This window comes from Phoxinus phoxinus (genome assembly GCF_949152265.1).
Source record: "Phoxinus phoxinus genome assembly, chromosome: 20".
Classification (NCBI taxonomy): domain Eukaryota; kingdom Metazoa; phylum Chordata; class Actinopteri; order Cypriniformes; family Leuciscidae; genus Phoxinus; species Phoxinus phoxinus.
In genome coordinates, this window is record NC_136895.1 from 12,317,471 (window position 1) to 12,459,305 (window position 141,835).

The following is a 141,835-nucleotide window of genomic DNA, read 5'->3' on the forward strand; positions in this document are numbered from 1 at the left end:
AAAAAAAAAAAGCACTGTAAACATGGAGGCTATAGTGTTTTAAAGCACTTTTTTGACTAGCAGCTAACATTGTTAATAATGTGACTATATGCTATTAGCCTTATTTTGGTATTGAATTTTTTTTAAATCCATCTATCCAAACAAAGACATTCCACATTCAGCCAGCTTCCAACTCTAAAATACTTAATTTGACAGTTTTACAAAATCTTGTGATGGCAGGGAAAGTGATTCTCATGTCTGTAAGGTAATTTGTATACCGTACATACACGGCCATTTTCAGCTTGAATGTGAATTTTCCGGTGTCAGCATCTTCAGTTATAGCACAAAACAGTTGCTACTTGATGCTGTTTTTTGTTTAGTTTTTTTTATAGTCTGGTTTTTGTTATCATATAATTTTAATTTATCATCGATCATAACCACTTTTGTATTCCAAATAGTTTTAGCGTTTAGTGCACTTTGTTCTTGTTAGCGGCTAATAAATCGGAAGTCGCACATTCACAGACCACGTATAAAAAAATAGTCATAAGTCAAGTCAAGTCAAGTCATCTTTATTTATATAGCGCTTTTTACAATACAGATTGTATCAAAGCAGCTTCACAGTGATAACATGAAAATAATACAAAAAAAACAATTTCATCATCATCCACCTTTAAGGCAGATCTATAATATTGTTGAATATTAAATGTCCCCAACTAAGCAAGCCAGAAGGTAAGGCAACAGCGGCAAGGAACCAAAACTCCATCAGGTGACAGAATGGAGAAAAAAACCTTGGGAGAACCCAGGCTCAGTCGGGGGCCAGTTCTCCTCTGGCCAATGAGTGAACAGTGTATGAAGTTCAGAATGAATCTTATTCATCAGAATGAATAAGTTCAGAATAACAGGTAGGCTATCTGTGAATTGAAATGTCTGTTTATGCGCTAACAAGATTGTACCATGTCAACCTAATCCTAGCCTGGTCCTACCAGACTCTCGTACACTAAAAAAAATAATTTTGGCCTCTTGTCAAATTTAATTAATTTAAATAAGCAAAAGTAACACGATTGTTTAATAATTTGTCACAACTTAATTGAATTGTGTTCAATCAAACTAATATATTTAAAACGGAAGTTTACTTAATTAATTTGTGTGAAAACTACATGAATCATTTTTGTTGAGATCTAACTGGGCAGTGGATCTGTAGTTCCCAGCATGCTTTGCAAAGTTATTGTTATTTTTTATTTGAACACATTATTTTATGTGTTTTTTAGTAAATGGAAAGATGTTGTTATGTTAGTGTTTAATGTTCAGTTATGTTATAAACTTAGAGGACTTTCTGTAATGTTTTTTAATTTTGTGGTTACCATTATGCAGAAGAGTGGCGACTGTGTTTAGCACGTGGGCACTCAGTATACCTTTTTTTTGCGTTAAACCTCGCTTGCAGAACTGTACAATAAATAATATTGCTCTGTAAAAAGTGGTTTTAATTCAATAGAACACAAGTAACATCTAGTATTAGAAATTATTGTAGAAGCAAATTACCTAAAATTACAATGTTGGTGGTTTTAGGCAGGACAAAAACTAACCTGACTAAACTTTATCAAGCAGGATTGACTAAATTAATTTAAGTTCATTCAACAAGATTACAACAAATCATTTCAAACAAATTAGATTTTGTTGGAAAAATTCAATTTCGTGGAAAAGTTTTCCTTAATTTAATTAATTTCGTTCAACAGCTTATTTTTTTGAGTGTACATTTCATTTGTACAGAGAGTCTGTCCTCTCTCCATTGACAATCGTTAACTTCCTTGAATATGGGTACTCTGTTGAAGTTAAAAACTATTGGATCTGCCATAACCAATCGCTAACGTTTGGTCGTGACGAAACTTCAACTCAAACTAGCGCACGACTAGCCTGGATGCCAGACCGAACCCCGCCCACAACATTTTTTGGTCGGGAAGTTCGGTCTGGACTTGATCCGTTGTGGAGTAATTATGCTCGGTCCAGATTTCTTCAGACCAATCAAATTGTCAGGGCGGGCTTTATACGATGATGGACAGATGATCAACAGTTACGTAATCATCCATGTCACCAAAGAGCGCTTGGGTTGAATTCGTTTACATAGATGACTGCCGCTGGAGAATTGAGATTTCACGAGTTCACACTTACAAATAAGTCAGATCAAGTAAATACATATATGACGTGCTGTCCGAGGAGAGAGCTCCGGGCTCGGTATTTGGCCCGAACCCAGAGTACTCCCCCCGTATTCCTGGCTGTGAAAGAACAAGCCAAGAGTGAGGAGTCGGGGTGGTGGAGTGATGCTGAAAAACTGTCAAGGAATGTTAGGTGAGTTGACAGAGTGAATATGCTTCCTCTCATGCTGATAGGGTAACGTTACGTTAGACATGGTATTGTTGGATGACAAGTTGATTGGATTGATTATTTGAACGTGGTCCTCCCGAACTTTGTTTATGAAACATCATGTGTAGAATCTGCCATCGCGACTGTTATAGAAGATATCGACAGCGCATTCATTTTAAAAGAAGAACAGAGAACCGCGATGAAGGCATTTGTCGGTCGGAAATATGAATGAAGAACATGTGTCATTTAGGCCTACTCCGTTGCTCTGATTGGTTGTAGGTCTATCCAATTGAATGCAGAGGCATTTTCTTTCCTGGTTCAGGTGAAACACGCCCACAGCCCAATGGAGCAGTTTCAGACTCACATTCTGACTATGATCTGAGTATGACGAAGTCAGGCTAGCACACGACCTCAACGTCATCGTTCTCAGCCACTCCCTCTGTTCGCTAGTTGGACCAGTAAAAAATTGACTGGAGAAAACCCAAGAATACACTGCAAACCTAAACGGAGTACTGAAGGAAAATTAAAATTGAGCAGAAGTAGGAGGGCAGAGCCAGGCTAACCTAATCCTATTCAGTTTGGTATTTTGGTGGAAACTATGGCATTTATTTAGCCTGGGAAAACCCTGACGAACTTCTGTCAAATTTTGAGATTTGGTCTGCAAGTCCGTCTCGACAAGAGCTCATTTAAGCCCATTTCCAATTTTTCCAAATTGATGCACCAATCACAAACGTTGAGGCGGGCTTTACACGATTCCGATCGCTCTGATTGGTTATGGGATTCCATCCAATTGCGCCCAGAGGCATTTGAGCGATGTCCGTTGGTGAATCCCCTTTGGAAATGGGCTGTGAATGAACCTTCCCCAGACCCACTCTCAGTTACAACTGAGAAGGGTCTGGTGTCAACCAGGCTAGCATTTATTTGTAAACAGGACATCAAATCATCAAAATGATTGACTTTGTAAAAATGAAACATTTGATTTAGTCGTCTTTATTATTGCAAATGGTTTTATTTGTAGCAGATAAGCACCATAAACAAATTGCATTTTGAAAGCAGTTCAGTTCTCTAGTTGATTTTACTCAAGCAGGGGTAGCCTATTCCTGGTCTGCTGTGTCCTCCTCAGTTTAATTGCAGGAAATGGACTTCTTGTGAAATTATGGTAAGTGGATTTTCAACTGAGGGCCAAGCAGAGCCACTGCAACACACGAAACAACACATCTGTAAATGATAACGCTACATTGAGAAGATAGAGAACTCCATGATCAGACTTGCGCATCACCTGCAAGATATCCAGCTCCATCTTCCCGGTCTCCTTCTTATCGAACGTTTTAAACATTTCTGTGTAAAGCATTTTCACAGGTGATAATGTTACAGAAAACCACTTATAAACAAACTGTCAAAATCCAAGAAATGCATCAAAACCTTCTGGATAATCTTCAGCTAAACTTACTGAAGAGCATCTCCAGGCGGATCAGGCAGCTGACGAAGCAATCGAAGTCAATGGCGTACTGCTGATTAGCATAACGTGAGATTATCACCTGAAGTACTTCGTTGTTCAGCTGGAACCCTGTAGAGAAAAATGCATACAAGCATTACTTCACTCTATTACGATCTATATATTATTATACTCTTTTAGACTCATTACCGGCTTCCTTCACGGCATCTCTCATCTCATGCGAACTCATAGTGCCTGAGTTGTCTGTATCGCGGTTCTTAAAAATGTCCTGGTGAGGTACAACAGAAAATCCACATTCAATAATAAACATCGCTAAAAAATTAAGAATTGATCAGAACAAAATTGTTGCTCTGGAAGGAATGCACATATCTAGTACCTTGTCGGTTATTCAAGTTTTTTTTTAATTGTTCTGAAATATACCAAAATATATATTATACCAAATATTTCTGGATCTTTGTCCACAGTATGTGAAACTCCACAAGGCCAAGTTTGCCGCTGCCATCTCTCTGGACTGAGGTCAAAGGTTATAGCTGGGTTATGATGATTACATGAGTACAATGAAAGGACGCTAGTGTTGCGCTCGCTTAAAACGTTTAGTTAATCAAGTAAAATCAAAATGAATAAATATTTTGTAAATAAAAACAAATCAAAATAACACTTACCAAAACTATATTTAAAAAAAAAATAATTATATAAGATATAGGCAATAGTCATCAGAGAACCGTGAATATGCGAATGTGTTGTCCAATTATTGAAATTTCATGGGGTAGAAAATATTTAGAGTCAAAGAGGTTTGTCTGACACAAAATATTATTAATCCATGTAGTATCTATCCATTCATATTATCTAGTGAGGTAAGGATACATCTAGCAGGCTGAGAATGTGGCGACAGGTTTCCATACTGAAGCCATCTGTCTTCAGATCGGTTCCTGTGTGAAACACCACAAAACATTGTGAGAATGACCAGCACAGATCGTTGAACTATTTCAAGGGGCTTTCAAATGCAAATATCTCTCTATAAATGCAAATAAAAATAGAAAAGTGTGTTTTCCCACGTTTCGAGATAACACTGTCCAGGGTCTGCTGTAGTTCAAACACGGACACCTCTGAGTCCTGCAGAGTAAAGATAAGATCATGCAACTGGGAAAAAATAAAATGATAATTACCCAAAACTCAAATGTCATGTGACTTACATTTCCAGAAATCTGTTTGAAAAGGTGTTTAAAATGTGGGTCCACATCACTCTCAGATATGTATTGCTGGGAAAGAAAAAATGTACTTTAAGTAAAAAAAAATTAAATAAAATTATATATATATATAATATACGCTATGTTTGTAAATGATAAATTCACCCTTGTTATATCTGCACTGATCTCTGCATCCATCGGTCTGCAGGGACGAGAGTCAGAAATAGATCCATCATGCATTAGGGTGCAAATAAATACAAGAAACAATTATGATTTATTGGTCAGACAAACACATAGTAAGCAGATGTTTTAGTGTTACTATTCACTCTAATCAGAACAGAACCTGTGCAACATCACCACCATGTGGTCTAAAACTAGAACAGTCTGGAACTCACTTGGCAGCAGCCTCTTTCTCTGTGAACACACGCAGTATGAAGCTTCCCTTGCGGTGCGGCTCGAAAGTGGAGGGGATGATGACGTATTCACCGGGAGGCAGCTTGAAGCGCTCGCTCATCTCTCGCAGGTTGATGAAGGTGCTGCTCCCTGCGATGGACCGCTGACGCAGTAGTACGTCAGGACCGAGATGAATATTGTTGCGACCCTTGAACTGCAACGCAAACACGGATGAAATTATATCTGAAAACTTGTTCCATATAGGTGTATGGTGATGGAACAAAATATAAGAAATATGTAAGAAAATCATATTTTAATGCTTTTGCGTTCGATCACAAAGAATTGCGTTCCCCTAAGAAACTTTGCGTTCCTTTCCAAAGGATTGTGTTCCCCTAAGAAACTTTGCGTTCCTTTCCAAAGGATTGTGTTCCCCTAAGAAACTTTGCGTTCTCTCCCAAAGGATTGCGTTCCCCTGAGAAACTTTGCGTTCTCTCCTAAAGGATTGTTTCCCCCAAGAAACTTTGCATTCTCTCCCAAATTATTGTGTTCCCCTGAGAAACTTTGCGTTCTCTCCCAAATTATTGTGTTCCCCTGAGAAACTTTGCATTCTCTTCCAAATGATTGCATTCTTCCCCAAAGAATTGCGTTCCCCCAAACTTTGCGTTCTCTCCTAAAGGATTGTTCCCCCAAGAAACTTTGCGTTCTCTCCCAAATTATTGTGTTCCCCTGATTAACTTTGCGTTCTCTCCCAAATTATTGTGTTCCCCTGAGAAATTTTGCGTTCTCTCCCAAATGATTGCGTTCCCCTGAGAAACTTTGCATTCTCTCCCAAATGATTGCATTCTCTCCCAAAGAATTGCGTACCCCCAAACTTTGCGTTCTCTCCTAAAGAATTGTTCCCCCAAGAAACGTTGTGTCCTCTCCCAAAGGATTGCGTTCCCCTGAGAAACTTTGCGTTCTCTCCCAAAGGATTGCGTTTCCCCAAGAAACTTTGCGTTTTCTCCCAAATGATTGCATTCTCTACCAAAGAATTGCGTTCCCCCAAACTTTGCGTTCTCTCCCAAAGGATTGTTCCCCCAATAAACTTTGTGTTCTCTCCCAAAGGATTGTTCCCCCAAGAAACGTTGTGTTCTCTCCCAAAAGGAGAGAGTTTTGCAAAGAACACAAAAGCATTGAAATCTTTTTTTTTCTCAGATCTAATTTTTTAGCATCACCATGCCCTTTCAGGGGCTCCGTAGTATTTTATAAATGAAAGGATGACTGGTTACATTTGTGGTGTCCAGTTACTCTTATGTACAAAACATATAGAGCTCATACACACCTCATCTGGAACCTGAAAAACACCAAAGAATGTTATATTATTATTCAAATAATAATATTGTTCAAATTCATACATTTTCACCATAAAAAAAATTCTGTGGTAATGTTGATGGTTATGTTCATGGAAAAATGTGTTGTATAATGTGTTCTACAACAGTCGGGTTCTGGAAATAAAATAACATTCTCCATAGAGATGTATTTTTTAATATTTCCAGGCAGATGTACTGTGAGCTCAGAGGCTAGCAATCAACATTTCAGGATAATTTAAGAAAAATTTCTTTAGAAGTCAAACACCAGGTGAAGATCTGCACTACTAATGAATGCTGAAGAGAAAGATTTGTACTTTTTAAATAGATCTCCTTTACAGCTTCAAATACATTTTTGCGATTAATCTCGGAGCAGGTTGGTTTGGTTCAGTTGTTTTAGGTGTTGATGGTAATGTTGTTTCCAGTTGCAATGTTACAACTTTTTGTATTTAACCAGTTACCTTATAGATGGCAAAGCCGATGGTGTTCAGGTCTCCTCCAAACCGCTTGTCTTTACGACCATCTTTCTGCATCAGACCCAGAAGGAACGTGCATCCATCTTCTCCATCATAGGGATCATCATCTGCATCCTCCAGCTTGATCACAAACTGAGGGTTTGAGCAGAATGTAGCTAGAGAGGAGAAACCAAAATGGTTGGACGGTGGAACAAAAACAACGTTGGTTTCAAGCACATGCATGTTGATTTAATATACCTGGGTTGTTCCTGCAGCCTCCTGCGGTGGAGCCCACCCTCCAGTTGCCTTCAAACTGGCTGTAGTTCCAGCGGCTCACATCCTCACTTGAAAGAGTGTCTGGAGTCAGATTACAGATCTCCAACTTGGAGAACTGCTGTATGAAGTCAGTATACGCCATCCTGACAGGACGAGGAAGATTCGTCAACCAAGGTATTTGTTATGTTTTTGAGGGCTAAAAAATCTCAAGTTCTCTTACCAGAACTCTCCATCTTCAGCTGAATAATCCAGTTTAGCTTTCTCCTCTGGTTGGATGCTATCCCATTCTTTTGAACTGAGGAAGAGATGGTAAACATTTTACAGGACTCTCAAGACTGATGTTGAACTAATACGATCTGTTGAGGGAACTCACTCATCACTCCAAGCGCCTGTCCACTCCACCTGACCCCACGGGTTCCTGATGCGCACCAGTTCAACCGGATTACCCTTGAAGTGAACCTGCATGTGAGGTGACAATCATTAGATCAACTTCAAATTATTCCTATCGAATCCATATTTCAGCATCAGTGGCGATGTCTGACCTCCTCTGCGGCCGTGATGGAGTAGGCATGACCCTTCACCAGCTTCAGACTTGTCACCGCCTCCGTCTCAGAGGAACTGGAAATCTGCTCAGAAATTAACATGATTTCTATTCGCTTTTCCCACATTAGAGCAATGGCACGACCATTTAAAATGTTTGGGTTAGTGAGGTTTTCTTTTTAAGAAATTAATACTTAAATATTTGGCCACAAGTGAGCTAACATTTGATATTTCCACACACAAAATCCTTTAAATATGGGTGAGACTGGGTGAGACATATGTGGCAAGTATTCTTAGTAAGTCGTCTGTAAAACATCCTTGAAGCACATGCAAATTGTTCGGTCTCAAAAGAAAATGAGTCTCCTTTAATCTGGATCTTCATAAATAAGGGCTTTAGGTATCTAAAGTGTGTTTGTTAAGTATACCACAGCTCCAACAAAATATTTATCTGAAGACTTACTCAGTATTATGTATTAATCACAATTTCTTCTTGCCATTGAGAAGTTATTGCAGCTCAAAATGCAATGCAATGAAAGCCAGAAGTGGAATACGACTCACATCAATGGAGCAGCCCAGTAATGAGCCCAGCGTCAGGGCTTTCTGCATGAGCTTAAACAGGAACGGAGGAGCTTTGCTCAGCTCATAGCTCTCACCGATGCCTCCGGTGAAATCCTCAAAACCCTCAGTGGTCGTACCTCCCGACAGAGCTTCATATGACCCGGTTACCCTTCAATAAAGGAAGAAATCGGCGTCACCGGTTGGAATGTCACGGATATGTGATGTTGTATGAACATTGTGTATTTTGTAGGCCGTGGTTGTAGGCAGAGGGTTTACCAAGCGTTTCGGATGACTAATTTCATGGTCAACATTGCAGTTCAGGAAATGCTGGGTACACACCAAAAGATTTTTTACATCTTATAAGATTTTCAAAATGTGATAGACCACAAACATGAGGACATAAAATCCTAGATTTAACCGTTTTGCTCCTATAGTGTGTGGTGTGCCATGATGTGACAAAGACAGCACACCACACACAAACAGATTTTCAACCAGAGTCTCGTATGTGAACACAGGAAATCTCACAAAATCTCACGAGACTTCAGAATAAGCATGGCAGACGATGCAGGAAGAAATTGCGATGATAGTGTTTGGAATGATTTTCACAAAACATTCACAGGAAAATAAAACATTGTGAAATCGGCCCGATTATCTTTTGGTGTGTACCCTGCATTAGCAGGTAATGTTTGATGAATAAACACACACACTCACTTTGCATAGGCCTTCTCCAGTAGAGCGCTCCAAAACTCAGAGCCCTCAGCGGAGTGGAGGAACAGCAGCTTCCCATCTCTGGTGGGCAGCCGGTCATCAATGACCACATCCACCCATACACCGAACTGCCAGAACTGAAGAGACGAGAACAACACATCAGTCTGACAGTGTCCTTTTACTCTATCATTGAAATTATAATATGATCATATATGGTGCATAGAAGTACTTGAATGAAGTATTGACCATTCCCCCCAGGTTTAAACTAGACTGTAAATCCCAGATCTTCAATGTGTGACTCTGAGTCTGTTTGTATGTTCTGACCTGAAAGTGAAAGATGCCGGTATAGTCCTCCATAAAACTCTGTCCAGGTGGAACTACACGTTCCAGAATCTCATTATCCAGAGTCAGAGAAGCAATGGCTGCCAGCAACCAACAGTCACCTGCCAATGTATCATCATTAGATATTTATTTTGCCTTGAGCTAATAATTTAATGCAAACTAACTTTCAGTGCATTTATTACAGCGATAGTCTTGCAGGGTCAAGCTGGTCTTCAGTGTTTTGCTCAATGAGTATCCTGGGCGTATGTGTATTGCTCAATGCTGTTGGTTCTTGGATCAACCATTGTGGGTTTAAACCTACAATCTTTTTTGTGCACTTGTAGTGTAAGGTAACGTTAATTAGCGGTTGCTGAAGCTAGCACCATTATTATTATTGCTCCATACTTTGTTCTTAACTACTTACCACTAACACTTGAGCATGTATTTCATCCAACATCACATCCTCCATATTTCAGTGCTTTTGCATTCGCTTGCAAAACTTTGGCGTTCTGTTGCGGATTTTACGTTCCCCCAAGAAACTTTTAATTTGCTCGCACAACTTTTGTGTTCTTTTGCCCAAAATAATTGCGTTCCTCTTAGAAACTTTCAATTCGCTCACAGATTTTTTGCGTTCTTTTGCAAAACAAATTGCGTTCTCCAGAGAAATTTTTCATCCGCTCGCAAAGCTTTTGCGTTCTCTTGGTAAAATATTGCGTTCTCCAGAGAAACTTTTCATTCGCTCACACATTTTTGCGTTCTCTTGCAAAATAAATTTTTTTTTGCGTCCCCAGAGAAATTTTTAATTTGCTCTCACATCTTTTGCGTTCTCTTGCAAAAAAAAATGCGTTCTCCAGAGAAACTTTTAGTTTGCTCGCACAACTTTTGCATTCTCTTGCAAAAAAACAACAACAACAAAAAAAGCATTCGCCGGAGAAACTTTTAATTTGCTCACACAACTTTTGCGTTCTCTTGCAAAAAAAAATGCCTTCCCTCTGAAAAACTTTTCAAATGCTTGCACAACTTTTGTACGGAGCCCCTAAAGTGACATGATGATGGAAAGAAACATGTGACAGGAGGATATATGTCAAATATGTCAATGCTTTTGCGTTCTCTCGCGAAAGTTTGCGTTCCCCTGAGAAACTGCATTTGCAAGCAAAGCTTTTGAGCTCTTTGCGAGTGAACGTGAACTTTCTTGGGGGGAACGCAAAAGCATTGACATACTTTTTTTTTCTCACCGGCACATGTTTTTTTCTAACACCATGTCCCTTTAGGGGCTCCATACTTTTGTGTTCTCTTGCAAAAATATTCCCACAAAAATATCTCTTGCACATTCCCTGTATAACTTTTCATTCACTGGGAATTTCTTGGGGGGATGAAAAATGCATTGAAATATAATTTTTCTTCCCATCTCATATTTCTTCCATGGCCATTTCCTCTCGGGGGCTCTGTACAATTTAACATGTCTCTTTTTGTTTGAACAAACAAAATGGCTCTATGGTGTTCATTTATCCTATTAAGAGTTTTGAATATTTGTGAAGCCGCATGTAAAGGGTCTATATTCGTTGTGTCATGGTGGTTAGCTCCGCACAATATGAGTCTGTGTGAGTTTGGGGTGGAGGACAGTGTACTCATGTCAACATAAAGCAGACACACCAGCAAATACAGGTAACTAAACACCTCATTTGATATCATAATAAAAAATGTTACCGATCCTGAAATTCCGTAGGCTATTCATCATGTTTATTGATGCTGCACTTCAGTAATAATGTCTTCACCTGTATTGACCACCATGTTAGTGAGAATCCTAAATGATTCATTGTATTTCTCCACAGGCCACACCCGAACACTATTGTGACCAAAAGGATCTTTTCTTACCTAAAGCTCCCTGGCAGATGTCTGTCCGCTTGGCGCCGTCCACAATGAACTCAGGGTTTGAGCACAGCTCCTTTAAAAACGGAAATTTGAGCATAATTACATCTGATATTATTACGTTTTGCGGTGGTACACATGAGTAACAATATGTTTTATTTGCTCTTAGCAAACAGCGCATTTAAAAAGTTCAGTTGACCAATTGTGTGGTTGCTACTTTACTCATAAAAGAAAAAATACAGATAAAAGTGTGTTTATTTATATAACAATGCAAACCGATGAGCAGAGAGTATGCTTGTTGTAAGTATCAGCGCACAGACACACACACACACACACACACACACACACACACACACACACACACACACACACACACAAAGATCCTTCTTACAGCTGAAGAGAAACTTGAGCTGCCGTCGGTCACCATAGTGAGCGTATCTATGCATGCACAAGTACAGAACAATACATGTTTTGCATATCAGATGAGCTGTAAAAATGTTTCATGTCCTATCAACATTTTTCAATTTATTACATTTTTTTTATATTTATTATTTTATAAAATATATATATAGACCTATATGTTTTTTTCTTTTCTGAATTATTATTGTATTAAAATGTTTGCCATTTCTTCTCTTTGAATTTCAGCTTAATTTAGTAATTCAATTCAAAGTGGTTAAAAAAGTGCAATGAACGTTTTACTTGAAGTTATTGGAATTCATTCAAATTTAAAGGCAGCAATTAACAAAGGTCACAAAAACACGCCTTTATATTTACCTAAACTCCCCCTGTGCAAAGAAAGCACACGCACATGACTTTGCATAGCCATAATGATTTTTTAACTGTATATTCTATCCCCTAATCCTACCCATCACAGAAAACTTTCAGCATTTTTACATTTTCAAAAAACATCATTCTGTACTATATGGTTTAGTACTATATGTCACTATATGAGCTGTTTTCATCATGGGGACCAAAAAATTTCCTCACAAGGTCAAAGATTTCAGATATTGCCATTTTTGTGGAGACATTTTGTCCCCATAACGTAGGGTTTACCTGAAGCATATACACACACAGAGGACATTACAGTACCTTTGGTCTCAACCACTGCACTCCTTTGGTCTTGAAGGAGTACCGCCCGAGTTCGTTGTATCCCAGAGAGTCGGATTCGGCAGGAAAGGTCGGGTCACAGAACAGGGTTCTTTTCGCCAGACATTCCCGCTTCAGGCTCTCATAGTCCTGCTTATTGAAGGGAACTGCATTCTCATTTGTTCCCACTCCTTCTCCTCTGTCCTGCCTCCTAGAAAGAACCTTTGCAATATTAGACATGCTGCCCTGTAGTCGTCCTTGTCTCTGAAGCTTGCTGAGTGTGTGTGTGAGTGTTTGTGTGAGACTGATGCTGGTTTTAATGTGAGAGTGGCTATATGGTGAACATGGGCGGAGTCACACTCACCTGTCAGTGGATCGGGGCAGGTGTTGCTTTCACACTGGTTTAGCATCATGTAACCCTGTGAAGAAAACTGTTAAGCAAGAATATGCTTTTTGTTACCTTATCACTTCAGACGCTTTTCAAAGTATATTAATTTCACTACTTTAGTACTTACCAATGTAATTGCACTGTAACACGAGTCTTGTATAAAGTGTGACTCAATACACTCTTACAACACTCTAAATTCAGACCTCTTTTGTTTCTATTGTTCTTTTTTTGTTCTTTGGGAGACCTGGGCTGGTTTTCACAATTTTAGTGCAGTGAACATTTCTCATGGTAGGTTTCGTTATGAAATGCAGTTTCTATTCATACCTTAACAGCTTGGCACGTTACAGTGTTGTTGCCCCCTCAAAACATACACATTGACCTTTTGTGATGACATCCCCCATATTGTCACATAGGGAAACTGTTGCTTATATTGACACTAATTATATATAAATATATTTGAGATAAATAAGTCGGGTGTGTGTTAATAGGTCCTTAACTCAATCTGCTTGCAATCACATCATTCTCTACAGGGCACAGCTGATTGGTTCCTGCTATATCAGTAGTGAATGACCTCGCTGCTCAACCTTCAAACACTTGGTCAGCATTTGCTGTACCGGTTGCAAAGCGCTTTCAGAAACCCTCCACCTTCCCCAGTTCCACCTGTATAGATCTGCACAGGCAATTTATGTATACTATATTGTACAGCATCAGCAGGTCTTACTTGCTCACAGCAGCGTGTCGTTTATGTATTGGCAGTGGCAAGTCCAGTACTTGCTCTGCAGCAGCAACATAAATGACCACCAGCAGCAGCAATATCCTACAGCAATAACCAACAGCAGCAGAAGCAATAATCAATAGCAGCAGCAGCAGCAGCAGCAGCAATAACCAGCAGCAACAGCAGCAATAATCTACAGCAATAACCAACAGCAGCAGCAATAACCAAAAGCAGCAGCAATAACCAACAGCAGCAGGAATAATCTACAGCAATAACCAAAAGCAGCAGCTATAATCTATAGCAATAACCAACAGCAATAACCAACAGCAGCAGCAGCAATAACCAACAGCAAAAACCAACAGCAGCAGAAGCAATAATCAATAGCAGCAGCAGCAGCAGCAATAACCAGCAGCAACAGCAGCAATAATCTACAGCAATAACCAGCAGCAGCAGCAATAACCAAAAGCAGCAGCAATAACCAGCAGCAGCAATAACCAACAGCAGCAGGAATAATCTACAGCAATAACCAAAAGCAGCAGCAATAACCAACAGCAGCAGCTATAATCTATAGCAATAACCAACAGCAATAACCAACAGCAGCAGCAGCAATAACCAACAGCAAAAACCAACAGCAGCAGCAGCAGCAGCAGCAATAATCTACAGCAATAACCAAAAGCAGCAGCAATAACCAACAGCAGCAGCAGCAGCAATAATCTATAGCAATAACCAACAGCAGCAGCAGCAGCAATAACCAACAGCAAAAACCAACAGCAGCAGCAGCAGCAGCAGCAATAACCAACGGCAATAACCAACAGCAACACCAGCAGCAATAACCAACAGCAGCAATAACAACAACAGCATCAATAACAACAGCATCAATAACAACAGCAGCAATAACAACAGCAGCAATAACCAACAGCAGCAGTAGCAATAACCACCAGCAGCAGCAATAACCAACAGCAGCAGCAATAATCTACAGCAATAACCAACAGCAGCAATAACAACAACAGCAGCAATAACCAACAGCAGCAGTAGCAATAACCAACAGCAGCAGCAATAATCTATAGCAATACCCAACAGCAATAACCAACAGCAGCAGCAATAACCAACAGCAGATACCAACAGCAGCAGCAGCAGCAGCAGCAATAATCTACAGCAATAACCAACAGCAGATACCAACAGCAGCAGCAGCAGCAATAATCTACAGCAATAACCAACAGCAGCAGCAATAACAACAGCAGCAATAACCAACAGCAGCAGCAGCAATAATCTACAGCAATAACCAACAGCAGCAACAGCAGTAGCAATAACCAACAGTAGCAATAACAACAGCAGCAATAACCAACAGCAGCAGCAGCAAAAATCTACAGCAATAACCAACAGCAGCAGCAATAACAACAGCAGTAGACGCAATAACCAACAGCAGCAGACGCAATAACCAACAGCAGCCGCAGCAATAATCTACAGCAATAACCAACAGCAGCAGCAATAACCAACAGCAATAACCAAAAGCAGCAGCAATAACCAACAGCAATAACTAAAAGCAGCAGCAGCAATAACAACATCAATAACCAACAGCAATAACCAACAGCAGCAGAAGCAATAATCAACAGCAGCAGCAGCAATAACCAACAGCAGCAGCAGCAATAACCAACAGCAGCAGCAGCAATAATCTATAGCAATAACCAACAGCAGCAACGGCAGCAGCAGCAATAACCAACAGCAAAAACCAACAGCAGCAGCAGCAATAATCTACAGCAATAACCAGCAGCAGCAGCAATAACCAACAGCAGCAATAACAACAGCAATAACCAACAGCAGCAGCAGCAGCAATAATCTACAGCAATAACCATGCAGCCGCAATAACCAACAGCAAAAACCAACAGCAGCAGCAATAACAACAACATCAGCAGCAATAACCAACAGCAGCAATAACCAACAGCAACAATAACAACAACAACAACAGCAATAACCAACAGCAGCAATAACAACAGCAATAACAGCAGCAATAACAACAACAGCAATGACCAACAGCAGCAATACAACAGCAGCAATAACCTACAGCAATAACCAACAGCAGCAATAACAACAGCAATAACAGCAGCAATAACAACAACAGCAATGACCAACAGCAGCAATACAACAGCAGCAATAACCTACAGCAATAACCAACAGCAGCAATAACCAAATGCAGTAGCAGCAATAGCAGCAGCAGGAATAATGTCAGTGTGGCTTCACTATGCTCCCTTGTTTCTGTAATGACCTCAAATAGTTATTTAATTTATTTCATTTCCTTGTTTATTGTAGATCATTTGCACTAATATAAATGTAAAGGGTATAAATATAGAAAGCCTCAGAAAATATGTATACTGTTGGGGGCGCTGTTAGAAGAAAAGACTAGTGAGTAAAAACGGAAGAGAAGAAGCGCAGTTAACGCATGTTCTGTTGTTGTTAAAACTTTCAGCCCCAAAATCTGTCGCAGAAAACAAAAGAGAAAACAACCGGGGCGAATAAATCTACAGAAAAGAAAAAGTTGTCGTTGTTATTGTCCAAGGGGGCAACATTTCCGCAACAACTAGCAAACATATTATGGAACTATTTTGGGATCTACATTATGGCCAGACACCCAAACATCACACCCATATGATTTGTGAAACATTTAAAGTCAAAACCACTGGCATGAAATGTAGAGTTATAGTCCTTCATAACAGCTTCTAGTTCCAGTTCATCCCCTGTCAAGTCAAGTCAAGTTTTTTTTTTTTTTTACTCCAGACTTCACTTGCCAAGTTTGGCTTAGGAGAACGAACTCCCGAGGACGAGAGGACGCAAGTCCGGTTATTCTGTAAATGGGACAGCGGCGTTCTTGATCGCGTCACTCAGCACGCTCTGGCTACTCCGTTATCTCTTTATGTATATTTTAGGCAACAATAAAACGAAATATGGTATAAAACAACACTCTGCCTCTTTTAATTAAAAAAAAAATCTTAAACACTAAATGGCCACACAAATGTGGTTCAGGCAACATTGATTTTCTTCATTGCATATATTTATAACAACACGAAATATAAAACGCAACCCTGCTTCTTTTTGTTTTCATTTTAAAAATATGAAACATATTGAACATTAAAACTGACATTTAAAAAACAGAGACGGGGTTGTGTCATTTTATTTTATTATGTATGTACAGTGTGAATGTAGAATGTATACATCAACAGAATGTAGCCTATAATAAAATAAATATAAAAAATACTATATATATTTTAAAATATATAGCCTAAAATAAAATTACACAACCCTGACTCTTTTTGTTAAATGTCCGTTTTAATTATCTGATGCTGCTGTCTGCCCCGCTTAAAATCATTGGCGACGCGGATTTGTTTAGAACTATTGAGACTGTTACACGAATCACGTGACCGCGTGGCGGCGAGATCACAGTGTGTCGCAACTCTCATATTTAACGGCTCTAACCATAGATATTATATGATGTATATGGCTGTATCGGCTCTGGCTCCGTCCGTTTACGTTCAGCGAGGGGGAGGACGTCAAGCTCCACCCAATTAAGGGAAATCAAAACTTAATTTGAGGTCCAGCTTACTAAATTTGAAATATAACTCGGTGCAAGTAATAGCCTACAATATATACTTTAATGCCACGGCATTTTATTAACATGGATCAAAACGTGTGCAGACCACACTGTAAAAAAAAGGGTTAAGTTAGACTCGTCTAATTGTGTAGAAATCAACGCTCTGGCTGCACCAGCTGTAGCCTAATATCCGATAGGTGGCGCTTTTGTGCAGCTAATCGAGGATTGAGCTAGTCTCTCCACCGTTATGTAGGCCTAGCCTAGAAAATATCAGAATTAACTTGCATGAACAAATAGACTAAGTTTTGTTCGCACAATTAGCTTAATTAAACTCAAAAATTATATGACTGATATGCGCTTCGCCGCAGTGCCATTGCAAAATAAAAGTAGGTTATTTAATAAGATATTATTTGAAACGTACTAAATACTAAATAGTATTTTATATTGTAGTATAATACTAAATTGCTACAGCAATAATAATTCTTGATCAGTCAGATAAGGTCACTGTTGTCGCAGGGATACAGTTGCTCAGCTGTCAGTGTATTTATGTTCACTCTTCCTGTTCTTCACTGTGTGCGTAAAAACGCGCAATAACTCGCTCATGACAGCCCGATGACCACTCCTAGAAAGTTTGGGGCGGAGAGTCACAGTAATCTAAGTTGAAGCATCAAGACAGTTGCACATTTCTTAGATTTTTTTGGTTCGAAGTGGAAAATGTCGGGAGTCGCCTCTACCCTAGCCAAGAAGAGATTGCTGGCTGCAGGGTTTGGAACGAACGCCAATGCCACTAAATACCTCAACCAGGACTTTGAGGCGCTCAGGAGCCAGTGTCTCGGCAGAGGGACCCTGTTCTCAGACCCGTCTTTCCCAGCCGCACCCGAATCCCTGGGCTTTAAAGAACTCGGACCCAACACGTCCAAAACCAGAGGAATAGTATGGAAAAGACCCGGGGTATGATTTATGACGTTTTAATGGAGGGCATCGTTTGTGCGTTGTTTGTGGGAATGCCATGCATTTCCAAAATGTTTATTATTTGCATTTATGTAGGCTATAAACGGTTTTCTAATAACGAGCCTATTTGCGTTCTAACGTCCGCGTTGTTTTTAATATTAGGCTATATCTAGATGTGCATCAGACTGCCACAGTCGTCATCCGCGTTGCGTTTTAAAGCGGTGTACCGAAACCGTTTTCTCAACTGGAGACCAGTGTGGGGATTATAGCCTATAGCTACCCATAACAAAACTATTTTTTCAGAACGTTCCACTAATATTCGTTTGAAGTTATAAAAACGTTATCTCTGAATGTTCCCTGAACGCTTTGAGAACATTATTAAAGACCAGATAACGTTGAACATACAGATAACTTTTAATGTTATTGGAAGCACATCGTTTAGTGCCACGGCTTTTCACAAAATACTTTTTTTGTCATATATCTGTGTTATGTAAATCATAATGTTTTGCCTATGCCACATCTGATAATGATTGTTTGCTATGGTTCGCAAGCATTTGATTAACTTTTGTAGTTAAACAAACTTGAAAGCCATGTTAAAAGTTAGGCCCTACTCATATTTTATGACTTCTTATGGCCAGACCAAAATAATTCCCACAATGCATCATGTTGATTCTATTCCATTTAGTTGCATTGTTCACCATGGTCGAATTAATGCAGAACAGATGCACTTTAACAAATTGTTTTAAGGAAAATCAACTTGAATGTTTAAGTCATTTCAACTTAAATTATGTTGAATCTTGTATAACTTAAGAGAGTTGAATTTTTTGACGAGTTAAAGCAATGTAAAAACATGTTTTGTCATAACTTATTGATCATATAATTTGCTATGATCCTGTGTTTCAAATATGGCTGTCTTTGGTGTTTTTTGCAGGAGCTGTGCTCGAAACCACAGTTCATCGTCGGTGGAGCGACACGGACGGATATCTGTCAAGGAGCTTTGGGTAAAAGGAAAATTCATTTTAAGATTCTGTGTGCTAATCCTCCATGTTTGTCTAAATGTCAAGAACCTTTTAAATATTCAGACCGTGCCTTTAGGTCAACAATACAGCACACTGAGGCATATATCTCTTCTCGCCCTCCTTATCTTAATTCTTTAAACATAGGATACCTGCAAGTCAATTGCATATTAAACGTTTTTAAGTAGGCTACCCCAACCAATAATTCAGCATATTGCTCATTCTACTCTGTAAAAAAAGTCAACAAAATGCAGTAATACTATTGCGTGATTCTTTATAAAAGGTAACAAATTATTTACAATACTTGCAATGGTAAGTAAAAAACCTTTACTCTTTATTTGAAAAAAGTTTGCTTGCAATACCCAATGCTTGCAAATCCTGTGAAGCAAGTTAGTTCTACAAAGGTTTATTGTGAACTTGACAAGCAAACACTCACACATACTAGGGCGGGTCAGTATTTGAAGGATGCTTTTAACTTAGAGCTCATACCATTGTATTGTTAACTAAGACTTGATTTCACTTACTGAAAAAAAGCTGGAATAAAATAAAATACAAATATTAGATCTACTTAAAAAACTTAAGATAATTGAGATTAACTTAAAAAGTTGAAAACAAAAACTAAAATAAGTGAATAATAAAAAATTAAATACAAAATTAATTAATTAATTAAAGCTAAGAAGAAATGACAAAAGCACAACAAAATGACTAAAACTTCAAATAAAATGAAAATAAAAATATAAAATGAAAATATACAAAAAGCTGATTTTAAATAATAAATAAATAGGGTAACAATTTACAATAAGGTTTAATTTGTTAACATTAGTTAATGTATAACATGAACTAACAGTGAGCAATATATTTGTTAATGTTAGTTAATGCAAATACAGCTGTTCATCGTTTGTTCATGTTAGTTCACAATACATTAATTAATGTTAACAAATTCAACTTTTGATTAATAAATGCTGTAGTAGTATTGTATTTTCTTAGTTCGTGTTAACCATAGTTAACTAATGTTAACTAATGAAACCATATGAGTAAGTGTTACCATAAACACTATAACAGTATATAAACAATCCTAAAATAACACTGGAGGCTCATACCATAAAGCTTCACACTGCTAACTTTAGTAACGTCACTCTCACTGCTATACTTTCTTTTGCCTCATTCATTCCTGTGTTCGTACTGAAAAACTGAGCCAAACACATAATGCAAACCATCCGAACGTAGAAACTAGCCAGAGGGATTTCGAACAGTCATTAAAGGTTGCAGTTAAAGAGAGGAAAACCTGGCTGTATTTATCCAGTAAAGTCTTAATGTGGTACATGTGTCAGACTGCAGGAAAAGCAGCCTATTGTCTTTTGAAGAGAGCGGATTCAAGTCTCTGCATTTTCGACATGCATCTGCTTTCTCAGACTGGCAGCTCACCACTTGCGTGACATGAAAACCACAATAGCTGCTCCGATGCGATCACGAGTTTGAGTCTCTCGAAATGTGTCTGTTCTTGTTTGTCTGCAGGCATTTGAATGTGACTAAAGTTGCATTTCAAATGCAAATAATGTTCCATATCTGTAAAATAGTGAATAAGTGAGTGAGAGAGTAAGTGAATACAGGCCTCTCTGTGGCATGTTTAAACTCCAGACTGCAGAGCAGTTGTAAACACACAGTAACAGTCTCACTTCCTGTCTCTCAGGTGACTGTTGGCTGCTAGCGGCTATTGCTTCCCTGACCCTGAATGAAGACGTTCTGGCCCGAGTGGTGCCCGGCGGGCAGAACTTTGATGACAGTTATGCTGGAATCTTCCATTTCCAGGTATCTGCAGTGTTTCCCCAAGTGTGCCACTGTGCATTGGTGTTCATGTTACAATATAAAATCATTAGCATGCTAATCAACAATACTTTCTGATTGTGGCTTATTGCATATAATTGTATTAATATGCAAAAATATATTACAATCCTTAAAATACTGTGGTGGTACAGTGATGGTATTTACATTACAGTATATCATGGAAACTATATTAATTTACCATTATGTTTATGTGATACTCAAAACACATGGTATTACTATGGAAGCTTGTTTTCGCCGTGGAATAAAAAAAATAACAAGATGATTGTGAACTTTTTTTCTCACAATTCAGACTTTTTTCTCGCCATGCTGACTTTATGTCTTGTCATTTTTACTTCTTTTCTCAGAATTGTGAGATATAGGGGGGAAACGTGAGGAAAAAAAGTGTTTATATCTCACAATTCTGACTTTATAACTCACAATTGCAAGTTTATATCACGCAATTCTGAGAAAAAAGTCTGAAATGTGAGATCAAATCAGTCTTTTATTCAGTGGCGGAAACCAGCTTTTATTACCATGCCCGAATAAACATGAAAATACTACAGTAAATGTTACGGGGAAAAAACATAGTAACACGGTAGGTAAAAAAATAATAATGTTAATACTATTATAATATATTATTAGTAATAGTTCTATTTAATAAAATAGTTACTGTTCTTTTCAACTTTCTATTCATCAATGAATCCTGAAACTGTTTTCAACATCGATAATAATAATTCGATTCACCAAATCATCATATTAGAATGATATCTGAAGAATCATGTGACTCTGAAGACTGGAGTAATGATGCTGAAAATTCAGCTTTGATCACAGGAATTAAATACATTTTAAAATGCATTCCAATTGAAAGCAGTTATTTTAAATAAATGTTATGTTGTACAAATATTGCATAATAACATATTTTATTTCCTATAAACGCAGCCTTGATGAACGTTTAAATAGTAGTGTATATTGTAATACGCTAAATTTTGTAATACTACATTTTGTAATACGCTATATTGTACATGGCTAAAAAAAAAACATAGTAACAGCATATTATGTCTAAAAACCAACATAATACATAGTTCACGTCCAAAAGTATGGTAAAGTATGGTAATACTATACTAGTGTCCAAAAAAAAGCACTTTTTGGTGCATTTTCTTATTGCCTTTAATGCAGAGTTTGACTCAAGTTTGTATATGGGTGCCTTTGCAGTTTGTATATGGGTGTCTTTGCAGTTTAACACACATCTTGAGATCGAACAGATAAATCTGAGACTGCACCTTGTACCTTTGTCCTCTAGTTCTGGCAGTTTGGTGAATGGGTGGATGTTGTCATTGACGATCGTCTGCCAGTGAAAGACGGTGCGCTGGTGTTTGTTCACTCCGCCGAGGGAAATGAGTTCTGGAGCGCCCTGCTGGAGAAGGCCTATGCCAAGTTAGTGTTTGTGCATGTTGTTTCTTGTGTTTTCGTGTTTGGAAGGGCATTCATTACGGCAGTTAAGTTAGAACTGCCTAACCCAGAAAGCCGGCTTATTTGTGGAGCTTGCTTTCTAGGAAAACACCAACAAGGATAAGCATGTGTTTTCTTTAGGGTTGTCAATTGATTTGATTGCTCGCAATTGTTTTTAATATTTTAATGTTTTTATAACATTATGTAATTATGGTAACACATTCAATTTTAATAAATTCAATTTGTAATATTCAATCAATATATAAATGGGGAAAAACATATAGTTTGTATAGTAAATAAAAAATCCATTCATATATTTACGGTAATACATTTACCGCATAGACCAGGGGTTTTCAAAGTCTAAGACAGTGGGCCTCCCTTTTGACACAACTTACCCAATGGCAAATTATGAGTAAAGATGATACAAATTAAGCAATGTCCTAATTGCTTTCACTCACTTTACTTTCCTATGCAATCTCCAGTCTTAGATCAAATTAAGTTTTTTGAATGAAGGAATACTTCCAGAGTTGATCATACAAAAAAGTCTAAATAAACTGTTTAAAATATTGACATTTATTGTAAGGTTCAAATAAGTTTAATTTCTTGTCTAAACTGCGTCTGGCCATTATTTTCTGACTGCCACGTGGGGAGACAGGGCGGGATTTATATGACGTCCACCTGAGAATGCAGACACGATGGCTGGATTGCGTTTACATTACACTGAGATCCGATCACAATGCATCCTCGACTACCTCCGAACCGGGACAAACTGATCGGATAACATTCCGATCAGAAGCGCGTTTACACTCGTCTTTTCAATGTGTATGTGGACAACATCCGGATAATGCCAAGTGTAAACGCAGCCAAAGACAGCCGTTGTAACTAGCACAAGATGACTATAGGCTGGAGAGGAGTAATGGCAGAGCAGAATTAGACTTGAGAATACCAACAATAGCCAGACAGGACCTTCAAGTACAACAGCAAGGCACTCAGGGATCTCAGGCTCAGCACCAGGCTTGCTCCTAAGCAAAGAGTGTAAGCAGCCAGGGACGCTCTGCTAGCAGGACAGGACTGGAAAGAGACAAAGGAGACAGGACCAATTGCAGAACTAAAGCACTAAAGAAAAAAAACTTTGACAAAAAAAACACTATAGACTTTGGTAACAGGAAACAAACTATGTAGCGCAACACATGAGGGAGAGAGCACACATATAAGGGGAGCTAAGACCAAGAGGAACAGGTGAGCACACTCAGACAAACGAGGACTCAAAAAAGGGAGCAGAGAACATGAGGAACAGGTGACAACACTCGGACAAGGAACAGGTGACAACACTCGGACAAGGAACAGGTGACAACACTCGGACAAGGAACAGGTGACAACACTCGGACAAGGAACAGGTGACAACACTCGGACAAGGAACAGGTGACAACACTCGGACAAGGAACAGGTGACAACACTCGGACAAGGAACAGGTGACAACACTCGGACAAGGAACAGGTGACAACACAGACAAATGAGGACTCAACTAGACAAGAGGGCGTGGTACAGGGAAACAAGGAGGCAGGAACAGAGCAGCACATGGCCAACACAAACAAAACCATATGTTCAAGCACAACACAAACATAGAGACACGAAACAAAGACAAAGCTGCCACGGCAGAACCCTGCCAGTGTAGCTTTTCATTTTTTAAACACCCATGTAGGAAGAAACATCATGGCCATATTCCAGGAGGACAATGTCAAGATTCCTCAGGCTCAAATTGTGAAAGAATGGTTGGGAGGATCAGTTAGGTCAGCAAAATGTATGCACCTCTCGATTGAAACATCACAACAATTATTTCCATTAAGAGGAAATTTCCATTTATCGCTGCCAGCTGAACACGTAATGTCAACACCTGTTGTTTGTTGCGTTGTGTGTAAGATTGCCTACTAATTTTGGAATCACCATGTGAACTATGGGAATGGCCCCGCCCACAAGCGGTGATGTCATGAATGAGCATTTATAATAGGGATGAAATTGAGTTCTGCAGTGATGACGTATTTTGGTAGGCCAACCCGTAAGTTCGCATCACCCTGGTTCCGTCGACAAAAACCCAATAGGATTCTTCCGTTGTCTTTTGGATTATTGCAGAAAACAAGCTATGCGACCAAAATTTTTTTATGATTCTTACACGTTTGTTCATCACGATAAACTTCACAAAATGAGCACAACTTTATGAATTTTGAAGCCTAAATACAATTGGAAGAAATAAAACTTTTAATGTAGACTATATGCAAACTACACTAGTCGCATGACTTCAAAGTCACAATCACTAAGCTTCGACAACTCTTTCAGTCTTTTTTTAAGAATCATTTTCCCTGAAACTTTGAGTTAACATATAAACATAACAAGGCTGTGAAAGCAAATTGATGAGTAGTTGAGTTTATTTTGTTAGCTGTGGAGACGTTTAATGTCTCTGACAACCTCTGTAGTACCATTTAGCTTCTTGTTAGAAACTACCTTTTTTAAGACAATATTATTTTATGTTGTAGAATAAAACAATATCTTGAGCTTGTGTTCATCACCACAGACCTTATTTCTGGCATTTAACCAAAAACCCATAAAAAACCCAATTGACTTCAGGATGATGAAGCCAGAAGTGCTAAAATGCTGATTTGTTTCTGTGAATTGGCCTAAAATCTTTGTATAGTATCAAACATGTTGTTTAATAGGATTTACAATAGTTTCTTTTTTAACGATACTGTCTTATACTGTAGGTCTTAAATAGTTTCTGAAACGAAGGCCAAAGACATGTGCGCACATGTCGCTTCATAACTCTAACGTGAGTTTTATGGTTTCTGCCAGGGTGAACGGCTGTTATGAAGCCCTGTCTGGAGGATCCACCAGTGAGGGTTTTGAGGATTTCACTGGAGGCATCGCTGAGAACTACGACCTGAGTAAAGCACCTTCCAACATGTTTCAGATCATCCAGAAAGCCCTGGATGCTGGAGCTTTGCTGGGCTGCTCCATCGATGTGAGATTCCTCTGCCTGCACTCATAACTCTTATATATTACAAGCGTTTTATGTAAATCTGTGTGTGTGTTCACTAAGGCATGTTTACACCTGGTATTAAGATGCGTTTTCTTGATCGAAGCACAAGTGGACGACACTAAATACAGGTGTAAATGGAGTCTTAAACGTTTTGAGCTTGTCCACTTTCAACCACTTCCAGAGGAAGTGAAAACGTATTAGACCGGATTGCTTTCGTACTGTAAACGCTCATGTGGATTAATCGCGATTAATCGTTTACAGCCCTAGTTCAGACACAAAAGACTGTCTACTCTCCTCCTACTGACCTAACGCGTTAACATTATGGGAATCGCTCTTGCCAGACGGGATTTAAACTTTGTCGGCTGCGGCTAGAGACCTAAGTTCGGTTTGAAGATGAAAAACATACCAAGCACAATATTGTTCTCTCACGATTCCTGATTTCTCACACAACACTCACCGTGTTCTGTCTTGCGTCTGTCAGAGCAGAAACTGAAGCTGCTGCTCTCCATATATTTTCCCATCATCTCCGGTCGTGTTTAAATGTAAATTGCTCAAGCTTGTTTTCGTCCATTAGACCGAAAGATCTGAAAACCCATACATTAACCCGCCCCATAGACCCTCCCCTCAAAGAAATCAGGACAGCAGTGGTTGAAAGTGGACAAAAGAGACAAATTAAAACACCAGGTGGAAACGGGAATGTGGCTCCCTCATCTACTTGTGATCCGATCGACCAAAATGCAACTTAATACCAGGTGTAAACGGGGCCAAAAAAAGTTTCATTTGGAAATAACTTTTGGGTCATAAGCCTCGCCCTTTGTCAGATATCCCTGTTTAATGCTTATTTCTATGGTGTAGATCACTAGTGCTTCTGATTCAGAAGCCGTCACCCGTCAGAAGCTGGTGAAAGGCCACGCCTACTCGCTCACAGGGGCGACAGAGGTATGAATAAAGTTATTGGCAAGCCCTTTTTTAATGACAGAATTATTAAATTTTGTCATTAGAGTACATGCTGTTTTTCTTCAGGTGAACTATCGTGGCCGCAAGGAGAAGCTGGTCCGTATGCGCAACCCTTGGGGGCAGGTGGAGTGGACCGGAGCCTGGAGTGACAGGTACGGTTTGATTACCGCCAGAACCAGAGATATGACATAAGTGCATCGGTATACTGATATAATTCAGAAAGTATGAGGTCGCAATCGTGCAGTGTCGATAAACTTGACTGATGAAAACGGTTAGAAACTAAGGTTTTTATGACTTCGTCAACAAAGAAAATAATGAACTGATTTTAATTAAAACAAACATACTGTTGATTACAAATATGACAGTTGCTAAATTTTACGCATAAATCTATATGAAAACGTTTTCACGAACAAATCATGATTCGTCATTAACTTTCCCAGCCAACATTTCCATGTGGGCCTTTGATGGGCTGTCACTTGGGCTCTGCATGGGCAACCAAAAGAGGGCCCAGATAAATTTGTCCACCGGCTCCACATGGGCCCCATGTATGTTAGCCCATAGGGGCCATGATTGGTCCATAGTGGCCTCTAAGTGGGGCCCATTTAGATGTTCATTGTATGAGCTCACTTAGGTCCCAAATGGGTGCTAATAATGAGGCCAAGGTGGGCTACACACAAAAACCTTATGGGGGCCACATGGGTGATCACCCTGGACCCACAAATGGCCCCATTATATTTTTTTGTTTAACCACAATGGGTGAAAATTGGGCCTCATTTATTAATTTCTTAAAGATTCCAGTGGGTCGGATAATTCACTATGCAAAATTCACTTTTCAAACCACTCTGATTTTATGTGGTACTCCATATATTTTAAATTACATGATAAAATATATAAACTGTTTATAAATATATAAAATGACTTCATCTCGGAATGCGTAAATCATGTTTTTTATTGAATGCCATGATAAAACCTCTTGAATGCATCAGGATGAAATTCCTGTATAGCCTGTACAGACTCTTCAGCTTCATACCTAAAGAATAAAGAAAGAAAATACATAGAATTAGTAATAATCGGCTGGTCAAATATGCAAACAGAGAGAGAGAGACAAAGTTTACTCTGTGTTATTTCAGGAGACAGTTTTTGCTTGTAGTTTTTGTTGATGTTAACACGACGGCAAGCAAAAGAAGTATCCAATTGCAGTAAAGTTTATTTTTGAAAACACATAAATAGAGTAAATATAAGCAGGGGTGCAGATGTGGGAAGTACAAACAAGGAACATAAAACAAAACAAGACTGGAACGATATTCCAACAAAAATTGCGATTGTATTGCGAATTGTAAACTTGCAATTGTAAGATAAAAAGTCGTAAAAATTATCTTTTAAAATGTTTTATCCTGTGGCGGAAACAAGCTTCCATAGAATAGGGTTTTAAACACAGGAGTATAAATACAGCTAATTACAGAGGAGCTAACAAGAGACAGGTGGAGGTTATTAATTGTCATGGAAACACACAAGGGTAACTATGGTAACAAACAAGGCAGGAAACAAAAAAACACAAACAAATCACAAGGTTTGAAACCCTTTTCACTGGACCTTTTCAAACAGTTGTGGCAATTTACTATTAAGGGAAGTTGTGACATTACCAGTAAATTAAACTTAAGTGCTTCCCCTCATGCGGACCAATGAAGACAATGGCACAGCATTTAAAAGATAATTTCCGATGACTGACATCACAGAATTTACCGGTATTCTGGTGCTGATGTATGAATGTCTCTTACCGGTAAAAAGTCAGAACGCCATTGCTTGTGTGAACAGCATATTTGTGTATTTACCTGTAAAGTCATTCTGGTAATTTTAAGGTAATTTACCGGGATTGCTGTGTGAAAGGGGCTACTGAAACAAGAGAGCATAAAAATACACTTCAAAATAAAAGCCCTACAACTCAAAACCGGGTAAACGAGACAGGAATGTAACAGATTATTGTTGAATATTATTTATTATTTGGTTTATTATTTTTTTGAACTTTGTAGTGCAGATTTTTCTTTTATTTTTGTCAGCTACAATTAGATGCTATTTAGACTAAAATCAATGAATGTGACAATGAAATACTGAATAAAAACACTGCAGCCATAAGATCATTAACATATAACCGTCTATATTGACATATGTGGCCTATTCAGAATTCATTAATCTGCCCTTGTTGAACAACAGTGTGAATTATGACAGGATGTTAGTCATTCATAACAGAGGTCAATTTCATAGAGAAGTCTTAAAGGTACAGTGCTCAGTGGAATGTGGCCTCTGGTGAATTCATAGTTTTATGGAGTACTTTGGAACTTATTTGGAAACGACAGCATCAAACATCATAATTAAACATCTACATCAAACACTGAACTGCTGATGGTTATCTGAAGTGTTTACTTCTTCTTTCCTTTAGTTCATCTGAATGGAACAGTGTTGCGGCTTCAGAGCGACCTAACGCCAGCGTTGAGGATGGTGAATTCTGGTGCGTTTACAATCTAACGTCCAATATAGGGTATTAAAAAAGTTCCATACATTATATTAAATACGTATAACATGTTTTCCCTATTTGTTTAGGATGTCATTCTCAGAATTCCAAAGCAATTACTCTCGTATAGAGATCTGCACTCTGACCCCGGACACCATTACCAGTGATTCGGTAAAACACTGGGCCGTGACTAACCACGCCGGCACTTGGAGGAAAGGCTCCACCGCCGGGGGATGCAGAAACAACCCTTGTGAGCCACAAAAGAACTGCAAACACACTATAAAGCATCATAAATCAGATTCAGATTTCAGTGCAAACAAAATGATTCACATGGACAAAGTTTGGTTTGTTTTATAATATTGCTAATGGCTGCATTCACTCATTGCTCAGACACCTTCTGGATGAATCCTCAGTATGTGATTAAGCTGGAAGATGACAATCCAGACGATAATGAACCGGACTGCAGTTTCGTGGTGGGTCTTATCCAGAAGGATCGGCGTCGCATGAGGAAAATGGGAGAGGACATGCACACTATCGGCTTTGCTATTTATGAGGTGGGTGGAGACACAAAGAGCAGTCTAAACATTGTGATTATGATGGATGGAGAGGACACATGTTCCTTACACATGTACTTCAATAAAAATCCCAATTGTTACATTTAAACAATATCAAATCAATGTTTTTTGTTTGTTTCCACAGTTACCTCCTCAGGTAAGCATTAAACTACAAAGAGAGGTGGTGACTTTTCCCTTGACCAATCATATCTGAGAATTCACATTAGTCACAGCCTTCCTGGCTCGCTGATTGGCCTTTGTCTCCATCAGTTTCAGGGTCAGCGGGACGTGCACCTCGATAAGAACTTCTTCCTGACGCACGGACAGAAAGCTCGCTCTGAGACTTTCGTTAACCTGAGGGAGGTCTGCACGCGCTTCAAATTGCCTCCAGGAGAATACCTAGTTGTGCCTTCCACCTTCGAAGCCAACCTGGACGGAGACTTTTGCCTACGCGTCTTTTCCGAAAGAGAGACCGAAACACAGTAATATATCCCTTCTGTGTGAGCTTTCCCTACTTAAAGGCACAATATGTAAGATTTTGGGGCCCTATTTTAGGGCGTGTCCGAATCCACTTTTGCTAGTTTAACGTAAAATGGTAAATATGGTTGCCGCGCATGGTCTAAAAGGGTTGTCCCTATTCTCTTAATGAGTTATGGGTGTGTTTTAGGCGTATCGTGCAATAAACCAATCAGAGTCTACTCTCCCATTCCCTTCAAAAGCCAGTTGCGCTTGCGTCATGGCGGATTGCTGTTTACATGGCTGAATTTGCAAGCAGAGAAACGGATCTGCTCGAGGTTAAAGCGCACAAGCAGACCATCTAGGGGACAAAGTGTACACGCGTTGTCGACCCGCCTATAGGTGCATATTACTAGATTACTATGATAACTGCGTCGGGCTGAAACTAGCTAAAAACATTTGCGTCACGCTTGCCGCCGCATTTCACCAGATGTATGATAGGGCCCTTGGATTCAAATATCCAAAAACCATTTGAACGATGTTTTAATTTTTCCGATAATGTTTAAATCCAGAGAAATCCGGTATTTCTTTTTTCCTGATTGCTTTCCATCGGCTGTGGAGGTGAAGACGACAACTCCCATGATTCCACACACATTAACGGTGTCATCAAGCTACGCCTTTGTTGTTCTTTGAATAAGCGAACTCTAGCGGCGAAACTTACATACTGTGCCTTTAATGCCAATATGCAAACTGAATTTATTTTTATTTCAAATACTTGGTTCTGAATTTAATTGATTGGAAAATCTTATGTTTTCTCCTAGAATATGTGATGACCCTGTGGATGCTGAATTACCGGATGTAAGTAACTCAACAGACTGCTCTCAAATAATATAATGTAACGCTCTCAAAAGTCAACAGCATCACATTAGCTATGCTTCCTTCCAAAATTGCTTATTCAGTTCATGCGGAAAACTGAAATACCACATAAAACATTTGGGAATAAAGCACCGTTTCTATCCCATGTATTCAAGAGAACAAAATCGTCAATACTAGGGAGTCCATGCAGTTATTCAGTCACATGATCTGTTGAGTCACATGTTTTTTGTTTCCCATCAAAGAATTTAGTCGGTAAATGTGTTTCCATCATAGTTTATGAGCGTTTTCTTATCGGATAAAAAAAATGTATCCGCTTCAATACGTACATTGTTTTTTTTAGTCACATTTTAATATTTGATCCGCATCTTGCCGTTTCCATTAAACATTAAACATTGCCATTAAAATATTTTCCACAGCCTGTCACATGTTGATTTCTATTACTAGTAGAAAGTTGAAATTATCATTTTAATTTAATAATAATTCATATCTAATAGTAACAATAATAAATGAATAAAAAATAACAACAATAATGAGAATCAATGAATAAAAAACAATCATCCTCATTAAGCAATATTAATATTTTGGGTTGTAATCAACATTTTGACACAAATGTTGCTGATAAGTCGTATTGAACCTAGAACTTTCCTTTAAAATGTGCTTCTTCGTGTTTTCAGGAGACTGTCTCAGACGCTGAAGTTGAATCTGGATTCAGAACCATGTTCGTAAAACTCGCTGGAACTGTAAGTGGAGACGACTTGTTATGCAGCAAACATTTATATATTCTGAAAAGCAGAATCAGAACTGAATCATACTTCTCTCGGTAGGACATGGAAATCTCAGCCTCAGAGCTCATGACTATCTTAAACAGAATCATCGCAAAACGTAAGTACTCCCGCATCCTTTAGTTTACACTCGAGATTAAGGGGGAGTCTAAGGAGCTGTGCGTTGTTTTATAGGAACTGACTTAAAGACAAGCGGCTTCAGTATGGAGACGTGTCGTGTCATGGTGAACCTCATGGATGTATCCTCTCAGCTGCTACTGCTCACAATTTTATGTTTGTGTTAACATGACATGTGTGCTTGAGTCAGGAATTACAAGAATTTGATGTGTTGTATTGTAAATTTCCCTTAACCGTATCTCAGGACAGTGGGAATGGAAAACTGGGTCTGGGAGAGTTCGCTACTCTGTGGAAGAAAGTGCAGAAATACCTTGTAAGAGATCCTAAAACCCAGAAGCCTTTAACATGATTAACCATTTAACATTATTTTGAACATATTGTCTTGTTTGAAAATCACCCCAGGCAATTTACAAGAAGAATGACATGGATGGTTCAGGAACCATAAGCACTACAGAGCTGCGTATGGCACTGAAAGAGGCCGGTAAGTCAAGACAGACTCAGATACTCGCACACATACAAGCAAGAATCTCATTTTGGGGGTGTATTTTAATATTCACTGCTTGTGTTTTATTTCCTCTCCTAGGTTTCTGTCTGAATAACGCTATATTTCAGCTGCTGGTAGCACGTTACGCTGAGACAGACATGACCCTTGACTTTGATAACTTTGTGGCCTGCCTCATGCGTCTGGAGATGATGTTCCGTAAGTCCCTTGAGTGTTCGTTTATCAAATATCTTGGATTTAACACATTTCATCATATTTAGATTTAAAGGTAGGGTAGGCAATTTTGGAGAGGCTAGCAATAGCGAGCTAGCTTAGAAAGCATAAGATCCCCCCCTCTCCAAAGCCACGCCTCCTTCAAAACACATGAACAGCAAGGAGCAAACAAAAGTGTCACGAGAGAGGGCGTTAAACTACCTCATGTCTCAAACACATAACATTACAATAATAATGAACATAAATAATTTAAAGAGCTCTGACCTGTACCATCTGACTGCTGCAAATTAATTTCACCGTTGATACTAGTCACGAACCACTCCAAATATAACGTCACGGGTTTCCATCTCCTTCAAATTTCAGTAGTTATGTTGTGAACGCAGCATAAGCTGGTTGTTTTGGTTCAGGAGGAACTGTAAAAGGCGGCTGCTGTTTCGGTGCTCAGTGACTGACGTCTGTCTAACTCTGCATAGCATGAAACACACTGATGACGAGTGGTATGGAAATTCATATTTTGACAGGCAGGTAGGACATCGTATTGTTGCATTCGAACGGAATGCAATGATTGGACAGACATTTTATGGTCCTGAGACTTCCACAGAAGATATATGTACTAGGGATGGCCAAATTTCAAAAATATTGTATTCAAATTATTGGTCTCATAAAAAACGAATACATCGTAATCTGCTACAACGCATGTGCAGGTTACTTTTCTTCCTGAACAAGTACGGACCCCGAGTCCATGTAGCTTTCACATTCACGCGAATCACGGCACAGTTCGAGTGCAACCGTACTCAGACCACCTCTTTCAGGTAGTCTCGGGTTCGGTACCTCGGGGCGCTCCCAGGTCCACATGACAGCTTTCACATTACCGATTTTTCATGCAAGCCGTGCTCCTGTTCTGAACTCGGCCAGTGTAAAAACGGCCTTAGTTTGTGTGCCTATCATTTTCACTGCATTTACGGCCAGCAAAGCAAAATTCAAATAGTATTTATATTTTTTTAATAATAATTACAGATTGAATATTCGACTATTCATGCACACCCCTAATATGTACATGTTTTAATATTTAGACTTCTGTTATTGATTGCTGTCAGGATGTGAAGAGAGTTTCAACCATGCAGGATAACAAAAAGTGTTTATGAAAAAATTGCTTTAACTGATTTGACTCTTAAATCTGCATAGAAAATATCTGCAGATTCTGTCTAGGCATTTCATGTTGGGTCAACCTTGTCGTGCTGGATATGCAGAGGTTTTGTACGTCTCTGATCTGATCATTGTGAATGTGTCTCTCATTTCTAGGGGTGTTCAAAAAACTGGACGCCCACAAAAGTGGCTTCATTGAGCTGGACTTTCAGCAGGTTTGTCACGCTAAAACTTTTTTTTTAAATGTAAATATTGAAATAAATACATATTTTAACACATTTTCTATATATTTTTTAGTGGCTGAACTTTACCATGATTTAGATGACTCCCCAACAGACCACATCACTCAAGAATGAATTATTAAGATTACATGTGTTAAACTTTTAAAGATAGGTATTTACTTTTATTTTTTAAATTGTCTATTGCACTTTTGACCAGTCTTACTTCCAGATTTTGCATGCTTTTATTGTGTTTGACATTGTCACACTATTTTCGTTTACAAATGGAAGCATTGTTGAACCAGGAGAATCTGAACCACTGTGTATTAAAACTGTGTGCATTATTATTTTATTTTATTTTTCCCTCTAAAGAACATTATTAAACACTTTTGAAACTGTACGAACTCGTATTTTTGTACATGAATGGAAGTTACTAAAGAAACACTTCCGGTCCCTTTAAGGCCCTTTTCAGAAGGCGTATTACATTTGACGTCTCAGCTGTCAATCATTCCCTAGTCCCGCCCTTATAGGCGTGGCCGTGCACTGCGGTACCCTGATTGTTGTCTCATCTGCACGGGATCCGTTCATCTCTGTTGTCCGTTATTTTAAAACGAAGCCGCTGGGCTGATAACCATAACGACAAATAAGCGGTGGTAAGTTTTGTTTAACTTTTCCGTGTTAACTATATACGGTATCCGTCTGTTAGTATAAAACCCCTGCCCTATATTTCTAGCAAGTGACGAAACTATTTTCTTATTGCTTATTTGTTTAATTTCTAACGATGATTGTGAATCGATATTAATAATTGTAAACAAAGGGCTCACATTTAGGATGTGCATTATATCTATATCTATATCTATCTATCTATCTATCTATCTATCTATCTATCTATCTATCTATCTATCTATCTATCTATCTATCTATCTATCTATAACGTTATATATAATATTATCTATATTATGAACTAATTTACAACAGCAGATACAAACTGATGGCACTAAAGCAGCATGGTTGAATATATGGTGAATATGTGCAGCTGTTTTTGAGGGTGTGTTCATTCATCATCTAAAACAAACACTAGAATGCTGATGCTCAGTCTGGCCTATTGATTTCACATCACTAAGTCAGCCGACATTGTATCAGTAGCTAGTGCTGTTTACATTCCACATGATCTGCCCTATTGCACCTCGAAAAAACCCACAGACTAGTTAAAAGTTTGTTATTTTGGTATAGTTTCAAGAGAACGTTTTGGAGAACATCCACTGCCCTTTTAAACCTTATATAAATATATAAATGTTTGTAACAACCAGCCATGTAACAACCAAAGTACATGAATATAGCTACATCAAAATACCATGGTATTACCGTCTGTTAGCATCACTGTACTATATTAACATGAATTCATCATGCGGTAGCAAATTAGCTATGAACTGATTTCATAATACTTTTCTAAATGACCTTTTTCTCCTCAAGCCCACGGCCCTCACAAGGAACTGAAGGTATATTCATCATCTTGTATTTCTGTAGTACCAGTTTAAATTAAGGAATGATAATGACCTAAATATGGACTTAATTAACAGTTACCTCAGCTGGGTGTATGAGGTTTCCTTTTGCTAACGCTTTGAGAACTGCCCTCCATTGCATTGTCCATGAAATCACGGTAAACAGGGTCTGGAAATCTGCAGAGCTGATGTTTAACCCTATTACAAGACCACATGAAATTAGCCAGTCATTAGTAAACCTCTCTCCACCCTCAGTAGGGCTTGTAATCGAGTGTCTGTTGTAGAGGGCATTTCTCTCCGCACGCTGGACTAAAAGCCGCATGAATGCTGCTGCACTAATAATGGCAAAGTGGGTGACCATAAGCGAACATAAGCAAAGCATCATAAGCTTTTAGCAGCAGCACTTTACGCTAAACGCTCAGAGACATTGAACGCGCGCTGTCGAATGATGGGTGCTATTCCTGTGCTAGCTTCTAGTCTCCAACTACCACATGCACACACTTTCACTCTTTTGTTTTGTTTGGTGTAGTTGTTTACGCTCCGGACTTGTGATCAGGAGGTTGCTGGTTTGATTCCCGCAAGAAGCTAGTCATGAGCTATGATCATTTAAAGCGATAGTTCACTAAATAATTTACTGTCCCTGTTGTTCCAAACCTGCATTTCTTCCATGGAACGCAAACAGAGAAATGTTGAAGAAAGTGCATGTCTTTTCCATGTACTGAAAGTAAATGGAGACTGTGGGATACGGGTTTGGAACAATATGGGATGGGATCTGCTTTGTGTTTAAATGACTACCTTATTTTGGTGCACTACAGTATGTTTTCCATTGGAGGAGTGTCGTCGCGTATCTACGCGGAGCGCTTGCAGGCTGAAGGGATGGGAAGCAATGACAACGCAGTCAAGTTCCTGAACCAGGACTACGAGGAGCTGAAGAGAGAGTGTGTGGAGAGCGGCAGGCTGTTTGAGGACTCCTGCTTTCCCGCCGTGCCACAGTCACTGGGCTTCAAGGAGCTCGCGCCAAACTCCGCCAAAACACGCGGTGTGCAGTGGATAAGACCCACTGTGAGTGTCGCAGAGCACAGTCTATACAACTGCATAGTCACTGAGGGAACATGCTTTTATTTTGTTTTTGACACTGTGGCAGTGGGAGCAAAACGACTGAGCTAGACTCGAACTCTCATGTCCCACCTGAGAACCAAGATGCAATGAGATCTGGTGACACATTTGAACTTGAGAGTTAAATTACTTTGTAATGGACAAGCTAAAATTAAATATTCCCTCTTTTCTCAAAAAAAAAAAAAAGAAAAGAAAAAGAAATATCCATATGTATACCGGTATGCTGAAACATTTAATTCATTTATTTAAATTGTTTAATTTCTTCACACAAGCAGCAAGTAATGTCATTTCTTCATTGAATCATCAAGGAGTGTTATATTTGTCTCGGCCTGTGCATCATTGTCAAAACTCAAACAATATTTTCATAGGCAAACTGACAGTATCCAACCTGTTCAATATATGTATTGACTTGTTTGCATCTCATATATAGACAGATACATTTATTTTATCATCTCGCAGACATGTGATGAAGATGTTTGATGATATGGTTGATAAGTAGTCATGCGTGAAGTGTGTTATTAGGTTGACAGGGAGAGGATCGCACTTTGGCTGAGGTGTATTTGCTTGCGTAATGTTTGCAGGAGCTGTCGAACAATCCTCAGTTCATAGTTGGTGGAGCCACTCGGACAGATATTTGCCAGGGGGCTCTAGGTGAGTATGTACTGTGCGAGCCTGGGTGTGTATGTTTGTGCATGCTTGCACACGTTAACGAATGTCAAAAGATTCATTTGTGCTTCACTGCAGTTTGGGTGATCCTACAGCTTAACTATATATGCAAAACAGTGTCTACAACCTTCACACATACTGGCTGTCAAATGTTGCCACACAAATGAAAAAAAAAACGATGTCTCCCACTTTTTTTACATCGTATATTTGCAGAAATTCATCAATGTATTGTAGACATAAAAGCATAGGTAGGCGATTATCATGATTTGCACATTAGCATGTTTTTATTGACATTGATGTAAATGTAATGTAATATTATATTACATGGACGATAGATAGATAGATGGACGGATGGATAGATAGATGGATAGATAGATAGATAGATAGATAGATAGATAGATAGATAGATAGATAGATAGATAGATAGATAGATAGATGGATAGATGGATGGATAGATTTTACTGGATGTATTATATTTGGGTTAATTACAGTTGGTTTTATGAATGAATTTGACAAATCCCACATAGTCAAAATCGGATTTATTATGCTACTATGATCACATGCACAGTGTTTTAAGTCACTTCTGAGAGGAAATGTGTGTTATGGGGCTAGATGAATGTGTGTGTTTGTTTCCTGGCTGGTGGGAGTGTTCAAACAAGATGCCTGAGTGGTGAGTCACAAACACGGGTGTAGCATTAGAGAACTCTGCCATTGCTGGCTGCAAGCCACAACCCACAGTGTGTGTGTGTGTGTGTGTGTGTGTGTGCGCGCGCGCGTGTGAGACTGTGGGTGTGCACTAATTAGTGACAAAGTTTGTACAGCAAACACTGGGTGGAGTAGGATGGGGAAGCTTATCGCAGAAATGCATTTTACCTTTCAGTTAGAAGATATAAACGATTGAGCCTCCTCAGACAAACGGGTTTGGCTTTGCCAAGGGTGTTTGAGATAAAACAGCATTCTTCCAGAGTAAATATAGAGTACGGAAGCATCTCAAGCACATTCTCCTCCCCCTCTTTGGCTGTGGGTGGAGGGCTCCCCCTAATGGTCATTGTAGTACACATATTATATTTATCATACTAGTTATTGTTTCTACAGAATTAGCTTCTCAAACATTGAATTTTGAATTAAAGTAGTAATAATAGCTGTAGTATTCATTTTATTTTGGCTAAAACTATGGTAACCATGGTACATTTTTATAAGGGTAATAGGTTTGAAAATTAATTTCAAAAGAAGAATTAATTGCAAAAATAAAACCTGTATTTGTGCTTTCAGCACTCTTCTCATCTGCCATTGGTTCACCAGACAGATAGCCCCGCCCCAAACTCATGCCATTGGTTGAACAGTTGCTATGCATCAGTTAATTCAGGAATCCAGTCTGAATGGCTATAAAACTAACTTAAAGTCATCATGAATTCAAAATAGACAAAATTCTAAATAAATGGATTTCAAAACACTGCACGTATTATAAATTGTTTATAAATGCACATTTTTTTTTTTTATTAATGTGCCCTCATGAAAAATAACCTCCCCTCCTTCTTGCAGCATCATCTCTTCTCTGATGATGTGTTCACTGGCATGAGGGCGGGGCAACCTGTCACTCACATCATGAGATCCAACAATAGCAAACCGCAACCATCCAATCAATTCCTGATTGACAGAAATAAAGTCGCGCCCTACATTTTTCTTCTTCGAGAAGCTGTTTTACTTGAATATAAGCCACAATAGGGCAGCTTTTTTTTTTATTGCAGTTTAACTGCAGCTTTTTTAAATTCAGTTTCATGCTGATTTAATAGTAAAACAACTTTCAATAAATACTTTTTTGGGGACTTTTTTTGGATCAGTTATAAGCGTTGTTATAGTACATAAGGCTAATTTTTCCTCAGAATGTCTTGCCCTATAGGCTTCCACTGTAAATGAAATACAGTAACAGTATTTTCTGTGGTCATTTTTCTCCACCCAGGTGACTGTTGGCTGTTGGCTGCCATCGGGTCCCTGACTTTAAACGACAAGCTGCTTCACAGAGTTGTTCCTCATGGGCAAAGCTTTACGGACGAGTATGCCGGCATCTTCCACTTCCAGGTGCACAGCCGACTGTTAATAAACTATATTTTTCTTTACCTTTCCATGCACTAATGTGTGTTGTTTGCTTGTTGTGCAGTTCTGGCAGTTTGGCGAGTGGGTGGACGTTGTGATTGATGACCGATTGCCTGTAAAGGATAAAGAGCTGATGTTTGTTCACTCAGCAGAGGGAAATGAGTTCTGGAGCGCCCTTTTGGAGAAGGCCTATGCCAAGTGAGTCTCTTCCTCTCTTTTCTTCTTCTATATGGCATTTATAGGGACCATAATGTGTGTGTGCCTGTAGGCTGAACGGCTCATATGAAGCTCTGTCGGGAGGTTCCACCACCGAAGGCTTTGAGGACTTCACCGGTGGAGTGGCCGAGATGTACGAGCTGCGCAAAGCTCCCAAAGACCTGCACCGCATCATTGCCAAAGCCTTGGAGAGAGGCTCACTGCTGGGATGCTCCATTGATGTGAGTCCCTACAGCGCCTACTACAGGCCTGGAGACACACTCAACACTTTATGAGTTATCCAAATAAAGATGGACAGTTTTTTTGTGTGATTTAAGTGTGTTTGTCTGATAGATCACCAGTGCCTTTGACATGGAGGCCGTGACCTTTAAGAAGCTGGTGAAAGGGCATGCGTACTCCGTCACAGGTCTCAGAGAGGTCAGGATCACGTCTGAAATGCATCTCGAGCTCATTATTTTATCATTTTAATCATTTGCATCAATCTTTTGTTGTTTTCATTTTAGGTGAATTTCCGTGGCAAGAAAGAGAGGTTGATCCGCATCCGAAACCCTTGGGGGCAAGTTGAATGGACTGGGGCTTGGAGTGACAAGTGAGTCAGCCAATCAGAATGAATTTGAATGGACTCGCTATACCGGACATGCTCAAAGTATTACACTTATACTTCATTTCCAGTTCTTCTGAGTGGAATGGAATTGATCCAGCAGAAAGAGAGGAAATGAACAACCATATGGAGGATGGCGAGTTTTGGTAAATCTCCCGCATAGAAATCTGATCTTTATGGATTATGCGCTCTATATTAGGGCTGTGAGTTAGTTCCAAGAAGAAGTGATTCTTTGATTCTGAGATGTTGGGAGTCCAGACTCCAGAGTCGACTCCAAAGCTTTGGATATACGTGAGTTGCATGTTTCAGAGTGAAGCGCGGCACTGTGTTCATTTACACTGTGTTTTTTTCTTAAAAATCGAGAAAAATAGTCTGGAATCAGTTCTTGGAATCGACTCCAATTCCCAAAACTCCCGTGTAAACATTTTCTTTTCCTTCCCAGAGTTTTCCTGTGATACCGATGCTTTGCTTCTCTGTCCACATCAGGATGTCATTTGAGGAGTTCAAACGCCAGTTTTCTCGTCTGGAGATCTGCAACCTCACACCAGATGCTCTGAGTGAAGATTCTCTCAATTTCTGGAACACGATTAAGTTTAATGGCACCTGGAGGCGAGGAAGTACAGCTGGCGGCTGCAGGAACCACCCCAGTGAGATTCATGCACAATGAAACTTATTCATCAGCTAAAACATACTCCATTACAAATCTAGTTTGGTGTCTCTTTTGTCAGATACATTCTGGATAAATCCTCAATATAAGATCACGCTACAGGAGGAAGATGATGATCCTGAGGATGATGAGGTGGCCTGCACATTTATGGTGGCCTTGATGCAAAAGGACAGACGGCGTTACCGCAAGCAAGGACAGGACATGCACACCATCGGCTTCGCTTTATATGAGGTTTGAGGACAAAAATTGAGATACAACACTCACAGACTTTGTTAAATATCATGGTTAACTTATATCATACCTAATTTCCTGTCTTTTATTCCTGTTTTTAGGTCCCAGAAGAGGTATGTCATCTTTTCAGTTTTATATGAATCTAAAGGTGGTAGTATGATGTATAAAATTTCATGTTTTATAAAAGAAAATGTGTATATGTATTTTATATGAATCTGCAGAGGCTTTTAATTAAGTCATTTCTAGGTTGATATTCCCCAAATTGTATAAAACTGTGTCCCTGTGGTGTTTTCAAAATATTGCTCTGTTTGTTTGAGTATTTCGACCAGCCCCGCATAGTAACAGCGGCTTAACCAATGCCGTGAGTTTGGGGCGGAGCTATCTGTTTAACTGACCAATGACAGACAGGGAAGTGTTCAGGAAACCTGTTTAAAAACAATAAGTTTGCTGGTGGAGAAATTACAGACTTAACCTCTAAATTACATTCATAAACTTGTGAAGTTAAAAACTATATTTCCTCTGTTTTTAGTTTCGTGGCTCCCAGAGTGTTCACCTCAAGAAGGACTTTTTCTTGCGTCAGTCGTCCTGTGCGCGGTCAGACAGCTTCATTAATCTGCGAGAGGTCAGTACCCGGCTGAAACTGCCACCGGGCGAGTATCTCATTGTCCCTTCCACTTTTGAGCCTGGAAAAGAGGCTGACTTCGTCCTGCGAGTCTTCACTGAGAAACAGTCAGAAACTCAGTAAGTGACTCGGCCATTCAACTACAACAAACACCAGTAGTATAAAAAAGTATTTTAAAATATTGATAATTTTGTAATTATTTATCTTTTTGGACTCACCTGTTTGTTGCATTTCATTGTCCAGCATCATTATATTGGAGCACACTTCATTTGGTTTGTTTCTTTCTTTCTTTTTTAGCGAAATGGATGATGAGATTTCATTTAACCTGGAAGATGAAGTAAGGGCTTTTCTATGGAAGCTTGTTTTCGCCACGGAATTTAAAAAAAATTAAAAGATAATTGCGACCTTTTATCTCACAATTCTGACTTTTTTCTCACAATTACGAGTTTACATTTCGCAATTCTGGCTATTTTTCCTCAGAATTGCATGATATAAAGTCGCATTTACGAGTTATAATGTCAGAATTGCGAGATATAAATCTCACAATTGCTATCTTTTTTTTCTATTTTATACATATATCTCGCAATTTTGACTTTTTTCTCACCATTTTTTCAGATCTCAATTCAGAATTACGAGCTTATATCTTGCAATGCAATTCTGACTTCTCAGAATTATGAAACTGGCAATTTCGAGTTTCTGAGAAACTTTTCTCACAATTCTGAGAAAAGAAGTCAGAATTGCAATGCGAGATATAAACTCGTAATTCTGAATTGTGAGATCTGAAAAAAATTGCAATAATCCCGCAATTTTGACAAAAAAGGATCGCGAGATGTAAACTCGCAATTGAAAGAAAAATGTCAGAATTGTAAGATAAAAAGTCGCAATTATCTTTTTTCTTTTTTATTCCATGGCAGAAAAAAGCTTCCATACTTTTCTGATATTGCAGATGATAAAACTGAAAAAAAGTCCATAGACTTACATTTAAGGAAGGACCAGTGTATATCCAATAAATAAATGTGTGTTTTATCCACAGGAAGAGGTTTCAGAGAAGAATATTGATATCTCTTTCAGAAAAATGTTTTCTCAGCTGTCAGGAGAGGTGTGTATGTTTGCGTGCCTTGATTATTGATATTGTGTATTCCATTAGATTAAATTGATCTAAACTCTCTTATAGGACATGGAGATTTCAGTTCATGAGCTCAGGACCATTCTGAACCGAGTGGTGAGCAAACGTAAGCTCGGCTGAGGTTTTCAAGTGTTCACGTCTGTGTGTGTGTGCTTGAGAAACACCTCTGCTCTTCTGTGTTCTGCAGACAGGGACTTGAAGACAGACGGGTTCAGTTTGGAGTCGTGTAGATGCATGGTCAGCCTGTTGGATGTATCCTCAGATCCTGAAATGCTAACGACTTTTTCTTTTCAGATTGTGTACTGCATATATGCATTTTGTCGGATTATTAATAAGCATTTAGTTTATGCTGTAATGTGCCTTGACTGATCGGACTCAGAAAGATGGCAGTGCACGGCTGGGAATTGTGGAGTTCCAGATTCTGTGGAATAAAATCAGGAAGTGGCTGGTGAGAAACTGAGTGGTCCATCAATCATCACATATCCTTCCCTACATCACATAGTATGGTGGGAACTCTCATTTATCTCTTTTGCAGGGCATTTTCAGACAGTTTGATCTGGATAAATCTGGCACAATGAGCTCCTATGAAATGCGCCTGGCTGTGGAGTCAGCTGGTAATACACCGTTTTTAATGTTCGTCTTGTGTGGCCATGATGTTCCTGGTTAGAGATTAAAGATCAAATACTGATTTGATTTAGATTCACAAGCTCTTTATTAGATCCCAGTTCCAAACTGATTTGAATTGCACGTTATAAAGTTAGAATTGCGTGAAAGTCGCAATTGCATGTTATAAAGTCAGAATTGTGTGTTCTAAACTTGCAATTGCATGTTATAAAGTCAATTCTGACTTTATAACTTGCAATTGCGACTTCGACCCAATTCTGACTTAAAGGAATAGTTCAATTTTAAAATGAAAATTCTGTCATCATATATATACTCACCCTCAAGTTGTTTCAAACCAAAAATATCGGTAACCAAACAGTTAACTGGTCCCATTGACTTCCATAGTATTTTTTTTCTCCTACTATGGAAGTCAATGGGACCAGTTAACTGTTTGGTTACCGACATTCTTCAAAATATCTTCCTTTGTGTTCAGCAGAAGACAGAAATTCATACAGGTTTGAAACAACTTGAGGGTGAGTATATGATGACAGAATTTTCATTTTAAAGTGAACTATCCCTTTAATAACTCGCAATTGCAAGTTTATATCACGCAATTCTGACTTTATAACACGCAATAGCAAGTTTATAGGCCTATCACAATTCTGAGAAAATAAGTCAGAATTGCGCGTTCTATTGTCTTTTAAATTGTTTAATTCCGTGGCGGAAACAAGCTTCCATAGGAACCAGAATTGAATCAAGAGCTTGTGAATCAAAATCGACTCAGAAGATCTGTATGGATACCCATGCTTAATCTCGATAACAATGTCTTTAACAAATTTATTTGAATCAGATTAATTTCAAATATATTTCAGTTGTAGTGACCATTTTACACACGATTCATAAGCGTAATTTGTTCACGAAACGGGTAATGCTGTATATTTTTGATTCCCAAAAGTGAACCGGCTCATAAGTTTACAAATACGTTTTCATGCAGCCACTGTAAATCAATCAATATTGGGATTTTAAAAAACGTATGTTAAAATCATTCACATTAAACGCATATTTAATCAGTGGAAATCTATCGTTTTACCAGTGCTTATTTTCTTGTCCTAAGGTTTTAAACTGAATAACAAGCTTCATCAGATACTGGTGGCGCGATATGCCGAAGGAGATACAATTGACTTCGACAACTTTGTCTGTTGCCTGGTCAAACTGGAGACCATGTTCAGTATGTCATTTGCATATCTATTCATTTATTTTTTGATCATGTATTCGCTTATATTCCACTAAACTGTCCCATTGACTGTCGTGTTCAACAGAGTCGTTTGTAGAGCTGGATAGAGAGGGGTCAGGCATCGCAGAACTCAATATAAGCGAGGTGGGTAAAGTGTGTTCTTCAACATGGTGGGACAAATAATTGATAGTGCATTAATTAATTAATTAATTAATTCGTTAACCCTCTTGCTGTCCCTAACAGTGGCTGTACATGACCATGTGTGGTTGATGTGTGAAGAAGAGCATATCGTGCTGGACTAGAAGGGCCGAAAACACACTCCCTCAACCGCAGCTTTAAGCCATTACACACCCAAAGATGTCTGAGCAATACAATACTGCCTTAAAACACATCCAACATAACCATCACATCAGCTTACGGCACTATATGCCTTTTGATTAAAACGGGACACCTCATTATGCAAGATGCGTTTATCAATTATGAACCACTAAATGTAAATTCATATATATAACAGATTTATTCTTAACTGCATGCCACTAACCTTATGCTGTAGGATATTTTATTGTACCCTGTGTAGCTTAACTTAGCATTCTGAAGTTTGCACCATTACGGCCTTGATATTTAAAGATTTGTGTTACTTGAGATTTAGAAATTGATCTTGTTCGTGTATGATTTTGTTTTAATTTATGATCACTGTGATTTGCTGTGCAATTATTATTTATTTAAAAATAACTTATGTTCTTATAGGATGTTCAGGGAATTGTGCTACACTAGATCCTTTCCTTTGTGCTGCTTAATATGAAGTGAAAATAAAGGTTACATTTAACTTATTGCCATGTTATGGTTTTTAATGGCTATATACACTTACTGTATATTTAAATGATTCTGGATCATTTGAAAACTACTATTTTGGGGGGTTTCAAATAGAGGTTACAATTCTGAACAGGCAGCTGAACAAAAAGTAATTTACTAGAGGTTCTGACAAAATTGTAATAGCTGCTATCTATTTAAAAATTATTATTTAATTTGATTGAATAATTCAATGAATCCCTTGTAAATACTTCACTTCTTTCATTATTGAATGAATCAGCGTTATTGAACATCTCTTGAGTGAATGATTCAATGACAAATACATATTTTAAAGGAACACTTCACCCATTTGCATTAGACTTTGTATCTTTAGAAACCCAGTCACATTTTCGAATGGTCATGGTTTATTCCCTTATTTTCCCCTGAGATGGGAGAAATAAGGATTTAAGTGTTCCACTTCCTGCTTTTTATGACGCAAAAATCGTCATTTTGCGTCATAAAAAGCAGGAAGTCAAATTTATTTGAATACGGGTAAGACTACAAACACTAGCTCATCATTTATCCAGTAGAAGGCGCTGTTCCGCATGTTTTCAACCCGCCCATAGAGGGATCTCACTCACAGAATGTACATATAGTGTCAGCCATTCTTTATTTGGAAGCTAAGCAAACAGTTTCTTATTCTGTGGAGAAAGCTGAGTAGTAGCGGTGACCATCCTCTTTTTCCCGGACTTGTCCGGCCGTCGAGATGGTCCAAAATGTCCGGGATTCGGCTTTTGCTTTCTGCAGTCGCATTCATAGTTTACATGCACACCTTTTGTTTCAATCTAACTGAATTCATTCCGATTGGTGAATCTGAATGTAGTGTTTACATGAACGCTAAACAAGTGATCGTTTGATGTGCGTTTTAACATTGCTAGGAAAATCCCCGCTCCTCCGTGAGAGATACGAGACCGGTGCGTCTCACAGGCGCCGGCGCCACTCATCAGTAATCACACCACCGGGCTCGCATCGTTCTCCGCGGCCGTCAGTCTCGTTCCTGCTCGCCACAGTAAACATGAGGAATGGCGACTGAAGAACGCAAAAGCCGAATCCTGGACATTTTGGGCGACATCAAAATACTGGGCAGACTCACGGAGACTCACTAGTAGCATAGCCTTGTTGTTTACTGCGATCTCTTACCGGTAGGCGTGGCCTCCTAGGGCAGCGAAGCAAGTGCATTCTGGGAGTTGTTGTCTTTCATCCCCATAAGCCAAAAATACATTTTCTGACTTTTCTCAGTCTAGAAGGCTCCAAATTCAAAAATAATTTCACATTTCTTCTACATAAATGACCCATTTTAAATACACATTCATCTTTCCAGAGGTGAAGTGTTCCTTTAACAGTCACTTGTCGCCACCTACTGGTGTAACGATGTAATTAACACAAAAGTTATTTGACGCACCCACAATCAAAGGGTGATTTGCTCTATCATTACCATTCACACCAGTGTTTATATATTAACTAAATACTTTTATCCCGGTACTTATGTGATCATTTGAATAATTGTAACAAATAACCATATTGTGATTTTGAAAAGGCTGTTTGTGAAATATATATAGATATAAGGCCTCAGAAATTAATAAACAAGAATCAAAATCTGTGCGATTTTACATTTTATATCTCTCAAACATTACAGTGTCTATTCATTCACACACACACAGTCCAATCTCAGTGTTGTCCGTGGCAACTATTCCTTGGTCCTGGTGTCTTTGCTCTCCATCAGTCCCAGCAGTGTGGCGTCCGCCTCCAGCAGCGTCGTGTCGCTGTTCGCTCCCAGGAACCGCGAGGTCAACTCCAGATCCTCCAGCCTCAGTCTCACCCTGCAGCCCCTCTGGTACTTCTGCCCGTCCGGCGGCGGGGGCCTCCTGCACACACAGTGGAACTTCCCGCCGAAATCGATATACAGATCGTCATTGAGGACGTGAAAGATTTTCCCGATGACGATCTTGTCTTTGGCGGGACCCATCTGCATGAGCGCGGAGTGCCGCAGGAGCGATGTGAAGGAGGTCTCGTCCCTGGAGCTCCTCTGCGCCGCTGCGCTCCGGTCGCCGCTCTGCCGCAGGTCCGAGTGCAGATCATATGCGGCTGCAAACCCGCTCTTCACCCTCTCGGGCGATTCATCATCTCCTCCGCTCGCGTCTGAGCTGTATAAAGACCGGAGCGAGGCTAAAACACTGTGTTTTGGCAGGAAAGATGATCTGGAACTCACGTTGAACATCACCTTGCAGAGCGACGCCATGTTGAGACGTCATAAGGAGCAGAGCATGCTGGGAGCATTTCAAAATAAGAGCATACACGAGAAAGTGGCATTTTAATGGGAAACGAGAGAAAAAAGGTGAGTGGTGGTTTTCGATTTATGATGCTCATACTATGCTAAAATGTTATTAATCATCCAACATAAAAGTTTTTGTTTATATAATATATGTGTCAGTGTGTATATATATTATTCATAAATATTATATGTGTGTGTATAGACACACACACACACACACACACACACACACACACACACACACACACACACACACACACACACATATATATATATATGTGTGTGTGTGTGTGTGTGTGTGTGTGTGTGTCTATATACACACACATATAATATTCAATTTAAATTACAATTTCTGTAATTTACTTAAATCATCATTTAAACATAAAAAATATAAAATGTATTTTGGTTTTGTTATTCTTAGGGCATTCTTTTGTTATTGTATCACAAACAGATTGTACAGACTTGATATAGTACAAATAACTAAAAAAGAAAAACACCTATAATACAATAATAAACAAATAAATGAAACATTACATCATAAATATAAAATATTTCATATCAATATTATATTAAACATCAAATATGACATATATATAAGAATAACAGAACCAAAATACATTTTATATTTTTTATGTTTAAATGATGATTTAAGTAAATTACATAACTGGTATAGGCCTAAATCTATCACAAAGCCCCTGGCTGAGTGTGTAATATATATATATGATGTATTTTGTAGATCTCAACAGAAGATGAAAAAGCTTCGATATATTGCTCAATTTATTTTGTATAAAAAAAGACTTTTGAATTTACTACGATTTGGAAAGTCTCTCGGCTTCCGTAGTTTAGTCTATGCCAGATGTACGTCACAGCTTTTGCCGGAAGTTTATAAGCACATCTTCGAGAACCAGTCGAGAACAAACAGAGGAGAAGAAAACATGGAGCTCTTCGTAATTTCACCGAATTTGAGGTTTACTAACCTAACTGTCGCCCCGGATTCGACTGTCAGCGATCTTATCAGTCATTTTGCCGTTAAAGAGGTGAGTCTATCATTATCCGAACGTTAATGCGATATGAACTCTAGTTGTGCTATAACGTTACTCTCTCACACTCACTGCCGATGGTTCAGTGCGATTTTGATGATGATTCAAGTTTCTTAAAGTATGTATTTATTTTCTTTCAGGGTGTCTGTTGTACGGATTTCTATGTGAAGAGTAATGGCCGCGTCTCTGACAGTGAAGACCCGCTTCAGTCTGGAGTTGTGTACCGTCTGGAGCCTCGGTTACGAGGAGGCAAAGGAGGTAACGTTAACCAGACGAGTAAAGTTAGACAGAAGTCTGTGAATATTACAATATGATAGGCTGTTGATATTTGACTGATTGTTTTATAGATTTATATTTTAGTGTAATGATTCGGATCTTCTTTGGTATATATTTGCCCCCGACTATAAAATGGGAATGGAATTAATTTGTCATAATTTGGAGCCAATTCCATTATTAATAGTATAATTCTTTTTATTTCAGTTTTTGGAATCTTGATTATTCCGTTAGTGTTTATTTTATGTGTGTGTGTTTATATATATATATATATATATAAAAAAAAAAATTTACGGTTTGAATATTTACAAGAATTTATAAAGATGTTTTAAACTCATTTTTGTTTTGTAGGATTTGGCTCTATGTTGAGGGCCCTCGGTGCACAAATCGAAAAGACCACTAACCGCGAGGCCTGCAGAGATCTGAGTGGAAGAAGACTTCGAGACGTCAATCATGAGAAAGAGTAATGCTGATTAATACCATATTCATTTTCTGCATGCCTGTTTGATTATATAATTATTTCATGTTTTGTGGATTTGGTGTTTTCTACTTTTCATAAGCTGCATCACATCTAGCTTGTATGAGTAAGTGAATATTTATGTGTGTTTGTGTGTAGAATGGCAGAGTGGTTGAAAAAGCAATCCGATCGAGAGGCAGAGAAGGAGCAGCGCCGCCTGGAGCGGATTCAGAGGAAATTGGCCGAGCCAAAACATTATTTCACTGACACGAATTATGAACGGCAGTGCCACGACCTCTCAGAGAGACTGGAGGACTCTGTATTGAAAGGTAACTTGGTGATTTTCTGTGTACAAATTCCATGTGCTAGCCTAGGATACATAGAAGAATTATGAATATTTATAAACGGATATATATATAGCTAGCAGTTTCATCCTAGTGAATTATTTTAAGAGATGTTCAAAAACAATGACCACTACTGGTTCACTTGAACCAATCACAATTTGAATAAGAGATTTAAATCAGAGACCCTAATGAAGTAAAATATCTCTCTTTTTAAATATTCTCTCACTTAATAATCACTTTTATATATGTAGAAAAATAATAATACATTTTAAAAAAATGTTTAAAGTGACCTTTTTTGCTGCAGCAAGGTGATGTATAAAATTATTTATTATATTTATAAAATTATATATTATATTGTTATCAACAAAAAGCCAGCCAGTTCAGATATTTCATGTGTTCTAGCTCAAGCACACCTAGTGCAACTGATGAAGCCCTTGAATAGTTGCATTAGGTGTGCTTGAGACAACAAGCTTTGCAGATTTGTGCTGTAGTGAGGGATTCTATACAGGAGGTTGAATAATTTGAGACTGCGGAAGTCATTACAAGTGGCATTTTCAGTTGAATTTGGGGAAACCACTTGAAACATTTGTTGTGTTGAGCTATTTCAATTACTTCTGTTTATTGCAAACACCTGAAAGTCTATACATTTTGCCAATAAACCTGATTTGCAATGGGGGTTTAATAATTATGATTACAACTATATATATATATATAAATATTGTCATATTGCATATTGTAAATGTTCAATATATCCACTATCTCTAATTATTCTTGACAGTAAAAGTTGAAAATAACATGCTCTACTATTCAGGCATGCAGGCTTCCTCAAGTGGTCTCGTTCAGGCGGACGAGAAACCGAGCCGCAAGCGTCCGTCACCAATCGACGGCCAAAAAAAACCAAAGAAGAAATGTTTCTGGTGAGATGATTTCACATATGTTGTGGGCAATGATAAAGGAAATGTAGATTGACTACAAAGATGAAATTCAAATCCTACAATTTCAAACCTGCTAATGTGCCTTCTTTAATCCATTAGGTCTGGCATTGGAGAACTGGAAGACATGGGCAGCTCTGGAGAAGGAAGTGATGACAGTGACAGCGAGGCCTCTCCATCCACCTCTGGGGCTTCCTGTAGTTCAGATGTTCCCAAACCAGCTGTGCCGGCTTCAACCACCAGGGGGAGCGACAGGACAGAACCTCAGGACCAGCCCAGCAGCACCAGCAGCTCCTCCTCGAGTCCAACAAGCTCCCCAACACACAACCAGGAAGAGGAGCAGAAGGAGGCCGAGAAGGAACGTACAGCTGATATCGGACAAAACGGCAGCACCGAAGAGAAGTTGCAGGTTGACATCAGCCAAAACGACAGCACCGAAGAGAAGTTGCAGGTTGACATCATAAAAAACTGCAGCTCCGAAGAGAAGATGCAGGTTGACATAATTAAAAATGGCAGCACTGAAGAGGAGAAGATGCAAGTTGATATCATTAAAAACAGCAGCACCGAAGAGGAGAAGTTGCAAGTAAACAGCAGCACCGAAGAGGAGAAGTTGCAAGTTGACATCATTAAAAACAGCAGCACCGAAGAGAAGTCGCCCACAGAAGCACAGAGCGTCCCAGCCGAGAGCAGTCAGGCACTGGAAGTGGTGAGATCTCCTACTTCTGATGTGGTTGTTCCTGTTGGAAATGTTTTTTTTTTTTGTTTGATAATCCTGACCTCTCTCTTCAGGCGGCGGGTCCGCTGGATCTGCTCTCTGCGAGTGGGCCGGAGCAGCTGGAGGCTTTGGGTCTGGAGCGGCTGAAGAAAGAGCTGATGGAACGAGGGATGAAGTGTGGAGGAACCCTGCAGGAACGGGCTGCGCGTCTGTTCTCCGTCAGAGGACTGGCTGCAGATCAGATTGACCCTGCGCTCTTGGCCAAAGTCAGCAAAGCAAGCAAGGGCAAGAAGAAATAACTTGCTTTTCCTAAACCACCAACTGTTTTTGACCTCTGCTTTGCTTTGCTTGCAATGTCTAGTTCTTTTTAAGGTGTGGTTTGTAAAAATCTAAAACCTCATTTTGAAAAATTCACAGTTTGGGAGAATTGTTATTTTTCTTCCCCATTCTGGTGGTCAGATACTGATAACAATTCAGATGTCTTTTTCTGTTAGTAAAACATGACAAGTGGCATAAGCTGAGACTCAGGCTAACTTTTTATGTGATATGTACCATAAATTCTTTGATTACTTAGTCATTGTAAATAGCCATTTTGATTCATACAGGTATGTACTGGAAATCAGTCATGTTTATGATGTGGGTGGGAACATATTCAACAATATTTTTTTTCATTCATATTATTTTTATTTTTTATTTTTTTTTGCCAACAGTTTGTTCACGTTGCACGGTATTTGATTGTATATGTGAATATGGTCCATTTTGCTCTTGATTTTATGGTTGAGTAAAATATTGTTGCACAATTTTGTGTCTTTTATTTGTTGGTATTACTACCAGTGTTGGGGGAAATGCACTACAAGTAACTTGAGTTACGTAATCAGATTACTTTTTCAAGTAACTAGTAAAGTAACGCATTATTTTTAAAATTTACAACAAAATATTTGAGTTACTTTTTCAAATAAGTAACGCAAGTAACTTTGTTTTCCCATTGATTGACTGAAAGCTCTCCTGTCCTCATGTTGAGACAAATCCAAGTGTGTGTGTGAACATTGTTTATTGTAGTTCTAGACTAAATGTGAGCATTTACTCATCTCACTTGCACAAAAAAATATTCAATATTCCTCAAAATGAATAAAATCAGTGAAATGCAGAATCAGAATACTATGCAAGACCTCCAAATAACTAAATATGTTAAGTAAAAAATAATTTTGTATGCATTTAATCTAGCTTTATTGACCAATGTACTTGCTTATGACCTTCGCTGATTCAGTTAAATAAGCAAAAATTACTATAGATAGATAGAAAGGTTTGCTTTCCTCTACTGTACACATTTCCTTCAGCCTGAGGATTATTATTTCACTTTTAGTGTGAAAGGGTCTTTACATTTGTCCCAAAATACAACTTTTGTGTTATAAAAAAACAAGCTCAGCCCAGGTGGGAAAAAAAAAGTAACTAAGTAATGCAATTAGTTACTTTTTAAGGGAGTAACGCAATATTGAAATGCATTACTTTTAAAAGTAACTTTCCCCAACACTGATTACTACAGACTGTCATGAATGTAGAAATAACCTTTCCTTCTGGTTATCAAAATGACTAGGAAGGTGCATCATATCTGGGTTCTCTTGCGTTTCATTAATATTGACGACATTTAGATGCATTTTCCATCACATCCACGGGATAACTTATTAAATAGTTGTGATGAAAAGTGTGAACTAAAAAAAAGATTTTAATCCTCCAGAGTAAATTTACACAATGCGAACAAAAATGTTTTAGCGTAGTGTTTTCAACAACGTGCGTCTTCCGAAACATCAGATGGCGATAGTGAGCACCGTTTATCAACATACATTCTGCTGAAGAAAACGGTGTTTTTATGTGGAGTAGTTCTGGGTTTATCGTAGTGTTAGCGCTTCGATATGTGTTTTTTAGTGAATATCTAAAGCTAGAGTCATGGCTTTCCCCCAGCCCCGTCCTCTAGCTCCTCAGCTGCCGCAGCTTCTTCTGCGGACTGTCGACTGTCAGCAGGGCGCCGTGAGAGCCGTGCGCTTCAACGGTAAGAGTCCGGACTGTTGAGCGAACTATCTACTTTTTTAACCTTAAAACAAACAGCTGTCGATCTCAAGAAGGTGCATGACGTGTCTCATATTTCAATTTCATTTTAGCGCTTTTTCGGTGATCTATACATTAAGTATAGTCTTTTAAATATATACATTTTTAAAGATTTGTACCTCATAGTCTTATCTGTAGTACTAACGATTCTGATTGGGCATTCCTGATTAGCGTTGAGAAAAGTAACAGGTACTGCGTGACGCTGTTGTTTCACATTTAAAGGGGTGTTTCACCCCAAAATTATTTTTTTGTGTGTCATTGCTTAGCCTACTCACCGTCAAGTTGTTCTAAACCTGTATCAGTTTCTTTCTTCTGTTGTACACAGAGGAAGATATTTTGAAGAATGTTGTTAACCAGACAGTTGACGGCACCCACTGACTTCCATATTTCTTTTTTCCTAATATGAAAGTCAATGGTTGCCATCACGGTTTGATTACCAATATTCATCTTTATCATTCTTTATCCGCTTTTAAGATACAGAGAATTACAGGACGCAATCTTGCTATATTTCTGAGGTGAAAAAAGGATGTTTTAACAGTAGGCTACTCTGAACAAAAGAATCAAGTGAAAGACTAGCAATAAAAATAACTCCAAGGTTCCTCGCTTTACTTTGAGTCTCCAAGACAGAGCCATCAATAGTCAAAAACAGTGAACCAGCTTTGGAAATTTGATGACGGGAACCAATGAGTATAACTTCAGTTTTACCACTGTTCAGACAAGAAATTATTACTCATCCATGTTTTTATCTCAAGAGAAAACCAACATCAGGGTGTTCACCAGATTTTGAGTGTATATGAATCTGCGTGTCATCAGCCTAAAAGTGATAATGGAGGCCAAGCGATCGCAAGAAAGAACCAAGTGGTGACAGATAAATATGAAAGAGTAAAGGGCCCAAGACTGAGCCCTGGGGAACACCAGTGAAAACAGAGCTAATCTCAGACCTGTAACCACCTGTCGTTTATATATATATATATATTACATGTTCTTCCAGCTGATGGGAATTATATGCTGACCTGTGGCGGTGATAAATCTCTGAAGCTTTGGAGTGTGAGTCGAGGGACTCTGCTGAAGACTTACGCCGGTCACGGATATGAAGTGCTGGACGTGGACTGGTATGTTTATGTCTTGCATGCATCACATTAAAAATATCATCACTGTGTTTGATTTGTGTTCATTTCACTTTCTTTTCGCAGTTCTTATGATAACAGTCAGCTGTGCTCCTGCAGCTCGGATAAAACCGTCATTCTGTGGGATGTGGGGTCTGGACAGGTGACGCGCAAACTTCGCGGGCACGCAGGGGTAATAATACCCGCATTTCCAACCACGATATTATACTGCCTTTATTATTTGTGTTTGCTAAGATAATTGCAGTATATAATTGTAAATAAATAAAACTCATCAGTTATAGATGATTTGTTCACTAAAATGTATTTTGTTTTCAATGTTATGCCCGTTCCCTAGAAAGTGAACTGTGTGCAGTTTAATGAGGAGGCTACTGTGATGCTGTCAGGTGGGTTAGGCTTTATGAAATTGATGTAATCATAATTGATTATGGGAATAACCACAGTCCAATCTCACTGTGACTCAGTTACTTCTTAATGCTTCAGGCTCCATTGATGGGACAGTACGATGTTGGGACACTAGATCCAGACGGATGGAGCCGATCCAGATCCTGGACGAGGCTCGTGATGGCATCAGCAGCCTAAAAGTGTCAGAGCATGAGCTTTTGACGGGGTCAGAACCAAACTAAACTCATCTTATTGTAAAATATGATGTGAGAATGAGAGTGTGGAACTGAAGTTTGTTGTTTATCAGGTCTGTAGATGGAAGAGTGAGGCGTTATGACCTAAGAATGGGGCAGCTTCATGTCGATTTCGTTGGAAGTGAGTTATATCACACATGAGGGAATAAAAATACATGTTTTTTACTGTGTGATGATGTCTAACATGCTTCTGTTGTGTGTATTTGTGCTCCACAGGTCCCATCACGTGTGTGTGTTTCAGTCGGGACGGTCAGTGCACACTTAGCTCTAGTTTGGACTCTTCGGTGCGCCTGTTGGACAAAAGCTCAGGGGAGATGCTGGGAGAGTATGTACAACATAGATCAAACTACTACACAAGTACAATACAACTAAATTTGTTTTAAAACAACGCTTCTTTTGGCTTTTATGAGTAGAGTATATGGAGAACTTCATTTTTAATGTGTTAATTAAAAAATAAAAATGTATATTAAACATAACTTTTCAAATTGACAAAAAAATTTGCACATTTAAAATGTCTAAAAGTATACTTAAATGTAACAGTAAATAAATTAAATGTGACAAACCGATATTTAAAATGATTTTTTTTAAAGTGTAGTTAACAATAACAAAAAAATATACTCTCAAAAGAATAAATATGCAAATTTAAAATAGTTTATTTAATTTATGTTTAAAAGCGTAGTTAAACATGGTCAAATTAATAAATAAATCACTTATCACATTAACAAATAAATGTGTGTTATTGAAAACAGTTGAATTAAATTTGTTTAAGAGCGTAGTTAAACATGACAGTGAAATAAAGTAATTCACGTTTCAAACTGTTAAATAATTTTCTAAAACAGCTAATTTAGTTCATGTTAAAAATGTTAGTTAAATGGAACAGTAAATACTACACTACATTAATGTATTATATCTATACATCTATACTATTATCACTTCTACATAACGTGTTTCTATGGTATCTCTTCACAGGTACTCCGGTCATGTCAATAAAGGCTATAAGCTTGACTGCTGTCTGTCTGATAAAGACACGCATGTTCTGAGCTGTTCAGAAGATGGCCATGTTTACTTCTGGGATCTGGTGGAGGTGAGCAGAACAAGTCACATGACCCACAGAGCCAATGCCGTGACATAATGTCGAGTTGAATATGTGAAGCTATAATCTATCCTTGTAGGGCTCCCTGACTTTAAAGCTGCCTGTTGGGAAAGCTGTCGTCCAATCGCTGTCCTTCCACCCAACGGAGCCCCGCCTTTTGACTTCAATGGAGGGGTGTGTTCAGGTATGGGGGGCGGAGTCAGAGGATGCAGCTGTGGAAGACGTCAAAGCTGAGTAGTGTGTGTTGAACACCAAACACATGAGCAGGACTCATTCAAGAAGTGTGAATAACTATTTTGTATCCGTTTAATTGTGTTATGCATATTTTGTATGTTAATATAAAAAGCAATTAAAAAATTAAAAAATAAATAAATTGTAAATAGTTTTTTATGATGTATTTTTATATAATTTTATGATGTTTTTCTGTAATCATACTGTCGTTAGTTCTTAATTGTAAGCAAAGTGTAGTTACAACGAAATGAGCACAACAACTTTTGCTTGTATATTTAATCAGAACTGTACATATTTACAAGAAGCGAAATAAAATAAAGATGAACAATAATTTATTTGGCAGTAAAAATGGGTTTCAAATAAATAAATAATTTATAAGCACATAAATATTTAACATTTTTGGTTCGGATGGAATCAGTCTGGACTCAGAATTGGCCACTCAAACACAGCACTGTGTTGCCATTAACTAAAACTAAACGTTTCGACGCAATTATAGCCGAATAAGCCATGTCATCAGAGAAAGCAACATATACAACTTAATACATTGCAGTACATACATATTATTTCTTCCTGAATTAACGTACCTTAAACAGCCTTTTATTTAAATTCAAGGCACTATTTGTACAGTCTCTAAACCAATAGGATAAGCAGACAGTAGCCAGATTTGGGCTGTCTCTACCCCATACACACACATTCAGCGGCGGAGAGTTTCTCCACTTTGTGCCAGTGATGGAGGTTGTCGAGGAAGGCTATGTCCTCGTGGTGTGTGGGGCGACAGCAGGGCTGATGGTGCCAGTGGCCGGTGTACTGAAGGGTGCCGCTCTGCAGGAGGTTGGTGAGCGTGAGGTCGTGGTTGGAGGCGAGGCGAGGGCAGGTCCCGCTGCAGTATTTAAACAGCACCGTCTCGTCCGAGTCGTATCCCAGCCCGAGGTCCCGCACCTGCAGCAGGATGGAGTGCAGAGCACACGGGGACTCAGCGCTGCGGGGCGACCGAATCGCCCTCCCCGAACCCTCCTTTTCCTCACCATCGCCTCTTCTCTCTTCGTCACGGAGGTCCGTGTCTGAAAAAGAAAGAGCGAAACATAAACACTCATGGTTGCCAGAAGTAGCAGCACAAGTCTATTCAGCTAATTTTTTTGATTCGAGGCAAGTTTTTCTGAAAATGCCTTTTTCTCCATTCATTAAAAGTCAATGGGGTCCAAACAATAGTATTGGAACCCATTGACTTCCACTGTATGGACAAAAATCTATATATTTTTCGAAATAACTTCTATGTGTTCCACGGAAGAAAAAAAGTCATACAGGTTTGCACCGGCAATAATGAGCCTATAATAAATCTGCAGAAATGTAGTTGCCCGCTCCTCAAAGGTCATGACCTCCAGGCTTACCCAGTAGCGTTCGAAGCCAGTGTCCTTCTCCCGCTTGAACGCAAAACAGCAGAACGGTGATCTTCAGTAGTGAACGCATCGTTCTTCTTGTTTTCCTTCTTCAGGATGAGAGCGCAGGTGATGCTGAGATGCGCCAGAGTCACCGTCTCTTTTATAGGCATCTAAGCGGGGCGGAGGGGATGATGGGGTGCGGCCTGGAGGGGAGGGAGGTGGAATAACCCTTCACTCTCTCACCTGGACTCGTGGCTAGAGGCAACTAGATGTAATGTTTGGAAAGCCACTGGTATTTCTTTAAGTCTGAGCGGCTGAGAGTATGGAAAATGGGGGTAAATTGTTTAAAGCTGTTGGACGTCTGACTAGCACTACGTAGTCATCATGGAGGTTGACCCGATGAAACACATGGAATTGTTTTTATTTTACACACATTTTATACAAAATGATGAACAAGGAAAATTAAGGGTTAACTGCATGAAGGATGGAAGAAAGGCCCATAATTAAAATAAAAAAAACTAAATAGATGACAGAAGTTATTTGAATGGAAATTCCAAGAATAATGGCTGTCTTCAGATACATAAATTTGGGGATTTGATTAAAATATTTCTCGCTATCTACATTCCTTGTTTAACTATGAAGGCATGAATCCTGCAGTGCTGGAGAAGTAAGTGAATGCGCATGACTTGCAGTGATATCTTAGCCGTCGTGTATTATATATGAGTAAAGCGGCACCATAATATATTTGCACACTTAAACATTTATTGGATTAGATAACGAAATTTCAAACCAAGCTCCATTTGCAAACAAATTAATGGTTGAGCTTTTCTCAGATCCAATATCACTTTGTAGATTCTTCTTTTTTGTGAAATATATTGCTTGAAATCTTTTTAATACATTAATTCATACATTTTAGACATTTTTTTGGGCCACTGTATGCAAGTGGTTCTTAAACCTACAACCTTAACCTTTAGCTATAAAAACTAAATTTCAACAAAGAATATATTTCAGTGTTGATAAAGTCCATTATGAAATCTAAGGATAATAAATATAGCACTTTAAAAAGATAACCGGGTTGACAGTTGTACAGTTCAGTTAGACTTGCTTTTTGCTCACCATGATGATACTACAGGGCTCTTTGTCAGAAAGAGATTTAAATACTGATATTAATAGAAATCTTATTTGTATTAATAATTTACCAATTAAAATGATGGTAATAGGGTTGACATTCTAGGTCATCCCATATTGACAAAACAGGAGATATTTACTTGACTTTGAGGAGTTCATTTTGTGAAAGGCAGATGCAATTTTGACAGAATTATTGTAATAAAAGGAAGTTATGATGGTAACGGGGTTGACAGTTTTACAGTTTGGTTAAACATTACTTGCTTTGTACTCACCATTATGATACTCCAGGGATCTTGTTTTATGAGAGAATTTACTACTGGAATAATACAAATATATATTTTTTTAGCAATCACTTACCGTTTAAAATCATGAATGGTAACAGGGTTGACATTCTAAGATTGTGTCATTAAAACCAAGACATTTACGTGACTTTGACTGTTCACTTATTGAAAAGATGATGTAATTTTGACAAGATTATTGTAATAAAAGGGCGTTATGATGGTAACAGGGTTGACAGTTTGATTTAACATTCCTTGCTTTGTGCTCACCATGATGATACTCCAGGATCTTGTTTTAAAAGAGAATTTAAAATTGGAATAATACACATATCTAATTTTTAGCAACCATTTACTGTTTAAAGTCATGCATGGTAACAGGGTTGACATTCGAAGATTGTGCCATATTAAAAACAGGAGATATTTCCGTGACTTTGGCTGTTATTTCCTGAAAAGATGTAATTTTGACATAACTATTGTAATAAAATGTTATGACTGTAACAGGCAACAGGGTTGACTGTTTTCAAACTAAATTCCACTGTTCATATATTTTCTTTCCTTATATGTTACTGTTCTGTGCTCAGATGTAGTCATTTTGACAGATTTTTTGTAATAAAAAGGAGTTGAGATGTAGGGTTGAATTAAGTCCCTTTATTCTAACTGTTTTAAACTAAACTCCACTGTTCGTATATTTTTCTACCTTATTGTAATTACTCTATGTTGTATTCCATCTTTCTGTGGCTGCCCATCGCTTAAACCGCTAATGCTGAGGATGTTACCTAAACTTGAAAGTGTATAAACATAAAAAAAATAACCAAGCTTTACCAGAAAGCCATGCTTTGCAGATATAATTTAATGTAAATATATATGGTGGTTTTATAAAATGTAGCTAAATCTTTGAATACATTTAATTTTAGTCTGAGGATAATGCCAATTCTTATTGAGTGCAGTTATATTTAAGAAGAAAAATACCTAAGAGTTTGGATTGTGTGCTGTTTGGAATGTTTTCCAGTCAGACATCCATCAATATTAAAATAAGATCAATGGAAAAGGATTTCAGCCAATCGTCGGGCAGTTTAAATCTGACACAGGACCATAAAACAATCTGCTTTACAGGGAGACTTCCACAGAAATCTCTTCTCAGCTAGTCTGTTTTTATTTATAACTCTTTTTAACCCATCCATCATGACGAAGATTACGGTTAGATCAGTTTCCACTGGTGCTGCTGCCATGCTGCTGGCTCAAACCTCCTTACAACCTTGTTAAAACTGGACGTCTTCATCCAGACCAGAGTGAAATCGCAGCGTTCAGGTCTGCTGTGTCCCCAGACACGCAAAGGAGAACGAGTGAATTAGATCCGTAAGAGAGAATGGATTTGGAATATATTAGCTATTTGTCTCGCCAAAACAACTAAAGTATGATATATTCCTTTTTGCTTCGGTTTATTATCCTTTCCTTACTCCTGTTTGTCCTCCCAGATATGATTCCACTCTTGAATAAAGCTGAAAAAAAGAAGATTATGAAGAAGTGAAAGTAAGGAGGATCTGCATGGCACTTTGCACTACAAAACTGACCCTGAAAAACATTAGATCCTTTTCTCCTTTTCAAAAATATGGTCAAAATATGATATGAGGTGGTTTCTGTTCAATATCAACCCTGTTATCCAAACACCTTTTTCACCAAAGGGTGTTTTTTCTAGCATGCACATGATAAATAAACTTACAAATATAGTATTAATTAAAAAAAACTACACCATATACATATACAGTATATGCCATAATAGGTAACAGGGTTGCAAATTTAGCACAAATTACGTTGTCACTCAGTAGAGGCTATAGCTAGTTTGCAACTTAATGTTCTTGTAGTTATGATCAATTTACATTTCCTATAAATGAAGGAAAGAATTAGATTTAAAAAATGTTTTTTTTTTTACAATAACTAAGGAAACAGAGCTGAACTTGATGAATGCAGTCAACACTACATTTTGATTCAAATTTGGATTGGATTTTTCTTATCCTGCTTTAGAGTCTAAATGATTTCACTGCTTAGATGTCACAATTTTAAGGATTTTTTTGGGGGCAATTTAGGGGAAATCAAGCAGTCATAGGGTGGAATACAAAAGGCAGAGGTTAAATGTTATGCTTTCAGTAATTACGTCAGGAATAATTGACGACGAGGCGTTAAATTATTATGGGGAAAAATGCACAGGTGGCATAATTTAACAGATTACATCAAAATTATGACATTATATTTTAGTTGTTGGAAAGCCAAGTAGGTGACCTCAACACACACTCATGTCAATTCGTAACTTTTTAACATTTTGGCGAATTTGTGGCTAATTCTTAAGAATTCATACAGTCTCATTTGCCCGTATTCGTACGATCTGCTTACACCCCACTGATGGTTAGGTTTCGGGTGGACCTTCATGTTTATGTTTATGTTTATTAAATCATACGTTTCCGTCTGAATCACATCATAAAAATTCACACAAAATCGCCACCTCCTAAAATGTGTACAGACGTTTAATGTGTTTAAAAATAAGCCAATTTTCATACTAAGTAGCTACTTTAATTTCTATAAGATTATTAGTCTTGAGTAGCCAGACCTTCAGACTGATGTCAGAAGTTTGTTCAGCGTCATGAAAATGTGAATTTAATGTTCCAACAATATCAGACCGGTGTGAAACCAGCCGTTCACTATAAGTGCCTCAAGTGAAGCTTTCGGACATCTTTTAAAGAGCCTAGCCCGTGAACTTCACATACTTTTTAAAATCCATCTTTTAGTTGTTCCTGAAAAGCGCTTGTTGTCACAGTTGTAAACATGATGACTTTCTAATTCCATAAGGGGGTTTAGCATCACAACGGCTTTGTATCTCGGTGGACCGTTAAAGAACACGACACACGTCTCCCGGAAATCCTGTAGAATTCCTGTAGGATTTTGTGTGCCTTTATGCATCAGACCTTCAGCCAACAGTAAATGGGTGTAACATCTGAGGCTGAGACTATAAGATAATAGTTTATCAAACTATTAAATAGGTCTCACAAAAAAAAATGTGTGCACCAAAGCGTACCCTATTAACGGAAGTACAGTGGGGGATACGGCAACCCTTCTGGCATGTCCTGAAAGACCCTCTCAGGAATCTGAGGCAGTCTGAGGCAGGCAGGAATCTCATATCAAAGTCACAGAGTGGAAAAACAGTCTCACTCACACACTGTAAAACACACGGTGACATGGAAGGGAGGTGTGCACCCACGGAAAAGAGCTTTGTCTGTCTGGTACAAATCACAAGAGCTCACCTATGCATGCACTCATGGATTTAGTCTTAAAAAAGTACTAGTCTCTCAGCATTCCTCATACTTTTGTTTTCTGATAAGATCATTCTCAGGGAAGATGGCTGCAAAACAACACAATATTAATGAATCACAATAGCTCTACATGATCCGATGTGGTATTATTTTAAATAATAATTAATTTTATGTTTTTATAGTGAAACTGTGATTTGTAACACATTTTAGAAGCTTACTGTATACGATATCATTGTGTTCATGAGTGAATTATGCAACTTGAAACAATTTGTCTCATATGCGCCTGTTCACCTGGTTCCCAAGCTAAATGACCATAAACAGAATGAAATGTGTCTATATGCTGCTCAGGTGTATGTGTGTTCGATCAGGGTCATTTCTCAGGGGTGTTTAAGGTATGGATGACCTTATACCAGAGTTGTGTTGCATTCCTTCTCCGGCGGGTCTCCCGGCCGGCCCATATAGGGCTCGTCTGCTCCGGGCAGGAATGCAAGGGCAGCGTTCCAGTATTGGGAAGTATTCTGTGGGAATTAGTGGGGAATCTCAAACTCGCCAGGCAAGGGCTGTTTATGCTGTAAATCTGACCAGCGCACTAGAAGCTCCTGCCTCCTCCATCACTTCTTCTCATCCACTCACACCTATCTCAACATCCCTCCATCACACCGGACCAGCACTTACATATATACAGTATATATAATGTTTATATTCACTATTGCTCAATTGGTTCAACACAAACTCTTTTTTTTCAAAATGGTATCATCTCATGTATGTTCCCATGCCTAAGATTGGAAAAACCCTCACATGTCCAAGTTTTTTTGACCACCTGGCTACACATGCACAACAAATAAACTCCATAGATGTTCCATTACCCCTCACTGGCAGGAAAATGCCCACCTGCAAGCGAAATCCCAACTGGCAAACATGTGGTTATTCCGAGTGAATGTGAGCCAACAGACGACAGGATGTTATTTACGCCTCACAATTGACTCACAACGGATTTTTCCATCTCAGAGGGTTTCCCCGTGTTCCGAATATATTTTATTTATATGATAATTACATTTTATAAATTTAAATAACCTCATTAACAGATTGTGAGTTACCTGTCCAACGCGTCGCGTCGCGTCCTCCGCTCAACAGGTGGCGCTGTCGGAACACTCAGCTCTAGCGTGACGCGAGTCGACGACGACAAGGAAACCCAGACGCTGTTTACGCAGACGGTTGTTTGGTCAGTATTTTAACGCAGGACATTATTTTCATTTATTTTCATATGTTTCTACGTGTATTAGTAGTGTAGATAGCATACAGTTTGCGCAGTGGTTGTTGTTTGACATTAGTCGGCTGGCTTTTGGTTATTTTAAGACATCGTGTATCAGCTGACAACTACAGTTGATTTGCGTTTTATTGTAATTATTACACGTTTTAATTTTTGCTCTGGCAATTTATAGTCCTGTAAAAGTATTGGAGTGACAGTATTACCACGGTAAGTTACCCTGATATACATTAAGCGCAGCGTCATGTCCATGAAACAATGTATTACCATTGTATTTTTGTCAGCGTTAAGGCGATACATGTAACTTATAAGAATCTGAAACACCATATTTATGATTTATAATAATGTTACTTTTTCTCTACCATGATGTGTTCTTTCTGCAGTTGTATTCTGATTGATACTAAAATCATCTGGAGCTGATCTAAACCAGAAAACAATGGTATGGACCATATTGTTAAGTATTATTTATATATTAGCCTACTATCTATTCATATTTTGAATTCGCTTTTATTTTTATAATTTGTTTGAAATTTTAGTTAACGTTTTAGTCATTTTTATGTTATTTTATTAATTTTAGTTTCATTTTTAATATTAAGCTTATAAGTTATACATTTAATTTTTATTTTATTTCAGCTTTATTTCAACTGAAAACTATTTTTCATAGTTTTAGTTAACAATAACACACTGGTTCTGATAAAAAAAAAAAATTTTTAATGCTTGTTCTCTGTTTTAGGGTGAACGTAAAGGAGTGAACAAGTACTACCCTCCGGATTTCGATCCAGCCAAGGTGAGAACAACCGTTTTTCTGGTTTCTGCCTTTCAAGACTGTGTGACAGCTTGTATATTAAAAATGATTTTCCTGACATATGTATCTCATAACAGCATGGCTCCATCAACGGCTACAGGAAGAGTCACCCGCTGCGGGAGAGGGCCAGGAAACTGTCTCAGGGCATCCTCATCATCCGGTAATACACACTTTCACTAAACAGGATCTGTCACTGTTTTTTGATGCACATGTGATGATTGTCTGTTTTGTGTTTCTGTTTACAGATTTGAGATGCCCTATAATATTTGGTGTGATGGCTGTAAGAATCATATCGGCATGGGTACGACTCTGAAGTTGTGAACAATGCTGTTTCTGTAGTATATAGTATGTAAATTGTACATAGTTTGTCTCAATGCAATCCTCTCCAACTTGATTTTCTATTTCTAGTGTGATGAATTAACCAGGATTTCTTCTGGACTCAATATTCCATTCTGAACATAGATATTTCATGTCTAATTAGTTTTGTCTTTACAGGGGTTCGATACAATGCAGAGAAGTCGAAAGTGGGAAATTACTACACCACTCCGATATACAGGTGATGTGTCGTCTGATCTCTCACTGCTCAGTTTCTTATGCCATGAGGCAGCGCGTGTTAACCTGAGGGTTTGTGTGTACCACAGGTTCAAGATGAAGTGCCACCTGTGCGTGAACTACATAGAGATGCAGACAGACCCGGCCACCTGTGATTATGTCATTGTGAGTGGAGCCCAAAGGAAGGAAGAAAGATGGGACATGGCTGAGAATGAGCAGATACTCACTACTGGTGCGAAACACGCGTTTATTATTATTATTAAAGAATAATAATGAGCCAAGACTTTTCATACTCCAACTGTCAAAAAGTCTTATCTATCTATCTGTCCGTCCGTCCGTCCGTCCGTCCGTCTGTTTGTCTGTCTGTCTCTCGATCTGTCTGTCTCGATCTATCTGTCTATCTGTCTGTCTCGATCTGTCTATCTGTCTCGATCTGTCTGTCTCTCGATATGTCTGTCTCGATCTGTCTGTCTATCTGTCTGTCTATCTCTCTATCTGTCTGTCTCTATCTATCTATCTATCTATCCATCCGTCCGTCCGTCCGTCCGTCTGTCTGTCTGTTTGTTTGTCTGTCTGTCTCTCGATCTGTCTGTCTCGATCTATCTGTCTATCTGTCTGTCTCGATCTGTCTGTTTGTCTGTCTGTCTGTCTCTCTATCTGTCTGTCTCTATCTATCTGTCTGTCTGTCTGTCTATCTCTCTATCTGTCTGTCTGTCTATATGTCTGTCCATATATATATCTGTCTGTCTCTCTATGTGTCTGTCTGTCTGTCTCTCTATGTGTCTGTCTGTCTGTATCTGTCTGTCTCGCTATGTGTCTGTCTCTGTCTGTTTGTCTGTCTCTATCCGTCTATCCGTCTGTCTGTCTGTCTGTCTGTATCTATCTGTCTGTCTGTCTATCTCTATCTGTCTGTCTCGGTCTGTCTGTCTATCTGTCTGTCTCGATCTGTCTGTCTATCTGTCTGTCTCGATCTGTCTGTATCTGTCTGTCTGTCTATCTCTATCTGTCTGTCTCGATCTGTCTGTCTATCTGTCTGTCTCGATCTGTCTGTATCTGTCTGTCTGTCTGTCTCTCTATCTGTCTGTCTCGATCTGTCTGTCTATCTCTCTGTCTGTCTGTCTGTCTGTCTCTATCTGTCTGTCTCGATCTGTCTGTCTATCTGTCTGTCTCGATCTGTCTGTATCTGTCTGTCTGTCTGTCTCTCTATCTGTCTGTCTCGATCTGTCTGTCTATCTCTCTGTCTGTCTGTCTGTCTGTCTGTCTCTATCTATTTGTCTGTCTGTCTATCTCTCTATCTGTCTGTCTGTCCATATGTCTATCTGTCTTTCTCTCTATGTGTCTGTCTTTCTATCTCTCTGTCTGTCTGTCCATATGTCTATCTGTCTGTCTCTCAAGATTCAAGATTCAAATAGCTTTATTGGCATGGTTAAAGAAGTCTTTACATTGCCAAAGCATTCATAACACTTAACAATATATAAAATTAAAATAAATAAAAATAAAAATTTCATCAAAATAAACATAGCAATAAAATCTTCTATTATTTATATCAGTGTCTCTAGGTGTATAGTTTGTAGCTCTGTCCTGCTGGAGGCTCTTTTGTCGTGACAGGACCTCACATACCGGGCAGCCAGGGTTGAGCTCGCTGGGCTTTCTCCAAGCAGGAGTGGGAGTTTGTCCATATTTGATTTCTGATGGAAGTCTTTCTGGTGGGTTGTGAAAAGGGGATAGAAAGTGTCCCTAATGTCTGTATAATTGGGGCAGGAAGTCAAAAAGTGTAGCTCTGTTTCCACTTGATTCTCTGAGCAATACTGTTCACTGAGTCTGTACATGCTCAGGACTTTCCTCAGTTTAGGGTCGCTCACTTTACTCAGGTATCCTGCCAATTCATATCTTCTGTTTAGGGCCAAATAGCATTCCAATTTACTCTGTTTTTCTGTTGCGTCTGTCCAATGTTTAAGGTATTTTTCTTTTTGTGTTTTAATTATTTGGTTTGGTCTGGCTATGTTTTTATTGTCAGTTTGTGACGTCAGTTCTAACACCAATCGGCCGAGGGCGTTTCTCTCTGGCTTCAGCTCTTGGTAGGACAGGGCTTTGTAATGGAGGGTCTGTTCATCGCTATTTTTTAAGTGGGCATGGAATTTAATGGCTCTTTTTTGAATCGTTATCATAAGGGGGTATAATCCTAATTCTGCTCTACAGGCATTATTTGGGGTTTTGCGCTGAACTCGTAGCAGGATTTTGCACAGCTCGGCCTGCAGAGTCTCTATTGGGTGTTTTGTCCCATTTAGTGAACTCTTGGTCTGTGAGTGGACCCCAGACCTCACACCCGTACAGCGCGATGGGCTCGATTACGGTTTTGATAATTTTTAGCCAGATTCTGATTGGGATGTCAATTTGGATATTTCTCTTAATTGCGTAAAAAGCTCTCCGTGCCTTTTCTCTCAAGTCATTTACAGCTTTTTTAAAATTTCCGGTGTTACTAATGTTTATGCCAAGGTAAGTGTAGTCCTGCGTGTGTTCGAGGAGCATGTTGTCCAATCTAAAATTATAATGTTGGTCTTGGCAGCTGGGTCTTTTTTGGAAAATCATTATTTTAGTCTTTTTGGGGTTAACTGCCAGGGCCCATGACTGACAGAAGTTGTGCAGGAGGTCTAGATGCTGCTGTAGACCCTCTTTAGTGGGAGACAGCAGCACCAGATCATCAGCAAACAGAAGGCACTTGACTTCAGTGTCCAGTAGAGTAAGTCCAGGAGCTGCAGACTGACCTAGAGCCCTCGCTAGCTCATTGATGTATATATTGAACAGCGTGGGACTTAAGCTGCAGCCCTGTCTCACTCCACGACTCTGAGGGAGGAATTCTGTGTGTTTATTACCAATTTTAACCGCAAATTTGTTGTTTGTGTACATGGATTTGATGATGTCATATGTTTTTCCTCCGATGCCGCACTGGATTAATTGAAGAAAAAGACCTTCATGCCAAATGGAGTCAAAAGCTTTTTTGAAGTCAACAAAGCATGAGAAAATTTTACTTTTGTTTTGGTTGACTTGCTTGTCGATTAAGGTATGGAGAGTGTATATATGGTCTGATGTGCGATATTTTGGTTGGAAGCCAATTTGACATTTGCTCAGGACATTTCTGTCTTTGAGGAAATGGGCTAGTCTGCCGTTTATGATGTTGCAGAAGAGTTTGCCTAGGTTGCTGTTTACACATATACCACGGTAGTTATTAGGGTCAAATCTGTTTCCGTTTTTATGGATTGGGGTAATAAGACCTTTGTTCCAGATGTTGGGGAATGTACCTAAACTCAGGATGACATTGAAGAGCTTGAGAATGGCTAATTTGAATTTGTGGTCTGTGTATTTGATCATTTCATTTAGGATGCCATCAACACCACAGGCTTTTTGTAATTTCAAGGTTTGTATGTTGTCTAATAGTTCGACTAGTGTAATTGGAGAGTCTAAGGGGTTCTGGTAGTCTTTGATGGTTGATTCTAAAATCCTTAGTTTGTCATATAGGGCATTTTGTTCCTGATTTTTGTTTATATTACTGAAGAGGTTGGAGAAGTGGTTTATCCAAACATCTCCATTCTGGATGGCTAGTTCTTGATGGTAAGTTTTGTTTAGTGTGTTCCAATGTTTCCAGAAGTGGTTTGATTCTAAGGATTCTTCAATTTCCCTGAGTTGACTTTTTGTGTTTTGTTCTTTTTTCTTTCTTAAAGTATTCCTATATTGTTTAAGTTTTCCATGATAGAGATGACGGATGTTCTCATTGTCAGCATCTCTGTGTTTCTGGTTAGATAGGATTCTTAATTCTTTCCTAAGTTTTTTACAGTCGTTGTCAAACCATTTCTCAGTGGCATGTGGTCTTTTTTGGTTTTCTTTTTGTGGTTTTCAAGTTGGATAATATTGCTGATACCTCAAATATTCTGTTCAGCTTGTCTACTGCTAGGTTTGTACCTTCACTATTGTGTGGGAAAGGAGTGGCAAGGAATTGATCTAATAGCGCTTGAATTTTCGGTTGTCTAATTGTACTTAGATATGTATCTTTACTGTTTTGTTTCCATCTATACATGTTTCTAAGTGAGCGGAGCTGGGTTTGTTTAGATGCTTCTTGGTTGGGCATTGCTCTGTTTAAGTAGAGGGTTATTTTACTGTGGTCTGATAGTGGGTTTAGTGGGCTGACTGTGAACGCTCTGAGGGAGTTTGGGCTAAGGTCTGTCAGAAAATAGTCAACTGTACTGTTACCGAAGGGTGAGCTGTAGGTGTATCTACCATAGGAATCTCCTCGAAGCCTGCCGTTGACTAGGAACAGACCTAGTGTGCGACACAGATGAAGAAGATGTGTTCCGCTTTTGTTTGTTGTTTTATCAAAGTTGTGTCTCTGTGCTTGTATAGGTCTGGGGAGGACATCTCCTCCAGGCAGGTGTTTGTCCCCCTGAGAGTCAAGTGTGTCCAGTTCTTCACCTGTTCTGGCATTCAGGTCTCCACAGAGCAGCACGCTTCCCTGTGACTGGAAGTAATTAATGTCTACTTCAAGAATTGAGAAACTGTCTTCATTAAAATAGGGAGACTCTGCTGGAGGAATATAGGTGGCACACAGGAAGATGTTTTTCTCTGTTGCGGTGACTGTCTTATTAATTTCTAACCATGTGTAGAATTGTCCTGTTTTAACTACTTTGATGGCATGGGCAAGATTTGATCTGTACCAAATAAGCATGCCTCCTGAGTCTCTTCCTTGTGTCACTCCAGGCAGTTTAATTGATGGGATGATGATTTCTCTGTGGCCTTTGGGGCAGCCGGTGGGTCCGTCTCCTCTGCTCCATGTCTCCTGCAGGATGATGATATCTGAATTTTTTATTTCTGAGTTGAAATCTTGGTTTCTGCTTTTAAGGCCAAAGGCAGATGATCTCAGGCCTTGAATATTCCAACATGTTATAATAAATGCTTTGTTGTCCATGGGGTCTTTGTTTTGGTGATAAGTTTTGACCTATGTCAGTAGGTGTGAGCAGATGAGGTTGAGCATCTGACGGATGTCTCTTAGCTCTGTTGATGTGGCTTGCACTGGTGCTGTTGTTGATGTTCTGCTCACTATCTGAGCGTAGCTGTGTCTGCCCGGGGCCTGCGGGGTATGAGGAGGGCAGGGGGTCGGCAGGAGTGGCTTTGGCCTTGCTTGATGTGCTGGACGTGAGGGTGTGAAGGCTGGTAGGAGATACTCAGGTGCTTGCTGGGATGGTCTCAGCATGAGAGAGTGCTGTTGTCTTGTTGGAAGTCTTCTGGATGTTCTCTCTGGGGGTACACTGTGCTTTCTTACAGGTCTGGGTGGAGGTTGTTGGACTCTGCGGCTCCTGGGGGTGCTGTTGTGGTTCTGACTCAGGGCCACATCTTTTAGGGTCCTGGCGAAGACAGGAACAGCTGTCTTGTACAGATGGACATGGTCGTAGAGGCATGTGGGGTCCAGGGTGGGGTGGTTTGCCAGGTGCACATAGGGTTTAAGTGCACAGGAGCGGGAGAGGTGGGCATTCACCCGCTGGATAGTGTCAGGGTGGAAGTATTTTCGGGGCAGCAGTGTGGAGATGGTAATTTTAGCATTTGGAAAGGTGGTTGAGGCCTTTCCAATCACTGTTTGTAGTGATGTAGCCACCCTCTCCTGTTGGGCTCTCAGATCGTTGGTGCCGGTGTGGATTATTACATGGCTTGGGGATCCCAGTTTGTCAATACTTAGCCATTTGAGTGTGCTCTGAGTGTTCGGACACCAGAGTTTGGCCACTCTGTATTTGGGAAAAAGCTTCTTTTCATCGATAAATTTCCCGTTTGAATCTATTAAAAGAGCGACTTCCGGTCGTAGTGTTCCTTCAGTCGGTGTGGAGGGCTCGTCTGAGTGTGAGGCTGGTTGTGGGGTGAGGGAAGGGTCTGATGGGGGAGGATGGTTCTGGCTGTGCTGGATCTCTGTTGTTTGGGAGCTGTGATCAGGGTGAGGCGTGTCCTGCTCCCCTGGTTCCTCTGATGAACTGAACTCGCTGTGCTGTGCTCCTCTGTTCTGCCTCAGTTCACTTATTTCTATTCTCATTGCTGTTAGTTGTGCCTTGTGTAACTCAGTCTGTTGTAAGAACTGTGTTTCCAGTGTCTCCAGCTGAGCCCTGAACCCCTCTCTCTCCTGCTGGAGCTCCGTCACCTCGGTCCGCAGTGTAGACAGCTCTCTCCTGAGGCTGTCCTTTTCTCTTTGCTTGGCCTGTGGGGCTGTTGCTGGTTTGGTCTGTTGTCTGAACTGTTTGCAGAGAGAAGATCATCTCTTTGAGCTGGACCATTTCTCCCTCTAGCTCTGTGAATCTCTCCCTCATGTCAGTGCAATAGCAGTGTGGATGGGGGTCTTTGGTCTGTTCTGTGCTCAAAAGGTCCCTGTGTTCTGTCTGATCCTCGTCTGTGTGGAAGGTGTGGGAGACTGACTTCTCGGGAGTGATACGTTGTTTGCTGGTAGTGGTCTCTTTCTGTGCTCTGACTTTGATGCAGAGGAAGTCTTGTTCGAAGAGGCCATTGATGCTTTTTACCACCACTATACCCGTTGTTTTGTAGATATTTACATTGGTGGTTGTTGTGTCTTCCTCGTTTTTTATTTTTAGCTGGAAACCCCCGCAGATGCCTTTTCTTTCAGCAGAGGGGTAGTGTGCAATGATAGCCTTGTGCCATGCATATAGGGCTTGTTGGTATAGAATATCAGGTTACTTATGCTGCCATCTTTATGTAGGTCTGCAAAAAGTGTTTCTGGGATGTCTGTCAGTCTTTTGTTTTTGTAGACTTTCCGTGCCGATTCATTTGTGACATCTTTAGGATAGTGCAGTGGGATGGCCTCCACATATAGAGGTTGTTTAGGCCTGGCGCTGATGCTGGAGTGTTCAGAACTCTTCTGGGGGCGGGGCCAGGATGATGCACTGGCCATAGTCAATTTAGAATGTAAACAATCAACTGAAATAACTGTCAGTTTTTTGTTTATTTTCTCTCAGTGACAATATAAGGGGAATAAAAATTAATAAAAAAGCCAAAAAAGCAGGCAAAAAATATGACTTTCACTCTTTGTGCTGTTCTTCTACACAAAAACTATGAAATGGCACTGTCTGTTCAAAATGTCTTTACCTCTCTTTTTTCTTGTAAGTTTTATATGTAAGATATGTAAGATAGATAGATGTCTGTCTGTCTATCTATCTGTCTGTCTGTCTGTCTATCTCTATCTGTCTGTCTCGGTCTGTCTGTCTATCTGTCTGTCTCGGTCTGTCTCGATCTGTCTGTCAATCTGTCTGTATCTATCTATCTGTCTGTCTGTCTGTCTGTCTCTCTATCTGTCTGTCTCGATCTGTCTGTCTATCTCTCTGTCTGTCTGTCCCTATCTGTCTGTCTGTCTGTCTATCTCTCTATCTGTCTGTCTGTCTATATGTCTGTCCATATGTCTATGTGTCTGTCTATCTATCTGTCTGTCTGTCTATCTCTCTGTCTGTCTGTCTCTCTATGTGTCTGTCTATCTGTCTGTCCCTCTATGTGTCTGTCTGTCTGTCTGTCTGTCTATCTCTCTGTATGTCTGTCCATATGTCTATCTGTCTGTCTCTCTATGTGTCTGTCTATCTGTCTGTCCCTCTATGTGTCTGTCTGTCTGTATCTGTCTGTCTCTCTATGTGTCTGTCTGTCTGTATCTGTCTGTCTCTCTATGTCTCTGTCTCTGTCTGTTTGTCTGTCTCTATCCGTCTGTCTGTCTCTATCCGTCTGTCTGTCTGTCTATCCGTCTGTCTGTCCGTATGTCGATCTGTCTGTCCGTCCATCTCTGTCTATCTATGAGCTAATCTATTCTTATACCGGTAACTATATTCCAAAAGCATAGCAGTCGTTCTGTCTATCTGTCCGTCCACCCATATTTTCAATATTATTTATTACAAACATTTGTATATTGATGTGAAGAAAAAGACATTTGAGTGATTAATCCCAGTTATTTGTATGACAGTCATCAAGATTTTCTGGCTCAGTGTGCTGTCTTCCCCTGTAGAGCACAGTGAGAAAGAGAAGCTGGAGACAGATGCCATGTATAAACTAGATCACGGAGGAAAGGATAAGGAAAAGCTACGTGCCGCCATCCCGTCTCTCAATGAGCTCCAGGATCACCAGTCCAGCTGGAAAGATGATTTTCAGCTGAACAGCGTCCTCCGCAGGAAGTTCAGGGTGGGTTACACATTGCCCGCTGCATCAGATACGCATCTGCCATGAAAGATTTGCACGTTAATCTATTCCTGGTTTGCAAATACAGTCTGAGAAGAAAGTGATTGCCGACGAGGTGGAAAAAGACAATGCGGTGCGAATGAGGACCGGCCTGTCCATCCCGTTATTACCAGAGAGAGAAGAAGATAAGAAGCTAGCCTCACTACTCACCCTTCAGAGTCCAGACTGTGAGTCTACATTTTTATTTATTTTACAATTTTGTACTCTTTTTGTAAAAAAAATTTATTGCTTATAATAAATAAATCTATACATGTATTGATCTGGATCAATCTTTTTCCTCTTCCAGCATATGATGAGGGTCAGCAGTCGAAAAGGAAACAGATATCGACTCGTTCCTGGTTCAGTCCCTCGTCTTCAGCGGCAGGGGGAGCTGCCGGGAGCCTCTTGCTAAAGTTAGGCCAACAGGGTCGAGGAGCAGCCATGGCTAAAGCACTCAGCTCGACTATTCCCAGCCCACACATTCTGGTACGCAGGAAATCCGAAAATGGCAAGACTGAAAGCGCTAACATTGTGAACTCCAACTCGTCGTCTCCTGACACTAACCCGGCAGCTGTGGACTTGAACCCCAGGGACTCATCTTCTCCTCTCACAAATAATGTGAATGCGAGCAAGGACACAAACACTCACAGCTGCACTACAGAGACTCGTGAAGAAACCACATCAGAGGAGGACAACGCCAATGACTCGAGTGCTGGGAAGTCTCTGGTTGCAGATTACAGTGACTCCGACTCGGGCAGTGACGTCTGAAAAAGATCGGAAGTTGAAATTATAACCCTGCTGTGATTCATACATGTGTCAGTCTACTTATGGTCTACAATTAGTCATTATTTACCAAAAAATAAACTCTCCCATACTGAAAAGTGTGTCAGGGTTTGTTTGGTTATTCCCCCCCCCCAACATTTTTTTTTAAAACATTGAGAATTGAACTTAAGTTAATTGATTTGCTCACAGCAAACACAGTAACAAACCCCAAGACACAAGGGGGCGGTAGAGTTGCATTAAGATGCCTCTTGAATTTAAATGGATTACTGCGTCAGAAATCGCATACTGTCTAGTGTACTAGAATTCATGAGGAACGAAGTTCGCAACCTTTAAATTTTTTTTTCTATATTTTAGAAAATTCCCGACTGTATATAGTAGGCGGAAAACAGTGCGACAAAAGAAGTATGTTCACGACCCCGATAGTAAAATGTCCATCAAATGCACACTTCAGAATCTCGTAAGTAGTAGGTCATCCGTGTAATTTTTGCCTACTGTAAGTTCTTTTCACATACTGTTTTTACTGACTATATACTAGGAATATTCAGACGGAGTTTGATCACGACAAACGGTAATGCCATCGATCTATTTATCAGAATTTGCTTTCAACACATTTCAAGGTTAAGGTTGAGTTTAGGGTAGCGGTCACTGGGTTAGTATTTGTTTCGGCTTTGTGTATGCAATCAGCACTCTGAAATAACCAATGAAATTCTTTGTGGGGGAAAAAAAGGCTTATTATTCAGGTAAGTTGCTGTTCAAATTTAGACTTTAAATAACATGATCAGGAAGATTCTCTTCAAACTGACAGTAGTTGGCTTAAAAAGGAAAGTTTGCTGTAAAGATTACATTTACACTCATTTCTACAATAGCGCCCCCTTGCGGCAACTCTGAGAAAGCACAAGCTACAATAGAACATGGTAGCATCATTCATGATTATGCACCTTTCCACAAATTTTATTGATCAAATATATAAAAAAATCTACTTTTGATAAAAAATAATTGGCAATGTTTTGAGCTAGAGAGGTTTCCAATGCTGAAGGCTTTAGGCACTTAGGCAACCTATTTGTCAGATATCTGGCTGGTGCTTAGAATAAAGCAAACATTACACAATAGTTTCTCCACGTCAAGATAGCGGTGGTCTTGTTTAGTGGGAGGGATTTGGGGGAATTATTACAGCTCTCTCGTTGATGTTTCTGACCATTTGTGAGTCTTCACTCAGTCACTCAGTTCAGGACGATATGCTCCTTCCACTGCTGTTATGGACGACTTTGCTCTGTCACATCTCCGACGGCCAGGCTTCCTCTCAAAGACAGTGCGTTTAATATTATATGAATATCGTTTAATAATGTGTAAATGTTCTCCTTGTCTTGACGAAGTTGATTTATAGTGTGTTTATCTTGTCAATTGAACAGCAAGAGGACAGTTTGGGGACCTAAAATGCTATTAGTGTACGTATATCTTTTTTGTGTTGTGTATTTTGTGCTTCTGAGAGAATTTTGTAAAAAATGTTCATGGATATCAAATTCTCAGTATTGATTTTTGTTGTATGTAAAATCAAATAGGGTTTATCTGTAAGTGAGTGTGTTCTGTGTTGACAGTGAGCCGGTTATTGACCCGTCTCCGACGTAAGTGTCCTCTGACCCTCTGAGTTGGTTAACGTCTCTGTAACACACTTCTTTTCTTTTCTTTTCTTTTCTTTTTTTTTAGTTTAGAATTATTATTTTAGAACGTCAGGCTATTCATAATATTTACTTTTCTTTTAGATTTTGGACCACTTTGACATTTTTTACTTTCTTTTACCACAAAAACAAAATAATTTCTTAATTTGGAAATTGTAAACATGTTTCCCATCGAAGTTATGTGTGCTTGGATGTGTATGTTTTGGTTTAGGTTTTCTATTCTAGCTCCAGCAAAGATAAGGCCTGGAACAAAACAGAACATCCTGATAGAGGGCCAGAATCTGTCCCGGTTACTGAAAGTCACTATCCATGTCTATGACTATCCAGTCTCCGAAACTGTCTATTTTCATGACTCAGTTATCCTCAAGTCAGACAACAACTACAGCGCCCTCAAGACCATTGAGGTGAATTTATCTATGAATGTATTTGATATTGGTTGGTTTAAACTTAGTTGGTTTAAGTTCTCACTTGTTTGAGACATTACTCATGTTGCTAGCTTGCTGAACCTAAATGTAATAAAATACGGTCTTTTGCCAGATTGATCCAAATGTGCTACGTCCAGATGGAAAGAAGAAATACGTGAAGCTGGTTGCTCAGTTCGGCAGATTCCATCGTGCAGAAAGAGTAATAACAGTGTCGTTCCGCACTGGACACATCTTCATTCAGACTGATAAACCTGTTTACAACCCTGGAGATGCAGGTCAGCTCTCACAAGTTGTCAAGCACATAATACCTCATTAGTGCATTGTTCAATCTTCCTTTCCTTGATCATTCCGGCATTTTCCAGTGCGTTGCAGGGCTTTTGTATCTGATGCAGAATTCCGTGCTTCCGAGAGAACCATATCCCTTGAGATTCAGGTGACTGTCGCTGGCATAGATATAAGCGTCATTACAGTTAGCAAGTCAACAGTTTATTTTTCTACAACAATGTTTCATGGCTCAATTGGCTCATGTTTCAGAATCCAGATGGTATTGCAGTACATGGTATTTCCAGATCCAAAGCAATAGATGGGATACTATCTGACATCTACCTCCTCTCCACTGTAGCCAAGTATGTAACTGTTCATTTATGGTTTATAGTATAATTACACAATTAGTATAGTTTGGGTGTTTAAATGTAATTTTCTCTGATTTATAATTAATAAAACATTCAATATTTTCAATTGTTTATATATATATATATATATATATATAATTTTATAATTAATTAGCCTATATATTAAATAGCTATATACATATACATTTAATTAAAATATAAGATCATAAAATAATGTAATTTATATTTAATATTATATATTAATATAATTATAATGCATTTACCCTGTACTCATGTAGCTGCTGATCTTTTTGATTTTCCAGAGAGGGCATGTGGAAAGTTGTTGCAAAGTTTGAGGGAAAAGAGAATATTTTCAGCAGAGAGTTTGAAGTAAAGAAATATGGTAAGCAATTCATATAATCTTCAGATTCTTATTGATTTCCCTCTGTCGGTGGGTTAACGCCATTTCTTCTTGCTCCCAAGTGCTCCCAGCGTTCAATGTCACTTTGACTCCAAAGACGTCTCACCTCGGTCTAGATGCAGATAAGCTGGAAGTAGAGATAACAGCCAGGTGTGTGAATCAAACTAGTCTGGATTTTCTGAATGTATTTAGACGCTGAAGTAACACTTTTATATATGTTCTATCGGTCAAAAATTTGGGGTTCAAAAATTTGGGGTTCAAAAACAAGAAATGTTTTTTGAGCAGCAAATCATCATATTAGAATGATTTCTGGAGGATCATGTGACACGGAAGACTGGAGTAATGATGCTGAAAATTCAGCTTTGCATCACAGGAATAAATAAATTTATTTAAAATATATTAATAATATATTTAAATAAATCTATTTTAATATACAAAATATATTCAAATATAAAAGTTATTTTAAATTGTTGTAATATTTCACAATGTGTTACCGTATCTTTTTATTGAATAAATGCAGCCTTGGCGAGAATAAGACTTTCAAAAGCATTACAAAATCTCTCTGACCCTGAATTTTTGAACAGTAACGTTTTGAATTCAACATTCACAAGTGTCCAAAAACCTTGAGGTCACTGTATATATTTCTTCCAGGTATCTTTATGGTGAACCAGTGCAAGGTGTTGCATATGTGCTGTTTGGTATTGAAATAAATGGTGAGAAGAAGAGACTCACATCTATGAAGCAACTGAATGATGTAAGTGGTTAAACAAGATAAAAAAAATTCACTTTAAGTATCTTAAACATTGAATCAGCTTTGTAGAAAGAGACTTTTGTAATCAATGTTTTTTACATTGCAGCTGAATGGAGGAATTGTTAGTTTGACTATGGAGGAGATAAAGAGGGTCTATCCCGACACAAACAGCCTAGTGGGGTCTTCTGTGTACGTCAAAGCGTCAGTAATGACCAGCACAGGTGGGGGATCAGGAAATATCAGCGTTTGCCTCATTATTGAGAGATTTCTCCTCTGAAAACACTCTTACGTCTTAAGACTTTCTTCTCAGGTAGCGACCTTGTGGAAGCAGAGAAATCCGGCATTAAAATTGTAATATCACCCTACATGCTCTCCATCAGGGATTCACCAAAGTATTTCAAACATGGCCTGCCATTTGGCATGACGGTAATTTAATATCTGTTGCGATGTTCACTGCTTCAAAGGATAGTTCACCCTTCATGTCATGTCATACCTGCTTGATTGAGCAGAATGCCCAAGCTGCTCTGTTCCATACACTGGACGGTGAACACGGGCTGTCAGGCTCCAAAAAGAACTCAATCGCAGTTTAATTTTAGTATTATTTCGAGTATTTATCAATATTTTGAGTTAGCTTTAATTTTTTTTTTAGTTTTAGTCATTTTAGTACTTCAACCTAAACTTCTTTCATTTCAGTTAGTTCCCATATATATATATATATATATATATATATATATATATATATATATATATATATATATATATATATATATATATATATAGGCCTACTGTATGTAAAAAAAACTACAATTAGAAATGCCTTGGGAACTATATATATAATACAAGCAATACATGTAAAAGTGTTATTCTACTGTTATTTATATACTACTATTATGGTGTTATTGTTATTTTGAAAAGGTTTTATTTTAATATTTTCACGTTTTTTAAATTTTATTTTAAGTTTTAGTAATTGTATGTGCTTTTGTCAATTTTGCCTTTTGTTGAATATTTTTTTAAGCTTCTAAAAAGATATTAAGCGCTGTTTTTTTGCATTTAGCATTTTGGGGTGAACTATTCCTTTAATCTGATTTTATGATAGGATTGTTGATTATTGCACATGACGGTAGCATTATTACGAATTAGTTTGTATTTTGCTTAGGTTACAGTGAGTAACCATGATGGCTCTCCAGCCCCTAATATTCCTGTTAAAATCAGCTTCCTTGAAAGCCCAATCAGTGTTCACAGCGGCGTCATCCCAGTCTACATCAACATGCCTAACACGGCCCACTCATTTGGACAATCACAGATACTGAAAGTAAGTCACTCACAGACTAAACATACACGCACAATAGAAACAATATACAAATTGTATTTAACTGTAAGATGAATGTGTGTGTGTGTATATATATATAAATACAAACATGGCATAGGATAAGTCATTTACATGCAATCTGCAAGCAATCACATCATTACTGCATGGCACAAGCTGATTGGCCTCTGCTGATCCTGCTGCCAATGAGATTGCTTGCTCAACATTTAAATAGTCTGGTTCAGTGTTTGCTGTAAGCTGGTCCTGCAGTGCGCTTTCAGAGGTCATCTGAACCCCTCCACCTCCCCCAGCTCCACCTGCCCAGATCTGCTACAGGATTTATGTATCTATTTATGCAACAGCAGCGTATCTTTCTTGCTCACAGCAGCGTGTTTGTGTATCTATTAGCAAGTTCATACTTACTCTGAAGCAGCGTAGCAGATCTAGTCCATCAAGACGAAATACATTAACATTGTTGTATTCATTAACCTGCCAAAACTACCCAGAGAGTTGTTATGATTGACGCACTCATGTGTAGGTGGAGACAGCGAATCCTTCACTGAAACCAGAACAGCAGGCTGTTTTAGAAGTGCACGTGGAGCCATATGCCCCCTATGCCGGCTACAGGAACTTCCTGCATATCTCAGTGGGCCTCAATCGAGTGGTGGTGGGCGACAGACTCAACGTCCAAGCGCACATCAAATCCCCACCGAATCAAAAAAAGCTTGTGGAGCAGCTTACGTATGCCGTGAGTATGGCATTTTGGGATGAAAATGACTGCAATCTTGGTATTGATTAACCTTACAATTGTTTTTATAGGTGTTAAACAAGGGAAATATAATTCATGCTGGGAGAGTGAATGTCAAAGACCTGGCTGTCATAAACATCCCTCTGCTGGTTACCGCAGAAATGCTACCTTCCTTTCGGATTGTGGCGTACTACATTTTGCCGTGGATACATAATGCGGAAGTGGTGGCAGACTCTGTGTTTGTTGATGTGGAGGACCGGTGTGTGGGTTCGGTGAGTTCATGTGGCGTCCATAAGAAATGAGTAACATTGCATGATTCTAGCACTTTACACTTATTTTTCAATAACGTAAGTAATTCTGCCTCTGGCTTTTAAACCACTTAAGAGGTTACTCTCTCCCCCCCCAAAAAAGTCCATATACCGGTAAGTTTAATGCCATAATAGTTGCTTGCATTTGTTTGTTTATGAGTGTTTTTGTGATTGTACTAGCTCAGTGTAGGACCAGTGGAGGGAGAAAAACAAAATTCCTACTCACCAGGCAGCAGCTTTAAATTTGAAGTGAAAGGTGACCCCGGAGCAAAGGTCAGCCTGGTTGCGGTGGATAACGCCATCTTTCTGTTGAGTAAAAACCGCCTGACACAGAAGAAGGTGAGTGATGGCGTAATTTTCACTGTACTCTCCAGAACCGTCTCCAGGGCCTCACTGACACTCATGACTCTTTCATGCAGGTGTGGGAGGTGGTGGGACAGGGCGATATGGGCTGCACCTCAGGAGGAGGCAGGGATAATATGGGTGTATTCAGTGATGCGGGACTGATGTTTTATTCCAGCTCAGGACGTTCCACTGACTACAAAAAAGGTAATCTTCATACATCTAACATCTAAATAATTGGACTAGAATAAATGTCATTTCACTACCATTCAAAGATTGGAACATATTTCATGTTTTTAAAGGGGTCATGACATGTTTTTATTTTATTTTATTATTATGTTCCCTTACGTGCAATTATAGTATTACTATAGTTTTTTTTTACAAAAAACTTTTAAAATGTAGTGATTTATGACCTTTTCCCACCCTGTTTCTCATCCTCTGATTCAAACAGTCTGTTTTGGGGGTGTTTCCCCTTTAAGAGTTCAGTGTTAACGCCCACTGTTATGATTGACTAACGTCAGTGCCTATGCATCAATTATTAACGCCCCAGCCAGAACATTTGCGGATTCGGCGTATTTAAAAAGTATTAAAGTTTTAAATACATTACTTAAAGTTTGCGTCGTCGTTGTTGAGCCCAGAATAGTCGGCACGGACTTATCTTTGAGCAACAGTTTTCTGGCAAAGCCAGCATCATTTTGGGATTTGTTCTCAAAACAGTCATCCTTCAAATGGACTGGGACGTCCGCAAAAAAATAAAGTGCATCCATTTTCCCCTGACGACTGGATCTTTCGCAGCGTATTCAAAGATGTTGTTTGTCCACAGCCAGGAACAGCACATCTGCGTGGCTTCGTAATTTCCCTGTACACAGACCCACTCGCTGTCCGTCGACTGAACACTTGTGAGGCGCGCGGCGCACGGGCGCGACAACGATACGAAATGAGCGTAGTTGTCTTGCGTTTTAAGCGTAGTTGTCTTGTGCTGGAGGCGGTCTATATGCAAACGCTGGTACGTCACTTCGTACCGTGACACCATGGATCCAGAACGAGCTGTATTTAGAGCTTGATTAAATAAATGATTCGTTTATAATGGGGAGGACGTCTTAAGCTATGAAACTTGCAGGACGTTTTAATGGTACAAAGACCTCTTATATACCAAAAGATCAAGGCAAATTTGGTTTCTCATGTCATGACCCCTTTAAAAATAAATCACAGCTGAATTTATTTAATCAAAAATACAGTAAAACGGTAATATTGTGAAATATTTTAGCAATTTAAAATAACTACTTTGTATTTAAATATTGTAAAATGTGATTTATTCCTGTGATCAAAGCTGAATTTTCAGCATCATTACTATTAATATTTTGTCTTGTTTTAAATACATATAAATACATTCTAGAATAGAAACAGCATTTATTTGAAATATGAATCTTTTGTAGCATTTTAAATGTCTTTACTGTCACTTTTGATCAATTTAATGCTTCCTTGATGAATTAAAGTATAACTTTCTTTCAAATAATACTGACCCCAAACTTTTGAACGGTTATATTTATAAAACAAGTCCAAATGACTTTAACACAGTAATGTATTGCAGGTTAATGGCAAAGTAACATTATGGCAATAATATCAAATATCATTGGTATTATGTTGAGATGCTCTCTAGGGTAAACTTGACCTTTAGCATCTCACCTTGGTTTCACAGCAAGCGATGCCATAGAAGAACCATTTTTGGTTCCCCAAAGAACCTTTCAGTGATCAGTTCTTAAAACCATTTTTTTCTTAGTGTGAACAACATTTTAAACATTTTAAAGAACCCTTTTCCACTATCAAGAACCTTTTGTGGAACGGAAAGGTTCCATGGATGTTAAAGGTTCTTCACGGAACCATAGATGCCAACAGAGAACCTTTCATTTTAAGAGTCTATTTCTTCTGGCTTGTTTGGAACAGATTGCTCCAGTAAATCTAGAAGAAGACGTTCTGCTGCCAAACTGCAGCTCAGAGAGCAGCTGGGTGAGTCGCTGTGCATCAGAAAACTTAGAGTTTGTTAGAGAAGTGGAGATATGAAAGTGTTAGCAAAAGCGCTAGCCAAATAGGGGAGTCGAGCTAATGCGCTAGGTCACCCTGCCTAAACACGTTCCTTTCTCTCAGAGAAGGAATATTCTGACGAGTTCCTGCAGAGATGTTGTGTGGACGGCATGCGGGAGATTCCCATGCCCTATTCGTGCTACCGCCGCTCCCTCTACATCACCGAGGACTGGAGCTGCGTGTTAGCTTTCCTTCACTGTTGCGCACAGTACAGAGGGGAGGAGCTTGGTGTCGTTACCAGGCCTCCGACGACCACCCTTCCACCAACCACCAACCCTACAGCCACCTCCCACCTTATTTTACCTATGCTTCATAGTGGATATGCCCGGGGTTATTTTCCTGGGTTACGTTATTCAGAACGTGTTGAGGCTGGCCGATCTGTCGTCCTCGAATCTCCCGTCCGAAGACTTGGGATGTCAGTAGTCTCAGCACGCATGGACAGTCATGTTGAAAGGATGAAAGAGGAGGTGGTGGTGGAGGAGGAGGAGGAGGAGGAGGAGCAAGAGTTCGATGAAGATGATTTAGCTGACATAGAAGACATTTACGTGCGCACCAAGTTCTTCGAGTCGTGGCTGTGGACTGACATCAGACTGCCCAGCGTACCCAAGTCTGATGGGTAAGAGTTTGACTTTGACTCAGTGAAGAAGTCCCACTTTTATCATGTTCATTGATGAAGTGTCTCTGTTATTCCAGGCTGGCTGTGTTTCCAGTGGACACGGTTCTTCCTGACAGTATCACTCAGTGGGGGTTTCTAGCCGTCAGTGCCTCACCTGAGAAGGGTAACAGTCCTGATCTTGTCTGAAGCATCTGTCTGTCTGCGCAGAGCTCCTTTATATGGTTTTAGATCTGCCATAGTGATAGCTGAATAATTACAATGAAAAAATATGAATTATGATTTTTTTTATTAGATTTGAATGCTATATGAGACATTTCTGCACATGAATTTGGAATATATTAATAATTCATATTTAGCTTGTAATGCAACAAGACAAGCATTTCTGCGTATTAATTATGGATATATTATTAATAATAATAATTATAATTTGTATTTAGCTTGTAATGCTACATAAAATATCAAGTGTTTCTGCATATGAATGTGATATTTTGATAATTGCTTAACTATAAATGGTACCTGTCAAGTGTTTTTGCATATGAACTATGAATATAATTATGTTTAGCTTTTAATGCTACATGCATTTCTGCATACAAATTATGAATATTTAAAAAAAAGTATTATTTCACTTTTAATGCTGCACTTCAAATGTATTATGAATATTTTATCAATAATTATTTACGTTTTAATGCTACATGTAACATGTTTCTGCATATGAATTATACATTTACAATAATGATGTTGTAAACATCTCTATCCTGCGTGAATATTTTAATAATTACTATTTCATGCTACATGTCAGACATTTCTGCAAATGAATGTGAAAATGTCCCTGAGAATGAGATCCTTCCTGGTTTGTGTAACTCTCGCAGGTTTCTGTGTAGCTGAACCTTATAACGTGCGAGCGTGGAAGCCGTTCTTCATAGACCTGCGTTTGCCTCACTCAGTGTCCAGAAATGAACATGTGCAAATCAAAGCTGTGGTCCACAACTACAGGAACTCAAAACTGGAGGTTAGATTCACCGCGTCACCAAACGATCACCACACTCCCACTCTGACGTCTCTGTGACCTGACCTGAACAGCTGTCTGTTTGCAGGTAATGGTGATCCTGGATAAGACAGAGGACATGTGTAGTGTGGCGTTTAGCGGACCCCACAGACAGCAGGTTTCGGTGCAGGCCAGCTCCTCCAAGCTCATTACATACACTATCATCCCCCTCAAAACAGGACAGCTCCCCCTACAGGTCACAGCCATTGCGGCCTCCTTCATGGGGCAAGATGCAGTGAGGAAGAATCTACGTGTGGTAGTAAGTTACAAAATCCTGCTCTGTCTTGTGTCTCACACACGTAATATTGAATATATTCGATATTTAACATGTTATGTGTTTTTAGTAACTGTCTGGGATATGATGCTATATCTTGTGTTTTAGGTAGAAGGCATCCAGACAATTAAAGTGAGGAGTTTTGTGTTGAGCCCCACTGAGAAAGGAGACAGTGGTAAGACTGGTTGGAAAACATTGTTACATTAGCAGTTTTATGTTTCTAAAGCAGGTAAATACAGGAGTTACTGTTTGTCAAAATGACGGAAATCACTTTGTGAAATATTATCAGTCAATGTTCGATGGCTGAAGGGTGAGTAGAATAATGTCATCTCATTGTACCCAGTTTTTAAAAATGCTTATTGCGTTCATAGAGTGAACCTTTCGCTCATTGTGTACAGTTTAACGGAAGTTAGTCCCATAGTTTGTGCAAAGCATCATGGGACGTAGAAAAAAAAAAATGTGTGATATACTGTGTATATACATATATACTTCGTATAATTATCTATAACTCAAAAATATTATTTATAAAATCACGCTTCAGTTTTTCTTTTTAAACCTTTTACACAGTATAAATGGGTCTTGATGCATGGAAAGTATGTTATGTTATTAAAATATATATGTTCCATTGAATAATTTATTTATTATATGATTTCATTTATACATTTTTGTTATAATAAATGCTGAAATATTTCCTTGGTCTCAGCTGGGAGACAGATGATAGAAGTGGAGAAGATGCAGCTGGACGCCGTTGTACCAAAATCTCTGCCGGAGACATTTGTCAATGTCAGAGGTTCGACATTTTATTAAGCAATATTCACAATACACACTCAATTACATAATGGACATTTATGTGAACGGACAAAACCGGGACATTCTTGACAGCTGACGTGAAGGATTCCCCAGTTTTATACGGATCTGTATGTGTGTTTTATCTGTTCTTCAGGTGATTTGCTGGCAGACAGCATTGATAACTCCATTCAGGAGGACTCGCTGGCATCGCTGATCCGCATGCCCGGCGGGTGTGTGGAGCAGAACCTGGCCACCATCACACTGCCCCTCATTGCAACCCATTACTTGGACCGCAGTGCAAACTGGGAAGTTGTGGGAGTAAATCGCAGAGAAGAGGCCATCAAATACATAAAAAAAGGTGCAATGAGACACAAACAGCGATGAACTGCATTCTTTCATATGTGATTAAGATCTATTATATTCTATTATTTGTTTTATTTATAGGTTACGAAAATCAACTTAATTATCGTAAAACGGATGACTCGTACCCTCCCTACGCCAAAGAAGGCACCAGCACATGGTATTCATGCTAGCACTAAACCACAGCACTATATTGACTGTTTCCCAGTCGAGTTCATGTGTCTTTATGTTCTGTCCGTCTCAGGGTCACTGCATATGTGGTAAAGGTGTTCTCCATGGCACACTCGTTTATCACTGTCGATGAGAAGCATCTGTGCGGCCCTCTGCTGTACCTTCTCAAGAATAAACAGAGTCCAGATGGTTCCTTTCAGGAGAACAATCCTGTCTATGACACCAGTATGACGGTGAGAATGAATGAACTGTGATTGCACTAGCTTCATGATCATCTATAAAAGGGGACCAGTGTCATCTGAATGCTTTCTCACAGTACTGGCGTACACTCGTTTTGTGATGCAGGGAGGCATGCGGGGCTCTGAATCCAGAGTGTCTATGACTGCATTCGTGCTCATTGCTTTGGCAGAGGCACAAAACGCTGTAACCTGCCAAGAGCCAGGCCTGGACATACAGGTAACTTAATGTTCAGGTAAAACTTAACTAAATTAACTAATTTAATAAAAAAAATTAAGTAAAAAAACATGAAATAACATTGTACAAAAATGATAATACAATGACGTTAAAGGGATAGTTCACTTTGAAATTAAATTTTGGTATGTTTTAGCTTACCTGAAGTGCATCCCAGATGTAGGTGTATTTGTCTCCGCAGTAGTTTTAATTTTGATATTTTTAGGTCAAACCGTTCTTGTCTGTCAGTCATATAATGCAGGTATATAGGCACTGTCTCCAAAAGCATGCAGAGATGTCTCTAATAGCATGCAGAGAAAAGACCAAATTAAAAAATTCCCCATCGTAAGTGCACATTGATGGCCTAAGACACGAAACAAGCGGTTTGTGTGATAAAACGAACAGTATTTATATAGTTTTTATCTCTTTTACACAACCACGTCCATCTGATCTGTTTACTTAGTCTGCGCAAGCGACGTAGAGCGCTCCGGAATGCTCCGGAAGTGGTCTCCCGGATGAGTTCGCGCGAGCTTACGTAAATGTATTTTTTTTACATTAGTTTAAACATCCCGGATAAGCGCAAACTAGTACCATTTAACTGTAAGTAAGTAAACAGATCAGATGGACGTGGTTGTGTAAAAGAGTTAAAAAACGATATAAATACTGTTCGTTTTATCACAATATTTAGACATTTTCAGGAAAATATTTGCCATCTTCAAAAAATCCCATTAAATGTACACTCCCCTCAATTCTGAAGGGACCTCCGCCAATCAGAAAACAGAAACAGTGACCCCGCCCACTTATTCAGCATCTTGAGTTCCTGAAGTTTACCCCCCCCCCCCCGCCCTTTTTTTAAAATACCGGTGTATATATAAAAAAATATATACCGGTAAGTAAATAGACAAAGGTACAACACTGATTCATGTTGTACATCCGGGCAACCCAGACAACTGAAATTGAATAACATACGTGTTGACATGTTCAATGATGCTAATTGTAGTTTTTTTACATTCGATCATTGCAGGACAAGTCCAGAAAAGCAGCGATGTATATAAGAGAGCATTTCCCCCGGCTGTCGAGGCCGTACACAGCGGCTATAGCATGCTACGCCTTAGCAGTCTCCAACCACGGCTGCATGAAGAGCATGTTGCTAAGATTAGCCTCACCTGGTACATAGCTTTTGAAAACAAAAACATTAAATATGTTGCTTTGTGTGGGCTTGTCTTTCTCATCTTTCTTTATTTTCTGTCTACAGATCGTACCCACTGGCCTGACTCTGATAATTATTTCTTCACACTGGAAGCTACAGGCTACGCGTTGTTAGCGCTTATCAAAAGTGGCCACATGGAAGAAGCAGCCGCCCCCTTTCAATGGCTGAGCGAGAAGCGTGGCATTGGTGGAGGGTACGGCTCTACTCAGGTAATAAAACGTGTAAACCTTTACTACTTGTCTTACATTTGTATTTAAGGTACATGGTTATTCATATAATGACTGTTTTCTCCCATCAGTCTACTATGGTAGTGCTACAGGCCCTGTCTGAGTACCTCGTGAAGAGCCCTCCTTCTACTGACCTCAATTTATTGGTGCAGCTCAGTGTTCCCGGTCGCAGTGACGTACGCTGGACCTTCAATCCCGAAGTTGCTTACGTGGCCCGATCTTCAAAGGTGCGATAGTATATCTTTCAAACTCACCTTTACAGTTTTAATCAAAATGTTTATTGGAAAAATGTATAGCCTTTCAGCTGTTTGCAATGAACAAATCAAACAAAAGTAATTATAGCTCAACACAACAAATGTTGTTTGGTTCCCCCAAATTCAACTGAAAATGCAACTTTTAATGACTTCTGCAGTCTCAAAATGATTCAACCCCTTCATGGCACACATCTTTAGCCTGGCTCCGCTCTCCTGCGTACTTCAGCTCAATTTTCATTTTCCTTCAGTACTACGTCTGGGATTGTGGTGTATTCTTGGGTTTTCTCCAGTAAATTTTTTACCGGTCCAATCAGCGAACAGAGGGATAGCTGAGAACGATGACGTTGAGGTTGTGCGCTAGTCTGAGTCGTCATACGTCACGACCAAACGTTAGCGATTGGTTATGGCAAATCCAGAGTGACTCTGGGCAGATCCAATAGTTTTAAACTTCAACAGAGTTAACGCTTCTCAATGGAGAGAGGCCAGACTCTCTGTACAAATGAAATGTACGAGAGTCTGGTAGAACCAGGCATCTTTGGTACTTAGTAGAACCCAATAGGATTTTTCCATTGGCTTTTGGATTATTGCCATGTTGGTGACCAATAAACCAACATGATTCTCACATGTTTAGTTCATCAAGATAATATTCACAAATTAACACAACTTTTATGAATTTTGAAGCCTAAATACAGTTGGCAGAAGATACAATATGTCATTTTTTTCGCCGCTAGGGATCGCTAACTTCTTACAATAACAAAGGTGAAGGTTGATGACGCAAAATTTCCTGCGGAATTATGGAACTTGTCATCAAGCCGATGGATCTAATAATGTTTATGGATGAGTGAATAGATTGATGTTCTTATCATGACTGTGGTGTGAAGTAGAGGTCTTCAGGTGAACCCGTTGACCCGTTGACCCGGGACCCGACCCGGGACCCGTACGGGTTCGGGTCTATATTTTAAATGATCAGCCGGGTCCGGGTCGGGTCGAATCTATTACTTCGGGTCCCGGGTCTGTTTAACATTGTGTGTAATACCCGTGCGAGTCATCAAATCTCAAAAATGCGTCTTGTCACACTCATATTTAATATATTTTAAATCAGTAACATAATCTGAGGTGAACTGTCACATGAATGCTTACTTTGACACTCAAAATAAATTGCGTTAAAAAGCATATTTTAGGTTGATCCATCCAGCTAGCGCGCATTTGCAGTCAAGCGCGTGTCATGTTTCTATGGCAACCAGTTACCAGAGGCAGAGCTTCAGTGAGGGACAGCCAAACCGCGCTTTAGATTTTACAATGTCAATTAATCGTTTTGTTCAATCTTAAAGTTTTAGTGGTCAGATTCAGATTCGATGATGCAGAGCAGAGAGCACGGAGATGATAAATAACGTCAGCGCAGCGGCCATGGCACTGAACGAGCAATCGTTATTATAGTTCAAAAAGGCAAACAGCCAAAAGTTATTGTGCGAGTTAGCAGCTAACTCGTTTAATTTGTCATCCGTCACCGTGAGTCCGTGACATCATGTGGACTTTTGAAGCTGAAATAACAAGGATTAAGCTTGGACTTGGTGGAATAACGAGAGGAATAACATAACTTTCTTGTCGGAGCCGAAGGATTGTAATGCATCACAGCCAGTCAGGTAACGTAACGTTACAAGGAAAGGATGGAGAGACTACTAACTTTACGCTGCTACGGCTCCTTAAATTAGGTAAGACAAAAAGTTGTAATTTTTCGCAACAGGTTTATTGACTTGTAATAGCAGTTTAAAGTGGAAAATGTGACAATCGGGTCCAGTCGGGTCTGTGTCTTCCCGGCAGTTTCGGGTCCAGCTTACAAAAAATTTATCGGGTCTGCACGGGTCCGGGTCCAGCTTTTGAAATAATAGTCGGGTCCGGGTCGGTTCGGTGTAGCAAATTACGGGTCCCTTCCGGTTCGGGTAAGAATTTTTGGACCCGTGAAGACCTCTAGTGTGAAGCAGGGCGCGATTGCTAATAAGAGACAGATATCAGCGTCACACGCGAGTCCCGCGGATATAAAGGAATAAGGACATTTCATTCTACCGAACTACCCGCAAGTGCTGAATTACTACTCACACAGGTCAGTTTATTAGACGAATTGAGGTAACTTGTGAGGTAACGCAACGCTGTTTGACTTGGTCTACTACACTATCACACTATCACACTAAACTCATTTGAGTGTGGTGAAAGTTATAATGTTATTGTATGTTAGTTTGTTGGCTATATAAGACTAGCAGTAAGCTAGATCAACATTAGAATAACATACTGATCATATTCTAACATTTCATCATGTTGAGCTATATAACATTGATTAGTTTTATGTACATTTGCTCACCTGTCTAATAAAGTACATACAAGAGCTCTGTCAAGTTGAAGTTTGTCACGGACGTGGAGCTCTCGGCATCTCGAAAACGCCACGCTGACATTGATCCTCATTTTAGTTCTCCTTTTTTCCCAAAGTCTGCTTGCCATGGTTCATAATGTTTGAACGAAACAACAACAGCATGCAGCTAGATGTTGCGCACTACGCAGTTGTCCACATCTGTTGCCAAGGTTACTAGGGAAGTACTACGAGCAGAAACCAGGGCTAACGCGGATATTACGTCATTGACAGGCGACAAGTGAACGGGGATTCCGGGACAGAAAATTAAAATTGGATTTTTTAAAATTGGAATTTCTCTGAAATTAAAAATCTTTGGGAACTTTTGGGATATTGTAAGTTCACAACTGCAGGAAATATATCACACTGTGCTAGTGATTTTGGGATATTTTATTTCAAAATTCTTACATATTGTACCTTTAAAAGCTAAACGTAGGCTACATTAAACAAACTAGACCAGGGTCACATGACTTCAACTTCACCAACACAAAGGCCCTGTACAATAACTACTTAACTCACCTTCATTATTTTTTTTAGGTACCTCTTGACCAGGAATTCACAGTGGTGGCTTCTGGGAAGGGCAAGGGAATTTTGGAGGTGCTAAATTCCCACATCTACACCAAAGTATTGAATTATTAATATACAAAACAAGACGTAATCTGGTTACAATCTTTTGTCTGTTGCATTTTGTGTTTCAGGTAGTGACTGTGTACCACCAGCTTCCTGATGTGTACGAGAACAGCACGTGTAACGGCTTTCTGCTGGACGTCTCCATCGCTGAGACTAGTGGTATGTTCTCTAATCAGTTTATATGAAAAAAATAAAATAATAATAATTACAATTTTTACATTTCTCATAGCTGCGAGATATAAACGTGCAACTTTGAGTTATAAAGTCAGAATTGTGGGATGTATTGTGTTTTTTTTTTACACTGTACACATATAGCGGACAAGTTTTAATTAAGATGCTCTGGTCCATTTTAGAAAAAACCCCACCGGATGTAGAAAAATCCTACAGACTCAATATCCACGTGAGGTGAGCGCGTGTATGCTGGTAGATATCTTGTTTTTTGCTAGGATATATTATTGTGGTTCCCACAATTCTCTGCTTTGCACCCTCAAAGGGCTCTGGAGGGACGGCAAGTGAGGATGGTTATTCTGGACATCGGCCTGCCCACCGGCTTTGAGCCTGAAAACTCAGATTTAGAGTTGGTAAGACCAAACTCATGACAGTTTGTCAAACTCATGACAAACTTATGTCAAACTCATGACATAATGTGGCATTACATTAGCGATAACAGCTAATCATGTAGCTAGCTTTGTTGTAGCCTGCCAATAGAACATTTGGAGGCATCACCTGTGCACTCCAGACGTGAAAGCTCTAATTTTGGCCAAATTTTGCAGGATTACTATGTATCTATCATGGAGAATGCAATCCCATAATACATTGCGACAAGCTTCATCCAAGATGGTTGAAAAAAGGATGGTTAAAAATATCATGATTTTTTTCATTCAACACACCAGTGGGCTTTTCTACCCAATATTTGTGTGTGCTTTGTATTTTTATGCCAAGAGTATTGTGTTTTTAGCTTAGCAACATGCTAACACTGAACTCTATTGGAATCAATTGTGGGTTGAGTCTATTTGTGTTGCACGCAGTTTCTGACTATGAAGAGCAATTCAAATATGTCCCCTTGACAGTTAGGATGCAGCTACTGTACCTACATAGAACGTATGCAGCAAGGCAAATCATTAGGTTATAGAAGTGATAATGTCAGGTTTTTTTTTTTTTTTTATAGCTTAAAAATTCAGTGGACCGCTACATTAACAACTTCCAAGTGGTGGACAACCTGAGTGACAGAGGATCCCTCATAATTCACTTGTTTAAGGTAACCCAACAACCACCCTAAAAGTTAATACTTGTTTACCATGATGTAAATGAAGGCAACATTGAATATTTGTCTTTGTGTGTGTGAATGACCCGGACAGGTGTCCAGTACTGAGACAGACATGATCTCATTCAGACTGCATCAGAAATTTAAAGTGGGGCTCCTTCAGCCTTCCACTGTCACAGTTTACCAGTACTACAACAAAGGTTCGTACACACAAAGGTTTGTGAAGTTACACGACTAATCTACACCGTTAAATGTACACTGTGTAGTTTTAAGTATTCTTAGCTAAAATCAATGTCTTTATTCATAAATATGTCCTCATTGGTGTAAAATGACCTCTGCCAATGATCTGACTTATCCTCGTAAGCGAAGACTTTCTTATCTTTATTTAGATTGGACGGGTAAGTCCACTGAGGCTTCCATGTCGTTCCGCCATTTTGAAAAACTATAATAGCAGAGAGGGACAAAAAGCATTAGGCTACCTCAACGCGTTTCCACAACAGAGCCAGCGTCACGTGACTGAAACCAGCTGAGACGGACAAGGAGATCAGTGAGAGGCGCTTTTCACTGTCCCGGCAAATTTGAAAGGCTGCACGGTACTTCATAATGCAGGATCGTACTTATGCCGAGCCACAGGAGATGCTTTTTACAGTCTGTGATTCACTGTAACATTAGTTTGTTCGTTGTGTGTCAAGTTGCAGTTTGTTTGAAATAACGAAGCTCATCACCCGAAAGAAAACTCGATGAAGTGCTATTGGAAGACATGTTGTCATAGCTTCTTGGTACATAACGGCTACCGTAGTTGCAAAACTAATTTGAAAAAGCGAGGTGCTAGAGAGCACTATTCGTTTGAATGTAAAATACAATTTCACCACTAGATGGGAGAAATTCCTACACAGTGTACCGTTAAGTATTAAACTTGGCCACCAAACTCATCTCACATTATTTCTGCTACTGGCACAAACTCAAACGTCTTGCTATTCACACAGAATGTATTTTTGCAGGTAAAAAGTGAGAGGTAGGGTAGTGGAATGAAGAAAAAATGGTCCCACTTTATATTAAGTGGCTTTAAGTACTATGTACTTGCATCGAAAAATAAGTACAATGTACTTATTGTGTTCATGTTGTATTGTAAAACACTTTTGCTGCTATTGAGATGTAATACGGGTAAGGTTAGGGACAGGTGTGCTGGTATGGTTAAGTTTAAGGGTGGGTTAAGGTGTCAGGGAAGGGTCTACAGTGTAATTACAAATCTAATTACATACATTAATTACAGCTGTAATTACATGCAGGTATTTAAAAATATAAGTACAATGTAAAAACATGTATGTACACAATAAGTCCATTGTATCAAATTAGTAATTTCAATGTAAGTACATAGTACTTAAAGCCACTTAATATAAAGTGGGACCCTTTATTTTTAAGGGTGGCATAGTTACATTGCACTGACTCAAATACGTTCTGAGTAATATGAATTAACTTCATATACTTATAGAGTTACATCTTAAGTTTGACATAAAAGTAATCAAATTATCTAGCACTCCCCTTGTGGGCTCACGAACCCCAATTTGAAAACCCATTTAACCTGATGAATGGATTCCCGCACAAGACATGTGAAAAATAGATTATTAAGAGTTCGTTTCCATGACTTATTAGGTAACGTGATCGTGATTATGATCTTTGTTCTGTCAGATAAGCGTTGTAGCAGATTCTACTCTCCTCCTGAAGACCAACAGCAGCTCGATCAGATCTGCAAAGACGACGTGTGCCGCTGCTCACAGGGTGAGTTCGGCAGGACTATCTTTATGTTTTCAATCAACTTTTCAACATTTACCAGTTATAAAACTTTCTTTCATAGGTGACTGTTGTGTAGTAAAAGAAGACTTGTCTTTTGGGAAAGAAAAGAGGAAGGCTGCTGTGTGCATTGGATTACATCATGGTAAAAGTTTCTTTTTTGGGGGAACACATCATGATGTCACCATCTTCTCATTAAATGTGTCTTTTCTTCAGCCTACAGGGTCAAACTGATCAGCGCCAGCCAGAGTCACTATGACCAGTACGAGATGGAGATTGTGCAGGTTATCAAAGAGGGTACGTCTACTACGCTCTTAAATGAACACGTCGACTGTTTGGGACTTTAGCTTATTCACCGTATCCCCCAGAGTTAGAGAAGTCCATACATACCCTTCTCATCTCCGTGCGTCCCATAACTCTGTCTGACGCACCCACTGCTAGCCTAGCTTAGCACAAAGACTGGAGGTAAACGGCTCCAGCTAGCATACTGCTCCCAATAAGGGACAAAATAACGCCAACATTTTCCTATTTACATGTTGTGATTTGTATAGTCACAGCGTGTACAAATAACAAGGTCACATGAGACACAGCCATCTTCTAACCATATACATACCGGGAACTATATTCTCAGAAGGCGAAGCACTTATTTTGTCACTTATTGGGAGCAGTATGCTAGCTGGAGCCGTTTACCTCCAGTCTTTGTGCTAAGCTAGGCTAGCGGTGGGTGCGTCAGACAGAGTTACGGCACGCACGGAGATGAGAAGGGTATGTATGGACTTATCTTACTTTGGGGGATACGGTGAATAAGCTAAAGTCCCAAAAAGTCGGCATGTTTCTTTAAAAGGGGACCTATTATGCCCTTTTACTAAATCTTGATTTTAAGAACATTTTAAAAATCTAAAGAACCCTTTTCCACTATTAAAAGAACCTTTTGCATCATGGAAAGTTTCCATGGATGTTAAAGGTTGTTCACGGAATCATAGATGCCAATACCTTTATTTTTAAGAGTGTAGAGTCTTATCTAAACTGCCTCGTGTACCTCCATACATTTCTGTTCGTGTAGGGACAGAAGAAGGTCTGATCGAGAAGGAAAGACGAACGTTCCTCTCTCATGCGAGCTGTAGGACAGGGCTTGGTTTGAGAGAGGGTCAGGACTATCTGATCATTGGGCCGATCGCTGATGTTTGGCAAGCAGGGAGCACGTCCAACAGGTGGGTAGCGTAATAGCACTGGACATGTACATGTTAGGGTCTGTATTTGACTATTCGCTCACGGTTTGCCTCTCAGGTATGTGTATACGCTGGGTAAAGACACGTGGGTCGAGCGCTGGCCGGCTGAGTCTGAATGCGCTGCTGGATCTCCTCTGCAGGTGAAATGCGACGAGCTGAAGAGCTTCGCAACGGCACTGACAGAAAGCGGCTGTCAGTATTGAGGAAAATGCTATTCTTTGAATATACTGATGAATTTTGTCATGTTTATTGGGGTTTTTTTAGGCCACAGAAGAAAAAAATCTGTTATTGCTAGTATTGCGTGTAAAAACAACTACCAAAAAAAATGCAATCATTTAATCTGTACCAGAATGTGTACAAAAAAAAACAACGAATACCCTGATGTCATATTATACTGTATATCATTGATAAAAGTGTTACAGAACTGTGCTGTTGTGCTAAATGTTTTTGTTTGTTTGTTTAGAAACACTATAATATGTGCCTATAGGCTGAATGTAATACATAGCCTACTATGTGCATGATGTCACCGTTTTCATGTTTTTGTAGTTTACTTGGAGACAATAATGTTATTGTTTTTAAAAACGTTTTCAGGCCCTTAAAGGGATAGTTCACTTTGAAATTAAATTTTGGTATGATTTAGCTTACCTGAAGTGCATCCAAGATGTAGGTGTCTTTGTCTCCGCAGTAGTTTCAATTTAGATATTTTTAGGTCAAACCGTTCTTGTCTGTCAGTCATATAATGCAGGTATATAGGTACTGTCTCCAAAAGCATGCAGAGATGTCTCTAACAGCATGCAGAGAAAAGTCCAAATTTAAAAATTCCCCATCGTAAGTGCACAAACGCCATTGTTGTGTAAAAGAACGGCGAAAACTCAAAAAGTCTTCTGTTTTCAGTTGAAAACAGTGTCGTGTAAACGGCCCCTAAATTAAAACAAGGGAACAAATTAGGGGCTGTTTTCACATATTTTATGTCATGATATTTCATATCACATATTTGAGTCTAATGGCGCATAATGTTTCTTTACAAAGTGACATCGCCATCTACTGTCCTGACAGCATAATACGCGTTTTTAGTCGTTTTCACGGATCCGTGTGACGTGAACGGGTTGTTTTGACTACTGTACGTTGTCATCTGTACACGAAAATCACAAGGAAAATCTTTTACGTTTTTAGTACATGATTCTTCTGTAAACTTATCCTTAGTCAACGTGGCCACAATTTAACTTAAAGGGATAGTTCACACAAAAATAAAAATGAGCTTAAAGCAAGGGAATATTTTCGGAAAACGTGGTCACAATTTAGCGGATGAATTAGTATGGTGTGGCAATGATTTAACTAAAACAAGGGAATGACTTAATAAAACGTGGCCATGAATAAGTTATTGGAACAAATTCTCAATATGTGGCCCCGTCCCGATATCTATTTTTTGCGGTGCTCCATAATATGCTGATAGCATGTTTGATCATCAGGCATCACAACAAATGTCTAAATCATGCAGTCGAGTCCATCACCACCAGAGGGTGCAATTTAACAAGTATTAGCTGACACATTCAAGCGATATCCTTTCCAGTTACATTGTTAATAAGAGTCAGACATCACTTTTTTAATAAAAGAAAAATCTTAAATAGTTTTAGGTGTAATTCATTTTAAATCACATTTTCGAAAACACGTTCAAGGGTTCCTTATATTCACACACGCAGCCATAAGAGATTGTGTTAGAGTGTGTGAAAGACCCTGAGAGCTTAATATCTAGTCATAACACAGAGGAAGCAAGAAACAATGCCCTCCCCGCCAGCTCGAACTGAAGGGCACTGCGAGAGAGGCCTCCTGTTTAGATCGTCTGCTCTGTTTTATTATATTTACAGTAACAGTATGTCCTCATTCACCGGCTCAACCTGCTGCGATGCCATTAAAAAGCACAAGCCATTACAAACCAGGCAAGAAGCCAAAGGGATGATTACTGCCAGCATCACACACACACACACACACACATCCCCCTTCCTTCTCTGGCTTGTCTCATGCGCCCCTTCATCTCCACTCACCTGCCAGCTTTTTTAAAGTACCAACAGGTGTGCAGTTCAAAGATAACCTGTGCGGTTAAGCCAACCCGGTTTATCTAAGATAAACCATGACTGAGTTATGCATGAACGTACTGATAAAAAAAAAATATATATATATATATATATATTAGTGTTTTTTTGTGGAGAGAGTGTTCCACATTACATATAAGTCTGGTTTATTAAAATTCAGACCTTATTTACCATCTTTCACTTGTTTACATGATCAACATTTACCTTCAGAATCCCTCCACTCTTCTTCAGAGTGATGGAGAGGCGCTTAATAGTATTTCCCTACTAGTTTAACAGGCTGTTCCTGTAAGCCATTCCATCTGACACTCACAAGCACAGGCATGCACTGTCAGCGCTCACACTCGACATAAACACACTCATACCATCATTACTGCACTTAACCTGCTGTGGATTCTCTGATCTTTGAGATCTGAGAGGAACGTATGCGTATGGTCCACATATACACCAGAATCTCACCAGATACACTTTTACATCAAAAGAAAGTGAACTATACACACACATACACTGTATATGAATCATGACCCAGTCATCCTGGAATATGGCCATGATGTGTCTTCCTACATGGTTGTTTAGGAAATGAAAAGCTACACACTCCATCAGTTAGTGTTAGAAGAACTGTTGCCAAACAGATAACATGCTATAGACATACAGTAATAATACCTGCAATAATGATCAGTCATTTGAATCAAAACAGCTACTTTTTTCCCCTGTGTGTGTAAAATATTTATATTTTTTGTTTTACTGTATAGTTTTATCTTTATTCATAATCCTTTATATTTTATAACAAATTATGCTAATATTTCAGTATTCTTGCAATATTTGAGTAGGCCTATATTAAAATGTAAAATGTATGTATCAAATCTTTTTTTCATTGTTTTTACATTTTATATTTATATTCTAAAATGTTTATGTTTTTCAGCCATTTGACAATATTTGAGTGAGCCTACATTCTTTCTATTTCACAATATATATTTTTAAACTTCTTTATACACTAGGCCTACTTTTATTCAATTCAATTCAATTCAAGTTTATTTGTATAGCGCTTTTCACAATACACATTGTTTCAAAGCAGCTTTACAGAAAATGCATTTCAAAAATATACATACAAAAATACAGTTAGTTAATCATGAAATTTAGGGCATAACATATCGCCGGCGTTGGGTCGTCTCTTCACAGGCGTCGAGTCGTCTCATCACAGGCGTTGGGGCATCTGAAGTCTCCATGAGAGGCTGGATACATAACTGGAGCTGACGATAACAGCTCACTGCCAATTTTTTATACTTTATATATTTAAAAATATATATTCTTGTCACAATTTTTGTAATATTTGAGTAGACTTATATTCTAGTTTTTAATCAAAATGGCATAAAGATAAAAACTAAAATAAATGTTAAAAATAAAATATATGATTTGTATGTTCCAAAACAAGAAGTAATAAACAGTTTACATAAAAATATCTGTATTTAATACTATTATTTTGAAGTGCCAATTTTTCTTAATGCCAAATATAGGTCTAACTGCTCACACAGGCCTTCTTATGAAAACATCATGAAAAAAAATTATTAAAATATAACCATCAGACATCAACATAAGATATGATATTTCGGAAATCATCAATAAATCCCCACCCCTGCTGTGAGAAAGAAGATTTTCTGCACCTGTCTTTAGAATGTAATGTTTGCACTGCCATCATAACTACTTCTTTTTCACACGTGCTCACTGTATTTTTAAACCGTCTCATAAAAGCTTGGGATAGGCAGCGAGGCCTTTTTGATCTATTATTGTGGCTTCAAATGAAGCTACTCAAAAAAGCCCACCTGCACAGGTGTGTGTGGGCATGTGCGTGTGTTTGTCTGTGTATTTAAGCGCTGAAAAGCTCTCCGTCATCATCTGACCGCGAGCTCCTTTTCCTCTGGGCCTCACGTGCTGCGTTTCTGAAACGCCACTAATAAGATGAATCACTCCCTAATGAGGGGTTTTCTCTGCACTCATGATGTCACATATAGCGGTAGCTCTCACACACACACACACACACACACACACACACACACACACACACACACACACACACACACACACACACACACACACACACACACACACACACACACACACACACACACACACACACACACACACGTTAAATCTAAAGAGAGAACAATGCTGTCCTTTCCCGCCAATAGCTGCACGTTAAAGCCGAGGGAAGACTGCAAGCATTGTGTGGTCGTGGTCGGACAAAAATGACCTCATTATTCCAGTGAGTAACACTGCACTTCACGCCTTTCTCTTTCCTCTCACTGCGGATAAGCGATACAACTCAGACAATGCTATTCGCAAAGCTCCTGTGACCGCATTGCTAATTTGCACTAATCTTGCGTGCAAAAAAAAGTACAACAACCCAGACAGATCATGTATTTCGTCATTGCATTGCACTGGTGTGTACTGTATGGTTTATTATTTCTTTGAACAATGTCATTCATCCTAAAGCATGAAGCAGGCGTGGCTTAAAAACAGACGTGAAAGATCAAATGCGGGCTTGTCGGTGTTTGTCAATTAATTCAGGAAATGAATGCGAGATGGAATCTTGTGTTCTGTGTAACACAAAAGAATTTTCAAAAATGATTATTAATAAAAATATATATATATATATTGTTTATAAAATGTTTGATTATTTTTTGTATTACATTAGCTATTTAGACTTTTATTTTTTTAATACAACATTTTTTATTTCAAATAAATGCGGATCTTTTGAACTTTCTATTCATCAAAGAATCCTGAAAAAAGTATCATCGTTTCCCAAAAAATATTAAGCAGCACAACTGTCTTCAACATTGATAATAAAAATAATAATAATGCGAAATGTTTTTTGAGCAGCAAATCAGCTTGAGCTTGAAAATGTATATAATATATATATTCAACTAGCCAAAGTAGCAGGAGTGGCATTACAATAAACAAAAATTATAATTAAATAACATTCCCTAGTGAGTGTAAGCTTTATGGAAAAGAGCAACATGGACATTCTTGAAAATATCTCTTGTTGTGTTGCACAGAAGAAAGTAGCGTGGATGATCACAGATTTTCTCTTTAAACAAAGCTCTAAATATAGATGGGAGGAATGAACAAGTGTTTCCTCTGAGTCTTTTGCAGGTGCTTGTTATACTGCCGCCGCTGATCTCACACACCAGATGCTTACTGACCCATCCATCATCACCGAGTCCTGTTTACCCAAATACCTTCATCACTGTCACTCAGAGGAAGAGGGGAGAGGAAGGAGAGAGGAAGATGTGGGCCACTCAGCAGTGCTCGGCACATCTGCTCAGTGATAAACAGAACAATGCCACGGTGACCACTAATCTTACACACAAGATCAAGGACACGGGGGAAGAAAAAAAATTACAGCAGCAGACAGAAAGCAGGGGGAAGCAATGAAAGAAAGAGCCTTTTGTTTTAGTATATACAGAAGATGACTAGTGCAGGAGATAAGGAATCGAAATGGAAAACAGGAAAGCACTTATCTATTTCCATGCTTCGTCTTTATCTGTAAAACTCAGATATGAAAGATCGTTCAGAACTGGGGTCTGATGTGTAAAGTTGCATAAGCACAAACTGGGTGTTGACGAGTGCATATCAGGATTTATAGGCTACACTTGTAGGCTAACGTTAAACACGGTAGTATCGCATGGGTGAGAATATCCATATGGAAATTATATGCAGATGAGGTTATGCATAGGCGTCAGAAGTTCCATGGTTATTTTGGGGAGGAGGCGCTCTTAAAATGAAATCAACACAAATTTTATTCATGAGGCCCCTGGTGTTAAAAATACCTTTCTTCACTAAGATAATGGCCTTTTTTTTTTTTAAACTACTTTGAAGGAAATGTTAGTGTGGCTTATCCATGCAAAACTAGCCGTTAGCATGCTAAATTACAATGGGTTGTTGCCAGCTGGTTTTAGAGTGTTCTAAATAGTTTCTGTCCAAGAGGTATCTATGGAAGCTTGTTTCCGCCATGGAATGAAAAAAAAAAAAGTACCGTAATTGCGACTTTTTATCTCACAATTGAGACTTTTTTTCTCGCAATTATGAGTTTACTTCTCAGAATCGTATCTTTTTTTCTCAGAACTGCATGTTTATATCTCGCAATTCTATAGATGCGTGTTATAAAGTCAGAATTGCGAGATATAAACTCGCAATTGACCCTTCGCAGGGAGCTTGATTGACGATATGACCAATCATACTTCGCCATCCGCCATTTTGTCCGACAAAGCAGTCAGGAGAGTTCGTAGAATAATATGGGAGGATTTGAACTTGAAAAACTGAGTGTACTGACGCCTTTCCGCGGTTAAAACAACATTCCTTCTTATGTTCATTCATGTTTATTTGATGCTATAAATTAACTAGAAGGAAGCGATGATCGGTTCACGAGCAGCTTTAACTGAGGCTCTACAGTGATCTGTCAGACACATTAAAGAGCCACAAAACGGTATTTATTGTTTAAATTTATTTTAAAAAATGACCAAATTTGAAAGGTGAGACTTTGTTTAATATGTTTAATTACAAAAGTAACAGAAAAGTAACCTGGTCTGTCCTGTGTGTCAGAGTGTTGTCAGTGTCCTCTCTGCTCCGCGATGTATTTTTCACTGCGTGAGAACATGGTGTGGCGTGAGAGCGGCGTAGCTTGTCGGACATAGCGACAGTAACTAAGGGCTTTTGAAAGGGTCTTTGCGAACGTTCAATTGCGTGATATAAAGTCGCAATTGCGGAAAAAACAAAAACGCAATTGCGAGTTTATATGACGCAATTCTGACTTTATATCTTGCAAATCTGACTATATCTCAGAATTGCGAGATATAAAGTCAGAATTGCGTCATATAAACTCGCAATTGTGAGATCAACAAATTATGGAAGATGGTATATGCAGCGAATTTTCACCTTTACACCGTGTCCTAACTACACGCGACGCGATAAAATTCCAGCGACAGCAAGTGTGTCTGTCCACACTAGACGCGACGCGACTGTGAGACGCCACACGTCAATCAAAAAACCACAGCCATTCAGAACAGCGTGTGGGCGGAGTCTCTCTGTGAAAGCGCACTGCTGGCCCGCACTCGCATTGGAAATGGGTAAGGACATAATCAAATCAAGAAATAACATTATTAAAAATCAAACATTAACAAAATATACTCATTGCCTAATTTTGTTATGAAGTACAGTTGTATGTTTGCATAGAATTCAGTTTGAACGCTATATTATATGCTTTCAAAATCTGAGGTAAATTATCCATTATCGCTTGTGGCACAGTGACCTATTTTTAACTAAAAATAAATAATGTGTACTCATAACCAGTGTAATCTCTTTATATGACAATCAGTTTATTCAATGAGATCTCTGTGTGGGCGGATCTGTCAGCCGCGACGTCGCAGAAATAGGAACCGTTTCTAAATTAGAAACTTCGCGTGTCGCCGTCGCGTCTGGTTAGGACAAAAACTCTGATTAAAGGCCCTTTCACACCGGACGCGTACACGAAAAAGCGAATAGTTCGCGTGCGAAATAGGGACAATTTGAGGAGCTCGTTCAGACAGTTGCACCGCATCTGACGAGACAAACCACTAACTTCAGGGAACCAATCGGTCCGGAGCAGCGTCTGGCAGTATGCTGAGGTGAGGGCTACGTTTACATGCAATCAAATAAACAATCCACTGTGTGTGATTGGCTGAAGCCTTTTCTGTCGCCGCAAAAGTAAAAAAAAAATCGACATCGAAGCGAAAAAAAAAAAAGTCGTTTTTTCGCCGCAGCACATTCGCGTTCGGTGTGTAAGCACTCATTACACAACAGCTGATCAAAAAATAAAACCATCGCGCGAATTATTCGTGCGTCAAAATCGCGTCCAGTGTGAAAGGGCCTTAACATGGAAAAGATACCTTTTATCGCGTGTCGCAGCGTCGCGTCGCGTGTAGTTAGGACACGGTGTTAGAGTAAAGCCCAAAGTATACTAGCTTTTTTATGCATACAGGCCGATCAGGGTCAGACGAAATAACAGTGGTTATAATTCCAGAATGCATGATAAATCCGATTGTGGATTGAAATAATTCAGAATATTAAATCCAGCTCCTTCTGATGCATCATGCCGGCATTTGGTGGGAGGAGGAGTTGTTCAAATCACTAACCCCAAGTATGCACCCGTAGCAAGCACCACTAATGATTTAACATACTTCGGTCAATAACTGTGCATGTGCGAACGCTGCAAGATAGAGACTTGGCCTTGCACAATGCAGATAAGGTTGTAACACGCTGTTCCTGAGAGTAAGAGCATTCCAAACTGCGACACACACATGTAAGCATGTTCCTGCATGAGTGTCAGATCGGAGATATCAAAACAAAGCTTTATTCTCATGCTGATTACGGCAGGGCTCGGACTCAAACGCGGTAGCTGTGCGACATCGTCGGTCTCGACCTCTTCAGCTGCGCTCACACGCAAGCTCCCGTCCTCACCGCGCAGATGTTGTTTGACGTATGACAGTAGTGTTTATGAGTAAACTTAAGCATATTCATGCATTATCTGGGATAAGCCTTTGGTTGGACACCACCCAAATGCTCCTGGAATGATGCACAATAGGTTTTGGTTAGCAGCCAAACAAGGCTTACACTGAGTATAGGCTTTGATGTCCTCTCTGACCTACTACTGATGCAGACCAGGGTTCAGGAAGCTCCTTTTGAAACTCCAGCTTGCCAAGCCACAAGAGAGTTCAAGCTAGTTCAAGTTTATGTTCTGCAGGGACGCAAAATTAATGGGTAAATCTTTTTTTTTTTCTTACAATTTAAAAATGTCCTGGTATCCATGACTGTGAATAAGGCTACTTGAGATTAGTGTTATTTTCATATTATTTTAACCCTCTGGTGCTGTTCGGTAATTTCAGACCAAAAAAGTTTAAAGTTTTGTTGTTGAATTTTATACTGCATTGGAATGGTACGAAACTTTGTAAAGGTTTTGGCACTTGCTGTGTGAACACACTTGAAATTGTTCACACTTGTATTGTTCGCTGTCAAAAATGGCCGCATTGGAAATGAATGGGAGACAAATTTCATCTAGTGGAAATGTTTGGTACTGCACCCAAAACAAAATCTTACGGAAAGATTAGCTCATTTATTCAAGATATCATTCCTCAAATTTGGGACACAACTTGTTTAGATTTAGGGCTTTGATTTTCTCACAGTAAAAAGTATTTTGGAAAATATATATTTGATATAAAAAATAAAAAAATTCATAACCGTAAATGTCACATTTTATAACTTTTTTAAACTTCACTTTTTTAAAAGTTTAACAATAATCTGCCAAGTGTCGTTTTTAAAAAGAAACCAAGTCTGTGCTTCAAAGCATTCAATATTTGTGACAGTTTAAATTTCATTTTCAGGTCCACGCTCAAAAAGTTAATAAATGTATTATACTCAAATATAATTTAGTACCATAACATCCCCTAAAAATAAAAAAATATTATTGAACTAAAATATCATAAAATAATTTCATTGAAATACAAAAAACATTTTAACTGACATTTTTAACTGAGAGTTAGTATTTTTAGTTTGTGTTTAAGTACTTTAGTTTTAGTCTATTATTTCTTTAAAGCTTAATTTTGTTTTAGTAATTTTACTACTTCAAATTAAACTTGTTTTTTTTTTCAGGTAGTTTCGAGGGCAAAATTTCTAATTTCTAATTCATTTGAAGTTTTCCTGTAATTTCATTTTATTTTATTTTATTTTATTTCAGCCTTATTTCAATGAATGAAAATTATTAACTTTATTTAACAACAACGACGTTGCTTGAGAGAAGGGACATTTTAAGAGATTTTTACATTCATCTCAATGTGAAGTTCCTTATGTGACCAATTTTACTTCCATAATGTGATGTATTTATTATAACAGGATATTCAAGGAGAAAAAAAAATGTCAGGTGGGACTAAATATTATCTAATGAGAACTTATTAGACTATAAAAAGTAAGAGTCATAGAAACTGAATGTGAGTTTGTTGAAACAGTGGTAGTCTGTAGCTATTTTGCTATTTGTTAGCATTATTACGTTCCTTTCTACATTTTGCTAAAACATTTACAGATTTTCCCCCTTTGGAATTAGACCAGGAACATCCATTAAGAAATTAAATAGGAACCATTTGGATTTCATGTTGACTTTAACACAGTATGTCTTGCTTAGCTGTAAGGCTGTTAGCATAATACATAGTGACATAAAAAAACACAGACGGAGAGTTTTGTCATGCTACACCGCTAAATGTTGAAAATGAAGCTTATTACTGGAAAATCAACACTATTTTGAGAATAGCTGAGCTAATGTCACGCTCACGCTACTAAAAAGTTATGTTAGCAACATCGCTACGTGCTGCTAGTTACTTCCCATCACTAATATTTCCTAAACACATACACGCGCTGTAAAAAACACTCCTTCCAGGTACAACAAACATGCCCAACCACACCTTTCTTTCCTTCTTCCATCTTAAGGTCTCCTTATTAAATGGCTTACAGGGATGAGATGAGACATGCACAAACACAAACACACACAGTCTATGTATGATAAAAAAAATACGCAAAGCCAGTAATTGGAGGATGGTGAGAGAAGTCTAGTCTGTCTCTTTGTGTAAACTGTCTGGACTGCTCCTGGGAAGTTCCCTTCATTTTTTTTTCTTCTCCCCGCTCAAGCATTGCAACACACTGTTATTCTTGTGAGGGCTTGAGGGCTTGTCTCTGGTGGCAGAGGTCTTGGTCTGTTAATTCCTCCGGACACACTGAAGCTCTGCAGGAGCCAGAGACACTGGGGATGATGAACAGTGCATGGATTGAGAGAGACTGAGGAGGAGGAGGGTCAGAGCAGAGGGTATTTTTCCTCCCTCATCAATAATACTGTTGTATGTACATTTATGTGTTTTGTCCACTCATGAGTTCTGCAGAGCAAATCAAAATAACTGATGCTGTCACTCCACTGCCAAGCTCCATTACTGGAGAACATATTTTGCTCCCACTGTTCTGGCATCCATGCTGCATGGCATTTCAAGACATGTTATTTCTCACTTGCTCAACTTTCACTTACTTTCAAAAGAGCCAAAACTTTGGGACACTAAGTTCTCATTTTTTATTCATGCCTCCATATTTTCAAAGGGGACGGGGGAGTCAACACTGTTAGCCCGGATTTTATATCTAATTAACAATTTAATTACAGTACACTTAAATTATTTAATTTTGAATGCATTACTATAAAAATGTAAGTGAATTCTACTACTTTTGTAGACATATTTGAATGTGTGGAAAACTTTAAGTTTAATGGATTAAAATTGTAGAGTTTGTGTACTGACCACGCCCCTTACCCCCACTCGCCACAAGGACACACACACACGTGACGCACGCACACACAGTTGTTTCAAGTCAGGCAAGCAACGCCATTTTCTCTCGTAGTTGAAAAGTGCATGCAAATTCGTAGAGCTGTTGGTAAGTAGTTTAAAACAAATGTTTTAGTCAGGTTTATTGTCTCTATTTTTCACCGATTATTGTTTGAGTTGTGAAAACGTTGTTTTAAGTAATTTTTGACTTCTTTTCACTAGCCCCGCTTGAACTTGAAACACAGGCGAATTTAGCAGACATAGTTTCGTCTGTTCATTTGTTTTTTTCTCTCTCTCTCCATCAAAATGATGTTTGTGAGTAGTGTATAAACATTGTTTTAAACCGTTTGGGACAAAAATATGCCCCATAAAACCATTTTCACTTGAGTGCAGTGAACACGAAGCCCGCTCGATCTCCTGGCGAATTAATCTGACTTTTTTCGTCTATTTAACGTTATTGGTTTGAGTTTTTATTTTATTTTATTGAGGGGCTGTTTGTGAGCAATAACATGCTTTAAACAGGTCGTGACATTTTCACTTGTTAACTAGGTGGTTTTCTCACTCGTGCACGGCGGTCCCATTTTAACCCCTGCATGTTCGACACAGATACAACGAGATTTCCAGTGAGACACGACGACCGACCACAGTTTACTTAATCTGGTGAGTGAATTTAAGCTTAAGTTAGAAAAAAAAAGTACATTTTGCTACGTTTTTAATTTTTTAAATTGAGTATTTCAATAAACATATGTATAAATGAAAATGGGTATTTATGACCACTTCGGTCATAAACTGTGACTGAAATCATGTTGTGGTCATAGATGTGGTGACAGCCAATATTGTTTGCTATGTTTACCTTTATTTAGGTTTATTATGAGTTCAACAGAGTGGTGGGGAAAAATCTCAGAGAGAACTTCTTTGATGCACTTGATCATTACTCTCCAAATCTGATTTTGGCTGAGCTTTTACGCCAGACAAAGGTGGGTTTACTTGTCTACATCAGTCTACCCCCTCTTTTTCCTATTGTAATTTCTCTAATTTCTTCTCCTCTTTCCTCTGGACTTCACTTTCTTTTTCTTTCCATTCTTAAATCTCAAATTTCTTTCTCATGTCCTCTCCACTATACTCTTCCACTTTTCTTGTTTCGTCTTTTTTCCTTTACTCTTCCATTCTCTGCTCTCTCCTTTCCTGTTTGTCATCTTGTCTTACCCTGTTCTTTACTTACCAAAATCTGACAAATTTGGGTGAGCATCCATAACAAACTTCAATATCTCCAATATCTTCCAGACCACCGAGCCAACAGATGTTCGGTCCCTTTGCCTTCGTGGACTGCCGGTCATTTTGGGGGATGACCCTTCTGCATTCTTTAAGACCTGCTCTGTAAGTTTTTAATAGGTTTTAAATGTTACTGTTACCATTAGAGTCCTGTCTGCTACTAATGTTCAGAATAGTTTATCAGTATTTCCCAGACATTTATTTTCAGTATTTTTAATATTTCGGAATATCTGTAATATTGGTTAATGAAATGAAAAACTGAAAATATTTGTCTTCAAATGTGAAATAGGCTCAAAATAAAATATTTATTTCTGCAGTTTAAAGGATTAATTCACCCAGAAATAAAAATGCATTACTCATTCTTTGGTCATTAATTACTCATACCCTCATGTCCTACCAAACCTGTAAGACTTTTGTTCATCTTTCAAACACAAATGAAATCTGAGGGTTTCTGTATGTCCCTTCAGTGACAGTCTACGCAACTACCACTTCCAAGCCCTAGAACGGTTGTAAAGACATCAGTAAAATAATCCATGTGACTCCAGTGGTTTAACCATGCGTCATGGTGCTCTTGTGAATGTGCATTGGAAATATATATTTTGTAAATAACAACATTTTATTATTTTAGTGCACACCAAGCATTCACATTACTTCATAAAATTTTGGTTAAACCACTGGAGTCATATGGATTACTTTAATGAGGTTTTACCTTTATGGATCTTGAAAGTGATAGTTTTGCAGAATGTCAATGAAGGAACAGAAAACTCTCAGATTTCAAAGATATTGAATATCTTTCAAAAATATATTTATTGTGTTCTGAAGATGAACGAAAGTCTTACAGGTTTGGAATGATGTGAGGGTGAGTAATTAATGACTGAATTTATATTTTTGGGTGAACGAAGCCTTTAAGTACAACTGAAAGTAATACCTTTTACTAATGTCTTGATTTTGAAGGACAGTGCTACCATAAATAGATTTATACATTACAAGTATTTGTAGCAAAAGTGCAGTGAATGTGGCTTGGCAGCTAACCATAAAAGCTTGTGCACAACTGGGGCTGAAAGTGTGTAAAATATCCAGTTAATGAAGAAAGTGATAACTTTTTTTTAATGCATTTCAGTGTAGTTTACATTGTATTACATTGTATTGGATATACATTTTAGTTGACAACACAGTATTATCTAACTGTCATTATAATGCCGTGTCAATCTGTTTCTTTGTTAGGATGTCAATGACCAGGACTCGTACCACCAAATTCCAGTGGGAATCCTATGCCTGGATTCAGAAAGTCCACAGCTAGTTTCTGAGTAGACAGTCTTATTACAAAAGTTAGAAACCTCTTAAACTTGAAGGCAAGAAATTATGTTTCTTCACTGTTGTATTTTGAAATGAAAATGTTTCAATTTAAATAAAAAGAGAGAGAAAATTTTCTTAAGTTATTTGCTTGCTTTTTTTTTTAATTTTACTGAAGTTATCAAGTACACATTACTTAATTTTTTTAGGGCAACCAGTTTGCTCACATTTTTTAAGTATACGGGCTAGTACATTGAACTTAAATATACTATGTGTACTAACTGCAAAGTAATTGATATTACAAAGGATTTTAAGTTAAATCAACTTGAATTTTTAAAGTTACCATTACTTAAATATTTTAGGGCAACCAGTTTGCTCACATTTTTTAAGTAGATTCAACTTGTCCGGGCTAACAGTGAAGATGTTGTGGACACAAATGAAGTGTTCCTCCATATGATTATTCGTTTTTGGTAAAACGTTGTCAAAGCGATCCCCGTTCAAATCCCCATTCCTCCGTGAAATTACTAAAAATGCCGTATTATTCATGCCAGGCCAGTAGATGGCGATGTCACTTTGTAAAGAAACACTACGCGCCTATAGACTTAACACGTAATACGCATGCCGCCACTGTTTTCACAAATTCACGTTTTTTGTAATTTACATGGAGACAATAACGGTACAATGTTCAAAAACCCGTCTTCAAAAGTTTGCATTTTTCAAAAACACCATTGTTGTGTAAATGAACAGCCAAAACACACACAAAAAAATCAGTTTTTAGTTAAAAACGGTGTTGTGTAAAGCGGTGTCGTGTCGGTGTTTGATTCCAGTAAATTGTGGAATCAAATTCTTAATTTGTCACCAAGATATCTTGTTTTTTTTTCCCTCGCATGTCATGTGCGGGGCTATAGCCAATTAAAACATGCCAATGATTTAGCTAAAACGAGGGATTTATTAATAAAACTTGGCCACAAATTAAGTCATGGGAATGAATTGTTAATTAGTGGCCACAATATATTTGTATCATTAATATCAACAGGTTTTGTTAAGGTTAGTGCATCTAACCTGATTTAAATGGGTCCTTTTTTCTTTTCTTTTTTTTGGTCAGATGACAAAAACTGGCCTCTGTGTGTTGGTTACACTACACTGATTTTATTAAGTTTACTTAGATATTAATATGATCAAGTTACATAATGTTTTAACCAAATTTGCTTTAATTTAATTCTCCTTTTGCATTCCACAGAAGAAACGGTGAGTAAATGGTAACAGAGTTTTCATTTCCGAACCATTCCTTAAAAGTCCCTCAAGTCAAGAGCTTGACCAGCTAGCAAGTGGGCAGTGTTTTTACACGATAGAAGTTCAACTTATTATTCTCATGCTTGGATGGATGGGAAGGAGAGCAAAGGTTTTTGGTTTTGGCAGGAATCCCAGCTTGGCATGGACCGCTGGTGCTCGAGGTATGTGTGGGTGTCCGTGTGTCCAAGAGTGTCTGCCTCACAGAAAAGGTACAAGTATGCATCTGCGTGCTCCGTAGAGGTTTCCCACACACATTACTGGTAGATGTGGTTGTGCTGTGACTCATTCTCTTTGGCAAGGCGGGATCTCAAGGGACTTCAACTCCCATAGTCCCTTTTTTCTCTGCCTATTTTTACCACAACCATAACAAATGTCCTCTCATTTGCTTTTCCTTTTTCCTTCATATCAAACTGTCACTAGACGTCCATCCATACCAAAACGTCTTTCCGTATCAACTCTTTTGGTTCAGCTCGTCTGACCTCGTACCCCTTCCCCCTCCGTCTTCATTGAGATGTCAGTCATGAACTACATAGACGCTGGGTTTCCAGCTTCTTCACCTGCTGAAGCTTTAGTGTGTGTGCGTGGGTCCTCACACATTCCTCTCCATCTTATGGCTAAAGCCAGGGTCAGGAATGCAAATCGTGCTTGTCACACACACAAACCCTCAAAAGTAATGAAATGGGAACATGCACAACCATAATGTATTTTGTTACACAAGAAAATGGCAAGTCTTTTATTCCGAGAGCCAATCTGTGGTATGAGCGGAATGAATGGAAAGCTTCCAGTAGATTCCATTATTCCCGTTAACTCACCAAACTGCACCAAACCCAATTTGGAAGCTAATGTGTGTGCCGTGTCTCTTTATCTACATTGTTTCAACTCTAGGACAGTGTGCTCACCTCCTGTAGTCTGCTGTTTTCATCTTTTCCTTATTATCTTGTAGTCGATAGTGTTTCTCTTCCACAATTTCTCCTCAATAGTTGTCTGTCTATGGTGCTTCCTGTCTCCGTGGGGCTAATTAAGGATTCACCCATCTAAAACTGAGGAGAACACTGGATTCAGTAGACCCTGAAACTGACCCACTCCTATTTCTCCTGTTAGACATTATCTGACAGAACATGACTAATGTAAACACTGTCTGAATCTGAACTAAATGTGTTAACTATTAACTTTCTAATAGCTCAGAGGAAGTTGCCTTGATGATTATTCACCCCCAGAGTCGAAATATCAAGGAAAATAAAACACGTTTTCAGATTTTGAAGTGAATTAAGAATAGGCTAATCAATCTGGCACGCTAATCGTTTCATTCAAATATAACACGCGAGGGTAGGATGTCACGTCCTCATTTGTCAAATCTTGAGGAAATGTGGAGCAAAGTATTTATAATTTTGTCTTCACAGGGTGAGCAAGGTTAAACATCCAAATTATAGTGGCGTTTCATTTCTGAACAAATTTGTGAACCCATTAACTGAACGGTGTTTTTAACGATATACGGTTGAGCGACTGAAGTCGTCGTCACCTACTGACGTAACGATTTTATCGACGGTCACTTAGTGAATCTTTTTTTAACTGATTAAAAAGAGTCGAATCACTGAAATGAATCGAAATGCGGTGACTTGAAAGGCTGGTTAGCAGAGATTACCTCTTCCTGAGGGGGCGCGCGGCTCTCACTGAGTTTAAGTTGAGGAGATGAGAGAAGCGCCAGTTCATTCACTGTCAGATCCCCTCCACGCGCGCGAGCGAGACCTGTTCAAGTTTGAACCGAATTAGTTTTATATGAGGAGGACACAAAGTGTGGAAGATGCATAAAATGGACTATTTTGGATAAACGTGGACTCTTTATTCTATCATGTTTTTGAATCTAGGATTACCTTTGGATTTAGAATTTATGATTTTTTTTAAATTAAACTCAGAAGCGATGCGGTCAAGGGATGAAGGATCGCTCATGTTTTCTTTTTTGTGTGAAATGATCTCGCGCAATGTTTTGTGACTTTTGAACGGATTAAAAACGAGAATAACTTATTAATAGGAGTATAATTTGAATTCAGACAGTCGTTTTTTAGGGCTTTGAGAGACTTGTGAAGAGTTTATCCTTAGAGAGGTTTGTCTGTGGAAAGGCATGTTCCCTGGCTCCACGCCGGTTGGAGCATCTTTGCGGCTCCGGTCGGGAAGGTTTCGCCTGCGCTGGGACACATTTGGACCACAGGGGAGATGAGAACCGCGCTGATCTACTTTCTCTTCTGCTGCTTCTCTCTGCTTTCAGCAGCCGCTGAGGTAACACCACCTCTGAACACATGTATTCATTGGGGATAGAGGGAGAGCAACACGATGTTTCGCACTAAAGAGAGTGATTACATTATAAATGATAAATGATTGTTCACTGTAAAAAAAAAAAAAAAATTGCTTCCTTAAAATTTTAAGCACAATCAACTTGGATGTTTAAGTCATTTCAACTTAAATTACATTAAACTGACTTAAGAGTTGGATCTTGTGCCTTATAAATTATCATTAAAAAAGTTACAAATGGCTTAACTTATATTGATGCTTAATTTATAAGGTCTGTCACTTCGCAGTTCTTCATTAACTGGTCATAATTAATGGTCATAAACCATTAGTGGTCATAAAATGATCATAAAAGTAACACATATTGTCTAAAATCTACTTTTTAAACACAAGTAGAAATAGCCTATATGTAGGCTTAATATTTGTTGGCTACTCATGTTGGTTACATACAAAAAAATGGTAACACTTTACAGTAAGGTCTCATTTGTTAACATCAGTTAATGCATTAACACACATGAACTAACGATAAGCAATGTATTTATACAGCATTAAATAACCGTTGGTAATGTTAGTTCACTGTGTTAACTGTTAAAAGTTAGCCTATATCTTTTTATCTAAAAAGTGTATTAGTAGCCTAAATGTTGAGAATAACATTAACTAAGATTCATACATGCTGTCGAAGTAACAAATGAAACCTTATTGTAAAGCGTTACCATAAAAATATAGAATTTTCTACAAATATTTTGATATAATGACTTTAAACATTTCAAGTGGTGCAACCGTACAGTAGGCTATTTAAATACGATTTAATAAATAATTTACTAAAGAACTTAAGGGGTTTACTTTGGTCCACAACACGTTTTTCATTCATTTCATTTTGATGTATTTTGGACGGACCATTTTCTTCCACAGGAAGCGCCGATTCCCCGAGAGCTGATCGAGAGACTCTCTAACAGTGACATCCGCAGCATTAGCGACCTCCAGAGGCTCCTGGAGATTGACTTCGTAGGTAAAGTCTAGCTTTTTCCTGATTATTTGTCAAGAGGTGTGGGTAGGCAGAATATGATCTAAAATAAATCCTAAACCTATACCAGCGAGTGGTGATTCATATATGTGACTTGAATCTTGTGAATCTCTTCAAAAGGAAACAAATATTACTTCAGATTCATTCAGTTTTGTTTAGTGGTCCTTTCTGCTGGTTACATCTTTAATGTAGCAGATGGCAACAAGTTTATGAACGAGTCATTGAAACATTCACTCAACCTTCTTGTCAGCTGGTTGCTAAACAAGTTGCAAAATAAGCACTGCTACTAGGAATGTGGGTTGTGTGCTTGATAAATCGGAGAATTGTTGTAGTCCGTGATTCGTTCGAGAATGATTTGTTCAATTAAAAGATTTGTTTCAAAACATGAGTGAAACCCAACCAATGTCAGCACACAAGTGTCAAGGCGCCAAAGTGTTGAGGTGCAATGTTAGGAGAACAAGACTGTGGGAAATATCTATTCAGAGGAGACTCACTCTATCTTTTATTGCACTCAAAGTTTATGGACCTCGCCACGAACGCCTCAGCACATGTTGCCTAGAGACCGCAGTCCCGCTCCTGCACTCATGGCGCCGCATCAGCATTTGAACTTGGTCATTTTGGCAGCACAAACATTCTGGTGTCAAATATGTCCTTTGAAATTATATAGTTACAGTAACTTTTTAAATTCCATCGTATGAAAAAGTAGCTTATTCCCATTCTTGAAGCGTGAGTGATATTTCAGCATGTTTTGTGTATAATTGTAAAAAAAAAAACGCTTTTTAAAAACGTAACGTTTAAATATCTCTGTTTGGCTTACAATGATTGAATGTTCAGTATTCAAAATTCTAACTGACAGTGATGATGTCATTGCAGCATTTGCATACTGCATTGCTATTGGTCTTATTCCTTGCATTTATTTGCATTCTCAATCATCATTTGTCTTTTCTTGCATCTCATCTGCCATTACACTGTAGTGATGCTGTTGATTAGTTATTCCCACAATGAAGACTAGTCGATTTGAATAATATGAAGTTTTGCACATCTCACAAATAATTTTTAAAGTATAGAAATAGTAAAATAGTTTACCCAAAAATAAAAATGTCATCCCTTACTCACCCTCATGTTGTTCCAAACCTGAATGGGTTTCTACTGTTGAACACAAAAGAAGATATTTTAAAGAATGTCGTAATCAAACAGTTGATGGACCACATTGACTTCCATAAATACCATGGAAGTCAATCAACTGTTTGATTACGACATTCTTTAAAATATCTTCTTTTGTGTTCAACAGTATAAGAAACTAATACAGGTTTGGAACAACATGAGGGTTAGTAAATCATTTGTGGGTGAACTATCCCTTTAAGGAAGCCTAGCATAAATTTCAGATCATCTGACCCAAAATGGGAGCTTTTTCAATGGCAAAGATTTAATGGCGAAGACCAAACCGAAAGGGTTAAAATACCCACAACGCCTCATATATAAACTTCCAGCGCATCTAATGAGGAAATGCTGCAGCCGTAACGATATGAGCCTCGGATTTGATTCGGCCCATAAGCGCTGTAATTGAAATGCAAACAGCTGCGTCTGTGTGGCTGGTGCCTGAGGGAGGTCAAGAGACTCTCTCCATTATACTGTTGTCATGCTGCCTTTATGAGTTGAGTGCGGCTGAATGCCAGCGCTGCTGTAATGTATTATTCATGTCGAATTCCTCAGTTTTTGTGTGCATCTCTGCGTGTGAGTGTGTGTCCGTGTGTTCGGGAGAGAAAAGAGGCTGAAGCTCAAGTAGTGTTTGCGTTTGTGGGGTCTGTTGCTCCGCTAACGACTGTGTGAAAAGCCGAGCGGGTCGGTCGGCCACGGTGCTCAAGCCTGAATTAAAAGCGCCCTCCTCCTCCATTGGGCCGGTTTCCGGGGGCAACAACAGGGGCATCTCTGCCCCCCCGTCGTCCCGCTGTAAGGCTGAATGGCTCTGCGGATCCGTAGAACAGCATGATTAAATACTGCGCACTTTGCTCAGGCTAACCAACCAGACGTCCTTAAAGCATTTGAAATGACACAATCCTTTCCGAACGTCTTATTGTTGAGTCTAGGTTTTTCTCGGTGTGTCCTCAGGCGGTGCATATATTTGCTTTGTGTGAAGTTTTTCGAATGAAGTGTGTGCAGGTTGGCGGACACCTTTTATTCTTTAGTAATCAGACCGGGTTTTCTTCATTTCTCTCCATCGGGCTGGCGGAGGCGGGGTTCACAAAGAGGTTCAAGGGCACTCTTTCTTCACAATAGTGAGGGAGGGATTGTGCATCGGATGGTTGCTTGTTCTACATGCCAAAATATGTTGCTTAAACACTGTTGACTTTGTGCTTCGTTGACTTCTTTTGCAGAGAATGAGGTGCTGGAGGACGTTAAGCAGGGCCACCATAAGGAGCATCTGTATGACAGCAGACACCTCAAGAGTTCACACGCACACTCAAGACGCAAGAGGAGCATTGGTAAAACACAGACACACACACACATGCTCACGTTGCAAAGCTCCTGTGGTTGTTCTGTGTGTTTACGGGCTATTGTGTGTTTAGAGGAGGCAGTGCCAGCCGTCTGTAAGACTCGCACAGTGATCTACGAGATCCCACGCAGTCAGGTGGATCCCACGGCTGCCAACTTCCTGATCTGGCCTCCGTGTGTCGAGGTGAGGCGATGCTCAGGCTGCTGCAACACCAGCAACATGCGCTGCCACCCATCCAAAAAACACTACAGGACTGTGAAGGTGAGAAAACACACATCTTTCCCCCTATACAGTAGCTATATAATGCGCGTGCACTCTAAAAAATTAAAAAATGTAACCCAACGGCTGGGTTTGTCCATATTTTACCCAAAATTGGGTTGAAACAACCCAGCATTTTTTAGAGTGTGTGTAAACATGCTATATGTATATATATTTTTGAAATGTAATTATTTAATCATTATTTTTTTTTAATCAAAATATACATTTTTATATATACAAATATTTATATATTTTTTATAATTATTGTAAATAGTTTGGCAAATTAAATTTGTTTTATAAATATTTTTTTTATATATATACATGTTTTATATATCACGAATATAAGATCTTATTATATAAAATTAGTTTTATCATAAAATAGAAATATTTATAATTTATTTATTAAAAATATATTTATAATTTATATTTTAAATATTTAAATTATGATTCAATTATAATTATGATTCAATTATAATTATTTTAAATAATTTGGCAAATAAAAATGTTCAATGTATATAGGCCTATATAAATATAATATATTATTTTATATTTTATATTTATTAATTATCTAATTCAAATTATATATATATATTATTTATTTATACATTGTTATATATTATTACATTTTATGCACATAGATCATAGATTAAACATATTATAAATTAATATTAAATTATAATTATTTTAAATAATTGTACAAATATTTTTCATAATAATAAATATATAATCATATAAAAATCTGCAGTCAAAAGTCTTAATATGAAATATAAAATCGTAATATGAACTCAGGTGTTTTTCTTCCAAGACCAAGTTATCTGAGTTATGACATCCACATGACCATTTTTCCTGCATATGAAAATTTTTCTCATTTCTGCATTTTTGTAGGAACTGTAGGTGAAAGTTAATTGAAACAACTCCCTTCTTTCTCCTCGTCTAAGCACATTAATATCGGAAATGCGTTTTCATTGATGCAAATCTCCTGCGCACTAGGCCGTGACAGTGTTTGCCACTTGCCAGGCTCATTTTCACCATGCAAAGCTTTTCACATTTCTCAGATTTAAATGTAACAAGAGCGAGGCGTAGGACGTGCCAAAAGGGAGGACAGTGTCAATGAGAATTTCAGGGCCGCTGAACACACTGAAAGAGTTTCAGGCCAGACTTCCGCGGCTGGTTAACGAATAGCCCTAACCTTGAGTTAACCGCTGCAAATATCTTTCTGTTACTCCGCGGCTGTGGGGTGTGTTCCGTTCCATTTATCTCGCCAGCAATGTGTGTGAGTGTTCAGACCTGAATAAAGTATTGTATAAATGGGCCTGCAGGGCAGCTGAGTTGGCAGGGAGGGAAGGAGTCTGTCAGTATGATATGAGGTGTGTGTGTGTGTTTAGAAAGAGAGGTTTGAGGCGGCTCATCTGCGTTACAGGAAACCGACCGAGTCACATTTAGCTCTCGCCTTATCTCACCTCTGGAAAAGCAGAGGAAAAAACACACTGTTGATAGGGTTATGAGTGTGTGCGTGCAACTCAGGATGTTCCCACACTCTCTCTCTCTCTCTCTCTCTCTCTCTCAGGTGGCCAAGGTGGAGTACGTACGCAGGAGGCCAAAGCTTCGGGAGGTGCAGGTGCAGCTGGAGGATCATCTCGAGTGCGTGTGCACGTCCAAACATCACTCAGAGTCCCGCATACACACAGGTACGCAAACACCGCCGCCCTTAAAGGTGCAGTACACGATTTATGATAAACACTGTTGATATTTGAAATCAACCCAAACAAATAAACCCCTCCCTTTATTGCTCCACCCACAAAATGCACAATGAGTAGATGTCTACAGCTGAAGCCAAGCAAAATAATGCGAAGATGACGAACAAACAAAAAATGTACATACAGTACACAAAGAGTATTGAAAGCAAACAATTACACTCAAAACTGTCCTGTTACTATAGCTAGCATTACCAAAAACGCATATCTTGGTTCTATGAAACAGCAAAACCAATGTTATTCATGTATGGAGCAGAAACAACGCAACCTTGCATCTGTTTTCAGGCCTTCCTGAAATATTTCCTGGAAATATTTTCTAATATTACGGCGGGTCCTTAAGCTTATAAACCTTTTTTTCCAGTGATAGTCCTCTGAGCTTTTCTCTTTTTGTAGTGTCTCTCAGGCATCTCTCTTTCTACAGTCTTTCTTCAAATCTTCCTCTTGCTTTCTCTCTCTCTCTCTCTCTCTCTCTCTCTCTCTCTCTCTCTCTCTCTCTCTCTCTCTCTCTCTCTCTCTCTCTCTCTCTCTCTCTCTCTCTCATTGGCTACAAGTTTGTTGTGGTGCTCTGTCCAATCTACTTTCAACAGCGCTTCTCAGAAATCGCGTACTGTACCTTTAAACCCACTCCGTCTTTTTAATCATTTGCTTTCCCACACCTTGCTTTATTTTTCCCTCTCCGCCCTTTTTTCCTGCCTTGTCGTTTCCCTTCGTTCCTCCGCTCAAAGGCAAAAGCTAAAAAAAGAAGTGGAAATGGAAAATAAGATAAACTGTCCGAAAGCGGCAGTTAAGATTTACAGACTCTATATTTAGACTAATGGTCAGTAAGATGAAAGCCAAGTGGACTTATTGGTCAAGGTCGAGAGTAAGAGCAGTCTAGACAAGACAAGTAAGAAAGATGAGGAACAAATAAATAAATTACACCAAATAAAACAAGCGGCCATAATTAAATAAAGACAAATAAACTTGGAGGAAGAAAAAATAAGAACAAAGAAACAAAATACTATTTTTTTCATCCATTGCACACTTCACTCACAGACATCCATTGTAAGCAGCTTTTCTTTTTTTTTTTTTAGTTCAACAGGTGCGCTGTCAAAACCTAACAAAGTCTTTTCTCCACAGCAGATATAAGGTGAGCGTGGCTCTGGATAAAAGAAAGCAGAGAAGGAGGGCCATCGCATCCAATCAGATAACTCGGACTGCACGACAGCCATTGAGTGATATCATCTGAAGAGACGAGGCGGATGTGAACTGTTCAACAATGAGCGAATCAGGGCGGCCTTTTTGGCTTACTGTGGACTTTTGATGCACCTTTAGAAGCGACCCGGAGAGAGACTTTGGATTAAAACCCTGAGGGAACAAAGCACAACAAACTAGAGACTGCAATGACAGAGACTCGCAGAGAACTGAAAATGAACTTTGACGTCGAAGTACTGACTCCACGACCTTTTAAAGGAGCATCTATCACAACTTTATTTGTGTATCAAAATGTATTTCTCCAGCAAATATCTGTATCATCTTATTTTTGTATAACTGCCAGTTTTCTATCAACACTGATCTTCTCTTGTCTTATATATGCCGTAGAATGAACGAGTACAACAAAACACAATCTACAGTAACTGATACTAATAAAGTGAATACATTTTATGACGTTTTCTGACAGACAAAGATTAATATGTCTCAAAGATGAGTATGATTATGTGCATTCATAACATTGTGATAAATCTTCTCTCTTCAGTGTTGATCTGGAACCAAATGCAACCACATCAAAACCATGGGTGACAAGCCATTTTTAAGTCTACTTTAAATATGTCCTACAGATGATATTATTGAGATTAATGCAACCACAATATTTACTATTTTCGGAAACTTTGGATTTTGATAAATAAGCTAATTGATATTTATTATCACACATGGTTGTAATCATGAATGTTACATGTTTAATGTCCTTTCTACGTATTTTGACAACAACTACATTTCCCATAATAGTCGGTGGCGTCAGGAGAATGATAAAATCCATAAATTACACATAAGCGCTAAAAAAAATATTTCATTTTATTCTGACTAAATTACTTGAACCAACACCAAGGGGACAAAGCGTCACGGCAGGTGGCCCCGCCCCCTCGACATCTTATTGGACCAAAAGTAGCACTTTTCATGTTAAACATCAAACATGAGAAGATACTTGATTGTAAAAGGTTTACAATCGGATATTATATCGCAAATCCCTCGAGTTTCACAAGGAAAACAATAAGAAAAACCTGCATTGGAATGAAGTATCTATGGTTATGAATATACGAGGTAGGCAATGTGTAGTTTTACCTCTTCAGCTGCATCGCGTTGCGAGAGAGAGTCTGATTGGCTTCTTGATTGCGTCGGGTCACGCCCCATTTTCACTTTCACGTCGCGCCAGTATCAAGGGGGTAATCCATCCGCCGGAAGCTGAAGCCTCCCCGGGGGCCGCCATTGTAGCAGAACATCACCTGCTGTTAGCATCCCATTGACTCCCATTCATTTTTGCGTCACTTTGACAGCGAATAACTTTACATCTGAGGCGTTTAAAGACTCAATTTGTCCATTATTTATTTCTAAAGAAACACTACAATGTATAAAAGACTCCATTACTTTGTATCTTACGTTATGGCCCCGTAGAAGCCGTTTTTGTAAAAATAGGCTAACGATTGTGTCATAACCACGCGACAGCCGAGAAATTACCGTATAGACAGGCGGAGAAGCTCGCAAGCAATCGGGGGGACGTTGCCTGCGCAGTACGCCTGGCAATCAGGAAGTGCTTCAAATGGGCTTCACTTTTCTCCGTTGAAATCTGTGTTGCTGTATGTATTATATACTGTCTATGGCCAGTATGAACTTTCCTGGAGGATTTGAAGGTATCTAAGTTCTGATTGGCTTATTTCGTGCAGCTCTCTTTCTCTAATATGACGATAATTGAGATGATGGAAGCTGCTCTGTCAGGTTCTGGCATATCCAAAGCAAACATCAGCCACACAAACACACACATTCATATCCAAACCACTAAACCAAACTGTGCCCTGACTGGTCGCCCAGTCCCTGTCTGGCTGCTCCAGAAACTTTGATGGGGCTCCTGGAATTGGCTTGTGCTGAAACCCAGCGTTGTTTCAAAATGAAAGCTAATTATAATTGCCAGTTACTGTCACAGACCTAGCGTTCATACACACAGCTCTTGTAGACAGTGGTTAGCTGAGAGACACGGTCAGAATAACGTCATGTGATGGTTGCGATTTTGTTGTTACGTAACAAGTAGGCTTATTACCCACAAATGCTGTTACAATTTGGTTTGAGGATTTAAACATGCTTTCTTTACTTCAAACCACCAGCTTGCTCAGCTTTGAAGTCACAATAGATACAATGTGAGTCATTAGTGTGACTTTGTTGTGATAGTAACTACAAGTCTGTGATGAGCATGTGTGGGTGTGCTTTATAGTACTTATACCAACACGTACACTTTCTGTACTGATGAATTATAAATGGACTATTTTAACCATTATGCATGTACTGTATTTTTGCGTATTTGTATATCATGCTATTATCTTAGCAACATGCCAGTTTTAAAGTTGGCATGTAACAGAAATTGTGATAGGCTAATCTTGTCTTCCCTATTGTGACGTATATATATGTGAATTGGCTTCTGGAACAAGAACAAAATGGAAAATGTCCATTTTAATTTCATGGATTTCATTTTTAGTCGAGTTTCCCATGCGTTTCTTGTGAGGAGCACAAGTTGTTCTGCCTGTGTATCTTTTAAAAAGAGAGGCAGATCCCTAGGTTTTGAAAAGTCTGAGCTCATTTAGCCATAAAGTGAGAAAAAGCAGGACAAGAGAGATCTGTTTCACGCAATTGAAGTTGAAGTACAGAAGCTTAATTCAGCTGTTAAAACTCTGTCATGTGTGGAAATCAGGTTTATTGCCGTTAATAGTGTAAATTACAGAATGGCCTTTTCCGGACTGTCTGATGGATTCGGGTTTCTGACCTCAGATGGAAGCAAACAAAGGAAAGGATACAGGGAATTTGTTTCTCAGACTCACATTTCAACCCATTTTCTTTCTTTCATTCTCATTTTCCCTCTCTCTTCTGAAAGCTTTCTTGTGAGCACAATAAACAACCACTTCATTTGTTTTATCCTTACATCAGCAACTGACATCTTTTGATATCGTAGAGAAAGTATTTCTCCTCCGGGGTAGAACTGAATATAGTCGCTATAACACAACGTGATTGTTCTTGAGAAAATGGCTTTTGTTTCACAAAGTGTTGATCTGATATGATAGATCCAACGCTGTGAATCCAGGCCTCTAGGCAGGTATGTCCATTTCCTGTTTTAAGCTTTCTGACTGAAGGGCTACAAGTAATCTCACATATTTTGTCACAACATATCTGACATTGATTCAACAGTGTACTCTACTCTACAGTAACTGCAGTCATACTAAAGCAAGAAGCCACTCAAAGTCATGCTTTACAGTGATTTTACCACAGTAATGTGGTAACAATAGCTAAAAGCCATTTTAACTGTGGTAAAATCACTGTACTTTACGCCACAGGGTGTTCTGGGTGTTTTCAAGAGCATGGCTTGGTGGTTGTCTGTGGTTGTTATAGTCAAAAGCAATCAAGTGTCTTAAATTCTAGCCTCTAAACAGGGCTTGACATTAAAACATTTTTCCTCACTAGCCACTGTGGCTTGTGGTTTTCTAAAGTAAATAGCCACTCAGCATTTTCACTGGCCTCAAATTTTGACATCGATACCATGAGGAAAAACGGCCATATATATATTTTTTATATTATCTGAGGTATATTAGACTGCGGTCACTTTAAGACCTAAAGCACAGATCCATTATACTGTTACACATGCGTTTTTCTTTCTCAACTGTTTTTACTAAAAACATAACTGACTGTGTTCACGTAAATACTCGCCAAGACCGGTATTATGACATTATTTTGTGTGTATTTGACTGTTTAAGTGCAATAAGCAGCTAAAAAGAACTCAATTTAGTTCTGAGAGGCGGCTTTATGTGCACGTACTTTGGGTCTGAGCATAAAATCTGAAGGAATGAGTAAAATTATGCACAATATGTGCAATCTCACATCGAAATTCAAGCCCTGTAACACCAACAATATTCATACAGAGCAAATTAAAACGAGTGAGTGAATGGAGGCGGGTTTGTGTGTCAACTCGCTGTCGGAGAGATCATGAGAGCGAGAAAGCACAGCTGGTATCGTATTTCTGTGGAAAATATGTATTCGAAGCATTTCAGATATTGCAGTAGTATCGATATCGAAAAATCGCTATTTTTGACAACACTACATTGGACTTCCATCGGCTGTTGGCGGGTGTTAATGTCAAGCCCTGTTTCTAAATATGGCTTCAGGACTTCCTCCGGTGCATGTCTTGGAGATTTTCTTCGCCAATGGTGGCGAATTCGTGGCAGATTCTTATGTATTCGTACAATGTTTATGTACAATCTGGTTAGATTTAGGGGCCTTCATGTTGATGTTTTACCTACAATATGTACTATATGTTTTTGTACGAAACAGATCATAAGAATTCATACAAAATCGTCAATTTGCGTACGAATTTGAGATCAGATTGGAAGATGCAGCCAATAGTGGAAGAGTATGAATTTATACGAAGTCACCAAAGTGGAAGTGTAAACTGACAGCAGTGCTGCGTCTAGTTCTTCGATGCCTTAGGTCTGCATATGGAGGATTAGTCCAGCTGTGACATTCTACTTTGAGGAACAGGACAGGTTAATACTCTCGAGGGGGAGGGATGGAGGATTTGATCCGAGATGAGAGAGAATGTGTGTGTGGTGATAGAGGAGCTACTGAGGCTCAATCAGAGCGACAATGAGGAGAAGTAGAGACATGCAGGTCCGGAACAAAAGGATGGATGAGGTGCAGAGCCAGGGGAAAAGAGAGCGAGGTAGATGAGTTGGGTGGGGGGATCTGGGTTAAACTGGCTGATCACTATCAGCTAAATGGTCGGTCTTCAACAGCATTCATCCATCCGTCAATCCGTCCCTCGCACACACACAATGTGTCTCATCCCCGAGCCCCCCCATGGAACTCCCACTTTGTCTCTGTTAGACGCTGAGACAAAAGAAGGGAGGGCGAGAGAGCCGAAAAGAAGGAGAGAGCGATAAAAGGAACTGATAAGAGGATGTGTTGTGGATGCTAAGTGCTTTTTGATGAACTCTCTACTTGCGCTCGTCAGTCACTCAAACAGCAGGGAGTCTGTGTTTGTGAGCGTCAGTGTGAAAGAGAGAAATCTAAGTACCAAATTCTTTTGAACTGGTCTTAATAACATGTCTGTTTGTCTATATACCTGTCTGATATACATAAAAGTGTACAAAATCTATCATTTGATCAAACTTTGATCATTTCCTTAATCTTTTAAACTAAGCAGATAATGATCAAACTACATTTTACAAAAATCACCTGTCAAGATTATAGTATGTAGGCTATTACATCAGCAGAGTCAAATTGGACGAGTGCAGGGACTCATCTCATGATCACTCAATTAACAGTTCATAATTGCCAAGTCACTTATCAGTCAAGAATATTGAAAATATTCAAATCAGGAATGTCAGAATCAGATGTTGTATGTTATATTTTAATGTTGTATGTAATATTTTGCAATGACTATGCAAGTTTGCACATAAAAATGTCTGTCAAAATATAACATACAACTTCAGGAACCAACACGTTGAACGATGTTCACAATTTTTTTTTCAATTGTATTGCCGTTTATTCTCTTTAGCCTCCAGTGTGAAGTATTTCACACAGTTCCTAATCATTCCGATTCAATTTTAGCGAGTGAAGAACAAATTTATTCTTACGTGCGTTATGTATTGTGCATGTTATCGTCTCTGACAGACAGCATGATGAAAGCCGCTCAGGCCGCCATATTTTCCCTACAAAACATCCGGTAGTGGGTTTCCCAGGAAATGCGCTACTGTGAATTGTGCATGTTATCTTTTGACAGACATCGATGTTGTGATATTCAAATGATGTGGATTTGAAAACAGATGGACCGTGAGGTAATAATGATTTATTTATTAGCCGGCAAGTATTCAGTGAAGTGATTGATGCCCACGCGTGTGTATTCAGATCTAATATTCCTACCGACTGCCAGCCTAAGTTTTTGACGGACGTGATAACATGCGTAAGGTGAACTATGTTTAAGTTTTGGGTAATTATAAAATGAGCTGTAAATTCAAAATGTCAAGTTTAGTCTATTTGTTTTCAGAACTTCTCAAAATCAATCATCAGTAAACAAAGTAGAAACTGAACTTTGGCACAAATTAGATTTTACTTAAAACTTAAGAACAAATAATCTTCAGTTTTAAAAAGTGGGTGTAAATCTCTGACAGTGTATAACGAGTAAAAGCAGAGTTTAGGTGGAGGAGGGATTCCGGAAGGACTGTTGGAAAGGAGTGAGGTGAACAACTATTTATATTCCCTTATCATTGTTATGGGTGGAATATATGGTCATGTGCCTCCCAAGCATTAATTAGGAAACTCTTGCCAGAAGACACCACCGCCTGTGTTCAGTGATTCAATCTCAGTATCTTTTGCCACAGATTGTCCCATAACCTATTTATTTTCTTTCACAAACACCAGCCATTTGCAGGATTACAGCCTCGTTCTGTTCATCCATGGCGGAGATGACGACTCTATGCTCACGTTCTGGTTTAATCCATCGGCAGTTTTTCATTATATACAAATCCATTAAAAGCCTTGTGAAACCGACGGGTGAGGGCTCTCGAGTGAGTCGGTGAGAGAAAGGGAGATACTCTTTTGTTTTGGATTGTATTTCCCAGAATTACAGGATATAGTGCAGCAATGTCTTGTATATATAGACACAGGGATTACCATAGAAAACTCCACAAAGGGATTTGGTGCTAAAACCGTTTCTTTTATTGTCTAAGCACACATGAGTATGAGAGAAAGAGAGAGATAAAGCGAGATAGGGGATGGATATATCCTGACCTGAGATTTCTAATCCAGATTAACAGATATGGCTATTTATAACTTACATCAGTTATATCAGTAGGCTAAGGCTAAAATATTAATATTAATTAATTATTAATAATAATAAATATTTATATAATAAAATTATACTTATGATTGATTTTTGTATAATAACACTAAATTGTATAATTGACTGTTGTCTCAGGTAATTGATTTTGCATCGCTATAATACATATCTTTTTAATACATTTGAATTGTAAATGTATTTTATTAAAAGTATTAAAAGTTCAGAGTACAAAGTTCAAAGTTTTGCCAAAGTGATAAAAGCTATGTAATAAATGGCAAAATATGCAGTAGTCTATATATATATGATTGCTGTCAATCAATAAAAAATTAACGAATTAATCACGAAAGTAACAACAAAAAGACAGTACATTCTAAATATTTGATATACCAGGTATAAATAAAGTTATTATGCTTATTCACTAAATTAAATATAGATTAATCCTTATTAAAGCTACAAATGTTATTCAGTCAAGAGCAGAGTGATTTTGTTTTTGTTCTTTGATTTAGGCCGTTTATACCTGGTATTAAGATACGTTTTGGTCGATCAGATCACAAGTGACAACACTAAATACAGGTGTAAACTGGGTCTAAAACGCTTTGAGTTTGTCCACTTTTGACCACTTCCAGAGGTAGTCGAAAACGCATTTGAACGGATTGCTTTCGGAGTGTAATGTGATCAACATGCATGTGGTCGAATGCGTTCGTACAGCCACAAAATATCGTGAAATTACACAAATTCTCGTGAAATTATAGTATATTATATTGAAATAATGGAAAGAAATTCCTTTTGCTCTTAAGGGTCTAAACTCTAAACGGATAATGGGCCAGTGGTGGGTCGAAGGTGCAGGGAGTTTAGGGGATGGGGTAGAGTATTTTGGAGAAAGGGCAGCAGGGGTACTCAGGGCCACTGAAGCAAAAGTAAGTCTTTTTATTGAAGGAGTGAATTATAGGGATGGAACAGGTTTAGCCTCACCACGAGGACAAAGGGAAGCTTATGAGCTGACAAGTTGAATCACTAAATCACCAATATGGCCTCCCTCACACACGCACACCCTTTAAATTGGTTGTGGTAACACTTCGGCAACTCAAATGTGCTCAGTTTTCGAAATCAAAAACTCTTAAGCATCTCTTTAAGATCAGCATCTGGGCATCCGTTTAAGTTCGCGGAGCAAATAGCTGTTTGAAGACACACTTTGTTCTGTCTTCTTTTATCCTCTTCTCGCTCCTTGCTGTGACCTGCACTTCGGCTAAATCTCCTGCTTTCTCTTCACGCTCGACTCTCTGGCTGGTTTAAGTGCTGGCTCAAGATGAAGGGCAGGGGAGGTGAAGTAGAGGAATAAAGGCAAGAGTGAAGAATGAAAAGAAGCAGTTGCTGCATGCCATTCAGAGGATGTCTGGCTCTTCAGAATAACAACACCTCAAAGCAAAAAGAGAGAGAGGAAAGACACGGAGGAGGAACGAAAGAACAAGGGAGACACTTCACAGAACAAGGAGGAGATGTTTAGAAAACAAGGAGGAGGAATTTAGCAGACAGGGAGAATGAAGAACAAGGGGAGGTGTAAAAACAACACTACAGAAAAGGGGAAACCCGAGGCGTTTGGTGATTTAAAGACCAATGGACCATAACAAGACGAAGAGAAAGAGAAAAGAGAAAGAATTGGAGACAGAGAAGGGGAAGCCCAGTCAATGCATCCTCACATTTAGCCCATAACCCTCTAGATCATGTGATCATTTTCATTCTGTTTGTTAAAAAAAAAAAAAGTCTTCGCAGAACGATTAATATCCAAAATAATAACATTCTGTTTGAGATCAGTTTGACCCCAAATATGTTCTAAAACTGTATTAGCCAAATTATAAGACAGCTATCGCATGTAGGCTATCCTTTTGTGGAGAAGGCAATCCCATAATGCACTGAGCCAGAATGGTGGGCAAGGTTAGAGAAGTTCTAAAAACGTCAGCTTTTAAATATATTTTCATCAAGGCAAAAATTATAATTATGTTTGTGGAAGCTCTGATGACATTATCATGGTGGCCCGGTAACTGTGGTAACTGCGCATGCGCTGAAGTTTTGTTTGGAATATATGTAATGCACATGTAAATAAATATGTGAATCAAACAGCAACATTTGGGTCCATCTAAACTAAACATTCAGAATCTGAAATTGGATCAGATTCATTCCAATTAAAGAAAATTAGTGCGTTTAAACATGCGGCTCACTAAGTTTTGGAATAAAGTAAATAACTGTCAAGTGTACTTATAAAGTGTGAGTATACAAATCAGTTTGGCAGGCTAATGTAACGTTTTTCATGTCGGGCGTTTTTGTGTAATCAGTTCTTGTAATATTAACTCTTTCCCCACCAGTTTTTATTTTTTTGCCAGCCATTGCCAGCATTTTTTAAATCATTTTCACAAATGTCGACATTTCATACGGTAATGTTTGGCAAATTTATATGCTGTTTAATGTTTGATGATCGCGCTAATTTACATTTGCGTAAGCAATGCTTTTATCGCTTGTTACACGCTTTTTTGCCTGTGTTTTGATCTGGAGATTCTGTACTCTTACAGAAGAGGCGTATAGTGCCCCCTACCGTATATAACAGTGAAAATATGGATTGCCAGAAATTTCCATTAATGGCAGGGAAGTGTTGTGTCATAAATTACACATATAAATTATTCAATGGCTGGGAAAGAGTTGAGAAAACGATCAATTTGATACTTCAATGTTAAAGGGTTTGTTCACCAAAATTTTTAATTCTTTCATTATTACTCCGTTCCAGACCAGTAAGACTTTAGTTCATCTTCGGCACACAAATTAAGATCTTTTTGATGAAATCTGAGAGATTTCTGCATTGACAGCTATACACCACTTTGATGCTTTAAAAAGGTCAAAAAGAGATTGTAAAACTAATCTATGAATTAAGCGGTTTAGTCCAAATTTTCTGAAGAGACTCGATTTATATGATAAACAGAATGAATTTAGGCTTTTATTCACATATAAATGGTTAACGGAAGCACAAGCATGTTTGCTTGATGTGTGAGAACCAATGAGGTTCATTCTTGTGTTACGCAGCACGTTTGAGCTTCTGCAAGAACCAATGAGGTTAATTCTCGTGTTACGCAGCACGTTTGAGCTTCTGCAAGAACCAATGAGGTTCATTCTCGTGTTACGCAGCACGTTTGAGCTTCTGCAAGAACCAATGAGGTTCATTCTCGTGTTACGCAGCACGTTTGAGCTTCTGCAAGAACCAATGAGGTTCATTCTCATGTTACGCAGCACGTTTGAGCTTCTGCAAGAACCAATGAGGTTCATTCTTGTGTTACGCAGCACGTTTGAGCTTCTGCAAGAACCAATGAGGTTCATTCTCGTGTTACGCAGCACGTTTGAGCTTCTGCAAGAACCAATGAGGTTAATTCTCGTGTTACGCAGCACGTTTGAGCTTCTGCAAGAACCAATGAGGTTAATTCTTGTGTTACGCAGCACGTTTGAGCTTCTGCAAGAACCAATGAGGTTCATTCTCGTGTTACGCAGCACGTTTGAGCTTCTGCAAGAACCAATGAGGATCATTCTCGTGTTTCGCAGCACGTTTGAGCTTCTGCAAGAACCAATGAGGTTGATTATCGTGTTACGCAGCACGTTTGAGCTTCTGCAAGAACCAATGAGGTTCATTCTTGTGTTACGCAGCACGTTTGAGCTTCTGCAAGAACCAATGAGGTTGATTATCGTGTTACGCAGCACGTTTGAGCTTCTGCAAGAACCAATGAGGATCATTCTCGTGTTTCGCAGCACGTTTGAGCTTCTGCAAGAACCAATGAGGTTGATTATCGTGTTACGCAGCACGTTTGAGCTTCTCCAAGAACCAATGAGGTTCATTCTCGTGTTACGCAGCACGTTTGAGCTTCTCCAAGAACCAATGAGGTTCATTCTCGTGCTACGCAGCACGTTTGAGCTTCTCCAAGAACCAATGAGGTTCATTCTCGTGTTACGCAGCACGTTTGAGCTTCTGCAAGAACCAATGAGGTTCATTCTCGTGTTACGCAGCACGTTTGAGCTTCTGCAAGAACCAATGAGGTTCATTCTCGTGTTACGCAGCACGTTTGAGCTTCAGCAAGAACCAATGAGGTTCATTCTCATGTTACGCAGCACGTTTGAGCATCTGCAAGAACCAATGAGGTTCATTCTCGTGTTACGCAGCACGTTTGAGCTTCTGCAAGAACCAATGAGGTTCATTCTCGTGTTACGCAGCACGTTTGAGCATCTGCAAGAACCAATGAGGTTCATTCTCGTGTTACGCATCACGTTTGAGCATCTGCAAGAACCAATGAGGTTCATTCTCGTGTTACGCAGCACGTTTGAGCATCTGCAAGAACCAATGAGGTTCATTCTCGTGTTACGCAGCACGTTTGAGCTTCTCCAAGAACCAATGAGGTTCATTCTCGTGTTACGCAGCACGTTTGAGCTTCTGCAAGAACCAATGAGGTTCATTCTCATGTTACGCAGCACGTTTGAGCTTCTGCAAGAACCAATGAGGTTCATTCTCATGTTACGCAGCACGTTTGAGCTTCTGCAAGAACCAATGAGGTTCATTCTTGTGTTACGCAGCACGTTTGAGCTTCTGCAAGAACCAATGAGGTTCATTCTCGTGTTACGCAGCACGTTTGAGCATCTGCAAGAACCAATGAGGTTCATTCTCGTGTTACGCAGCACGTTTGAGCTTCTCCAAGAACCAATGAGGTTCATTCTCGTGCTACGCAGCACGTTTGAGCTTCTCCAAGAACCAATGAGGTTCATTCTCGTGTTACGCAGCACGTTTGAGCTTCTGCAAGAACCAATGAGGTTCATTCTCGTGTTACGCAGCACGTTTGAGCTTCTGCAAGAACCAATGAGGTTCATTCTCGTGTTACGCAGCACGTTTGAGCTTCTGCAAGAACCAATGAGGTTCATTCTCGTGTTACGCAGCACGTTTGAGCTTCTCCAAGAACCAATGAGGTTCATTCTCGTGTTACGCAGCACGTTTGAGCTTCTGCAAGAACCAATGAGGTTCATTCTCGTGTTACGCAGCACGTTTGAGCTTCTGCAAGAACCAATGAGGTTCATTCTCGTGTTACGCAGCACGTTTGAGCTTCTGCAAGAACCAATGAGGTTCATTCTCGTGTTACGCAGCACGTTTGAGCTTCTGCAAGAACCAATGAGGTTCATTCTCGTGTTACGCAGCACGTTTGAGCTTCTGCAAGAACCAATGAGGTTCATTCTCGTGTTACGCAGCACGTTTGAGCTTCTGTAAGAACCAATGAGGATCATTCTCGTGTTTCGCAGCACGTTTGAGCTTCTGCAAGAACCAATGAGGTTGATTCTCGTGTTACGAAGCACGTTTGAGCTTCTGCAAGAACCAATGAGGTTCATTCTCGTGTTACGCAGCACGTTTGAGCTTCTGCAAGAACCAATGAGGTTCATTCTCATGTTACGCAGCACGTTTGAGCTTCTGCAAGAACCAATGAGGTTCATTCTCGTGTTACGCAGCACGTTTGAGCTTCAGCAAGAACCAATGAGGTTCATTCTCGTGTTTCGCAGCACGTTTGAGCTTCTGCAAGAACCAATGAGGTTGATTATCGTGTTACGCAGCACGTTTGAGCTTCTGCAAAAACCAATGAGGTTGATTATCGTGTTACGCAGCACATTTGAGCTTCTGCAAGAACCAATGAGGTTGATTATCGTGTTACGCAGCACGTTTGAGCTTCTGCAAGAACCAATGAGGTTCATTCTCGTGTTACGCAGCACGTTTGAGCTTCTGCAAGAACCAATGAGGTTCATTCTCGTGCTACGCAGCACGTTTGAGCTTCTGCAAGAACCAATGAGGTTCATTCTCGTGTTACGTAGCACGTTTGAGCTTCTGCAAGAACCAATGAGGTTCATTCTCGTGTTACGCAGCACGTTTGAGCAGGTCAATTTTTATATGTGAATAAAAGCCTCAATTCAATCGTTGTTTGAGCTTTTTTTAAAATACTCACGTGGTCTTTTATACCCCAACAGACCATGAAGGTTAACTTTAATACAAACTCACACTGGAACGTCATATTTCTAGCAGGCTTGTGCACAATTCAGAATTGAATTGAGAATGACTCCTGAATTCCAATTTGTAACGAGGTTAGATGTTATGGGAAGAAGTCCCTCGACCTCGTCCTGCTCGCCACACAATTAAATTCTTGAATTTGAATTGATGTCAAAAATAGGATCTAGCATTACAATTCGAATTTGAATTAAAGGAAGCAGGATTGCAATTTAATAAAAATTCAAAGAAATTCATATACATATTTAAGTGAAGTGTTACAATGAAGCTTTACAGTATATGTCAGATATGATTGCATTATGCACTTTGTGTTATTTGATTTCTTTGAAATGAAAATAACATTGGAACAAAATTTATTTCAAGAATTTGATCATTATCTATATTTTAGAACAAAATGTATGCAGGGTTGAGGAGTGACTAGTAACATGAAATGAAATTATGTTATTAAATTACAAAATTGATGTAATTGTATATTACTATGGTAAAATGTGTAATTCAATTAGTTACTAATCATTATTAAAAAATGATTTGCATTGATAAAGTAATCCAAACCAAATTTATAATGGGTAACTTATAAATTTCCAAAGTAACCTTCCTAACACTGAATGTGTGTGAGATTCAACACATTCTTTCTGTTGTGTGACTGTGTGGAATTTCTTTGAATTGCAATGAATTTAATTCCACTTCCTGTCATTCCAATTCCAATTCCTATTCCTGTGGGGCGGAGTCAATTCAATTCAAATTCCAATTCATGAATTGAATGGAGGCCAATTCTGAAATTCTGAACTTCTAGACCTTACCATCTGCACTACCAGTGTACAGTGTATTGTCAGTCTGTCTGCACCTTCAGCGTCACCTAATAAACAATGTACTTTGAGTGTGGATTGAGGCTTTAAACGGTTTCCCTCCAGCAGATGATTGAGGAGCCCTTGGGTTTACATTCACCCTTGTCTTACATACATCACACAGAGAGAATAGAGCTCAAGACGCCTGGACTAGACTGATAAAGAGAAAGCCGAGGAGAGAAGGGAGGACAACGAAGGAGAGGATGAGTTAAAGGGACATAAAGGAAGATTTAGCTGCAGTTTATTCAGCACGCTCCACGTAGGGGCTCTCTCTCCGTGACATCTGACCTTTGACCTCTGACCGGGGCTTTGTTAAGCAGTCAGGTGCCAACTTGCCCCGAAGCAAGATGGGATTCCATCACCCCCCTCCTCCAGTCTCGCTCCCTTTCACATACACACACATGCGCTTCATACTCTTGGAAGAAAAACAAATAAGATTTAGCATTATTGCACAGTTGATGAAAGAGCAGATCCTCTCTAGAGCCCATCCACTGTGTGACTCAGCAGCTCAGCTAATTCAGCCCTAAATGCCTTCAGGGATTCCCACAGGAAAACCAACTCACTTTTGTGCAGCTTTGAAGAGTCTTGAGCACGTGTCGGCTCTCTTTATTGACTTAGAAGATACTTTTTTTGTGGCTTTTTAAGATTATCGTGCTTTAAAGGGCTAGTTCACCCAAAAATTAAAATCTTTATAGATCTCTTTATGTAGGCTACGTTATGAACCATCACCAGTTTTGGGTGAATAGACTTTTAATGGAGGGACAGAAATCTCTCAGATTTCATAAAAAATATGTTTCAAAGATGAACAAAAGTGGATTTGGAACGACATGAGAGTGAGTGATTGATGACAGAAATTTCACTTTTGATTGAACTGTCGGTTTAACTTGACACTTCCATTTTAATTATGTTGTTTTATCTTTTAAAATGCTCTTGTGTTCTATGTGACACCCCAACAAAACAAAATGGTTCATTTTAAAACAATCACTGCAACGTTATATTTCTAGACCTTTTCAACATCTGCACTGCCAGTGTATTGTCAGTCTGTCTCCATCTTCATGCATTTTTTTTTACTTTTTTGAATATTGTGTTTCATGCATTTAGGATGTTTTCAGACTTTTTGGTGATCCAAATCCATTTAATGTCACAGTTTGGATTTTTACTCCATCCATCCATCCATCCATCCATCCATCCATCCATCCATCCATCCATCCATCCATCCATCCAAATTAAAAAAGTTATTAGTTTTTTTGCTATTTGTTACCTTAATTCATAACCAGACATTTAAAATGCTTGCTATGTGTCACAGTTAAAACTGCTATTGATTTTTTTTAATGAATTTTGACTGCAGAATAGATATTGCTCCCCCCGCCGCCCCCCCCCCCCCCCCCCCCCGCGTTTAAATGCGTTTAAAATGCCCCTATTTAAAAATGTGTCACTAAATGTCATGTTAAAAAAGCATTGTTCAGATTTCCCTTCCTGTTTAAGTGGGCATTTTATGCTGATAGTCTGGCTAGGAATAAAGTGTTATCTAAATATTTATTAGACTCCATAAAACATCTCTTATTTCCACCAACACAGCAGTGATTCTCGTTGAATAAAGCTGTTATATAAAGCAAGGGTCAAGCCATTGCATTTCCACCGACCTGCAAAGTTTGAACGTCCGTCTACAATATTGTGTGACTTACATTGCAATATGTCAAGAATTGAGCATTGATCTTTAAGTGCAAATGCCAGTTTTAGACAGTTTTATCTATGTTTTCATGTGAGCAAAGCTATACAATATTCTGCCCTTTGTTCTATGCTACCCCTCACCTCGGGGTCTCTCGGCTCTGAGAAGGCTCCTCGAGCTTAACGTGCGAGATCAAACAGCGCGGAAACAGAGAAAAAGGGTTTTCAACTTGCAGAACAGCCAAGATTAGGGCAAGAACATCAGAGGAGCAGAGCAATAAAGAGAGGGGAAGCCTGCGGGTCAGAGAAAGAGAGAAGAAGAAGAAGAGAGAGAGACCTGAACGGGTAGGGTAGTTTGTTGACAACAGGCATATCTCACCCTTATCCAACATAAAACACATTATACATATACATATATATATATATATATATATATATATATATATATATATATATATATACAAACATAATGTGATTTATAGCTGTGCTTTCTTTAGTTCAAAGCTGCCCGGGGAAAGCCCTGCTTGTCCGTACGTGCCGGGGCAGGATCCGAACAGGGATTTTGAGTTTGACAAGCCCACCTCTGTCACTTTTTTCTTCCCCCTTTCATCAAAGAGCAAAAGCCTCACTGGCAAGCGGGTAACTGTTTTAATGTGATCATGATGTCCTCAGATTTGAGATGCATTTCACATCAAAGGGGAAAAGAGGGTGAGGGAAGAGTTAAGAAAAAAATAATACGGAGAAAAAATAGAATAAAGGAAAGAGAGAGAGGAAATGAAGAGACAGGTGAATTTATTCAGTTTTTTTTTAGGTTTTGCAAGGTTGTATCAAACGCGTTTGAGCTCCCGTCAGTTGTCGCTGCTTACATGCATAACGCTTAAATGTCCTCAAATGTTGCATCATGAACGGTCACTGTCAAATCTATCAAATCTCCAATGGAAATGAATGACTTCTAGAGGCAGTGATGGAGTTACAGTAGTGCTCACGCTCATTGCATGCTGTCGTGCCAGCTGTAATCTCCAGCCAGATGTGTGCATGTGAGCCAAAGCTTCCTGTCAACATCCCTGCTCTTCATCCTCTCATCTTCCTCTTCACGCAGCTGTCTTCTTACTCTCCCTCCTTCATCTGCCACCTTGCCCGCCTTCATTCACTTTCTGGCTATTTTTTTGTTGTTGCTTTGATGTAATGCATCTGTTCTTGTACAAGACTATCCATCTGAATTAAATGCAGAAAACTGTGGCGATCAAGAAAAATATTCCGTGCAAGCCTTGTTACGGGATGGACTCGATACCCTCTGTGACATCTGCTGCGATTTGATTGGTGCACTTTCAGGAGTCTTTGAGATATTAGGAGACAAATTTCTAATTCATTGCCTTTGGGCACCGAGGAGCTTCATGAGGATGAACAAGCTTAAGATATGCCTTAGGTGTCTAAATCCTTTTTTTGGCAGGGCACGTAGCCAAAATGTCTAAAGGCTGCAAGGATTGTGCAACAGTGGAATGTTTTGAGACGGTGACGGTGGGATTGGACTTGGCCTTTGAGCTCAGGGACTGATTCCTTTTTTTTCCTACGGCTACAAGTGAAGTGAGAGACCTGGTGGTCCTGGATAAAGGTTATCACTTTAAAACACATTTGTATCAGCGCAGTGAGACGCGCTGAAACCGTAGCTAGAGGCTTTAGTGTACGGAAGTCACTGACCTCAACATCAGAGAACCTAAAAACACTGGGGACTGGGGAGGACTTAAAAAAGGTGCTGGGGTCTCAAATCTCACGGGCCCCTGGCTTAACCTGGGACTATGGAGAGTGCAGAAGGAATAGGGTTAGATAAATGTGAAGATGCCTTCAGGATATCCTGTGATCTAAACAGGGTTGGCTATACATGCTTTGTTGGGGCTGGTGTTGAAAATAGTTCGTTTTCCCAAACGAAGGTATCATTAGATAACAGCACTTAGCCTGACTGGCTTGCTTTCAGAGGCTCAGATCAACATAAGAGCTCAAAGACCAGATGGAGGGAGATTGTTACCACACACACTAAAGGCCCGTTCACACCAATGACGAAGGTCTAAAAATCATTCTCAATATTAAAGAATAGCAGAGATCCCACCAAAGCTGTAATGATAACGACAGAGAAACAATAACGTTGGAATGACTTTCAGAATCATTTCATCCAGCTGATGAACGATTGACAGCCAATCAGAATGCATCCTGCTGTAACGAGCTCGAGCATTTAAAGAGACAGACAAGCACACACTTAGAATAAACAGAATGCTAATATTGTTATCTTTATAGTTATCGTTCTTGGTGTAAACGGGCCTTAATGCATTGTTTCCCACCGCATTCTGTTTCAAAAGCGGAATCATAAGAGGATCATAATTGGACTTAATTACATACTAAACACAGGTATTTACGTATGAAACAATACGTTTTTTCAAACTATTTTCAATTATTTAAAAAGTTATTTTAAATTGTATTGACCAATATTTTGAATAGTTCATTTATTATTATTATTTATCATATTTTACCATCTGGATGACCTAAAATGGGGATGGCTGCCCAAGTTGGCTATTTTACATGTAAAATAAAATAAAAAAATAGGAAAATAATTGTACATTTTTGAATTAAAGCAACTATTTTAATGTTTTATTTTAAAATTGATTTGAAATTAAATCTAACAATAACTGTAATATTTAATAATAATAATAATTATTATACCATTCATTTGATCAAATTAATAAATAATATTATTATTTAATGTGATTAATTATTACAGTTCCCAGTTATAATATGTTTTAGAAGTATTTTATGTTTTTCACAAGCATTTGGATTACCTAGATATAAAATGGATGCGTTACCAAGATGGAAGTTGAATGAATTGCATTAAAGGGACTATGTTTAAACAGATAACTTCCGAGTTTATGAATCTTTTCATTAAAATAAGTAGTTCATAACACTATCACTGGTCACTCTTTGTTGTTTGTGTGCATCCAGCAACATTATTTTATCCGGTTGCTTTATCTGATCACATTCAATTCATACTGCGACCCCAGAACCTCATGTAAAAAATCATTTCTTTGAGGTGCTGTATTTAATGCTCCTACAGTCATTCAAACGGCTCCTCTCACACACATACGCTCTCATTCACATAAAATCCCATGCTGCTTTTATAAACACACCCAGCCGCACTCCTTGATCTCCAACTTCTGATATGTTTCAGTCATCAGTGCATGATTGTACCCAGGAGATCACAGCCATCTATTTTCTGTCTCCTACAGTTGAAGAATGATGTCATGGGTTCAGGTATTCTTTGAGAACAGAAGGGCGGCTGTGGAAACGGAGCCAGCTCAGGTTTTCTGTCGAGCGGGAGTCCCCCTTGCTTTTTCTCTGTGTGTGGGTGGTCTCCTCAGGATATCGTCTGGTTTCAGACCCTCCCGCTCCTCCGACATTAAGTGGCGAGGAGGGAACATGATTAAGTCCAGTTTGGGTTTTATCGTGTAATGCTAAAACAGTCCTCGCTGGAAAAATGCTTGGCGAAACCGCAAAAAGCTGTGTTAAAAAAACATACACATCCTATTTTCCCATTTTAAAGCTTTGAACAATCAGCAGCGGGAGAGAAGACCGTTTCTCAGCGGGGATTTGCAGGAATTCTCACGACTCAGAGGGAGAAAGGAGAGCAAAAAAAAAACAAGAGGAACAGAACAAAAGGCCACGAAGGAACGCCGCACAGAATGAGAGATGACGAAAAGGTCGAGGTGAAGCATTTCGCATGGCCAAGATCACATGCTATCATCTGTCATATTTCAAAGAGAGCCGTCTTCCACTGTCCGTCTCGTCCAGCTGCTCGGGGGTCAGTTACAGTCTGAGATTAAACCATCAACTTCCATCACTCCAAAAACGCACACAACGCAAGGTGCATGCAGACACACGCTTCGACGTCCAGAGGGTACGGCGGATTCTAGCGGTGTTGGGTGTGTTGCTCTGTATTATATCATTCTTCTGCTAGGATGACCCCAGGGCAGGGCTGGTAGTGGTGTCTCCTCCATCTCCCGCTCTGTGTTTAAGCTGATGTTTATGGCGGCCCGCTGACCCAGCGGCTCCACGCACAGACCCTCGCATACTTACCTAGTCTCCACCCGGTAATCCAGCACACCTGTGCTATGCAGGTCGTATAAGACTCTCTGAAGGCCTGCAGGCCGCTAAAGCACTCGCCAAATGCTCCTTGTTACAACTCTATAGTATTCTGCTTAAAGTATAAATCTAAATATCCAAAAACCACTAGAACAATGTTATATATTTAGTTGATTTGTGTACTTACATTATTCCAGATGTTTTTAAGAATGTGTAAATCCAGAGAAATAAGCGGTTTTAAACAGGACACGGGCCATGTCCGTGCGTCGCCTATCAATGGCATCATACCCGCGTTACCCTCGATTTCCGGTTTGATTTTGTTGAAACCATGTAAATCCCAAAGAGGCTTTAATATATTATTTGTTTAATTAGACTGGTGAGCAACTGTTTGGATACATTCATCAACAGAAAGCTAATTGTTATACAGCTCAACACAGTTAGTTTTTATGTTTAAATCTCGTTTACTTGATTTACCGCGAGTACCATATTTACCATGCCTAATATCAGCCAATATTATATATCATACGCATGACCAGAAGAAGCGGAAGCGGCGTCTGCAGCTCAATAAAAGCTCTCAAGCCGTGTGTACTTTTCTCTCATTAGCGATCGCTCCAGCGGCTTGTTCCGCTCCAACGGCTTTCATAGCGTTAATAAATCTTTAATGCATTACATCCATGAATATGATGTCTGCCCAAGTTCCATTGCATTCTCCATCGGCTGCAGAGGTGAAGACAACAACTCCCATGATTCCACGAACTCAAGGCGTCATCAAGTTACACCTTTGTTTTGAATAAGCGACCTCTAGTGGCGAAGAATTACATAGTGTGCCTTTAAATCATTAAATCGAATAAAATTAATTTTTTAAGAATGCAAAAGTCTCCAAGTTCTTTTCAAGGGCCACTGTACTTCTTTAATATGATTTTACAAGCTTTACATTCACTTCTTGAGGGTTTGAGGTTTGAATTTTGTCTTGGGTCTGGATTTTTTTTTTTTACTACCACTACCACACCCCCTCCATAGTCTGTCAGTGGGAATGGTGGCAATCTAGTAATTTGTTGCCTTGATCAGAGCTTTGCAGTTCCTGTGGAAAGCCTGCCATTAAGCAGGGGAAAGATATATATCAGTGTAGAGAAGTGTGTGTACAGAGAGCAGTGCTACACAGGGCGCTGGCCCAGGAAGAACCACTCTATTGCCCTCCACCCACTTCACATTACACACACACACATTAAAAGTAATCAGAGCTCACTACTGTACTTTATGTTCCTCAGTCAGCCACACAAAGGAGCCCTTCTCCCCTTTACTGCCCTACCAGAAGAGAGCCGCCAACCACAGTCTGAACGTCCACTTCAATACGTTTTTCCATCTCAATGGAAGCACCTCAAACTATCAAATACCCAACCAGAAACTGCATGAAGTGAAAAGGTTTGAACATTATGTGGTAACATTTTACTGGAAACCTGCATAATGCATTTGATGAAGAACTACCTTCTTGATTGTTAAAAATATATATTTTCTGTAAGTACGCTCAACAGCTGCGAAGTTGATGCTGCCATGTGAACTGAGTCAGCGATACAATGCTCATTTTTCATCCTGTCTATTAATTTATTCAAAAAATACAAGCAATTAATTTATAAAAATGACTTAAATCCAGCTTTTCTATGATAAGCAGGTTTTAATTACTTAATTAAAGATATTTTTGGAAGCATTAATTTAAAAAAATGTCAGGGTGATACAACTGTCCTGATGGGAACAGTTTTGTTTGTTAAAATATATATTTCTAATTATATAAAATTATATTATAGCTAAACTTTTCTTTATATAGCTAATTTAACCATTTTATGCCATAGCAGGGTTCGAAAGGTTATGAAGTATCAAAAATATTCGTAATGATATGTAAATTAATTCATGGTATTTAAAAAAAAAAAGTTTTCTTCAAAAATATATTTAGAAAAATAATTGTGTACTTTCACATGTATTAATAAAGGTTGTCAAAATATGTTATTTAAAAATATATTATTTATTTTTGATACCATTTTAGTCATGAAAATTGAAACTTCTACACTCATCTGACCTTAAAGTGCATTTTAAGGGATCATGAACAGTAATATTTTACAACATATTACTGCGTTACTAATTATATTGTTTGCTCATATTTCTCTCTATGGACTTGTAGTTCACCCTTTTTTGACCTGTCTATGTAATCCTACAGCTCCTGAGGCGCATACAAGCAGCAGTGTGTAAGTGTCTTT

At 39.0% G+C, this 141,835-nt stretch overlaps 10 protein-coding genes and 1 long non-coding RNA gene across 15 annotated transcripts; 8 read left to right on the forward strand and 3 right to left on the reverse strand.

The window, feature by feature from the left end:
• Positions 1 to 3,291: 3,291 nt before the first annotated feature.
• On the reverse strand, positions 3,292 to 12,832 carry capn8 (calpain 8). Its single transcript, XM_079592375.1, has 21 exons — positions 12,536 to 12,832; positions 11,453 to 11,522; positions 9,581 to 9,699; positions 9,260 to 9,393; positions 8,549 to 8,717; positions 7,993 to 8,076; positions 7,824 to 7,909; positions 7,671 to 7,745; positions 7,433 to 7,593; positions 7,181 to 7,350; positions 6,695 to 6,706; positions 5,376 to 5,587; positions 5,146 to 5,182; positions 4,987 to 5,052; positions 4,849 to 4,906; positions 4,658 to 4,722; positions 4,231 to 4,299; positions 3,983 to 4,061; positions 3,788 to 3,904; positions 3,617 to 3,675; positions 3,292 to 3,532 (listed from the first exon to the last, which is right to left on the reverse strand). The coding sequence occupies exons 1-21, from the start codon at positions 12,770 to 12,772 to the stop codon at positions 3,509 to 3,511; spliced, it is 2,103 nt and encodes a 700-aa protein (XP_079448501.1). The 5' UTR covers positions 12,773 to 12,832; the 3' UTR covers positions 3,292 to 3,508.
• Positions 12,833 to 17,821: 4,989 nt separating this feature from the next.
• On the forward strand, positions 17,822 to 34,219 carry capn2b (calpain 2, (m/II) large subunit b). The gene is made up of 21 exons (XM_079592376.1): positions 17,822 to 18,169; positions 19,101 to 19,170; positions 20,876 to 20,994; positions 22,310 to 22,443; positions 25,303 to 25,471; positions 26,345 to 26,428; positions 26,513 to 26,598; positions 28,884 to 28,952; positions 29,045 to 29,205; positions 29,346 to 29,509; positions 29,655 to 29,666; positions 29,780 to 29,991; positions 30,787 to 30,823; positions 31,516 to 31,581; positions 31,666 to 31,723; positions 31,798 to 31,862; positions 31,985 to 32,053; positions 32,143 to 32,221; positions 32,324 to 32,440; positions 33,758 to 33,816; positions 33,899 to 34,219. The coding sequence occupies exons 1-21, from the start codon at positions 17,933 to 17,935 to the stop codon at positions 33,920 to 33,922; spliced, it is 2,091 nt and encodes a 696-aa protein (XP_079448502.1). The 5' UTR covers positions 17,822 to 17,932; the 3' UTR covers positions 33,923 to 34,219.
• A 128-nt stretch (positions 34,220 to 34,347) lies between these two features.
• capn1b (calpain 1, (mu/I) large subunit b) lies at positions 34,348 to 45,328 on the forward strand. Its single transcript, XM_079592410.1, has 22 exons — positions 34,348 to 34,472; positions 36,137 to 36,383; positions 37,019 to 37,088; positions 39,064 to 39,182; positions 39,262 to 39,395; positions 39,466 to 39,634; positions 39,747 to 39,830; positions 39,917 to 40,002; positions 40,086 to 40,160; positions 40,501 to 40,661; positions 40,743 to 40,912; positions 41,014 to 41,025; positions 41,442 to 41,653; positions 41,832 to 41,871; positions 42,568 to 42,633; positions 42,709 to 42,766; positions 42,848 to 42,912; positions 43,040 to 43,108; positions 43,196 to 43,274; positions 44,378 to 44,491; positions 44,583 to 44,641; positions 44,741 to 45,328. Exons 2-22 carry the CDS (start codon positions 36,138 to 36,140, stop codon positions 44,765 to 44,767), a joined length of 2,115 nt encoding a protein of 704 aa, XP_079448536.1. The 5' UTR covers positions 34,348 to 34,472; position 36,137; the 3' UTR covers positions 44,768 to 45,328.
• A 1,494-nt stretch (positions 45,329 to 46,822) lies between these two features.
• mrps28 (mitochondrial ribosomal protein S28) lies at positions 46,823 to 47,666 on the reverse strand. Its single transcript, XM_079592405.1, has one exon. The coding sequence runs from the start codon at positions 47,583 to 47,585 to the stop codon at positions 47,034 to 47,036; it is 552 nt and encodes a 183-aa protein (XP_079448531.1). The 5' UTR covers positions 47,586 to 47,666; the 3' UTR covers positions 46,823 to 47,033.
• sde2 (SDE2 telomere maintenance homolog (S. pombe)) lies at positions 47,583 to 53,178 on the forward strand. 3 transcript variants are annotated; one of them, XM_079592382.1, is made up of 9 exons: positions 47,583 to 47,681; positions 48,443 to 48,655; positions 48,799 to 48,916; positions 49,283 to 49,394; positions 49,548 to 49,717; positions 50,544 to 50,649; positions 50,767 to 51,370; positions 51,454 to 52,212; positions 52,923 to 53,178. In XM_079592382.1, exons 1-8 carry the CDS (start codon positions 47,661 to 47,663, stop codon positions 51,676 to 51,678), a joined length of 1,569 nt encoding a protein of 522 aa, XP_079448508.1. In that variant the 5' UTR covers positions 47,583 to 47,660; the 3' UTR covers positions 51,679 to 52,212; positions 52,923 to 53,178. The 3 variants fall into 3 exon arrangements, with proteins under 3 accessions (XP_079448508.1, XP_079448509.1, XP_079448507.1); XM_079592383.1 differs by having other exon boundaries at positions 47,632 to 47,681; positions 48,460 to 48,655; XM_079592381.1 differs by lacking the exon at positions 52,923 to 53,178 and having other exon boundaries at positions 47,666 to 47,681; positions 48,355 to 48,655; positions 51,454 to 52,452.
• On the forward strand, positions 52,923 to 56,902 carry wdr83 (WD repeat domain containing 83). The gene is made up of 9 exons (XM_079592393.1): positions 52,923 to 53,426; positions 54,474 to 54,594; positions 54,676 to 54,781; positions 54,944 to 54,992; positions 55,090 to 55,216; positions 55,298 to 55,365; positions 55,461 to 55,569; positions 56,214 to 56,328; positions 56,417 to 56,902. Exons 1-9 carry the CDS (start codon positions 53,324 to 53,326, stop codon positions 56,573 to 56,575), a joined length of 957 nt encoding a protein of 318 aa, XP_079448519.1. The 5' UTR covers positions 52,923 to 53,323; the 3' UTR covers positions 56,576 to 56,902.
• On the reverse strand, positions 56,834 to 63,880 carry LOC306987821 (persephin). The gene is made up of 3 exons (XM_079592407.1): positions 63,753 to 63,880; positions 57,957 to 58,150; positions 56,834 to 57,629 (listed from the first exon to the last, which is right to left on the reverse strand). The coding sequence occupies exons 2-3, from the start codon at positions 58,033 to 58,035 to the stop codon at positions 57,244 to 57,246; spliced, it is 465 nt and encodes a 154-aa protein (XP_079448533.1). The 5' UTR covers positions 58,036 to 58,150; positions 63,753 to 63,880; the 3' UTR covers positions 56,834 to 57,243.
• On the forward strand, positions 63,522 to 74,404 carry yju2b (YJU2 splicing factor homolog B). Of its 2 annotated transcripts, none has more exons than XM_079592387.1 (10): positions 63,522 to 63,877; positions 64,306 to 64,361; positions 64,656 to 64,709; positions 64,805 to 64,887; positions 64,973 to 65,028; positions 65,223 to 65,283; positions 65,369 to 65,511; positions 73,306 to 73,478; positions 73,564 to 73,702; positions 73,822 to 74,404. In XM_079592387.1, exons 2-10 carry the CDS (start codon positions 64,359 to 64,361, stop codon positions 74,280 to 74,282), a joined length of 1,173 nt encoding a protein of 390 aa, XP_079448513.1. In that variant the 5' UTR covers positions 63,522 to 63,877; positions 64,306 to 64,358; the 3' UTR covers positions 74,283 to 74,404. The 2 variants fall into 2 exon arrangements, with proteins under 2 accessions (XP_079448513.1, XP_079448512.1); XM_079592386.1 differs by having other exon boundaries at positions 63,806 to 64,132.
• A 1,072-nt stretch (positions 74,405 to 75,476) lies between these two features.
• Positions 75,477 to 96,105, forward strand: LOC306988073 (complement C3-like). The gene is made up of 42 exons (XM_079592781.1): positions 75,477 to 75,606; positions 75,707 to 75,742; positions 75,893 to 75,919; positions 76,185 to 76,377; positions 76,511 to 76,673; positions 76,761 to 76,831; positions 76,933 to 77,024; positions 77,333 to 77,412; positions 77,493 to 77,580; positions 78,082 to 78,184; positions 78,288 to 78,402; positions 78,492 to 78,607; positions 79,338 to 79,493; positions 80,026 to 80,235; positions 80,307 to 80,507; positions 80,724 to 80,882; positions 80,963 to 81,092; positions 82,830 to 82,892; positions 83,031 to 83,583; positions 83,661 to 83,746; positions 84,453 to 84,592; positions 84,678 to 84,887; positions 85,011 to 85,077; positions 85,606 to 85,692; positions 85,846 to 86,049; positions 86,136 to 86,211; positions 86,296 to 86,455; positions 86,568 to 86,678; positions 87,697 to 87,841; positions 87,928 to 88,091; positions 88,181 to 88,336; positions 91,302 to 91,361; positions 91,463 to 91,553; positions 91,748 to 91,799; positions 91,888 to 91,975; positions 92,563 to 92,652; positions 92,753 to 92,858; positions 94,348 to 94,437; positions 94,514 to 94,594; positions 94,666 to 94,746; positions 95,513 to 95,660; positions 95,737 to 96,105. The coding sequence occupies exons 1-42, from the start codon at positions 75,482 to 75,484 to the stop codon at positions 95,879 to 95,881; spliced, it is 5,319 nt and encodes a 1,772-aa protein (XP_079448907.1). The 5' UTR covers positions 75,477 to 75,481; the 3' UTR covers positions 95,882 to 96,105.
• Positions 96,106 to 107,204: 11,099 nt separating this feature from the next.
• On the forward strand, positions 107,205 to 110,111 carry LOC306988878. Its single transcript, XR_013795510.1, has 5 exons — positions 107,205 to 107,254; positions 107,695 to 107,805; positions 108,009 to 108,122; positions 108,430 to 108,522; positions 109,642 to 110,111. It is a non-coding gene; the product is annotated as an uncharacterized lncRNA (long non-coding RNA).
• Positions 110,112 to 112,675: 2,564 nt separating this feature from the next.
• pdgfaa (platelet-derived growth factor alpha polypeptide a) lies at positions 112,676 to 122,420 on the forward strand. 2 transcript variants are annotated; one of them, XM_079593756.1, is made up of 6 exons: positions 112,676 to 113,277; positions 114,199 to 114,295; positions 116,686 to 116,793; positions 116,878 to 117,065; positions 118,630 to 118,750; positions 119,936 to 122,420. In XM_079593756.1, the coding sequence occupies exons 1-6, from the start codon at positions 113,215 to 113,217 to the stop codon at positions 119,947 to 119,949; spliced, it is 591 nt and encodes a 196-aa protein (XP_079449882.1). In that variant the 5' UTR covers positions 112,676 to 113,214; the 3' UTR covers positions 119,950 to 122,420. The 2 variants fall into 2 exon arrangements, with proteins under 2 accessions (XP_079449882.1, XP_079449883.1); XM_079593757.1 differs by having other exon boundaries at positions 113,049 to 113,277; positions 119,939 to 120,459.
• The last annotated feature ends 19,415 nt before the right edge of the window (positions 122,421 to 141,835 follow it).

Bases quoted from the DNA above. Each gene is read 5' to 3' on its own strand.
- capn1b (XM_079592410.1), top strand. From the start codon at position 36,138: ATGTTTTCCATTGGAGGAGTGTCGTCGCGTATCTACGCGGAGCGCTTG. The intron at 39,396-39,465 runs GTGAGTCTCTTC...GTGTGCCTGTAG, and splicing joins TTGGAGAAGGCCTATGCCAA to GCTGAACGGCTCATATGAAG. The intron at 42,767-42,847 runs GTAAGCTCGGCT...TGTGTTCTGCAG, and splicing joins GAACCGAGTGGTGAGCAAAC to ACAGGGACTTGAAGACAGAC.
- wdr83 (XM_079592393.1), top strand. From the start codon at position 53,324: ATGGCTTTCCCCCAGCCCCGTCCTCTAGCTCCTCAGCTGCCGCAGCTT. The intron at 54,595-54,675 runs GTATGTTTATGT...TTCTTTTCGCAG, and splicing joins GAAGTGCTGGACGTGGACTG to TTCTTATGATAACAGTCAGC. The intron at 54,782-54,943 runs GTAATAATACCC...CCCGTTCCCTAG, and splicing joins AACTTCGCGGGCACGCAGGG to AAAGTGAACTGTGTGCAGTT.
- capn2b (XM_079592376.1), top strand. From the start codon at position 17,933: ATGTCGGGAGTCGCCTCTACCCTAGCCAAGAAGAGATTGCTGGCTGCA. The intron at 31,863-31,984 runs GTATCCTCTCAG...ACCGTATCTCAG, and splicing joins TCATGGTGAACCTCATGGAT to GACAGTGGGAATGGAAAACT. The intron at 32,222-32,323 runs GTAAGTCAAGAC...TTCCTCTCCTAG, and splicing joins TATGGCACTGAAAGAGGCCG to GTTTCTGTCTGAATAACGCT.
- capn8 (XM_079592375.1), bottom strand. From the start codon at position 12,772: ATGTCTAATATTGCAAAGGTTCTTTCTAGGAGGCAGGACAGAGGAGAA. The intron at 9,700-11,452 runs GTAAGAAAAGAT...ATACATTGGCAG, and splicing joins CATCTGCCAGGGAGCTTTAG to GTGACTGTTGGTTGCTGGCA. The intron at 9,394-9,580 runs GTCAGAACATAC...TCGTCTCTTCAG, and splicing joins CCGGCATCTTTCACTTTCAG to TTCTGGCAGTTCGGTGTATG.
- pdgfaa (XM_079593756.1), top strand. From the start codon at position 113,215: ATGAGAACCGCGCTGATCTACTTTCTCTTCTGCTGCTTCTCTCTGCTT. The intron at 113,278-114,198 runs GTAACACCACCT...TTTCTTCCACAG, and splicing joins TGCTTTCAGCAGCCGCTGAG to GAAGCGCCGATTCCCCGAGA. The intron at 116,794-116,877 runs GTAAAACACAGA...TTGTGTGTTTAG, and splicing joins AAGACGCAAGAGGAGCATTG to AGGAGGCAGTGCCAGCCGTC.
- LOC306987821 (XM_079592407.1), bottom strand. From the start codon at position 58,035: ATGCGTTCACTACTGAAGATCACCGTTCTGCTGTTTTGCGTTCAAGCG. The intron at 57,630-57,956 runs GTAAGCCTGGAG...TTTCTTTTTCAG, and splicing joins CTGGCTTCGAACGCTACTGG to ACACGGACCTCCGTGACGAA.
- mrps28 (XM_079592405.1), bottom strand. From the start codon at position 47,585: ATGGCGTCGCTCTGCAAGGTGATGTTCAACGTGAGTTCCAGATCATCT.
- LOC306988073 (XM_079592781.1), top strand. From the start codon at position 75,482: ATGTTTCTGACCATTTGTGAGTCTTCACTCAGTCACTCAGTTCAGGAC. The intron at 80,508-80,723 runs GTGAGTTCATGT...TGATTGTACTAG, and splicing joins AGGACCGGTGTGTGGGTTCG to CTCAGTGTAGGACCAGTGGA. The intron at 95,661-95,736 runs GTGGGTAGCGTA...TTTGCCTCTCAG, and splicing joins GCAGGGAGCACGTCCAACAG to GTATGTGTATACGCTGGGTA.
- yju2b (XM_079592387.1), top strand. The intron at 64,888-64,972 runs GTAATACACACT...TTCTGTTTACAG, and splicing joins CAGGGCATCCTCATCATCCG to ATTTGAGATGCCCTATAATA. The intron at 65,029-65,222 runs GTACGACTCTGA...TTGTCTTTACAG, and splicing joins TAAGAATCATATCGGCATGG to GGGTTCGATACAATGCAGAG.
- sde2 (XM_079592381.1), top strand. From the start codon at position 48,368: ATGAAAAAGCTTCGATATATTGCTCAATTTATTTTGTATAAAAAAAGA. The intron at 49,395-49,547 runs GTAATGCTGATT...GTTTGTGTGTAG, and splicing joins GACGTCAATCATGAGAAAGA to AATGGCAGAGTGGTTGAAAA. The intron at 50,650-50,766 runs GTGAGATGATTT...TTAATCCATTAG, and splicing joins CCAAAGAAGAAATGTTTCTG to GTCTGGCATTGGAGAACTGG.